General features: G+C 52.1%; 7 protein-coding genes across 16 annotated transcripts in view; 6 read left to right on the top strand and 1 right to left on the bottom strand.

The window, feature by feature from the left end:
- Window positions 1-5889: 5889 nt before the first annotated feature.
- SRSF3 (serine and arginine rich splicing factor 3) lies at window positions 5890-11951 on the top strand. The gene is made up of 6 exons (XM_041422806.1): window positions 5890-6028; window positions 6773-6980; window positions 7841-7975; window positions 10175-10213; window positions 10817-10903; window positions 11145-11951. Exons 2-6 carry the CDS (start codon window positions 6775-6777, stop codon window positions 11170-11172), a joined length of 495 nt encoding a protein of 164 aa, XP_041278740.1. The 5' UTR covers window positions 5890-6028; window positions 6773-6774; the 3' UTR covers window positions 11173-11951.
- An 11962-nt stretch (window positions 11952-23913) lies between these two features.
- Window positions 23914-28786, top strand: CDKN1A (cyclin dependent kinase inhibitor 1A). The gene is made up of 3 exons (XM_041422807.1): window positions 23914-23958; window positions 26394-26807; window positions 27533-28786. The coding sequence occupies exons 2-3, from the start codon at window positions 26402-26404 to the stop codon at window positions 27580-27582; spliced, it is 456 nt and encodes a 151-aa protein (XP_041278741.1). The 5' UTR covers window positions 23914-23958; window positions 26394-26401; the 3' UTR covers window positions 27583-28786.
- A 2129-nt stretch (window positions 28787-30915) lies between these two features.
- RAB44 (RAB44, member RAS oncogene family) lies at window positions 30916-46978 on the top strand. Its single transcript, XM_041422766.1, has 17 exons — window positions 30916-31227; window positions 32576-32860; window positions 32955-33069; window positions 33300-33471; window positions 33722-33865; window positions 34201-34291; window positions 34407-34502; window positions 34823-35010; window positions 35384-35432; window positions 35739-35833; window positions 36309-36703; window positions 41801-42361; window positions 42833-42914; window positions 43244-43358; window positions 44031-44132; window positions 44958-45034; window positions 45482-46978. Exons 2-17 carry the CDS (start codon window positions 32651-32653, stop codon window positions 45567-45569), a joined length of 2580 nt encoding a protein of 859 aa, XP_041278700.1. The 5' UTR covers window positions 30916-31227; window positions 32576-32650; the 3' UTR covers window positions 45570-46978.
- Window positions 46979-53618: 6640 nt separating this feature from the next.
- CUNH6orf89 (chromosome unknown C6orf89 homolog) lies at window positions 53619-82608 on the top strand. Of its 4 annotated transcripts, XR_005953982.1 has the most exons (12): window positions 53619-53821; window positions 55198-55363; window positions 66857-67011; window positions 67328-67449; window positions 68534-68660; window positions 69347-69470; window positions 69839-73951; window positions 74526-74715; window positions 77968-78205; window positions 79441-79653; window positions 80625-80713; window positions 81685-82608. XR_005953982.1 is itself a non-coding variant. In XM_041422787.1 (7 exons), the coding sequence occupies exons 1-7, from the start codon at window positions 53633-53635 to the stop codon at window positions 69922-69924; spliced, it is 969 nt and encodes a 322-aa protein (XP_041278721.1). In that variant the 5' UTR covers window positions 53619-53632; the 3' UTR covers window positions 69925-74448. The 4 variants fall into 4 exon arrangements, 1 of the variants encoding a protein (XP_041278721.1); XR_005953983.1 differs by lacking the exon at window positions 79441-79653; XR_005953984.1 differs by lacking the exons at window positions 77968-78205; window positions 79441-79653; window positions 80625-80713; window positions 81685-82608 and adding an exon at window positions 75323-75441.
- Window positions 82609-85631: 3023 nt separating this feature from the next.
- Window positions 85632-93195, top strand: PI16 (peptidase inhibitor 16). 5 transcript variants are annotated; one of them, XM_041422797.1, is made up of 5 exons: window positions 85632-85850; window positions 88276-88494; window positions 88757-88866; window positions 89633-89721; window positions 91882-93195. In XM_041422797.1, the coding sequence occupies exons 1-5, from the start codon at window positions 85698-85700 to the stop codon at window positions 92004-92006; spliced, it is 696 nt and encodes a 231-aa protein (XP_041278731.1). In that variant the 5' UTR covers window positions 85632-85697; the 3' UTR covers window positions 92007-93195. The 5 variants fall into 5 exon arrangements, with proteins under 5 accessions (XP_041278731.1, XP_041278730.1, XP_041278729.1 ...); XM_041422796.1 differs by having other exon boundaries at window positions 91867-93195; XM_041422795.1 differs by having other exon boundaries at window positions 91864-93195.
- Window positions 93196-119785: 26590 nt separating this feature from the next.
- On the bottom strand, window positions 119786-132121 carry MTCH1 (mitochondrial carrier 1). 3 transcript variants are annotated; one of them, XM_041422789.1, is made up of 13 exons: window positions 131963-132009; window positions 130547-130631; window positions 129482-129660; window positions 129103-129215; window positions 128648-128725; window positions 128285-128342; window positions 127488-127539; window positions 126438-126497; window positions 123241-123334; window positions 122844-122891; window positions 122583-122650; window positions 121827-121902; window positions 119786-121397 (listed from the first exon to the last, which is right to left on the bottom strand). In XM_041422789.1, exons 3-13 carry the CDS (start codon window positions 129528-129530, stop codon window positions 121323-121325), a joined length of 771 nt encoding a protein of 256 aa, XP_041278723.1. In that variant the 5' UTR covers window positions 129531-129660; window positions 130547-130631; window positions 131963-132009; the 3' UTR covers window positions 119786-121322. The 3 variants fall into 3 exon arrangements, with proteins under 3 accessions (XP_041278723.1, XP_041278724.1, XP_041278722.1); XM_041422790.1 differs by having other exon boundaries at window positions 129109-129215; window positions 131963-132006; XM_041422788.1 differs by lacking the exon at window positions 129482-129660 and having other exon boundaries at window positions 129109-129215; window positions 131963-132121.
- A 1060-nt stretch (window positions 132122-133181) lies between these two features.
- FGD2 (FYVE, RhoGEF and PH domain containing 2) overlaps window positions 133182-137199 on the top strand; it is a 7449-nt gene continuing 3431 nt past the window's right edge. The window contains exons 1-6 of the mRNA XM_041422771.1: window positions 133182-133246; window positions 135098-135329; window positions 135424-135504; window positions 135812-135960; window positions 136342-136498; window positions 136600-136738. Coding sequence (XP_041278705.1) covers window positions 133182-133246; window positions 135098-135329; window positions 135424-135504; window positions 135812-135960; window positions 136342-136498; window positions 136600-136738 — 823 coding nt within the window. The remainder of the gene's footprint in view (window positions 133247-135097; window positions 135330-135423; window positions 135505-135811; window positions 135961-136341; window positions 136499-136599; window positions 136739-137199) is intronic.

Here is a 137199-nt window from a genome sequence, read left to right as displayed (position 1 = left end):
TGTTGATTGTACAGTAAAAAAAAATATTTGAAATCTTGGAAAATGGGAGAAACTCACTTAACAATAAAAGTGTAAGTGGTAATACAGGCAAAAAGCCAAATTCTGATATGTTTTGAAACTCTGCAATTTGACACCACACAAGGTTTTATATTCACTGTATGACCTCTAAGCAGGTAATTTCAATAGAATTTGGATACTCAGGATGTGGCTGGATCATTACGCTGGAACTAGTTAAGAGGACCAGTTCCTGCTTCTCAAAGTGAAGGACAGTGAATGTATTTGCATTTGTCACCTCTGAGGAGCAATTCCCCGCGAGGATTGCAAACATCATTTGCTCAGTGTTTTCTGAAGCCATGGATTCCCTTCCCACAGGCACAGGGCTGTGTTCCTGACACAGCCAGGCTCAGGTGGACGCAGACACGTTGTCCTGCACACACAGGCCCCTTGCAGGGCTTCACAGCCTCTGTTCTCCAGCTTCCATGGACACCAAATTGCTTTTCATTGTGTTCCTCAGGGCAGCTTGTCTGAGCCCCACAGTGTCTGAGACACCCAATAAACATTCCTGACTTCATTACCTGAGTCCTGATCATTAAGGAGAGCTTCACCCATTAGAGTGCGTCACCAATTAAGGCTGACATTCGTTAAATATTGGTAGGTCAAGGCCCAGCTTCACGTCTGGGTCTCCAGGGCAGCACTTACACTGTTACACCAAATTATCCACTGTGGATCCCTTGGTTACGTCTTCAAGGATTAATAAGCGTTGGCCAAAGTCCTGTGAGAAGCATCTGGGACAATTCATCCATGAACTTTTTAAGTCTCCAGCGTACAATGGGTTTTTTATTGGAAGCAGTTATGGCATCTCCACCGGAAAAGCAACAATTGAGTGACCTCAAGCAGAGATGGTGACGTGGGATCAGGACAGGGGCACTTGGAGAGTGTTCTGGTGGTCACAGCACACTGCCATGGCTTTCCCCTTCCACCAAGGACTCTGGAGAAATCAGAATAACCAGGGTCGCTTTGTGAGGTCTTCCTGAGGTGAGACTGTGCCAGGGTTACCCTATATCCATGAGAGATACAGCATTTCTAAAGAAAACATAAAATGTGTCCATTGCACACTCCAGGCACTCACCCAGGAGGAAATGTTCCCAGCTGTAATGGGCTCAGTGCTGATGCCACAGGGGGAAATCCAACCACCAGCACTCCCAGGTGATATTTTTAGCTGGGATAAATCAAACTCTGTGAGAGGCCTGAGCGGTGCAGAGAGGAGCAGGAGGAGGTAAGGAGGGGTTTGGGCTGAGCAGACCTTGGTCCCTCAGGGCCTCCTCCACGGCCTGCTTGGAGCCATCAAAGGTTTCAGCCTTGCCTTCAAAGCTTCGCTCCCTCCCTCCGGCTTTTCCTGCTCCCTGCACGGGAGGCCTTTCCCGGGAGGGCCTTTCGCTCTTCCCTCACCTTCGGCAGGAGTTTTGGAGCAGGAGGGTGGTGCCAATTATAGTTTCCCAGGGAGTGATTCTTTTGTTTTTCTTTCCAGTCCTTTCCCCGGGGAGCCAGGTGGGGGAGGAAGGGAATATGGCCTGCTGCAGGGCATGAAAGAAAAAGGGAAGAGAAAGCCTGGAGGCCCAGCTGAGGGGGAAGAAGGAGCTGGGGGAGGGAACAGAAAGCAAAGCAAATGTGCAAATAGCCTCGTTAGGGTAAGGGGGATCCTCTGGCCTGGGATTTGAAAACTTAATTAAACAAAGACTGTGCTGCATCAAAGGGATCCTCTATCTGTAAGGCTGAGAGATCTGAGGAATTTTTTCCGTGTGCTGTTCTCTGTTATTCACCAGTAACAGCAGTGTGGGCTCCAGAAGCCTTCCTGCTTCCCTGACGAAAACATCAACTCTTTTTTTATTATCATTACTTTTGGGTTGTGGTTTTGTTTTTTTTTTCCCTTACTGCTCTTAGCCCAACAGACCCGAAATCCTGTGAGCTGCCGTGTGGAAAGCCGGGCACCGCCCTGCCGAGAGGAAACGCTCTGACCACACTCAGGGCAAACAGAGCTGCCCTGAGCTGTGGAGAAGCAGCAGGGCTGGTTGCCCTCCCTGGCCTCCCCCACTCAGAGACAGGAGGAAATGGCACCTCCCAGCAAACCACGAAGATTTTGGCACCATCACACCTGCGCTCGGTGCTCCAGGGGCATCACCAGCTCTGTGTCCCCAGGGAAGGAGCCAGCAGACCCACGGCTTCCATAACCATTTCAAGAGGTGAAGTTCAGCTCCCAGGAGTGAGTTCCAGGCTTCCCCTCCTTTCTGGGTGCTTTCAGCTCTTCTGTGTCACCCCCATGTCGCTGGGGACAGTCCTGTGCCATCTGGAGAGGTGCCAGCAATCTCATTCGGGAGGGGGCAAACTTTTCCAGGAGCAGTTTGAAATCGTGGCTGCTATGCACTGTGTACTGCATCATTCCAGAGAAAACTCCCATCTTCCAGGGAATTAAAATTAGAGTTGAACAGCAGTGACTCAGGCTCACTGTTTTAATTTTCCATTTTCTGATTTCAAGCCAGATCTACAGAAGCTCCTTGGGACTCACAGCTCTGTCTGAGCATGGTAGCAAGCAAAACCTACCCTGAAGCCAAGCCTGGAGCTGGTTCTCTTTTCTGCTCCAAATAGTCTCCAGATAGAATATTTTATTTGTGCAAAACAAATTCAGGTGAAGCTGAGACAAAGCCTCAGGTCCCTTTTGCAGCTTCTGTAACACCCACTGGAGTCTCTGAGCTTATCCCGGGTTCCACAGTGTCGCAGAACTCTCCTGAAGGCCTCACCTGAATAAAACCAAAAAAAAACCCCAAACCAAACCAAAAAAAAACAAAAAAGAAGGGATGTCTCCCAGTGCCATGGGCCCTGTCTCCATAAAAAGAAGCTCTCTGGGACCTGTCCCTGCAAGAGAATGTCACTGTGCTGTCAATATCTTAGACATGAGACACCAACAGTGGCAGAAGCCTCACACCTGGAAAGGTGAGGATGAAGGATGAGCCATTAAATGTCATCCAAGTAAAGAAATGTCACACTGATTAATCCCGAAGTGCTGAATCTTGGGGACATGCTGTGCTTGGTGCTGTGTCTTACTTTAGGTCTATGACATATAAATTGCAGTCTGTTGTTTCCCTCTCTCTTTACATGAAGTCTGAAGTAGAGATAAAAGCTTTCACTGTGTAAAAATATGTTTGAAAAGTGAGGAAATAAGGGACATGTACCCTTTAAACAGAAGAGTGTGTGGGAATAAGCTCATACACTGAAATGCATCTAAAGATCAGGCTTGTGTAGGTCTGTTTCTTCAGAAAACAGCTTTCACCAGGGGTGGGCAGGATGTGAAAATGGGGCGAATCCACAGGAACCTCGTGACAGCGGGCTCAGATGTGCCCGTGTGCAGTCGGTTTCTGACTGAAGATGCATCCTCTCCACCAGTTCCTGTTGTGTTTGAGCAGTGACATTTCCCACAAAAGGCCTTTCTGTGGGCAGAACCCTGCCAGTAAATAACTGGTTTTGTTGGTGTCTGGTTTTGCTTGAGGAGCAGCTCTAAGAGATCCTCTTGCAGATAGAAGTGCTCTCCAGTAAATATTATCTGTGTCCTGAGGTAACCAGAGCCCCAGGAGCATTTGGACAATGCTCTCAGTCACATGGTGGGATTTTGGGGTGTCCTGTGAAGGGCCAGGAGTATATTTTTGATAGTTCCTGTGGGTCCCTTCCAGCTCAGGATATTCTGTGGTTCGGTGATCCCTTAAATTTGGCTCACACAGCTGAGGTTTCTTCGAAATCATAACATCTAGAATGTGTTCATTTTCCTCTGAGACTGAAATCTCAGAAACCACGACAACAGTTTGACTGGAACACCTTACTCCAGAGCAGTGTGGTCGTGGATCCTGGTCTGGGGGTTTATAAAACATTTAACCAGTGACATTGGACACAAGTGGTAAAAAACAGTGGGTGCAATGCAGCAGGATTTTCCAAACACAGCAGGATTTTCCAAACACTCACCAACATGGAAGGAGGGAATGATGCAGCACAAAGTTTCCACCATATGTGACATGCACAGGGCTGGTTTGGGGACCAGGTTTGGGTCACAATCAAAGCACTGGCTTTGGAATGACACAAGAGTTGTGTGGCTGTGCTGGCACATCCCAGCCCCAGCTCTGGGAATTTGGCTGAGCACTCTGACCTCTGCCTTGTGCCCCGTGATGGGCCACATTCAGCTTCTGAATAACACCAAAACCAAACTGAAAACAAATTATGTTTGGATGATGTGATTTTTGTGGACTGTGATTTATAAAATGTGGTGACAGGCTTAACCCCAGGAAAAAAGTGCTTGAATAGAGCAGGTAACATGGGCTAGGTGAGTGCTGAGTGCTCTGTTTGCTTTTCAGCAGGTGAGCCGACTTCTGGATAAATCCTTTGTTCCCAAGTCTGTCACCTGGAATTATCTTCATACGTCATGTGTAACTTTGGTATGAAATTAAAAGTTATGTTACGATTACAAGGTTGTCCAAGTTGCTCTCTAATATTTGTTCTGTTTCTCTTTTAAATATCCATTGTTGCAAAACAAATCATATTTGAAATGCACATTATGCGAAGTGAGGAGGGTCTGGGAATGCTGCAAACCCCCTTGGAGAAAGGAGGTGAGTGCTGGAAATCACCTCAAAGAAGTCACAAAGTGAAATGGCTGAACAGCTCCAACCTTCAAATTATTTCCTTTGTTTGTGTTGCCTCAGGAAATTAGCCATCAGCTAATTTAGATTACAATGGATTAGATTTCCTTAATTAAAGGCAGGTAACTCTCAGATAACTGTATACACAATTAAGATACTTTGGAGCATTCATTACCTCAAAATCATTGCTGTGTTTCTGTCCCTTGGCCAGTTTTGATCCTTTGAGGATTTTACTGAGAAAAAGCTCTTAAAAATAATGGGAGATGCTGCAAAAGATTTTTGAAAATTCCAATTAATTATATCAGCTGGTTATTTTTAATTCCAGTTGGGTTTCTGGAATTTTGGTAGACGAGGACATCCCATCCTCTGCACAGCTCCTTTTTGGAAAGCAGAGTCAACCAGCATTATTTTGTACTCAAAATGCCTTTTTTTTATATTATATGATTTAAAGTATTATTAATTATACCTGTACCAGATAAATTTGCCTTCTCTGGCCCATGGCAAAGAGTTGAAGTCTGGATTAAACCCAGCTGTGAGGGGAGGTTTTTGGGAGGTTTTTGCAGCAACAACCCTGGGTGAATTTCTTGTATTACCTGATAACTGAAATCAGGAGGTTTGTTATCAAAGGGAAACCCTTTGGAGCAAGTTAATTGTTTAATTAGAGGTTAAAACTCATGTTGTATGTACAAATATTAGGTACGAATGAGAGTTTGGCAAAGCACATCAACATGACTGCATATCTGTAACTGAAACTCCTCGTTCAAATCCTCTCGTTTTCTCAAAAAAAAAAAAAAAAAAAAAAAAAAAAATCAGTTCCGTCCTTTGTGCCTCAGTAAGCCAAGCCGAGCCCGGACATAAAATTTACCAAAAACTCCGCCTTACAGCAGTTTGTTCAACGCATTTATTTCAAGCTCAGGGAGAGAAATGGGTCGGAGAGAACTGAAGCGTTCAGAGGTGTAAACCCTACAGGGAGGGACCTCATCGGGTCAGAGACAGAAGGAAATAAAACTTTATTTTTCATGTTAGCCGGAAAAGCAGCAGTTCTGGGGGTGTTACCGCTCTCTGATTTCAGGGCTCGGGCGGGGCCCCCTCAGCGCTCCCGCCATTACCGCCAGAATCCCTCCCGCGCCCGCTCGCGCCGTGACGCCACCTGTCAATCAGCGCAACGACGCCCTCTGATTCGCTTTCGCCTGGCATCACGTGGGAGAGGACTAGCCGTATATAAAGGCGGGCGGGGTCGTTGCGAGCCGCCATTTTGTCCAGTGAGGAAAAGCGGAGCTGGGGTCTTGCTGAGGGTCGAGTCGGCTGAGTTTAGCGCGGGCTCCCTTCGCGCGCCCTCCCTCTAAGCACCGGTGAGGATCTTCACCCCGGAGGGCGGGGGGGGAGGCGGCAGCCGCGGTCTCGGTGCCCGGCAGGGCGGATGGAAGCGGCGGTGGCGGCAAACAAAGAACAGCCGCCATTTTGTAACGCCGGGCCTGGGGCGGCGGCTGCCGCGGCCCTGAGCGGAACCGGGCGGGGAGGCGGCGGGTTGCCGGGAGGAGCCCGTTCTCGGCCTGCTCCCCGTGGGGTGTGAGGCCAGGCGGGGTGGGAAGTGCCGCGGGGGCGGTGTGGCGGCGTCCCGTCCGCCAGTGGCAGCGCTGGTCCCTCACGGCGCGCCGAGGAGCAGCTCCGGAGCGAGGCCCCAGGCACTGCCCGCGGGGCTCGGCGGGAGATGGCGCTGCCTTCCCCCCGTTCGTGCGCGGATCGCCCTGATCCTAATCCCGATCCGGGAACAATGGAGCCTCCCCCGCGCAGCGCCCTCTGCAGACCCCCCCGCGCTAAGAGGAAAAGGGGCGCAGGGACCTCCCTCCACAAATCTAAACAGTGAAAGTAAACGAAATTCACCGAAATAGTAAATTTTAATCACAGTGTGGCATAGCAGCTCTCTTGTTGGGTTTTAAGTTTTTTTCCACCCTGCTGGCCCCTTCCAGTGTCTCCACCACAGCGCATTACTGCTGAAGTTTTAGGGGGAAGTATCCAATAGAGTGACTCCCTTGGAAGTGAACAAGCACATGCGATGTGTTAAATATAAGTGAACTTCTTTTTTCTTGTCCTAGCAATGCATCGTGACTCTTGTCCGCTGGACTGCAAGGTCTATGTGGGTAACCTTGGAAACAATGGCAACAAAACAGAATTAGAGCGAGCTTTTGGCTACTATGGACCACTGCGCAGTGTATGGGTGGCGAGAAATCCTCCTGGGTTTGCCTTTGTGGAGTTTGAAGATCCCCGAGATGCAGCTGATGCAGTAAGAGAGCTAGATGGAAGGTAAAGTGTGCTTGTCTGGTCAAAATGTGAGACATTATAGGAGTGATACAGTTTGAAATTGTGAAGCTTAAGCTGCAGGACTAAGGTCTTGACACATTTCTTATGCACTGTTTTATTTGTATGATGCTAAAAGGGTCTTCTTATAGTGCAGCAATAGAATCCCAGAATGGTTTGGACTGGAAGGAAGCTCAAAGCTCATCCAGTCCCATCCTCCTCCTATTCCAGGCTGCCCCAAGCGCCATCCAGCCTTGCCCAGGACTCTCCCGGGGATCCAGGGGCAGCCCCAGCTGCTGTGGGCACCCTGTACCAGGGCCTGCCCACCCTCCCAGGGAACAGTTCCTTCCCAAAATCCCATCTATCCCTGCTTTCCTCCATGAATAGCATTGTAATGTTTAATTTTGCATTTCACAGTTGAACTCCCAAGTTAGGAATTATTTGCATCTCTTTGTGTGTGTTAATTAAATTGCAGGTGGTGTTACTTTAAAGAGGTAAAACTGATCGTGGACACTCCTTTGCTCTTTCCCTGCCTGCTTTACTGGCACAGCAGTTTTGAGAAGCAGCCAAACCTTTTTGTCCGCCAAAGAATGGTTTGGGCTGGAAGCCCATCCGGTTCCACCCTGTGCCGTGGGCAGGGACACCTTCCACTAGATAGCCTGGGTTGCTCCAAGCCTGTCCAGCCTGGCCTTGGACACTTGCAGGCAGGAGTCCCCCGCAGTCATGCTGGAGCTGACTCGGGGCACTGTGCTTTGATGGAACATTTTTGCCTGTATGCATTGTTCTCCCATCTCGTGGACTGCGTATGCTTTATCCACGCTGCCTCCTCCCTGGCAGTGCTAACCAGAGTCCCCCTCTGTTCCCAGAACGCTGTGTGGGTGCCGCGTCCGAGTGGAGCTCTCCAACGGGGAGAAGCGGAGTCGGAACCGTGGCCCCCCTCCGTCGTGGGGCCGGCGCCCTCGGGATGACTATCGCAGGAGGAGTCCCCCTCCTCGGCGCAGGTACCTGGGCACAGCACAATCCTAGAGCTCTTGGCACAGTTACCACCTAGCATCCTAGGAGCAGGCTTGTTAAAGGCATGTTGATGGATGGCATTCATCTATCTGATCATGATTCGGAAATGACAGATGCCAAAAAAAAAAAAAAACACCCCAAAATCAACCCCCCACAAAATCGAGGTGAACTTGAGTTGTGTTGAATGTTGTTGGCTTTTGTCCATAGGTGACTGTGCAGTTGGTAGTCAGTGCCCTCTGTCCTGGGCTTATCCTCCTTCCTCTTAAAACCTGCTCATCTTCTAGTCACACTTTCCCTTTCTTCCCCATACTTCAACTTAGGCTGTTCCTTTCCTTTACTCCATAATGGCAAAACATGACATACAGCAGTTTAGCATTTCCATGCCAATGGGTTTTTCCACTTTGTTTGCAGAACTTAAATACTTCCCAAGCAGGCAGCTGTTTAATAGTAGATGGAGTAACAGTTGCTCTAAACATCTGGAATCTTGACACTTTAGTGTTAGAGTGGAAATAAAGCATCGTGTGATGATCCTGTCACTTGAGTTTGCAAACCCAGCTCTAGCATGTAGCAGGATTTTTGGGAACTGGCACGTTCTTGGACCCAGACTAGTTTGTCTGGCAGTTTAAGTGTGCACCGTGGTTTTTACAGGACTGAATTTACCTGTGGCAGGTGAGTGAAGTCCTCCCGAGCCAGGGTTTCAAGCTTACCCTTTTGCTGTTGAAAAAAAATAACACATTAGGAGTATTTGTTAGCTAATAGATGGTTGTACTGATGGCTTGTTTTTCATTTTTTTTATGCTTTTTGGTCCATCTATTAATAAAAATGAACCCGTTACAGAGTCACCATCATGTCTCTTCTCACCACCCTCTGAGTCTGCATTAGCCAGCCAACTAGCCCTTTCAGCGTCATGTGACCAGCGCGCCCCATGCAGCTTGGCTGGTGTCGTTTCACATGACCCAGGCATGGCCAGTCGTCAGGTTGCACCGCCCTTTGGTTCCCGAGCATGCTGTTTTCTCTCAGCCTTCTCTCCAACCTTAACCAAATCGGCAGCAGCCACCTCGACCGCCCACACATTCCCGGCCAATCAGCTCAGCTGTTTATTTACCAAATGTCTTCACAACAACTACAGCAGCAGCCTTCGGCTAACAAAAAAGCAGGAAAAATCCACAACACCCCCTTCGCCAACCAACTAAATACAACGCAACATCTGGCAAAACCTTTTCAGCAAATTCTTCTTGGCAGTCAGTCCGGCAGCCTCACCTCACCATTTCTAGCTTGTTGAAACCAAAGACTTGTAAGTTTTTCCTGCTTATACAGTTTACTGCTGGTTAAAATAAGGAGTAAGCGGCTTATAAGTAATTACTTTTCTCAATCAAAGGCTGGCTGTGCATAATTGAGTGGTAACGTACATATGTTGCTTGAGAAAACTTTTAAGGGTGATATGGAAGCTCTTACACTGTGAATAATGTAAAAACCAGGATATTTGCATGTGAGATGCCAAACTAAATTTTTAATAAAGCTCTAACAAATGTAGCTTTTCCTTGCCAGAAAAATCCTATCACCTTTAAATGGTTTTACTAACAGTTTTCAAAACTTAAAACAATTACTTTTTGGGATGAACTGGGCCGAGCTAAGGTTATATTTTTTAATTTTTTATTTTTTATAAGAAAATAGTCTAAACACACTCTATGGCATTAAAAATTACAATCACAAATATGCAGTTCTAATGTAGCACTTAATGGCATTATCAATATTGACACTGAGCGCATTTTCACTTTTTTTTTTTCCACTTGATATCTCTTATGTCTTGTTATGGACCTTTTTGGCTTGCATGGGTTCCAAAACATTTGCTCTGTGCTATTTTTTTTTTTTTTTTTTGGAACCACCTGTGGGACTTTGGTGTGGTGTTCTGGGCAGTGTATTTAGTTGAAATGGAAAGTGTTGCATTGGACAACTCCGCTCTGACGCGTTCTTAGTTAAGTGAATTCGTGGTTGGAAACGTGCTGTTCACACTGAGCTTGGTTTTACTGCCTAATCTTTCCATGCCTTTTACTGGATGATGGATGCCAGTTATTCTTGGCACGTTCCCTGGGCCCAACAGTGAGTTTGACAAGTTGGGAAATGCCTCACTCCATTAAAGCTCAAAGAAGGGATGAAGTGCCTCACATTTGGTTTTCTGGTTCTAGATCACCGCGAAGGAGAAGCTTCTCCCGGAGCCGCAGCAGGTACGGATCCCTTCCCTACCCCAGGGACTGCTCCAGCCTGGGGCGTTGAAAAGAACAGCCCCAAACAGCTCCACGTGTGGGCTGTGCACAGTCACTAGTTTGGTAAAAGAAAAACAGATTTGCTTCCGTCATACTGCTTGCCTGGAATTACTGAGCTGTTTGGAGATTCCAGGGATAGCAGTGGAAAGATCCTGAGAACAGAAATAATTTCCTTTTTGCAGCTGCCTGGCATCTTTGTTTTCCCCCAAAGTTTAAGTCTTAATGTGCTACTCTCACAGATACTGTGAGCATGGGATCATTGAGCCCTGAGGTGGGAAAAGACAATTAAGATTGAGTCCAGGCATAAATCAGAACGTGATTTAGTGGGATTCTGCAAAAAAAAACCAACCAAACTTCTCCAAGTACTGCATGCTTGTTTACAGCACGTTATAAGCTGTTGGCTGAGGCTGATTATTCTTCCCTCAAGAAAGGGTTGATAGCAGTATTGGTGACAGGCTTCCCCTGGTTGAGTAGTTAGAAACTTTGACTCCTATGGGGAAGCTCCTCAGGGAGCCTCCTTGGCCTGATGAAGCTCTGCTCTGATGGTGGTGTGATCTGTACCAGGTCCCTCTCCAGAGACAGAAGAAGAGAGAGATCACTCTCACGGGAGAGGAACCACAAGCCCTCTCGCTCCTTTTCCAGGTCTCGCAGGTAAGGAGAGCCTTCAGTGTTTGTGGGTCTGAGTAAATGTGAAAATGACTTTGTGCCTTGTTGGAGATCACTTCTAGTGTCATAGGAGATTCTTCACCTTAAACAACAAAGTACTCAGTTTTATTAAATGGACAGTATTTTTAAAATGCTTGAATGTCACCTGCTGATTGCGGCTGGGGGGCTTGAAGGAGAATCTGCTGTTCCTGACACCTGATCCTAACCTTACCTGTCTGTTCTTCAGTCGCTCCAGGTCAAATGAGAGGAAATAGGACTGTGGGAAGGAGCTGTGTACAGGAAGTCATGAGATCCGAGGCCAGGAGTATGTACAGAACATTGTTTTGTTTTGAGACTTCATAAAGCTTGGTGCATTTTTAAAATGTTTTAGCTGTTGAACTTGCTTTGTTCCTTGTATCTTGTAACAGGTGGCAAATGTAAAGATGTGAATCTGTATATGGTTCTGAGCAGATCCTATGATTTGTAATATTAATGGTTTTCCAATGTACCATTAGATGTGGGGTGTGTGTGTGTGGAATGGCAAATGGTCTGTGTTGTGTAGCTGGGAGAGCAGGGCTGGGCTGGGGGTTGCTGGGGCTCAGCTCGAGGCAGTGTGCAGGAATGGTGTGTTCCTTGTGGGATCAGGGCCAGGAGCAGAGCAGGACACAGGTTCTCCATAGCCCAGATCTGGGAAAGAAAGTAGTGAGCCAGTGGCAGGGGGAGGGAAAGGGTTGGGGACTACAGCTTCATCCAGCTCCAGTTCTGACTGAGCTGCTTTATATTCCATGAAATAAAACTTTTTAGCTATAGGGTCAGTTAATTTTGTACTTGGTGTGAGTAGAGTCCTTAATTAGATGATTGTTGATTGACCAAGTATTCCAGAAGCTCTGAATAGACCAAATCCACAGCAGAACTGACACCTGGAGTGGATGTGTTGTGTCTAATGGTACATTGTAAACATTAGTTATTAAACATTTCTTTACTGTACAAGAATTTTCATGTCACTTGTAAAATGTCTTTTGTGAGATCCTTGGGATTAAAGTTTTGGTTACAACTCGTTGTTCAGTATTTAACTCGTCCCTGACTGACAGTCACCCCACCTGGCTGTAACACAGCTGTGAAGCGTCCAGCACAGCTGTACCTGCTCACCTGTCTGTGCTGGGGTGCAGGGTGCCACTCCACCATGGCAGTCAAATCCTGTTTTACAGGTTCAGCTGGGGTGCACAGTAGCTAAAACCACCTGACTTCTTGCCTAACAGTGAGCCCTGCAGTGATTCCTTAGAAAACCAGCTGGGAATGCAAAGGTTCACCATGAGCTTTGTGTGCCAGCTGTGGGCTGGGAACAGCAGCTAAGGTATTCATCCCATCTCAGTCTGGAAACCAAAACTTACCCTGAAAATTAAGTTCCTGTAGAAATGCAGCATGGCTGGAGGGCAGATGGAGCTGCCTCACTGCCCAAAGGCTCCCTTGCACCTGAATCCCAGATTGCTCCATTGGTTCAGTTGTGTGGTTTAGATTAAATCCCTCATGATAAACACTGGTGGTGGAGTTTCCTTCCCTTGGTGCTTTCCAGGCAGGGACAAGGAGATGGTGAAGCTGTAAGAGAAGGATGTGCTGGTGGGTGGTGCTGCTGAGCTCGGTGTCTGGATGGATTTATATTTTTAATGACCTTAGTCTTGGTTGGGCTGGGTCTTGAAAGTCTCTTCCAGCCCGTCTGAGGCTCTGTCGATGAGTTAAAGACTGCGTGTTGCTGTGTCTCCCACCTCGTGTCTCAGAAACGCAGGGTGGCCGCAGGTGCTGCGAGAGACAGCCCGAGCTGCCCCTGGAGCGGGATGCGGCGGTGAGCTGGGAATGCCCGGCCCATCCCGGCGCGGCGGGCCCCGTTTGCCCTGCGGAGGGCGAGGAGCGGCGGGTGGAGCCGGCTCGGGCCGTGCGGTGCCGCCGGTGCCCGGCAGAGGTCAGCGCGGCTCCTCCGGCCCGGGGCCTGTTCGCTCTCCGGACTTCGCAGCCCAGCTCCGGGTGGGGCCGGGGGCTGCCCCGGGCCCCGCTTGGTTCCGTTCCCTTTTTCTGCGTGCCTCTGGCAGTGTCAGATGTGCAGAAGGGTCACAGCTCGTGGTGCCTCTGCCGGCACAGACTTTCTTCCTGTGGTTACCTGGGGGAACAAGGAGCCTTCAGTAGTTCAGCTGCTGCAGAGAGAGAAATCTCAAGTGCCAGAGACAGTGGGGAAGTGGGTTGTGGTTTTCATGTGCAACAGTCTTGTGGAACTGGAAGCATTTCAGTTTCAGGTTTCTGACTCTCTTGCTCCCCAGCTGAACGAAGAAGTTGCTCCTGAGATAAGAAGTGTGCTGGTTTTATGTAATCAGGCGGAGGTTTGAAGGGAAACACAACAAACAGCTCCTAGAGAAAGATATGAAATGTACAAATATTTATAAACACTGACTGGACAGTCCTTCCCACAGGGTACAGGTAATGAGCTATTTTTGATGGACCAGCACATTTGTGGATTTCAGGCATCTCCTTCCTGTCTGAGGGAGTGACCAGCCTGGGAGTGTTGTGTTTAAAAAGTTTGCTCTCAAATTAAATGTACAAGGAAGTGTTGGTGTTCTAAGGCCAGGGACATCCCTTGCTTCTCCCCAAGGATTCTGACACCACGAAGAGTCACCAAGCAGTCTGTCCTTATACTTCAAGGCTCCTTGGCAGAACCTCAGCCACAGCCCTGCTCTGGAGACCCCTGGAGTGATGGGAAAATTGCTGCTGCTTGGCACCTTCCAAATTGTTTCAGGGCCTCGTTTCATGGTGCTGACAGTAATGATTTACATGGTGTTTCTGATTTGGGGAGAGGTTTAGCTGCCCCTGCTTCAGGCAGGAGCATTCTGAGGTTAATCCTCAGAGGTCCTCAACAGGGCCTGAGCACATCCTGGTTATTTTATGCACTCTCCCTGGGGAGAGCATTGTATGCAAATGGGTTTGCAAAGAAGAGGAGCTTGTTTTTTTCTTTTTATGTACATGCTGCTCTTTGTTTATGAGCAAAGATCATGTTAAGAATGTGCCTTGCACTTAGAAAGTGGAGAGGTTAAGGATGTCCTTGCTTTTGTTGGGATTTGTTCCACTGGCCTTCAGACAGGGTCGTGCTTGGGTGAGGAGCTGTGATCATCCCAAGCACTGTCAGTGCTTCTGGTTAGGCTGCTCCATGTTTCAGGATGACATGGCCATGTATGTACACCAGTTAGGACAAAAACTGGAGAAAAGGCTGACAGATGATTTTAGAAAAACAAGGAAAAAATCCCATGAAAATTAAATTAGTTTTTGTCTGTTCCACTCAAATTCATGGGGTTTTAGGGTGCCTTATCCTGTCAGAGCTGGCCCTGTTCAGAAAGCTGAAGGGAGTCAGTATGGATCATACCCAGTGTTGATTTCAAAGCTGAGCCTTGGGAAGGATTGCTGCTTCCCTATGCTAAAAATCCCTGTCCAGAGGTGCAGCCTGGCTGTTTCTGGTTTCTCCTCTATTAAATTGATTTGCTTCCCCTCTATGAGCAGAAAAGAGCTGCAGAGTCCAGAGCCAAACATTGCTCTGTGAAAGAAGAGCATTTTTCCTCTTGGACAAACAGGTGTGCTGTGTTACCCCCCCTCATCCTCCAAACCCATCTCTTTCTGGAGCTTTGCTCTGCTGTCCTCTAGCCACAGCTGGAGCTGCAATGTGTTACTGATGGAAGGGCCTTGCATTTCATCCTCTGCCTTTGCATTTCCTTCTTTTTGAAACCAGAGAGACACCACAGTGCCCATGGATCTTCTGCAGCAGCCTGGGGCAGGTTATACCTTGTAGCTCTGAACACCTCTCCTGCTTTGGTGGGGGTCTGGCAGCAGAACCCAGTGCTGGAAGGATTTTTTTACCTATAAATGTTTTCAGGGTTTTGTGTTTATTAATAAAACCATGGAATCACTAAGGTTGGAAAAGCTCTCTAACATTGAGTCCAAACGTTCCCCCAGCAGTGCCTGAGCACTTCTGCAGCTTTTTACTGCTGTTATCACCTCTTTTCAGTTTCCAGTTTTACTTTCATTTGCCATGATGTCATCACCATGAGCTGCCTCAATGTCTCTTGATACACAGACCCTCAAAGTGGCTGAGTGTTAGACAAACGTATTCCTGCTGGATTTAATCCCTGTACCCCTGTTCAAATCCTGCCCCAGAAATACTGTCCCAAAACGTGAGCTGCAGTCCCCCCCACAGGTCACCCTGCTCTGGTGCTGTCACAGTGCAGAATCTCTTGGCTGAAAAAGAGAAAAAACAAGTGAAACAGCTGGAGCATCAGCCCATTTTGCAAACAAAGGGCTGAAGGGCAGGAGTGCAATTCCAGTTGCTCCAGTTGGACCTTAGCTCCGGCACGGGGCGATGGCACCGTGCCGTACGTGCCATAAAGAGGCAGCTCCCCAGTGCCTGCTGCTGGAATGCAGCTGCCTGCAGCTTCACACCTCAACCTGCCAGAAAGAGGCAGAATAAAGCCAATTGTTGCTTGGCCATGCTTAGCAGTTAGTCAGGGGCTTGCTGGAGATGAAGCCTTATCCTGGGCTCTGACATGAGAAGTGTTCTGGCTTCCTCCAAGCACCATCGCTGTCCGGGGTTGCTCTTTCGTTTCTGCAGTTTCACTGGGGCATGGCCACGAGTTCTCTGTTAATGCCTTTCAAACAAACACTGCTGGGGACTAAAATAAACACGGGATCCAGACAAATATAAAATAGACATGCAAGAGGAACACTATGTTCATTCCCAAGTGATTCATGTGGCTATTATTTAATAATTTAGTGGCTGACATAACTTGGAGTTGAACAAATCTTCACATTGATTTGGGTGGTGTTTCTGCTTGCTCCTCTAAGTCATTTTCCCCGTCAGATTTTCTGTGGGAGTGATCCCAGTCGGAAAAGGGAAGCACACGTCCTTCCCATCTGGATCCTGTCACTCCACAACCTCCCTGGCCGTGAGGAGATTCCTCCTGCTACAGTCACACTGTTGTTCTTGGGCATTTTGCTGGGTAACACAGAAGTTGTCGTGTGCCACTGGCTGATGCCACCCCCAGAACAGCCCGAGGTGTGTGACAGGCCCTGGGCAGCCCCAGCGCTGCGTCGGGACTGCGCTATCGGGGTGCAGCAGGGGTGTCAGGGTGGGGCACCGTGTCACTCAGGCTGTCATTTGGGAAGATCACCCCTGCCAGCTGTGAGACAGGCATTATCTCCTTGTGGGCAGAGGCTGCTTAGAACATGAATATTCAAAAATATTCAGCAGGAAGTCTCGGCGCTGTCCCAGCCCTCCCTGCTGATGGAGGGTTTGCTGTCAGTGTTTGATACAAAGTGTTTGCAGTCAGTGTTTCACGGAATCCCAGAATGGTTTGGGATGGGAGGGACCTTAAAACTCATTTTGTTCCACCCCTGCCGTGGGCAGGGACACCTTCCACTAATCCACGTTGTTCCAAACCCCATCCAACCTGGCCTTGGGCGCTTCCAAGGCTGGGGCAGCCCCAGCTGCCCTGGGCACCCTGTGCCAGGGCCTCAGCCTCATGGCAGGGGAGGATTTGTGCCCAACACCAGTGTTATTACACCTCGTGCACTGGCTGCTGCTCTTCCTGCTGCTGGATTGATCAGCTTTTCATGCACTTGTACTATAAACTTTGTGGGAGGAGGTTGCCCCAGCTGGGGAGATAAGCTCCAGGTGTGGTGTGCTGCCACTCCTGCCAAGTTGTCCTTGCAGCTGCCTGGCTGACACGTGCCGCTCAGGAACTCGTGGATGAAACTCCGCCAGGTTTGGAGCCAGGAGTTCCCCTGTGCAGGGAATGTTTGACAGGGACCCATGGGGTATTTTTTTGTCTATAGATGTTTTCAGTTTCCTGTTTCATAGAATCATGAAATCATTTAGGTTGGAAAAGCTCTCTTAAGATCATCAGGTGTGTTCCCCCAAGCACTGCCAGGTCCAGCACTAACCCATCCATACTTTTTTTGAAATATGTCCAGGGATGGTGACTGCCACTGCTCTGGACAGCCTGTGCATGTGCCTGACAACCCTTCTGGTGAAGGAATTTTTGCTAATATCCAACCTAAACTTCTGGTGCAGCTTGAAGCTGTTTCCTCTCATTCTGTCCCTGTTCCCTGGCAGCAGAGCCCAACCCCCCTAACTGCCCCCTCCTGTCAGGAGTTGTGCAGAGCCAGAAGGTCCTCCCTGAGCCTCCTTTTCTCCAGGCTGAGTCCGACAGCTCCCTCAGCCACTCCTGGTGCTCCAGACCCTTCCCCATCTCTGTTCCATTCTCTGGACACACTCCAGCCCCTCAATGTCTTTCTTGCCATGAGGGACCCAAAACTGAGCACGTACTCAAGGTGTGGCCTTAGCAGTGCTCAGCACAGGGGCAGGGGCACTTCCCAGCTTTACAACATCCCTCTCCCTTTGTCTCCCTCCTGCTCCCATTGTGGGTTTACAATTGATCATCCATAAATCTCTCAGTGTTCTGCAAAGCTGAGGTTTGTGCAGAGGTGGGAAGGGCTCTGGTGCACCATCGCTGCTGATGGGTGAAGCACAGAACATTTTAAACCCTGTTTCCATCCTCTGGGGCACTGCTGACCACAGTCCCAGGTTCCAGCAAATTTTCTTTTTTTTTCCTGAAACTGAAAGAGAAAGTTTTATTTTGGCATCTGGAACTCCCCAACTTTAATCTCTGTGGCACTGGGCAGAGCCCCTCTAGTGTGTGGAGCATGTCCACCCCCACGGCCCAGCTCGGGGGGGCAGCGGGGTGGAAGCTGCTCCTCCATCCCCATCCCGGAAATCCTGCGTGACTGACTGACATGGAGGAGGAAAAGTGCAATCGACCCTTACCCCGTGTCAAGGTGGTGGCTGCCATATCCTCACCCCTGCCTTAATTGCCATCTCAGCTGTCCCCTCCCATCACCTCTGCTCTGCTCTGGGCTGTGCACGAGTCATTGCGCAAGGCAGGGCTCTGTCTGTCTGTCTGTCTGGGGTCTGGCCCTGCTCCTGCCCTCCTACAGATCCCATTTCATGCCATGTTCAGGGTCTGCCTGCCCCTGGCTCTGCCCCTTCCCTCCCTGGCTCCCAGCCCCGCTCCTCGCCCCCCAGCACAAAGTGAGTCACGAGGCTGTGCTGGACTGGGGCATTCCCGAAAGGTGTGACTGGAGATCCCAGGAGATGGTGACACACGCTGAGCCAGCGGGTGTTGGGATGGGCAAGCAGGCCAGTGTGCACGTCCCAGAGCCCAGATTTGTGTGGGACAACCCAAAGATGCGCCATCCTGGTGTCTGGGTGCTCCAGGCAGAGGGTGCCCCATGGAACAGGGGTTGTTTCAGAGGTGACATTGTGACCAAGTGCTTAGTCAGAGCTCCCCATCCTCACCTCCTTCTCATGGCTTTAAAGGGCCAGCTTGAGTTCCCAATGGATTTCAAACCATCCATGGCTTGGAGAGCAGCAGTGCCACACGTGCTGTGCATTGGGAAGAACTTACATCCATTGACAGCTTCCAGGGGCTGGGCTGCACCGAGAGCTGCACGGACAGGAGCAATCCTGCCTCGCTCTCCCTCCACTCGCTTATCCTGCTGGGTAAGGTCCTGCTGTTCCTCCCTGAGATGTCCCTGGGGAACTGCTGGCTGTAAAATAACCCCCGGTGGGTGTTTTGGATGGAGCTTATTCCCTGCAGGAAGCACTGCAAGAGGCTGGAGCCGCTTGTCCCAGTGGGTGTCTGTGTCCCCTCCGCTGCCTGCCCTGTCCTGCCGTGCTCGGGGCCGTGGGCAGTGAGGTGGAGCAGCGAGGGAATAAAGGGGCAGCCGGGTGCAGGGTTTGGAGCCAGGTACTGCGGCCGCCCGGCCGTACTCCGAACAATGAGGCCTTTGCTGCCAGCAGAAAAACCCCACAAAGCTTCCAAGCTGCTCATGGAAAGTCAGTGAAGCAATTACGTTAATGACTATGAATGGGGCTAAAAACAATCTTGGATGAAAATGAGTGAGGGGCCGAATGAAGCGACCGATTCATAGCCTGGCTCCCGCATCCAGGAATATTTCCAGTAAGCAAAGGCCTTGTTTTAGGACTGTCTCATCCCCTATTTGTGCTTGGTGGGACTCTATTTCCACTCTGCTGGCTCTGGTGTCTCATCAAAATGCCTTCATAAATGGGGCAAACAAGGGCTGGATATGGCAGGGGAACAGTCAATTAACACGATCCGAGTTCTTTTAGGGGCAGAGTTAATCAAGCATTCAGCGTTTTGTCATTCTTGTCTTTCTTTCCTGGGAAAATCCTATTAGTATAAAATCACTTAATAGGACACTTCAAAGAGCTGATGGGAAAACAGGCTGCACTGGGATACAAACGCCCTCCAGCTGAACACTGGGTTCATTTAGACTTCTGCTGGAGCGTGAGGGTTTCATTAAAAGCCTTCACGTTTCCCACTTAAAAGAAAAAAGCTTGTTAGCAGAGATAATAAAAAAAAAAAAAAAAAAAAAAAAAACACAGAGAAAAAACTCTTGGTGATTTGAATCTTGCTGAAGAGGCTTTTTAGTGCTGGAATACTCAGGACTTTGTCACTGGCAATCTGCTGTCCTGGGTTGAGTAATTTCCACCTGCCTGGGATGTTCTGGCAAATAAAAACTGTTTGAGGAGGGGAAAAAAATCACCCCCATGTCCCATGGAGTAGGACACAGCCCTGGCTGGACATGTGGGGTGTAGGATGTAGGTTCTGCAGGACTGAACCCCATCCCCGTGTGCTGATCTCCCCACTCTCTGTGCTGAGGCAGAGGTCCTGTGTTAGTTCTTGCCATTTTCAGAAATTCACTTTTTTGCAGAGTTTATGTTTATCTCACCTTGAAAAATAAATGTGCCCTGATCTCTGCCATCTCCATCCCAGAAGACCTGAGGGATGCTCATCTGCCCAAATCTTTGCTGTTTTCTCCTCTGTGCTGGTTGATCTAACAGGAATATTACTTTCCCACCCCAAAAAACCCTTTTCACGTAGACCTTTGACCACTAAATCTCCAAACCATGCAGAATCCCTACACGCAAGAATCTGTGTGCCTTTAAAACAGTCCCAATGAGCACGGGGTGGACCTCAGTGTGTTATTCCTGTTATAAATAAAGTTGGCTTTCGTAGGCAGGTTTATGAATTGTTAATTATGTAACTTTATTCTGAATTGTTAATTAATGTAATAAATTGTTATACCTAATTTATGTAATAAGTTATGAAGTAATAAGTTATGGGGTTAAATGATATGAGTGATATGAGTGCCCACTAGAAGGAAGGGAGGCAGTGAGGGCTAGGTGAGAGAATTTTCTAGAAAGTTACCTCATGGAATGATAGCATTAATATGGACGGTGATTGGAAGATTTGCCAGGCAATGAGGCCTCGGAATTCCAAAATGATTGGCCAAGAAGGCCCCATCTTATGGACCAACAGCAACCAGAAAAAGGACCAATTAACAAGTGGATTGAAAACGCACAATCCTGCACCTTTAAGAGACTTTAAAGCCCCTGGTGCTGAGCCCCTGGGGTCTCTCTATGGTCCTTAGGTCTGGAGAAACACCTTGTTGCAGAAAGACTGTTAGTGTTACTTCTGGCTTGTTGCGTAGGCCTTAAGCTTACCTTGGGGCCTCCTTGGATTTAATAAACAGGCACTTTTTCTTTTCAGGATCATCAGCCTCCTTTACTTTCTTTTTTCCTGTTTACTACATTCCTGTAAACACAGTTTCACATTTCCCCGTTCTCCATCCTATCCAAGGCTGGAGCATTCCAACCCTGATCCCTCCATCCGACCCAAGCCGTTCCCTGCTCCGCGCTGGAATTGCCACCCGTGTCCCCGTGGCTTTTGGGGGTGCTGCTTCCCGAGTCAGAGGAGGACACGGGACAGGGACGAGCCTCAGCCAGAAGCGATGTGCCCGGGCACGTTCCCTGCCGGATCCCTGGCTGTGTGCGGACGGGCTGAGTCACAGCCCGCTCTGCCTGCCGTGAGTGATGTGTTTGCTTCCGTGTCTGCTGAGGCTTCCACTCCCTTCGGCTTCTGCGGGACCCACCCGGGGAGATCCCCTGGGAATTAAACGCTCCCGAGGGCTCCCTGCGGCCGCTGCTCAGTATTTGGGTGCCCCCGGTGCTGGGAAGGAGGTTCCTTTGAAGGCTGTGAAATATGCAGTCGTTTAATCTATTCCTTTTGCTTCCAGGCATTGGGATGGGTTATTCAAGGAAACGATAAACATGGATTCTCCCACGAACACACTCCTCCCCGGTGGGGGCTTGGGAGCCCTGGGGGGAGCGAGCCCAGGACAGGGGAGGTGACAGATCCCACACTGTGGCTATAAATGGTGAGAAGGAAATAGCCCATCAGTCCCTTGGTGCTGATCCTGGTCCCAGGATGTGTCTGCCTTCCTTCTCCCCCTTCTCCTCCTCCTCCTCCGTGTTGTGGATCAAACACCATGAATCACCTTTGGGATTTTCTATTTTTTTTAAAGTTCCTGTATCGCCTTCTTAATTACTCTTCCCCCTACCACCCCCCACTGCAGACGTGCCCATGGACTTCCTGACCCTGACCCTGACGCCATCCCTCTCCCCACTTCCCATTTCCAATAACCCGCTCGGCTGAGTCTCCTTCGGTGCCGGCGTGGCTGGAGCTCCCCTCTCCCGGAGGAAAGGAAGCGAGAGTGGAGTTTGCAAGAGCCAGAAACCCCCTCATATCCCCCATCCCAGGGTGTGGGCAGTGAACCCTCACCTCACCAAAAAATCACTGAGAGTTACTTTCCTAAGGGAAAATCTACATCTGATTGATTTTGTCGCTGGTTTAGTCCTGGGATGAACCCCTGGTGTAACTGGGACATCCCCAGCAGCCAGGCTGCTTGGCTTATCTCACTTTTTGAATCCCTCAGTCTTGCACTGGTGGCTCTGGGGCCACTCCGGGTTGCACAAGCTCCTTCCTCTGCCACTTCAAAAAGCTGCTGGTTCGATGTTCCCATTTCCTTCTGGGCACTGGGGGGCAGGAGGGAGGTCTTCTATGGGAAAAAAGGGATGTGTTTTAAGCAGGGAGCATCCTCTGGTAAATGCTGATTCATCCCAGAGTCCCAGGTGGCACTGGAGCTGCACTGACGTGGGGGATGCCCGGGCTGGGGCGGTGCTGATTGCATCCCTCACATCCAGAGGGAGCAAACCCACACCTGCAGCTGGCACAGGGCTGGAGCTTGGCAAGAAAATGATCCACAAGCACCCAGTGCTGCTGCTTCCTCTGCATGAGGCTCTGAAGGCTGCTCCTTGCACCCAGGAGCAGAAATCATTCCTAGGTGGAAAAACCAGTGACAGCTTCCCTGTCCCAACTTGCCCCCCTCCTCTGCCTATTGTGAACAGAAAGACAGGATGAATTTTGGAGCCTTTAAGTACAGACTGCACCTTTACAGGATGAGGTTTTGGAAGTGTAGCATGAATTTAAGATGATTTCCCATTCCCCATCTTCCTTTCACCTTTCCTTTCCATCCAGCCGTGCTTCTCTGGGGGATTGGACAGCCACCACTGAACCAAATTCCTGCACCTTGGCACAGCTCCACAGAGTGGGGACGAATAATTGTGAAATACTCCAGCAGCTTGTGGCAGCCTCCAGTCAAACATGCCCAAACATATTTCCAGCTGCTCTGGCCAGTGGGAAGCTGCTGCTCCAGCTGGAAAAAGCAGGAGTGGTCTGCACACCAAGGGTCCTCCTCAGCACCCTGGTACCTGCTGCCTCCAGGGGCTTTCGAGGAGACCTGGCATTCCCAAGGGATCACTTTAACATGGAACTTTGTCACTTGGAATTGTGCTGTCACCTCCTTGTGCCCATGGGAGCAGGTTATGTTTGTCTCTGTGTGCCCCAGCCGTGAGGGGACTGCAGGACACGTTCCCTGTGCCCCACTGGGCTGGCTCTGAGGGCATCCCTTCCCTTCTCAGGCTGCCAGGCAGGGATGGAGCCACCAGCCAGGCTCAGGGCAGCTCCCTCCAGGCCCAGCAGAAGCTGACCTGTCTTCACACCTTCTCTTGGATGCATTTTCCAGCTAAGCCACAGAACCCCTCAAATCCTTGCCACAGGTTCCTGCAGGACATGCACAGACTTGTTCCTCCTCCTCACCCCTGCCTGGACATCTGCAGGACTCAGAGCAGCAGATCCTACCCCAAACACTTTTTCCACCCACAGTGGGTGCTGGGGCTCAGCTGCTGGAGCAGAGCCAGGCTTGGGGGAGACAATCCAGTTGGAGAGGCCGGGGGCAGCCCGGGATGGGTTGGGCAGTGCCTGGGGGCCAGGGGAGAATCATCACCGTGTGGTTCTCAGGTTGGCATCCTGAGGGGCTGAGCCACCCCTTCTTTAATCCATTAATCTCCTTCCTGCAGTGGCCCGGTGGGTGGGACAGCCTGGGTAGGTCAGGACCCACTTCGAGCTGCCTGAATTCCTGCATGTCCCAGCTGGAATGTGGCACCCCTGGATCCATTGCTGGGGGCTCTTTGTACCCTCTAACAAGGAGATCTCTGCCTCCCTCACGGGGACATCTCCCTGTCCCCTGACCCCTCTAGGAAGGGAGTCTCTGCATTTCCTCATGGCGGGGTCCCTGTATTCCCTGATGGGGGAGATCCTGCACCTCCCAGGGAGGGAGGAGGGCCCTGTATCTCCTGGCTGAGGTTTCCCTCTGGTCCCTGGTGCCGGGTCCCTGCACCCACACAGGAAGGGGTTCCCCCTATCCCCTGATGGGGGTCCCTCCATCTCATAAGTGGCGTCCCTGCACTCCCCAAGGAGGGGGGTCCCTGTATCCCCTGACACAGGTCCCCGCCGTCCCTAGCAAGGGGGTCCCGGTGCCCACGGTCCTGGCATGCCCGGGTGTCCCCTGGCACCGCGCACATTCCCGGGAACCGGGATGGGAGAGGAAGCGGCGGTAGGGGCGAGGAGGCACACGCAGAACGGGGGGCCGGTCCGGGGCGGGGCGGGAGGGAAATCCCGGGCGACGCCGGGACCGGCGCCCGGCCCCGCCTCGCCGTCCTATAAAAGCGGCGGGACGCGGCGCGCACTGACACAAGCGCGGAGACGGCGGTGAGTGTGGGTGGGGCCGGGCGACCGCCGTGCCGGGCGGCTCCGGTCCTTCGCTGGCCAGGGAGGGAGGGCGAGCGCCGGTTTCCCCCGGGAAGCGCCGGTTTCCCCCGGGAAGCGCCGGTTTCCCCGGGAAGCGCCGGTGCCTGGAGCGGGGGAAACGCCGTAGCGGGGGCGGCTCCCCCTGGAGCCCAGCGTGTCCCCAGCGCTGGGGAGAGCGGGGCGCGCCCGGTGCCGGGGGTGGCGGTGCCGGGGGTGGCGGTGCGGAGCCCACCGGGAGTCCCCGGAGCCCCCCGGGGGATGCGGAGTCCCCGGGCTGGGTCGCGCTCGCCCCTCGGTGGCGGCGGGGCGGGTGCGGGGTGCGGCGCTGTGCGGGGCGCGGTGCAGGGTACGGTGCGGGCGCGGTCCCGGTCCCGCCGCCGAGCATCCTGCGGGTCCGGGCGGGGACCGGTCCCTCCCCCCGTGCCAGCCCCCCGGACCCATCGGTGTCACGAACCGGGCGTTCTCTGCGCGGGATCAGCGGCTTCAGCCACTCCCGGCTGCGGGTGCCCCCCGCCCCTCCTGCTCGCCCAGCCTTCCCCAAACTGGTGTGACTGGTCCTGGCTGTCGCAGGTGTCTGTGGAGCCCCGCTGGGTTCCCCAGGGGTGCTCTCATCACCCAGCTCGGCTGGCAGAGGTTTTAATGGGGCCGTGCACCTGCCACTCCCTCGCCCAAATCTTGGGGTTCCCGCGGCTGCCGGGAGCCTCGGAGCCCTTGCTGGGCAGAGGTCGCTGGAAGCAGCACCAGTCCCATGGGAGGGGACGATGACCCGGCCCCGGTCCCTCCCTCGTTGGTGGCTTTGGCAATCTGCAGCCATGAGTCAGGGCGAGCGTGTTATCTTGAGGCTCCAGGGTGGCACCTGAGTCGCGTCGGTGACCTGAGAATGGGGACATCGGCTCGTGACGCAGGCGGGGAGGGCCGGGGGGTGTCTGGTCAGGGTGACGGAACGTGTCCCCCTCCCGCTACCTGCCCGGGCTTGCCTGGACATGCTGGGACTTGCCTGGCAGTGAGGTCACCCCTGTCTGTGTGCTCAGACTGCCCGGAGATAGGAAGCTGCATTTCTATTTTTACTCGAGGTGCTGAGTCTGAGCGCAGGGTGCCCATGGGGGTGGCCACAGGGACTGAATGTGGACCCCGAGCCCCCGGGCTGGGCGCTCCCCAGCTGCCCACTGGCACACTGGGTTGGTGACATGTCTGGTAATAGGATCATTGAATCATTAAGGTTGGAAAAGATCTCCAAGATCCTCGAGTCCAAAATTTGACTGATCCTCCCCTTGTCAGCTAGACCAGAGCTCTGAGTGCCACATCCACTCGTTTCTTGCATGCTTCAAGGGGTGGAATATGGGGAAGACAATGTGGCACACGTAATCCAGAGGGGCTGCAGGTGCTGAATTTGGGGACAAATCTTCCCTGCAGGAGGCTGAGAAGTCACTTCTTGGGGAAGTTTGGGGATGGGGAGGATCTTTTGTGGCCTGGCTTTGAGAGTCCCAGATTAGGTGGGAAATGGGAGCTATGAATCTTCCTTTTTTAAGCTGATTTAATGAGTGTGGTTGTCGCAGTGGGGGCAGGCCTTAGCTGTGAAAATTAAAATCCCAGAGCAGTCCTGACTCTTATCAGCTGGACTCAATGATCTTTTAGGTGTTTTCCAACGTTTAGAATTCAGATTCTGTGTCAAGGTTCCTCATAACTGTAGGGGTGTAGTGAGGGGTCCATTATCCCCACATGTGTCAGGGGAAGGACTGCTCGGATGGAAAGGCTTTGTCACTTACTGGGAAGGTCAAGGCTTTTGGCACCGATTTGAAAAAAAACAAACAAGGTCTTGTTTCTGGTTACCCAAGAGCTCCTTGCAGATAAGGAGGGTGGTCAAGCTTGTGGCATGTTCTTGCAGTTCCTTGAAGGTTTCCTTACCACTGAGTCTGAGTTCTTGAGATGAAGAAACTGGCGAGAAAAACATCCTGTTGCTTCACTTGCCCGTGTGCCAACTTGCTCTTGCCTGCATGGAAGTGGGAATGAGCAGGCTGGGCAGTGTCTGGGGACCCAGGGGAGCATCATCCTGGTGTGGCTCTGAGGCTGGCACCCCGAGGGGTGTTGTGGGTGGAGCGGTGAGGTGCTGGATGCCCTGACCTGGCAGGGCTTTGCCTGCTGGAGGAGGAGTAGGGAATGTTGACATCTGCACCTTCTGTCTCGCACTGGGCTGTGTCTGACCTCAGCCATGCTCAATTGCTAAAATCTCCAAAGTCAGGGTCCAGATGTGTCAGTCCCCTCTGGGCTGCCTCCCTGCAGACCCAGCCCAGCTTGTCCCACCTTGGCTACCGTGTGCTTTGCCCTGGTGGCCAGCACTCCCCTGTGTTTGCTCCCATCATCCCAGCCCCCGTTAACTCGCTCTGGTTTCCCCGCAGCCGCCACGATGCCGCTGTCCCAGAGCAGGGCTGGGCAGACCCCGTGCAGCAGCAAGGCCTGCAGGAACCTCTTTGGCCCCGTGGACCACGAGCAGCTCCAGCATGACTTTGAAGACAACATAAAACAACAGCTGGAAGAAGCTCAGCAGCGCTGGAACTTCAACTTTGAGACAGAGACTCCCCTGGAAGGGCCGTTCAAGTGGGAGAGGATCCTGGTGGCTGAGCAGCCACCCCAGGAGGTTCACAGCCTGGTCAGGGCTGTCATCAGCAGTGACAGCAGGAGCTCCTTGGCCCACAGGGTCCCTCCCAAGGAGCGTGTTGGCAGGATTTGCCCCGAGGAGGCTCAGCAGAGCTCGAAGGTTTACAAGGCTGGTTCCCTGCAGAGCTTGAAACGTGGGCAGACCACGATCAAAGGTGAGCACTGGGGGTTGGTGTCACTCCCTGGGGGCTTGGTGGCATTGATGTCATGGCAGGGACAGAAAGGGGACTTGGGTGCCAGAGCCCTGCCTGGCTCTTGGGCATGGGGAGGGGTCCCACCCTCCCTGGATCTCTCCTAGGGAAGCAGAGCCCATCTTGCAAAGGGAAAAAGGCACCAGCTGGGTGCCTTTTGGCTGCTGGGGTTTGTGCAGGGGACTGGCATTGGGCCTGTGGGTTTTGTAGCTGAAGATGCCCCCAAATTCATCACCTTCAATTCCAATGACCTGATCCAGTCATAGAATCACAGAATATTAAGGAGTTGGAATGGAACTTAAAGATAATCTTTAAGGTCCTGTGGGCAGGAACACCTTCCATTAGCCCAGGTTGCTCAAAGCCTTTATCCAGCCTGGCTTTGAACACTTCCAGGGTTGGGGCATCCAAAACCTCCCTGGGCAACCTGTGCCAGTGTCTCACCTCCCTCACAGTGAAAAATTTCTTCCTGTCCTCCATGGTCAGGGCCTGGACTAGAGCTGCAGATGAGACAAACAGCAGAGATGATGCAGACTTACAGCTCTGCTCTCCAGCAGCTTTGCACGGGGGCTTTAGGGTGAAACCCACCTGGGCTGGGCTTGGGGTGCCTCCCTGGGGACACCTCCCTCTTTCTGCCCTGCTGCTCCCAGCGGGCTGGAGCCACTTTCCAACCCTTTCCTTCTTCCTTCCAGATTTCTACAGTGCCAAGCGGAGGATCGTCCCTGCCCAGCCCCGGCCGTGACTCGCTGGGGCAGCCGCTGCCCCCGGGGCGAGCGTGGCTCCCCTGCCCTGTGCTGAGCTCTCCTTAGCAATGTAGAGTCTGTAGTTCCCTATTTATGAGTTGCTCTGGGGTCCTGAGGGACCTTCACTGTGTGCAATGTAGAGGAGGAGCCCCACGGTGGGCTGAAGGAGGACTGAGATGGACCTGGTGGGATTAAGGCACTGCCCTGCCTGCAGAAAAGTGTCCTGTGCCCTGTGCCTGTGGGTCCAAACACCGTCCTTGTGCTGTCCTGCTGTCCAGCCGCGGTCTGTCCCCTGCCTAGGGGCCGGTCCTGGGGGACACTTGTGTCCCAACCACCTGGTGGCACCAGATAACTTTAAGAAAAGTTACTGGTGTGGCTTGTAGAGCCCTGGGACACCCCTGCTGCTGGCACATGAGGGTGGCCCTCTGTCCCAGCAGGCTGGACCCGAGCACTTGTCCGTGTGTGGGAGCAGAGTGATGTGGAGGCTGCTCCTTCCCACGGCTCTGGGCAGAGGAAGCTGTTCCCTGGATAAACCTTCCTTGGGGTGACTCCCCGGGAGCAGCCACCAGGGACCAGCACTGCCCCCAGGAGGCTTTGGGATCCCCTGCACTCTGCTGGCCCCAAATCCCACTTTCTTACCTTGTTGTTGGCTTGTTGAGTGGTGCTGCTTGTCCCCGTGCCCCTGCCTGCCTCAACACTGACACCAGGCTGGGGAGCCCCTGCTCTGGCTCTGCTGGGCTCCTCTTGGAAGAAGTCCTGCTCAGCAGCAGGGGTGATGCTGAAATAAGGAATTGTAGCTTATTTTCCTGGACTTTTTCTCTTTTGGGGCTGGCGGGGAGAGGACCCTCACCTGGCTCTGCTCTGGGACCAAGGGATGGCCTGGAGCAGAGGCTGCTCAGTTCCAGCACTGAAGGATGAGTCCCTGAGGGACTCGACACTGTCAGGTCTCGGCACTTTCATGGAGTTCATCTGCTGCTCTGCTGGATTTGGACTCTGGAAACTGGTGCAAGATGGTCCCAGGAAGAAGAGGGACAGGGTTGATCTCCCACCTTGCACCACCATGCACTTTGCTGTCGGTGAAGCTGCCAAGCTCCCAGCACTAAATGTTTATTTATATTTAAAATAATGCTATGAAGTATATGTGGGGAGAGGGGAAATACCTGTTTGTAAGTGTAACTCTGAATAAACACCTGTGCAAAGGCATTCTGGGTTAATGTGGGATGGGGAGCAGGGCCTGGCTGGGCGAGGGGAGTGTTCCAGGGACTGGAGATCCTTCTGAGGGTGCAGCCCTGAGCTGGCATCTGCCTTTGTGAGGGCTAAGAGGGATAAAGCCTTGCCACAACCTCTGTGCTTGACCTTGTTCCCTGGGGACAGTGGTCTGGTGCTGCCACCATGTCCCCAGCAGAAGCCAGTGCCACCTGTGTGAGCTGTCCCTGGAGACCCCCTGTGGCTCCTCTGTTGTCCCCATCATTCTCCCTTCCCCACTGTGACCCTGTTCCCCCTAACCCTCAGCACCCAGTCCCATGGTGACTCCCCTCCAAGCTGCTCCCCTCCTTAACCCTGTAAAGGAGTGCTGGGTGCCCAGGGTGACCCACGCTGTGGGATGGGGACACCAGCATGTGCTGGCACTGCTGGTGGAAACGTGCAGTGGCATTTCCTGGGTGGGGCTGAGATCCCAGGGGAGTCAGGGATGTCTCTACTACTGGCTGCTTCCTTGGAGGACTGGGCAAGGCTTGGATGGAGACAAGTTGTGAGAAATTACCAGATTTGAGAGGATCCAGATGAAAAGAAAGCTGATGGCAATGACAACCTCATGTTACTGTTCAGCTGAGAATCCCTAAAGCCTCTGCCTGTCCCTGGAGTGAGGGGTGACACCCGTGCAGGCCCATGGCCCTTGACACACGCTCAGCCTTTGAGCTGCTGCCGAGTCAAACCCTACAGATTTAGCCCCTGTAATCTTTCCCCTTACGTCAGTCCTTCCAAACCCCCCTGGCTGCTGCCAGGAGCTCCCCTCTGCTGTCACCTCCCGTTTGCCAGGAGCAGTAGCAATGAAGGAAATGAGAAATAAACCAGTGAAACCCCCTTGTCTGTGCTTGTGGCTCTGGGGAGAGCCAGGGTATGGCTCTGCTGGGCACCAGGGCTTGAGCTCTGTCCCTGGGACACTCCAGGACTTTGTCCCCCCAGCTTTGGGACAGAAACCAGTGACGGGCTCCCAGCAGCTGGGGCATGGATGGAAACCTCCCACACTCAGCCCAGGCTGTGTTTTGCTGCTCCCACTCCAGCCTGGCCTCACACAGATCAGGGATGCTGAGGGTCAAACCCCCACAGGGGGAGGGTCGGGTGGTTCCCTTCCCTTGTTCACATTCAATCCCCTTTCACTGGCACCTTCCAGCATCTCCTCGGGGTTGGATCGTGCCCTCTCTCCCGGGCTGTGCCCTCTGGTGACCTCTGCTGATCTGCTGGAAGCAGGATGCCAGAGCCTTGCTGGGCAGAGGGCACAAATCAAGCTATCCCAGGGATATTCAGGGTTTTCCCTTCAAAAGGGAACATTTTCTCCTCAAATCCTTAGGGAAAACCAAAATCCAGCCATCTCTGTGCAGCAACAAACATTGCAGAGGCTTGGAGGGTGAGGACACACTGAGCCCCCCAGCCTGACCGAGGGGATGCTTCAGTTTGGGGTAAGCAGCTCCAGCTTTGCCCAGAGTGTGCAGAAGAACCAGCTGAGCTCTAGCTGGCCCTGATGGAGCGGATGGACCTGAGCTGGCTGCTGCTCCGTTAGGTTCAACAGCAAATGAGCAGAGTGTGCCTGGTTCCCAGTGAGGGATTTCACCAGTTTAGATGGGCAGAGAGAGCTGGGGCATCAGCATCCAGCTCACAGCACCTGCCCGGGGAGCCTGGGCTCAGATCTGCTGTGGGTCAGGGGATCTTTGTTCGAGTTATGCCCTAGAGATAACAGTGTTTCCTCCTGCCTGAATTCTCTTCACATTTTACAGTTAAAGAGCCGAGAAAATGCCTGTGGTCCATCTGATTCCCTGTGCCTCATGAAGCAGAGAGGCTGCAGCTCATGGGCAACCAGTGGGTTTAAAGCCAAGTTTATAATTCAGGCAGGAGCCTTAAAAAACCCATCAGAGAACAGCACAGGGAGGACATCTTCAAATTCTGGGGCCAAAGAGCCTCCACAGAGGGGATTTTCAGGTTGTTCTGTCTTTGGTAGGATGTTATAATCCAAGGACTAGATATATATAATATAGATAATCTTGTATTTTGGGTTATTTGGAGCCTTAAAATAACATTTGCTGTTTGTCTGCTGTTCTTCCCCCCACTCCAAACACCTCCCAGCCCCGGACATTGCAAACCAGGAAAGGACAGGGACTTTGCTGCCTTCCTGAGGGCACTGGCAGTGCCTTTGCAGAGCTGCCTTGGGACCTGGGGACTCTGGGGACACCGTGACCCTCTGGATGGGTCCTTTCCACACGCCACTTGCAAGGCAGCAAACAGGAAATGTGTGAGCACAGGCAGTTGGTGTCACCCCAGAACGGAAGGTGCCTTGAGTAAGAGAGATGAGAGCGGGGGCAGCTCCGTCCCTCTGAGCTGGGGAGCCCTTGGCCCCGTGTGCCCCACACTGAGGGTCCCTCGTGGGGAGGGTAAGTCCTGCTGCTCTGGGGATGGCTCGGGCATCACCTTAAGAAACAGAAAAGTGGGGGAAATATGGGTTTTTTCTTGCTGTTGGTGATCCAAGGGGGCTATTTCCTGCTGCCTGTGAGGGATGGTGGCTGGAGGCTCCTTTCTGAGGGCTGGGAGCAGCGCAGGGTGCTTTGCGGGGAGGCAGGACACTGGGAGCTGGTGATGCCATGGGGGGGCCTACTTGGCTGGGGGGGGCACAATTCCCATCCCATCCCATCCCATCCCATCCCATCCCATCCCATCCCATCCCATCCCATCCCAATCTCCCTGCTCGCTCAGTGCCTCCATCATGCTGTGGGCTCAGCTCACCTGCCCTGGAGCTGGAAGAGGAACCAGGGGCTTCTCCATGCCCTAAACAACCCCCCTGCCCCCCAGAGCTCCCACTTCTGCTGTCTTAGAGGCTGAGACCACCACAAGGCTGTTCCTGGTTCTGTGAGACACCAGCAACTCCACAAGACCCTCTTGCTTTAAGGGGCTGGTTTTGGGCCCTGTTCCCATTTCTGATCACACAGGGATTTAGAGGATCTGTTTCTCGTGGCAAAGGAAGGGGGCAGAGGGCTGGAGGAGCTGCTGTCCCCCCAGGCTGGGAGTGGAGAGCTGGTTCAGCCAGAGCGAGCACGGCCCCGGCTCTGCGTCACCGCTCCCCACGGCTGCGGTTTCCTTCCCTCGCAGTTTCAGCTTTGCCACACAAAGAACAGCCCCTCTTGGGGATGGCATGGTGGCTGCTGGTGACACGGCCACCCACCCGGGCTGGGGACAGGGCACTGGGGTCCCCAGCTCAGGTCCCACAAGCCTGGGTGAGCAGCAGCATGGTGGAAACCTGCCGAGGGCTCCTGCCCTCTGCCCGGAGGTGACTCACAGCTGTGAAAACTGGGGGAGGAATTTTAAAAGGTGCTGCTGAGCCCTGAGAAGGCAGGTGGAACCAGCACGTCCTGCTCAGACCTCCAGCATCACCTTGGCTGGTCCTTTGCTGGTGTCACCTCCTGGCTGTGTCACCTCCTGGGTGGCCCTTGCTGGTGCCCTGTGCATCCTCCACGGCTGGGGAAGAGTATGGGAAGATTTGGGATAGGTGCTTGGCTGGTGGCAGGAGGAGTGTTCAGCAGGTGGGAGCTGGGCTGGGAGCCCCTGGGATGCCTGGCAGGAGCAACTGTTGCTACTGCAGATCCAGGCTCTATTTGTGCCGTGCAATCGGAGACAAGGCCTTCCTTCCCTTCCTGTTACCAAATCCTCCTCAGCAATCAGGGTCTGGGCCCTTAGGCACAGCAAAATGAATTTCCAGCTCTGTCTCTCTCTGCTGTCTCCCACCAGGCTGGAGCAAAGGTGCCCAGTGAGGGCAGGGCGGGCCGAGTGTCCCCTCCAGGCCAGGCCAGGCCCGGCCAGGCCATGTCGGAGCGCCGGGCGGGCGCCAAGGGCCGGCGCTTGGGCTCCAGCCGGCGCAAGCAGCTGCAGGAGAGCCCCGGGCAGGCCCTGGCACCAGCACCTGGGCCCAGTGAGGAGCCACCATGGGCATCTGAAATAGTGCAGAGGGTGCAGCACCTGCTCAGCGACAGGGACACGGGGCAGGCGGGAGTCGTCACCCGCTCCGACATGCAGGTGAGGATGGAGCTGTGCCCTGGGCTCCAGCACTGCCAGGGTCACTGGAGATGGTGTGACGGATGGGTTTCACCCTGATTTGCTTTGGTTTTAGAAGCTGCATGAGGAAGGTTTGCCGTGCAGCAGGGCGGAGCTGGAGCTTGTGTTCGATGGGCTGGATGCCGCTGGCACCGGGCGCTTGGGCACAGAGGAGTTCACGGCCGGGCTCCGTAAGTGCAGCCTGGGCTGGTCCTGGACACGGTCCCGGGGCTCTCCTGGGGGATGTGAGGTGCTGCTTTCTGTGTGGCACAGGATAAATCATCCCCATGACTGGCTCTCAGCTCCTGGCTCACCTGGAGCAGGGTCCTGCTGTGTTGAACTGCTTTGTTGAAGCCATGGAGGGGGAAGTGTTGGGGTTTGGGCTTTGCTGGCACTGAGGATTTGGGATATCTGTCAGCAGGGCAGTTCCTGAGCTCCCAAAACGCTGCCAGGGAGCACCGGCGGAGGAAGACGGCGTCCCGGAGGGTGCGGCTGGTGCTGCCCGGCCCGGCGCTGGCAGGGGGGGACAGCGAGGAGCGCAGACACTTCGCTGCCTTTATGGAGCAGCTGGGCACAGGCCACCCCTCTGAAGAGTAAGTGCCCTGCTTGGCACCCGTGGGTGTCCTGCAGGATGGATAGAGGGGGAAAGGCTTGGGGCAGGAGATCCCCACACAGGCAGGGAGCTCGGAAATGCCGTACAGGCGCCTTTGGCCTGAGCACAGGAGCAGGGCCACAGTGACCCCAGAGCTCATCTGGGTCAAAAAGTGTGAGTTAGGTGACTCAGCTGGCCTCACTTTGGGGGTTCTGGAGGGTGCTCACCCCAAAACACCCCTCTCCCTGCAGACAGGAGATCTGGCAGCTCTGGGTGAAGCTCCGGCAGGACGAGCCCCAGCTGCTGGACAACCTGGAGGGCTTCCTGGCCAGGATGAGGCAGCGCATCCAAGAAGCCAGGAGCGAGAAGGAAGCTTTGGAGCTGACTCTGAACAAGTGAGTCACGCCAGGATGGTGCACAGGGATGGGACAGGAGGGATGGGGACAGGGATGGGGCCCTGGAGGGCCATTCCAGCCGTGTGGAGAAACCTGGATGCTTCAGCGCACCCACCAGCGGCCGGAGCAGAGGTTTTGCCAATGTTTGGGGTCGGGCTCCCTCTACAGTCACGGAAGGGATGGCAAAAGGGCCGGACTCGGACTGCCGGACTCATCCGTGCCGGGTGACCCTCGGGCAAGCCCCGAGGCTCCCGGGGTACTGTGTGTGGGGCCCCAGGGCCTGCAGCCCCCGGAGCGGGGTGTCACAGCCCTCCCCGGCCCCGCTGTCGCCACAGGCGTGTGGCCGAGCACGACAAGGACGTGCAGCAGCTCTGCGAGGCCCTGGAGCAGCAGATCCAGCAGGAGCAGCAGCGGCTGCAGCAGCAGGTGGGTCCCAGCTCCTCCTGTCCCCTCGCTGTCCCTGCCGGGGGCACCCAGCACCCCAAACCCCCTGGGCAGCTGCCACTGGGTGAGTGGGTGCCAGTGTCCTTGTGCCACCCAGAGCATGGCCCGGAGCCAGCAGCAGGGCGAGGAGCTGCAGCGAGTGCTGGATGCCAGCGAGAGGGAGGTGCAGCGCTTGGTCACGGCGCAGATGGAGGTGGGCTGGCCCCAAGCCCCTTTGTGAGTCAGGGGTCTCTGGGCTATGCTGTAACACCCCCACGGTGCTGCACAGCCCATCCCGGTGCGTCCCCAGCAGACCTTGCTGCAGTTTGTCACACAGGACCCTCCCTCTACACCACATTTGCCACCCCCATCCTGCCCTCCCCTCCATCCCCAGAGGGCACAAGTTGAATTTCCCACCCACCATCCAAAGGGAGGAGGGGCGTGTGAAATTCAGCCCCGGGTCTAGAGGAGGTGGTTATGAATTATTTTGCATGGGGATTTTTGGCTCTGAGTGTCCTGGTTGCCACCCCACAGCTGGAGCAGCGCTGCCACAGCCTCCAGAGCTCCCAGCAGGTCACCAGCACGGAAAACCAGCAGCTGGAGAAGAGCAACCGGGCCCTGCAGCAGCACCTGCAGCACCTGCACCAGCAGCTGCAGCAGACCCAGGGCCACCTGAGGACGATGAGGGCTACAGTGGCTTGGGAGCACATGGGGGAGCCCGGGTGAGTAGCTGAGTGACCGCATGTCACTCGTGTGTCCCCACAGACATCATTTCCTCCTGGTTGGGGAATGAGTTGGATGGGCCTCAGCCATCACGGTGCTCCAGTGCTGCCCATGGTGAAGGTTAATCGTGGCTTGGTGTGCAAAGCATCAGAGGAAAAAGCAGGACTACCAGCACCATGCACTGAATGTGTGCCTGGAGGGCAGTGCCAGAGAGGTGGGGGTGTTCTTCACCCAGGAGGGATCAATAGGACTGATCCAAAGATTGTGGATTTTGCTGACCTGCCCTATCACTACCCTCACAGCCCTGGTGCTGGGTGGATGTGGTGGAGAGGATGGAGTTCCTGTTTTGACCCTTGTGCTCTGTGTTTGCAGGGACAGAGTGGTGGCAGAGTTACCCATCGAGGTGCCAATGTCCCCACAGGTACTTCAGCTGGGTGTGTGGGGACAGCACAGGGGCCCAGGGCCTCGTGCTGTTGTGTATGGAACTGCTGAGGAGCTCCAGAGCACAGGGTGCTCCTGCAGCACTGCCTCCCCTGAAATCTCTCTCAAATGGGGCTGGTGCAAATGTTTGGGAAGGGAGGAGGGTTGCACCACCTTACTTCTGGTACCCCCAGGATTTTGGGTGGTTATAGCTGGATACCTGCTGGAGAACTCCACATCATTTCAGGTGGATCTTCTCCCTCACCAAGTGTTTTTTTCTCTCCTCTTCCCACCCTGTCTCCTGCAGCTGAGTCCTGGGAAGAGCGAGAAGTTCCGCTCCGAGATGCGGATCAGGCTGGGATCTCAGAGCAGTGAGAGCAAAGCCAAGAGCACCCATCAAGTGTAAGGGTCCCCTCTGTGCCCCTGGGGTCTGTGAGCTGGGGCTGAGCCCCAGGCCCTCCCTCCACCCTCCCCAGGGTGATATTTTGTCCTTTTAGCATTCCTCTCCCACCCACTCATCTCTCACCTCTCACCCTGAAGCTCATATTTCTTATCCCAGCTCATCACTCCCTTGGCTCAGGAACTGGCTGTACGTGGCTGAGAATTGTCTTCTCCTGTCTGATAATGTCCATATGGGTACTGGGAAGCGGCTGGGATGCAACCCTGGGTCTGGCTGCCTGCGTGTGCATCCCTTTTTCCCCTGCCCCCACTGCTGCCCGTGTGAACTCCAAGTGCAATGAGGGGAAATAGCATCAGGTTTGGAGAGGGATGGGGTGAGGATGTGGATCAGAGACCCTCTGGGACTGACTGGGGATGGAAAGGAGCTGGAGCCTGATCTGGGAGCTGGTTCATTGCCACCATTTTTTGCCCTTTCCAGGGTTTGGGAAATGCTGCCTGCAGAAACAAACCTTTCAGGAGCCCCACGGAAAGCAAGCTCTGCAGAAGAGGACCCTTTCCCAGAACCTTTGAAAGAGGAAGGTGTCTCTGACCAAAGCTCTTTGCTAAGAGAGATGAATGATGCAATAGCAGCTCTGAGCAAACATCTGAAGGCACAGGCACTGGGTGCACCCCCTGCCCTGGCAGACACTGCCGGTCACCCCTGGGACAATGCTGAGCCCCACACAGGGCCAGAGGCAGCAACAGCCCATGAAACAACCCCTGGGCTCATGCAGGAGACCCTCCCGGGCCACGTCCATCATGAGCTGCTGGAAGGAGACCTGCAGGAAGGGCCAGGCACAGCTGAGCTTCGTGCTCCAGATGTGACACAGGCTGGTGCGTCTGCAGGAGCTGGGCACTGCATGGCTCAGGAGCCAGGGGCAGAGCAGGGAGAGAGCCCAGAGGAGGCACAGAGGATGCTGTTCCAGCAAGGAAAGGGTGCTGGTGTGGAGGAGATGGTGCTGAATGTGGCTGAGCATCTGGGAGAGCAGGTGCTGGTGGAGGTGGAAGGAGCAGGGTGGCTGCAGGAAACAGCTTGCACAAAACCACAGGTCCTGGGAGAAGCTGAGGAAGTGGAGATAAGCCAGAGAGAAAATTTGGAGGCAGGTCTGGGGCCACCTGAAGCTGGGCAGGAAGGTGTAGCAGTGGGACAGTGCCCTGCCATGGATGAGCAGCAGCCGGGCAGGACGCTGGGTGTGCAGGCCCCGGGCACGGTGCTGCAGGGACGGGCTGACCCTGCATCAGGGCTCCCTGGGAAACTGGAAACTGAGCTGGGAGAGCACCTGGAGCCACAGCCACCATCCTGGGGTGAGGCACAAGTGGGAGCAGCCCATGGGGGTGGTGTCCCTGAGGTGACAGGGGCTCCTGGCCCAGAAGTGCTGGACGAGGAGCATGCCAGGACAGAGATGCAGCCCCAGGGAGAGACCACGGACTCCAAAGTGCTGGAGGTGCTGCCAGCCCAAGCTGAGCATGCAGGGAGCAGCAGAGCCGGGGGCGAGGAAGAGGAGGTGCAGGAAGCAGAGCCCAGGCAGGCAGAGCAGCAGCTGCAGGGTGAGTGTGCCAGGGGAGGCGCAGGGTGGAGAGGGAGCGTGGGCGCTCTGGAGCCACTGGCAGCGGCTGTGCCACCCACCCACGGGCAGGGAGGAGGGGGAGCAGGGCTGGAACTGGTGGAGGCCCCCAGCAGCACCAACATGGAACTGCTGGCAGAGGTGGAGGCAGATCTGCAGGTCTGGAGTGAGGCTGGATCCCCAGGGATGCAGCAGGGAGGGGGCGTGGATCCAGATGTGCAGCTGGAAAAGGATAAACCAGAGGTGGGGCTGGGAGAAGAAATGGGGGCTGCTGCAGTGCAGAGTGAGGGTCCTTCCCCTGCAGAAACACCAGTGGGCAGCCCAGACTTGTGTGGGCTGTTCCCAGGTACATCTCAGGCACTGGTGGAGGCAGATCTGCAGCTCTCTGGGGATCTCAGCCCAGAAATCCCCCAGAGAGGGAAGGGGGAAAGAGTTATCCAGCTCCAAGAGAATGAGGAAGAGGATGGGACACAAAGACAGGGTGAGCACGGGCTGCCACATGAGCCAGTGCCTCATCCCAGTGCAGTGACCTTGGGTCAGGGAAAAGGGGATGGTGCAGGGCTACAACCAGGGGAAGAGGCTGAAAATTTGCATGCAATAGGGGGTCAGAGCACTGGTGCCAACGTGCAGCTGATTGTAGAGGGGGATGGGCTCAGACTGACCCTGGGAGGGAGCACAGAGGCAGATCTGCAGCTCATGGGTGAGGCTGGATCCTCAGGGACAGAGCAGGCAGGGAGTGTGGATCCAGAGGTGCAGCCCCTGGATCAGGGGGATAAAGACAAGTTTTTAGAAAGGAAGGCAGAGGATGCCCAGCAAGATATGATGTTCCATGAGGGTGCCAGCCCAGGAGGCCCACGGGGAGGGCAGGGTGAAAGAGCTGTGAAGCTGGAGGAGGAGGAGGATGGGACACAAGGACAGGGTGAGGATGAGCTGCCACACGAGCCTGAGCTTGATCTGCACAGATCAGGAGTCAGGCAGGGAGAGGGGGCTGATGAAGGCATGCAAGCACAGGAAAAGGCTGAAAGCTTTCATGCAATAGGGGGTCAGAGCACTGGTGCCAATATGCAGAATATTGCAGAGTGGGATGAGCTCAGACTGATCCTGGGAGGGGGCACAGAGGCAGATCTGCAGCTCTTGGGTGAGGCTGGATCCTCAGGGACAGAGCAGGGAGGGAGATTGTATCCAGAGGTGCAGCCCCTGGATCAGGGGGATAAAGAAGACATTTTGGAAATGGAAGTAGAGGATGCCCATGCAGATCTGCAGCTGTGTGTTGGTCTCAGCCCAGAAACCCCGTGGGGAAGGGAGAAAGGAGTCGCTGTTCAGATTGAGGAGGAAGAGGATGGGGCACAAGGACAGGGTGAGAATGGGCTGCCACACGAGCCAGTGCCTCATCCCAGTGGGGTGATCTTGGGTCAGGGAGAGGGGGCTGGTGCAGGGCTACAAATAAGAGAGAATGCTGAAATCCTACACGTAGTGGAAGATCAGAGCAGTGATGCCAATGAGCAGCTGATTGCAGAGGGGGATGAGCTCAGACTGACCCTGGGAGGGAGCACAGAGGCAGATCTGCAGCCCTTGGGTGAGGCTGGATCCTCAGGGACAGAGCAGGGAGGGAGATTGTATCCAGAGGTGCAGCCCCTGGATCAGGGGGATAAAGAAGACATTTTGGAAATGGAAGTAGAGGATGCCCATGCAGATCTGCAGCTGTGTGTTGGTCTCAGCCCAGAAACCCCGTGGGGAAGGGAGAAAGGAGTCGCTGTTCAGATTGAGGAGGAAGAGGATGGGGCACAAGGACAGGGTGAGAACGGGCTGCCACACGAGCCAGTGCCTCATCCCAGTGGGGTGATCTTGGGTCAGGGAGAGGGGGCTGGTGCAGGGCTACAAATAAGAGAGAATGCTGAAATCCTATACATAGTGGAAGATCAGAGCAGTGGTGCCAATGGGCAGCTGATTGCAAAGGGGGATGAGCTCAGACTGACCCTGGGAGGGAGCACAGAGGCAGATCTGCAGCCCTTGGCTGAGGCTGGATCCTCAGGGACAGAGCAGGGAGGGAGTGTGGATCCAGAGGTGCAGCCCCTGGATCAGGGGGATAAAGAAGAGTTGGTGGAAGGGGAAGCAGAGGATGCCCAGGAAGACACACAGCTGTCAGAGGGTGTCAGCTCAGGAGTCCCACAGGGAGGAGAAATTGGAACAAATGTTCAGATGGAAGAGGAGGAGGATGGGGCACAAGGACAGGGTGAGGATGAGCTGCCACACGAGCCTGAGCTTGATCTGCACAGATCAGGAGTCAGGCAGGGAGAGGGGGCTGATGAAGGCATGCAAGCACAGGAAGAGGCTGAAAGCCTGAACTCTACTGAGGCCCAGAGCACTGGTGCCAATGTGCAGCTGATTGCAGAGGGGGATGAGTTCAGACTGATCCTGGGAGGGGGCACTGAGGCAGATCTGCAGCCCTTGGGTGAGGCTGGATCCTCAGGGACAGAGCAGGGAGGGAGATTGTATCCAGAGGTGCAGCCCCTGGATCAGGGGGATAAAGCAGAGGTAGTGAAAATGGAGGCAGAGGACTCCTGGACAGACACTCAGCTGTTTGTGACTGCCAGCCCAGAAACCCCCCATGGAGGGGGGCACTGTGCAGCTGTGCATCCCAGGGATGGGGCTGGGGACTGGGGACAGGGACAAGGTGGACATGGGCTGATGCAGGAGGTGGTGCCTGACCCATCTGGAGTGACCATTAGACAGAGAAGGGGGACAGAGGCAGGTGTGCAGCCAATGGAGGAGGCTGAAATCCTGGACACAGGGGAAGATCAGAGCACTGGTGCCAACGTGCAGCTGATTGCAGAGGGGGATGGGCTCAGACTGAGCCCAGGAGGGAGCACAGAGGCAGATCTGCAGCCCTTGGGTGAGGCTGGATCCTCAGGGACAGAGCAGGGAGGGAGTGTGCAGCCAGAGGTGCAGCCCCTGGATCAGGGGGATAAAGAAGTGTTTTTAGAAAGGAAGGCAGAGGATGCCCAGCAAGATATGATGTTCCATGAGGGTGCCAGCCCAGGAGGCCCACGGGGAGGGCAGGGTGAAAGAGCTGTTCAGCTGGAGGAGGAGGAGGATGGGGCACAAGGACAGGGTGAGGATGAGCTGCCACACGAGCCTGAGCTTGATCTGCACAGATCAGGAGTCAGGCAGGGAGAGGGGGCTGATGAAGGCATGCAAGCACAGGAAAAGGCTGAAAGCTTTCATGCAATAGGGGGTCAGAGCACTGGTGCCAATATGCAGCTGACTGCAGAGGGGCATGAGCTCAGACTGACCCTGGGAGGGAGCACAGAGGCAGATCTGCAGCCCTTGGGTGAGGTTGGATCCTCAGGGACAGAGCAGGAAGGGAGATTGTATCCAGAGGTGCAGCCTCTGGATCAGGGGGATAAAGCCAAGTTGGTAGAAGAGGAGGCAGAGGATGCCCAGGCAGATCTGCAGCCCTTGGGTGAGGTTGGATCCTCAGGGACAGAGCAGGAAGGGAGATTGTATCCAGAGGTGCAGCCCCTGGATCAGGGGGTTAAAGCCAAGTTGGTGGAAGGGGAGGCAGAGGATGCCCAGGCAGATCTGCAGCTGTCAGAGGGTATCAGCCCAGGAACTTCGTGGGGAAGGGAGTGGGGAAGAGCTCCTCACAATGAGGAGGATGAGAAGAGTGGGGCACAAGTGCAAGGTGAGAATGGGCTGCCACAGGAGTCTGTGCTTGCTCCAGAAAGAGCACGAGGCCGACAAGGAGAGGGGGCTGGTGCAGGAGCACAGCCACAGGAGGAGGCTGAAAGGCTGCACACACTGGAGACCCAGAGCACTGATGCTGCTGTGAGGCTGTTCACAGATCAGCAGATTCCCAAATCAGGCTCAGGAGAGAGCACAGAGGCAGATCTGACACCTCTGGGTGTAGCTGGGTTGTGGGAAGGGGAGCAGAGCCTAACTCTAGGTTTGATGGCAGTTCTGGGTGCATTTCACACTGCATGGGAAGGAGCTGCTGCTGCAGATGTGCCCCCTCCAGCTGAGGCTGCTTTGTGTCCTGAGCCTGCCCCTGCTGCAGAGGGCCCTGGTCTGGAAACAGAACTGGGAGCATGCCTTGGTCCTGAGGGGCAGATTCTGGAGGCACAGGAATTACTGCAGGGAGAAAGGGCTCCTGCAGAAGGGAAGCCTCTGGATGGAGCTCACGGTCTGGAAGTGGCACAGGGAGAGAGGCTGGAGGCAGGGGTGAGGAATGGAGTGAAAACTCAGGGTCTAGGACTAAAGCAGGGCCATGGTGATGCTGAGTTGGCCTCCCTGGTCTCTGAGGTGCTGTCACAACTCAGCCCCCTACAGCTGGAAACGATGATGCAGGAGGATGTTCTCATTCCAGATGTGTTGCGGCTTTGTGCTCCGGGACAGGCAGCCCAAAGGGAGCTTCAGGAGCAGGTTTCAGCACAGGGACATGAGGGGAAGCTTCACATGGTGGCCCAACAGCCAGAGGGGAAGACACCACCCACGATGGAACCAGAGCACACGGCTGCTGGACCTGCTGAGCATCCGAAGCAAGAGGTGCCACCAGCATCAACACTGCACAAGGCAGTGCAACCTGGAGATACTGGGAGTGATCAGCTGGGGGTGGTCCTCCGAGAAAACTCTCTGGGGCAAAGGCAGCTCTTGGGAGGACAGAGCACAGACCACAGCGTTGGTCAACGAGAGAAGATGCAAGAGTTTGGTCAGAAAATGAGCCAGGAAGGTGAGCCCAGCTCAGGAGAGCCAGGGGCTGTGACTGCAGGTGTGGCAGGAGCTGTCCCACAGGGTTGTCCTAAAGCTCCCCTGGAGCCAGACCACCTCTACAACGTGCTGTTCGTTGGGGACTCCCACGTGGGCAAAACGTCCTTCCTGTACCGTTTGCACGCCGACACCTTCAACCCCCACCTCACGGCCACAGTGGGTAGGTCTCCCCCAGCCCCTCTCCAAACACTGGCTTAGATCACAGCTGCAGTTCCCCTTCCTCCACCCCACAAGCTGCTGCAGGTCCCCACAGCCTGTTACAGCTCACACCAAGCGTGTTGTACAACCGGTCCCTAGGGGCCAAGCAGAACCACCAAGTCCCCACGCCTGGGTGCTCATGGGCAGGAAATCTGCTCCTCCTTGTCCTTCCTAGCAACAGTGGCCCATGCTTTCCTTTCTGCTTTGCCTTTCAGCTCCATTCTCCTTTCTTCACCAACCTGGTTTTATTCATCATGAGATGAGAGACCTTCCCAAAATCCAGTGATTAAACATCTAAAAGCCAGAGGTTCACTTGGGACCAACCCCTGGAGCTGCAGCCTCACACCACCCTGCACCATGTCTCTTCTCCATCCATCTTCTGTCACAGGGCAGAACTCTACAGTATCAAAACATGTTCTTTTGTGTCTTCCAGGACTGGATTACCAGATCAAAAACCTCGTTGTGGATAACAAGCGCTTTGCTCTCCGCCTGTGGGACTCAGCTGGTCAGGAAAGGTGAGGTGCTGTGCTGCTTAAGGACACAACCTGGGTTTTTTTCCCTGTAGTTTAGGGGCAATTGATATCCTTTGCTTTGCTAAGCAAAGGTGAGATTGCTCAAGGAGGGACTCTGTACAGTATGTGATCTGATAAAGCATAATAAAGGAAGTAATTAAGATAAAACTGGCGCTCAGGCTGTGCCAGGGCCCCTGCCATCAGGATAAGAGCCAAATCTGGGGGTTGCCTATTTTGTAGACGTGCATTCCCACCTTTTCCACTAGGATTTCCCATCACTCCTAGGCAGAACCTCCTTAGATCATGCTGGTGATCACCCAAAATGCCCGCAGGTACCGCAGCATGACCAAGCAGTTCTTCCGGAAGGCGGACGGGGTGGTGCTGATGTACGACATCACCTCCGAGTACTCCTTCTCCGACGTGCGCTACTGGCTCAGCTGCATCCAGGTGGGCGCGGTCCCCAGCTCCTGGGACTGACAGGAGTGGCCAAGCCCTTGGGAAAGGGTATTCTGCAATGCTTTCGTTATAAAATGATTTTTTTTTCGTGGAGGATTTAAGGCAGATACAAATGATTTTCACACGCTGGCAGTGTTTCCCAGAGTAATTTGTTGATAGAACCAGTAGGGTAATGATCAACTCTTAAACAATTAAAAACTAGTGCAAAGGAATGGAAAACATTGCTTTTACATCAAGAATAATCCACTTTGAGTCCTAGGGAATGGGAGGTTAGTCAAGGCCTATTAAAAACTTCTCAGAGATTTCCAGTTGACACAATGCCAGTGTTTAAAAATGCTGGAACATAATAGGATATTGCCTCATTTGGTGCCTGTAAATCCCAGCCAGAGCACCTTCAGAGGGCTGCTGCAGTTGAGTACAAAGTGAATTCCTTACAAGTGTAACTCATCCAGTGCTCTGTCATGTTAATAGACACTGGCAGATGATTTAAGGAAAAAAAAATCTTAAATGCTGTTGAACTTATTCAGTAATTTAAAGTTAAGTTGTTAGCCCAAATGTGTGTGTGTCAGTCATGGTGTTCCAGGATATGTGTAGACAGTGTGGCCAGCTGGGATTCAAGGAAGATTGTGAAGCTGTCCTGATCTTATCTTCTTTCTCACTCAGGAAGGAGCAGAGGATGGAGTTGCTGTTCTGCTTCTTGGGAACAAAACCGACTGTGCTGCCCAGAGACAGGTCCCTACAAAGGAGGGTGAATGCCTGGCCAAGGTAGGTGGTGAAGCACAGCCACCCAAGCGAGGCAGGGACAGCTAAGGATCAACACCACCAACCCCAAGAGCTGGAGAATGGGGAAAGCCCTTAATTTACCCCTCATGCTGTGGTTGACAAAATGTTCTCCAAACCCATCTCTCACCCTTCCCTGCTTTGCTTTCCCTTTGTCACTTTAGTTTTGCCTCAGCACCATCCCAGTAAATTGGTTTATGGAACTGGATTTGTAAATTAAAACATTTTCAGCTCTGCTTATCTTTGCTGTGAAGTGTTGAGTATCTTCCCAGCATCATAAAAATAATAAACCCACTGAGCACTATCCTGGTTTAAAGATACTGAAATGATCAAAGTTTGAGTAATCTCTTCACATATAGATGGCTAATAAAAATTAGATGAGGAGAATGGGAAGAATCTCACCTTTACTGACTTAATTTTAAACCTTATGGGATTTGGGCCAGAATCCATTGACCAGTTTTGCTAATGGAGATGAGGGATGGATGCTTACTTTCCCAAACTGGTAGGGAGCAAAAGAGTTGGGAATATCTAGTTATGCCTCTCTCTGTGTTTGCTTCCATGACCAGAAGGCATCACAAATTCTTCTGCCTTCACAGTCATCCTTTTCCTTGGTATTACAAGCTGGTGTCGTAGCAACCAGAAAATCTGGATTTCACCCTCATGTTCCAGTAAATAAGTTATTGAGTTATTTGTTTCCTTGATGCCCCCCTGTTTCCCCTTGACTGGGACTGTTCCATGGCTATTTATTCCCACATTAAACTATTCCAGTGCAAGAACATTACATTTCTACTCGGGGTCTGTGTTTTCCAGGAGCACCAGCTCATGTTTTATGAGTGCAGCGCTGCCTCGGGCCACAATGTCTTTGAGTCCATGGTCAGCTTCACCAGGTGAGCCATATGCTTGGATTTTTCCACCTGTTCTCAATTTAACAGGCTCCCTCCCTGCATTTTTTGACTCCAAATACTGGATGTCACCATCACCAGAGACTCCATGCTCAAATGTCAGGGAAAACTCAGGGAAGCTCATGCTTGGATGAGCATTTAGCACTGCCCTAACTTGTCTCCTGAATAAGCAGCATTGCAAGGAGGTGAATAAAACCCATTTGGGGATGCTGCTGATTTCTCCCTGGCTTGACTGAAACAAGTTCTGTGTGTGATTTGATTTAGGCTGGAATTTTTAGTAGCATCCACAGCTCTCGGATCACATGGAACTGGAAGGATCCTGACTCCTTTCAGCTGTGTTCAACCTCTTGTACCAAGGCTTGTCGAAACAAGCAGCACAGCAATACAAAATTTGTGGGAAATACCCAGCTATTTTGCTTCCTTTTCTCCCAGGTTGCTCAAAGTTCGTGAAGATGAATTGAAAAAGAAGGCAGAAGAGGTACCAAAGGCACCTGAGAAGAAAAAGGGCTGCTGCTGGTGATGGACTGCCACCCCACACATTGATCTGAAACTGCACTAACAGCCAGAAAAGCCTAAAAATAGTCCATGGACACCTTCTCTTTTCCTGTGTGTCTTCCTTGCCTGATCTTCCTTGGATGCTGAGAGCAAAAGCTGCTGTGGGGGACCCCCTGCCATTCCACCAGAGCACACCAACCCTCCGAAATACTTCTCAGGGAACTTTACCACTTTCTTTTGGAGACAAAAAACCAAGAAAAGAGGCAGAAAAGGAACCCAGCTGGGTCTGAGATGCTGCAATGATACTGGAAGCAGCAGGGAGTAAACCCAAGCCTTTGGAGAGAAGAAATAAAAACCTGAAGACATCCAAGTGGATAAAACAAGGGGGTTTAGTGCTGTTGGTGCTCTGGGCTGTGGGGACTTCTCCTCTGGCTTTGCAATCTGATTGGATTTGATCAGGAACAATGAGATATTCGATATATTCTAAATGCACTTAAATCTCTCCAATGACACAAGGCAAAGCTAATTTTTCCCTTCCGTGGTTTATCCTGCCAGTGAGCAGTGATGGAGCTTGACAGAAACTACTGAATATTTTGCTCAAAATAAATTCAAAAATCCCTTAGCACATCCAGGATAAGAAGAAGATAAGTGCTTGCAAGAGATTTTTTTTCATTGTGCTGTCCCCAGAGCAGAATTCTGGATTATTGCAACAAATTTCAGGCTGGGCAGAGAAGAATGAGCTGCTGCATCCTGCCCTTCTGCTCTTTGTGAAGTGCTGAATTGGTTTTAAATCCAGCTTGAAAAATCTAAATAAGCATGTAACGATTTCAAGGTGGTTTTTTAAAATCTTTTCACAGCTTGATTGAACTATATTTTTGCAGAAGAAAAAGACACACAGGCTAAATAAATAAGAATACAAGTGCTATATTTTAGTATTTTATATGTTCCATGTAAATTCCCAGCAGTTCAACAGGTGTATTTAAAGAATGTGCTTATGTGCAGAGTTTGCAGAAATAATTCTGCCTAGTTGGGCTTGCTTTTTGTTGCCATTATTATTTATATGTACATAATGGCAAAGCATAATAGTAGCCAGTTTGTGCTTTAGGAAAATAAAGTGACAACAGGAGTTGGGCTTCTAGCAACACTATATATTTCACATATAATTTTATATATTTTATATATATCAGCTTCACCAGGCAGTGTTGAAATTTGCAGTGACTCTGGAATTTCTGAGTCTTTTAGGGATGATTTATTTCTCCTGCACATCACAATTTATCACTCCAGTACCTCTGTACCCTAAGTCTCCACCCCCTGTGTCTCCCCCCAGCCTACCTCAAGCCATTCTCCTTTGGCCCCATCATTAAAACACTTTATTTTCTTGATGCAATATATTTAATGCTCCCATTCTCTGTCCATCCCTCTTTACCATATTTCTTTATATAATATTTTTAGTGATGGAGCAGCTCCTCAGGAAGGATTTATGTGGCTCAGCTCAGAGCTGTGCCTGGGGGTTTGGTATTTGGGATATCTGGAATTGTTTTTTTCTTATTGTTTGGGACCCTCTTCACTATTTCTTCTTTTATTTAAAAATAATATAAATCCAAGTGTACTTTGCAAATTTGATCCATAATAAGAGAAGCATCATTTCAGTCTAATCAACATAAAAATTTTCTGCTGGCTCTGTAACACTTCCCCATGTAAAGCCACCCATCAGATCAGCTTTTATTTTGCCTAAATATGCTGGGATTACACATGGAAGATACTGCTTGGCCGAGTGGCAGCAGGATTGTGCAAGAAACAGTTTTATTTGATTCCAAAATGAAGAGTTGATGCTGTGGAGGCTGAATTTTCCCGTTAGATGGCAGCAGCTGCAGCAATTCCTCCCCACTGCAATGTTGCTGCTGCAGGGAAGGACCGGGGAGCTCCAGCAGGGCCCAAAGTGGGAGCTGAAAAAAAAAAACCTTCCCAGAACAGCAGGCAGAAAGAAATGTCTATCTTATTTCCCTGGAATCATCTCTAGAAAAAAATTATGGAGTTTATGCCCAAAGCATGAGTTACTACACTCCAAACCTCCCTGCCAAACTTGGAAATGAATTTTTCATTGCCAGGCTGGGAGAAACACCGGGCAGGCAATAAATCACACTGGAAAACATGGGCAGCATGTTGCACTTGAAAGCATCTTTCACCTTTAATAATTCACATCCCAGCAGACATTCCCACTCCGGGATCAAAGGCACCGCTCCTTTGCAAGCCATTAAACGCCTGCACGAGTATTTGGAGGAGGATCAAGGCCTGGGATATTAATAGCAAGAGGGAAATGCATACTTGTTTGGACCACAGGATGTTTTTTTTTTTTTTTAAATCAGGTGGTTTCCTTTTAAGCTGTTTGAAATTCCTCAAGGCGCTCCACAAGAATTAGAGGAGCTGCCTCAGCCAAGCCAAGATTGGGAAGATCTCGGATCCCAGCCCAAAGTCAGCGGGCATTTTCCATCATCCTGCTTGGATGAATCCACCTTGGAAGCAGAGAGCCTACACAAGCTTCTGACAAGTTGGAACAAATCTTCAAACACAGCTTTCAGTGCCCCAGCCATGGGATCTGGGTTTTGCCCAGGAGTGTCTCCCAGAATTTCATCCCATTCCCCTGGAAAGGCAGTAAAATTGAGATGAGGAGACAATCCCACTCCCTGGGCTGGGATTGACAGGGCAGGAAATCCAAACCTGAGTAGAGGAAGTCCTTTTTCTTGCAATGTTTAATTCATCTGCAGAACTCAGCGCTGCAGGAAGTTGTTGAGGCCGAGAACTTAAACAAGGCTGAAATTTAAACAAGGTTGCTCTAAGGGACCTGGTCTGGTCTGGTGGAACAGGGGGAATGAGATGATCTTTAAGGTTCTTCCAACCCAAACCATTCCAGGATTCTACGAAAATACATTGGAGAGATACTAAAAACACCCATCACACTCACAATCAAGAGCTGACTGAAAATATGTTTAATTGCAGTTAAGGACTGAAGCTCAGGTCTGAGAGTAGGGTGAGGCTGAGACCCCTGGCTCCTGCATTCTACCAAGCTTTTCATAGCAGGGGTGCCTCGAGGGACCTTCTCTTGCCCCATCTCCAGCCCTTTACTCCTCAAAGCCTTTCCCACAATTTTTAGGGCTTTCCCATGTATTTTTAGGGGGTGTTAACTGTGTGCTCAGTGCTTGTCACTTGACCTGTGGGAATGAGCACTCATGAGTCCCCCATGGGGCTGGGGATAAATGGGGTTCAGGGGGATAAATGGGTCTCCCAGGGGGTGCTGGAGGGTCTGGGGGGGCTGTGGGGTGATAATGGGGACTAATGGGGTGCTGGGGGGTGGAGGGAGGTGTTAGGGATGCTGTGGGACATGGCTGTGAAAGATTTTGGGGGTTTTGGAGGATGTTGGGTGTGCTGCGGCTCAGGAAGATGCTGAGGGTTCATGTGGGTGCTGTGTGGGATGTCTCAAAGTTCTGGTGAGGGTCGGGGGGCTCAGGTCTTTCTTGGGGGGGTCTGTGAATGATGGGGGTTCAGGCAGGTGCTGGGGGTGGTCTCAAGGTGTTTATGGTCTCAGGTAGGTCCTGGTGGGGTGTGTCTGTGTAATGACAGGGTCAGGCAGTTTTTGGGGGTGGTCTCAAGGTATGTATGGACTCAGATGGGTGCTGGGAAGGGTCTTAGGGGTCCTGAGGAGCTCTGATGATCCAGGGGAGGCTCAGGCTGGTCTGGGTTGGGGACAATCATGGACAGAGGTGGATGCTGGCAAAGGGGGTCTCATTGTTCTGGGCTAAAACTTGTGCAGGGAGTCTCAGGGGGACATTGCGGGTGCCAGCAGGGAGGGATGTGGGTGCTGGGGGATGTTGGGGGGTACCAGGATGGTTGGGGGGTACCGGCGTGGTTGGGGGGTACCGGGATGGTTCAGGGGTACCAGGGTGGTTGGGGGTCCTGAGGGATGTTTGTGGCACTGTGAGGCCCTAGGGCTGGCACGGGACTTTGGGGTCCCTGGGGGTTTTTGGGGGTCCTGGAACAGTGTTGGTGGTCCCAGGGCGGTGTTGGAGGGTCCTGAGAGGTGTTTGGGACAGCAGAGGGACAGGTGTTGGTGAGGTCCTCGGGGGTGCTGAGGCTTTGGGCTGAGCAGGGTGTTGGGGGTGCTGGGCAGCGTTGTGATCCCAAGCTGGGCTGGCCCGGGTGTTGAGGGCCCCGGGTGCTGTGGGGGGTCCCGGGCAGGGCGGTGTTCCCGGGCAGTGTTGGGTTGTCTGGGCAGTGTTGGGTTCTCTGGGCAGTGTGGTGTCCCCGAGCAGTGTGGGGGTTCCCCGGGCGGTGTTTGGTCTCGGGGCAGTGTTGAGTCTCCGGATGGTGTTAGGTCCCTGGGTGACACGGTGGTCCCGGGGCAGTGTGGGGATTCCCCGGGCGGTGTTGGTTACCCCGGGCAGTGTTGGTTCCCCGGGCAATGTGGCAGTCCCTGGGCGGTGTTGGTTCCCCGGGCGCTGTTTGTTCCCCAGGCAATGTGGCAGTCCCTGGGCGGTGTTGGTTGCCCGGGCGGTGTTGGTTCCCCGGGCAATGCGGCGCCGCCCGGGCAGTGAGCAGGCCCCGAGCCGGACCGGACCGGACCGGGCCGTGCCGTGCCGTGCCGTGCCGTGCGGGGCCGTGCCGGAAGCCGGAAGCGGGGCCGTGCCCGCCCCGCCGCGGGAGGAGCCGGGGCGGGGCCCGGGGGGGTGAGGCCGCGGGCGCGGGCGGGGGTCGCGGGGGGCCCGGATTGCGGCCTCTCCCCGCGGGGTCGGCCTGGGGGGGGGTTCCGGCTTGTGGAGGCCGGAGCCTGGGGTGGGGGTGTCATACTTAGTTTATTGATTTATTTGTAGGAATATCCCCTGGCTGGGGCTCCTGTGCCTCAGAGGAACACGGGCGAGGCCGTGGGGCTGTGGCCGGGGAAGGGTCCTTCCGGAGGGGTTTCAGCCCAAGGCTGGGCCCTGATCCCCTGGCAGGGCGAGAGAGGCGGCATCAAGCAGATGGGAATATATTTTTATATCTGTATCTATATATATGTACATCACTGTAGGTTCACCCGCAAGACGAGCGAGCTTTCCCTTTTAAAGACTCCTCCAGCACCATTTCTGTCTAAATATTTACCTTCTAAAGCCTTGGACTAAGCACCCTGGGTCTGTGGGCAGACTGGGGTGCAAACCCTGCCAGCCAAGTGCCATCACTGTTTCTGTTGGTGGAGAGAGCTGCTGATTCCTCCCGGGGTGGTGGAGTTCATAAAAAACCAGAATAACATATGGGTTCCTCGTTTAAAGGCCTCTCTCTCTGAGGGGCTTGCAAGGGATGAGCCCTGCTCAGTGTGTGTGATGGCAAAGAGGGTACAGTAGCCTGTTGTTACTATTTTGTAGGGATAGGAAGGGAAATAATGGGCTGTTATTTGTTTTTTAAGGCCTCATCTGTTCTCCCAGCAATGTGGGAGCATAATGCCTTATTTCCTAGCTGGAGGATTGAGTTACTCTTGATGTTGTGAAGGAGCTGGATTGGGTTTTCAGTGTCTGTGATTTACAGGGGCTGTCTACAAAGGTGTTTGCTCAGAGTGGAATGTACATGGAGAGGGGTGGGAACTGGGGTATATCTCAGTGTTGTATTTTAGCAGGATTTTTCTGATGTTTGGAAAAGGACAAACCACAGCGTTTGACAGCATTTCTGTGGGGATGTTTGTTACAAGTAGTTCCAGGCAGATCCTGCAAGCAGCAGAAGCTTGTTGAATCTGCTGGAATTCCGCACGGGACAGCTTCAGGGGGGAAAGCTTTGGCACTCAGGAGCCAGAGGACACTAGATAGTCTTTTAGACCACTTAGCACACCACTTACAGTGTCCAGGCAACTGGAGTAATCAGAAAAGCTGGAGGGGGGGAAAAAAAGGGCTTTAATATCCTTCACATGTGCTGGCTCCTGCTTCTTCCATGAATCAGGGTATTGCATGAATGAAAGAGTTAGTAAAGCAATGGCTTGTTTTTATTGTCACGTGCGTGGCAGGTGCTTTACAGATGACGAAGAAAAGTCCTTGTCTTGGAGAGGTTAATATGAGATGTTATTGACTCAACCTGCTTTGCTTGCCCATGGGGCTGCTCAGGTGGCAAGATCTGGGACAAATATTTGCATGGAATGCAGAGAATGTCGGTAGAAGAGGGCCAGGAGCTAATTAACCTGGTAATGCAGTGCAGTATGTTCTCAGAGTTGGGTTTTAATTTGGCATTTTTACCTTTTTAGTGTTTCTGTGGCTGTGGCTAGAAATTTGACACTGATGTTAATAGAACATCTGACACTAACTGCTGGAGTTGAATGCTTAGGCAGCTGCTGACCAAACAAATCAGGATTATTTTTCAGCCAGATAATTTTCCTGGTCTGATGCTCTATGTGACCATATAAACAAGTGTGCAAGGGCAGAATAGGGAGCTCTTGTGGGGAGAAGAGCAGTCACTGAAGCTGTGAAACCTGGGGGTTTTTGAAAATACATCCCAGTCTTGCATCAAAAGAAGATATTAACATCGCCCTTACTTGAGGTGTGACTTGTAGGTGATTTAGGGGGAGAGCTGTCAGCCAGTTCTTTAAAAGCAAATCAGAGTTCAAATCTGAACTTTATCATGTCTGTGGTTCTGTCCACACATAGAGTTATGGCTGATTTGTGCCGTGGGAGCAGCCAGAACAAATTACAGCTGAGCAAATCTACGTTTAGGTGGCTTGTTACTCAGGGCTGGTCAGTGTGTGCTCAGGTGAGCAGAGCAGCTCTGTGCTCTCCCAGGCAGGCTGTGCTGGGAGCTGTGTGAATAGTTACAGTTCTCACGGTGCAGGGACAGAATTTGGGGAGCAGAGTGGTGAATTGGGTGAAGTGGATTCATGAGCTCGTGGTTCCTGTGGCCAGGAAACTGTAGAGCAAAATGGGGACAGGGGCGTGATTTCAGTTTTCAGCTGTGATTATCCATCGTGCTTCTTGTGTTTTTATGTGATGATCCTCAGGCTGTGCTCTCAGGGCAGAGCATTGCTCAACTCTCTCCCAGTTTGATCAGGTTAGTGTTACCCACATCAGAAACGAGAGGCAAAGCAAAACTCTGCAGATTCTGCCTTTCCCCCAGGCAGTGCCAGTGTTTTTCCCAAGCAATAGGAAAAATTTTTACAGTGTGATCCTCACATTGGCAGCTTGTACCTTGTCCAGCAATTTCTTTACATCTTTTCTTGAGCCCATCAGCTGCTCTCAAAGAGGCCTTTGTGGCAGAGTGAAAGTGGTAGAGAAATATACTTTTTTTTTTTTTTTTTGCAACTTAATGTTGATCTCTCATGGGTGTGTTCTTATAAGTGAGAAATAATTTGCTGTCAGATGCCATTTTGTCACCCAGCACAATGCAGTTCTTGCTGGGATATTTAGTTCTGTGACTCTCTGACCTGCGGGCAAACTTGGAGAGGAAGGTGGGGGCTTTGTTGCCTGCAGGGCAGCTGCTCTCAGGTTGCTGTTACTCAGTAATCAGTTGGCTTTGACATTAAGTTGCGAAAATTTAAACACATTGTAAACTGCCGAACTTTGCCCGACACATTCTTCTTGTTTCTCTGTCCTGTCCCACTGCTGACGGGGGATTTAGTGAAAACAAATCTGGGTTAACAGAAGCGACTGAAATTGTAGCGCGGGAGGGCTTAGCAGGGCTGCTGCGTGTGATGATCAGCTTTGTAGTGTTGCCTTTTGTACTTGGTGAGCAATTGCTTTATGGGACGGATTCATTTGGAGGAGATGAATAAATGGAGTTTCATGGATTTCTGGGAAGCTTTGTTCATTTACATAAGCTGCGGATCTCGGGCCGGTTGTGCTCTTGTCAGGAAATTTCACGGCTTCTTTGAGTCGGTGGGAGATCCTGAAGCAGCAGAGACTGTTAGGAGTGCACAGTGTTGTGCTGTTGGCTGGGAGCAGGTTTGCTCCAGAGGAGCCTTCCTTCTTTCCTGGGCACTGCCACATTCCTGGGATGGCTGTGCACTCGCTGCTGTTGGGTTGTGTGGCTGCAGTTGATTCCTGTTAACACACCCCATCTCTCCTCAGGGATTTCTGCTCGGAGGCCATGGAGCTTTCAGCCAACGAGCTCAGCATCTATGACAAGCTCTCTGAGACCATTGATTTGGTGAGACAGACTGGCCACCAGTGTGGCATGTCAGAAAAAGCCATTGAGAAGTTCATCAAGCAGCTCTTGGAAAGAAACGAACCCCAGAGGAGCCCTCCACGGTACCCTGTCTTAGTGGCTCTCTACAAGGTAAGATGACTTTTGTGCATGAGCACAGCATTTGAGGGTTAGGGTTCTCCTTTGAACCTGAGCTTTTTATTCCCATTGCATTTTCTTGATGAATTTTCCAAGATCTTTATTTAAAAAGCTGTGAAGTGTAGCTTCCTTCCTTCATGCCATGAGCTGCTTTGAGAACAGGAGACATCTGCTCAAGATTTGGAATTCCTCATGTGTGCTGTAAATTTACATTGTCAACATCTTCCTCTCCCATAAATTATTAAATAATGAGATTTGGATTGATTTTTCAGGCTAAAATTCCTAGTGTTGGCATCCTGAATGGAAATGTGAGGAAGGAAGGAGATTCTTGAAGTTCAGGGTTGAGTCATGAAGTGAACATGGCTCTCTTTCTGAACCTGCCACGAACTTCTACATGTCTTTATTCTCCTTCTGGTCTATGAAATAAAGCTATTATCATCACGCTTGATGGTAGAAAAATGTTTTAAAAGCCTTAACTAAAAGATTGTGTAAAAACTTTTGCGAAGTGAGTGAAAGGATGCTATTGTTAGGTAGGTTTGAGACCATACAATCCCAGCCTGCTTTGGGTTGGAAGAGATCTTAAAGATCATCTAGTTCCAAGTCCCTTCCACGGGCAGGACACTTTCCACTATACCAGATGTTTGCTTCAAGTCTGAAAAGCTTCCCACTGACATAATATTCAGTAATAAGAGAGTGCAACCTCTACAAATCCATTGCAATGGATTTTATTTGGAAAAAACTTCAAGCTCTCTTCCTCATGTCCTATAAAAAGCTGTAAAATTAGGCAGGAGAACAGAAAACTGCAAATTTGAACTTTCAGCTTCTGTTCTTGTTTTTGCTGTTGATTCAGTTTGACTTTGGCCAGGGGGAGAAATGCGTCATGTCATCTCTTTAAGGCTTATTTGGGATTCTGGTATGGAGGAGGGAGCTGGTGCCAACTCTGCCAAAGAGTTTTGAGGCTTGACGGATGTTTGCAAAAGCCACGGGGTTTTCCTTGTGTAAGAGGCATGGCAGGAGTGCAAGCTTTTATTTGATTAGGTAGGGAGGGAAAGGAACTATCTGTAGATAATCCTGATTGATCTCATGCTGGATTATTTGCAGTGCTAAAATACAGGAACAAAGCTGTTTGCGTGGCTTGGGTTTGAGGGCTGCTTAATTTCATCCGTGGACAGCCCTAATAATAAAACTGGCTGACAACTCTGTGCACATAAATAGCATTGCAGCTGAACGAGGAGACACAGCAAAAAATAAGAGTGTTCATGTTGTGGTGCACAGCCACAGCCCTTTGACACAGCAGAAGGTGTGTCCTGGAGTGAGGACACCTCAGCTCCCTGCAGTGTGATTAACTCTGTGCCTCTTTTCCCGTGCAGGGACTGCTCACCCTGGGCTTGGTGTTGCTGACTGTTTACTTGGTGATCCAGCCCTACAACCCGCTGCCACCTGAAGCACCTCTGTCCAGAGCCCAGGCCTGGGGCTCCCTCGTCGGGCACATCCGGCTGCTGTCCCTGCCCATTGCCAAGAAGTACATGTTGGAGAGTAAGGAAGTGTTTTCTGTGCTGTAACATAAGCCTAGCAAGAAATACCAACTTTAATACCAGCCACGAGAGTCACTCGAATGTCTCTGGGGCACCACAAATGTGTTGCTGGCTTGGCATCATGGTTTTCTCTTTCCCTACCACTGTACTTAAAAATAGCATCCTGAGTTCTAGCTTCACTGGGGCTGAAGCATATTTTATCTCTAACTTGATAATTTTGTTCTTGCACATTCTCTTTTCCTTGCTTTTAACACCTTGGGTCTTTCTTCCACAAGAGTTCCCTTTTCTCTAGAAATCTTTGCACTTCTGAGAACCAGAACTGAGATAGCTCTGCTAGGGAAATGTCACCTTTTCATGTTTTTTCTGAGTAAGGCAAAACCAGTTTCTCAACCAAATCTTGATATCTGTGAGTAAAGTGTAAAAACCTCAACTTGTGGCCTGGTTTAAGGAAAAGGAGTTTTTGCCAAGTGGCATATTGGGAAAGGCCTGGGGGATTGAGTGCTGTCATGTTTACGTGACACTGAGGGCAGTGTGTGTGTGTGAGGAAGTCAGATAAGGGTTCCCTGTGAGGTGATCCCATCACAGGAGAGTAACATCCTAGGTTTTCCTAGAATGGCATAATAGAAATGGAAAAGTTTGGCTATTTCTCATTCTTGGTTAATCATTTCACTCACTTAGCCTGGCAGGTGGGTGCAAGCCTGGGCTCTGCCTCTGCTGGAACACAAAGACTGTCAGTGATGATAAAGCTGTGAATTATTTTGAGCAGGGATGTGGCACAATGTCGATGGCCTGGTGGCTCACTGTAAAAACAAACTCCTGTAGCCGTGCCCTTGTCATGTTTATATTTAGCTCGTGCACCTCATTGTGCTGGAGTTGTCTGTGTTGGCTCTGACCTTCCTGCCAGAGCTAAAAAGGGCTCCCTGAAATGCCAGCACCATTCTGCATTCTCTCCCTCCCTCTTTTCCGATGACGCTGACACGGGATTTCTGTTGATTCCAGTTTGTATGGGTGGGACAGGGTATCCCCCATTGTTCTTCTTATTCCTTATGGATTGGGGTATCTCTGGGAGTGGAAAACAAAGGTGAGAAGATGGCTCTGATAAGCACTTGACATTAGGAGCCTGCTTATCTACTGCATTCAGCTTTTCCATGGGTGAACACCCCCCTGCTCTTGTATTGAGATGGAATCCAATGGGAATTTTAATGCTCATTTCACTTTTCACAAGGGCCAGGAGTGACAGGACAAGGGGGAATGGCCTAAATTTGAATGCATGTTGGACATTAGGAAGAAATTCTTCCCTGTGAGGGTGGGGAGGCCCTGGCATGGGTTGCCCAGAGCAGCTGTGGCTGCCCCATCTCTGGAAGCTTTCAAGGCCAGGTTGGACAGGGCTTGGAGCAACCTGGGGCAGTGGAAGGTGTCTCTGCCCATGGCGTGGGGTGAAGCAAGCTGAATTTTAAAGTCCCTTCCAACCCAAACTGTTCTGTGGTTCTATTGTGTTTGTTCAATCAGATTTTGTCCAGAAAGTTGACAAGTTCTTCCTTCAGCTACCATAGGGTCTCTTTGGATGAGAAGAGCCCAGGGAGGTTCCTTGGCACAGCTAAAGGTTTGTAGGACAAGGGCTGCCTGAAACCATGAGGATCTCCTTGTAAAGATAAATAAGAGCAGGAGCAGTTCTGGCCTAACTTTGGAAAAACCAGCTGAATGATGAGGAGATGGGGAAACATCCAGAGGAACAGGGGAAAAGGGAAGGATGGATGGAGAAGAAGGATGCAGTGTTGTTATTTAAATGCACATAAAATCCCTCATGCTTCTGTGAGTCCTGTAAGTCTTCAGAAGCAATGAGCAATAGGGTGGGCACCAATCCAGTTCTGGGGAAAAGAGAGGGGAGAGGCAGTTCCTGCTCTGTTTTTGACAGAATTAGATTGTGGTGGAAGCCACAGCATGTCTCAATTAACAGATTAATGGGGGTTGGCTGGAGTGACTTTGATCCTGCCTCAGCAAAAGGAACTGCACAAGACCCTGGCTATTTAAATGGGAGAGTGCAGCACCCAGCCTGAACCTTGGCTGGGTTCCTATGGGAATCCCTCATGTCCTGGCTTCCCAGCAGGCAGCTGCAGCCACTGACACTGTCCCAGTGACACTGGTGTCACCATCACAGCTTGCTGCCCAGAGGAGACTGGTGAAGCCATCCAGCAGGAATCTGGAAGAGGGAATTCCATGGCTTGGGGCTGAGTGTTCTCCCAAGCCCTTTCAGCCCTGCTTTTTGTGTGTTGTATTATTTTGCCCCTAATTTTGGCCTTGTGGTCTGCTGAAGGGAAGGGGTAAAGCTGCATCTTGTGTCCCGTTTGTTGATGAGAGTTTAAGTCCAGGTCTTGCAGGCAGGTCTGGTGTTCTCTGATCACAGAATGCCAAAGTAGTTTGTGTTGGAAAGGACCTTTGCAGGTCATGCAGTTCAACCCACTGGCAAGGCAGGGTCACCTGGAACAGGTGGGTTTGGAATGGATACAGAGGGGGGGACGTGGCTTCCCTGGCACCTGTTCCAGCACTCTGCCACCCTCCATGGAAAGAAGTTCTTCCTCGGGTTGAGGTGGAACTTCCTGTGTTTTAGTTTGTGGCTAAAACATGTTGCTGGGCACCATGGAAAAGTCTGACCCAGCCTCTTGGCATCCCTTGGAGATATTTATATGCCTTAATGAGATCCCCTCCGAGTCTCCTGTCTCTACAAGGGAGATGTTTGCACTGTGCCTGAGCAGCAGAGAAAACCACTAATGAAGGGACTCGACGTACAGACTCCTCTTCCCTTCCCTACGTAGGTTCTGGGAAGAAAATTTTGAGGGGGCTGAGGATGGGGCTTGGAGCTCTCTGTGCTCAGGCACCAGTTCAAAGCCAGCTCGGGCTGTTCCTGTTGAAAGCCACCTGTTGTCAGCTGGAGGCTGCTGTGGCCCACCGGCAGTGCCGGCACACATTGCCGGGCCGTGGACACGGGTGGTCTGGCTCCTTCCTCTGTGCCTGGGCAGGCAGAGGCAGCCTGGGCTGTGCTGTCCCTCCTGAGCTTTGGGGCAGCTTTCCTGTGTCCGGGGTTGAGGTTGGAGCCTGCTCTGCTGGGAGGTGTGGGCTGAGCAGCCAGGTTTGTGTTGCAGAACAAGGGCGGCTCAGTTGCTGGGTTTCCCCTGAGAGCCAAGAGCTCCAGTCAGACTGGTGGTGAGGCTTTGGGAGGTGCAGAGGTGCAGGATGTGCTCCCCCCTCCCTCCTGCTGATGGTGACCTGCCCTCCATCCTTGTGCCTTCCACCCAAGAGCTGTGCTGTGGGTGACAAGGGCTGCCTGTCTGTCAGTGGCTGTGGGTGGACCTTTGAGCAGCCGAGGTGAGCAGCAGCATCCACAAAACTCTCTCGAATTGTTTATAGGATTGAGTCCAAAGTAAATTTCCTTTTTGCCTGTCTCTGTGCTCTCTTTCTTACTGACTTTTTTCCCCGGATCAATTCCCATATTAAACCTTATGTTCCCATCCTTTGTTCCTTGATAGCTGACTCTTAGACCCTTGGGTCTGTGCCTCTCTTCCAGCTGTTTTCCCAGGGCAAGGTCCCTGTGGTTGGGGGAAAGGTCTGTGGAAATGTGGTTTGCATTTGCTCTTCCTGAGCTGGTGTTTATGCAGAGCTTGTGAAAGCCCTGGTGCTGGGTCAGGTTGGCTGCTCTGGGCCTGCAGCTCTTGGCACATCAGCCCTTCTTTTATAACCCCAGAGAGATTGTAAATGGCAGTGGGCTGTCAGACCTCTGGGTCTACCTGCTGTAAAGAACATGGTGTATTTTGATGGGTTAACTCACAGCTACCTAATGCTGTTCCAGGGAAATGTAGGACCTGTGCATTCTGGATTAATTTCTCACACAGGCTGGGATGGACAATTCCCTCTGTGTTTCAGTTCTCTGGTGCAAAATAGGGGTACAAGTTCTCCTCCCCTGCAAGCATTAGGAAGCATTAGGAATACATGAGCTCTCAAAGTCTGCTGTAAAGCCAAATGAAAAGGGGTTTTCTATTCTTTTACCAGAAATTTTAAAACCACACTGGTAGTCACTAATCTGATTTTTCTTTCCTTCACAACCGTGTCATCCCTATAGCTTTGTTAATATCTAAATATGATTTTTGATGTCAGCTGGTTGATAACTGTTCCCTGCCAGCCATGCAGTGATGTGATGAACAGAGCATTAAGCTGCTCTCACTTTAACTTGTGTGTCTGCCCATGGTAAGTTCAGTCCTTGCAGCTCAAAAACCTCAGCAGAGCAGGTCTGTCAGTGGGGAACAGGCTGTGGCCCAATGTGGCAATTTGCACGTTGTACTGGTAGCAGGGGTTATAATGACCTCAATGAAAAACCAGCTTTGCTTTTAATAATGACACTTGGTCCTGGGCACACTCATCCTGCACAGCCCAGAATCAGCTGGGTCAGTAACTGCTCAGCCCAGCTAAAATCAGACAAAAGCACACATGAATCTCAGTGCTAGAAAAGAGATCCTGTGCAAGTTATCCCCCAGCTTGGAGAAGAAGTGTTAAATGCCCCTTTTTGCCTAGACCAGTAGGGCTAAAATCATGTTTACAGCTTTATGTGTAATTATTGTAGAGAAAGGAGCCCAGCTGGAGGAGCAGTGTTTAGCAACACCTTGTAAATGGCCTGTCACTGTGTTACTAAAGCCTGCTGGGTGCCAGAGCTATTTGTGGGGATGGGTCACAGCAGGCTGGGTTACTGGGGGAGGGCAGCAGCTGGTTACTGGGAGAGGGCAGCAGCCTCTGCCTCTTGGCTGGCCCACCTTGGGTTTTGCTGGAGGCTTGCCTTGGCACTTGGCCAGCCCTTCTCTTCCCTCATCTTAACCCTTTGCAGGCAAAACACTTTCCCCTATGCTTCTCTCACTCCAGCCTTGGAGAGTTTTTATCCTTGACACAGCTTTGTGCAGAAGGGGAGCATCCAGCATGCCTGCCTTGCGCAGAGACTTGCTGCTTCTTGAGAGCAGCCTGGGCACCGAGGTGTTCATGCAGCCTTCCCCTGTGAGCTGAGCACCCAGGTGTTCATGCAGCCTTCCCCTGTGAGCTGAGCACCCAGGAGTTCATCCAGCCTTCCCCTGTGAGCTGAGCACCCAGGAGTTCATCCAGCCTTTCCCTGTGAGCTGAGCACCCAGGTGTTCATCCAGCCTTTCCCTGTGAGCTGAGCACCCAGGTGTTCATCCAGCCTTTCCCTGTGAGCTGAGCACCCAGGTGTTCATCCAGCCTTTCCCCGTGGGCTTTGCAGCCCATGCTCTGTCTGACCCATTCCTCCTGAGCCCAAGGAGCATAGGCCTGCTCAGAAGGAAGGGTTGAGCAATAAGGCTGCTTGGGAGGTAAGGCAGGATCTGATTTCAACTTGTTTCCTCTCCTCTTGCTCTCAAAGGATGTTACTTTTTTTTTTTTTTCCTCAAAGTTGAGCTGGTTTTTGCTCTCGTTTTCGTGTGTGTTTTCATGCACTGTTTTGGGGGCTGAAGCATTTGGAGGTGGTTGTGGGTCACAGCATGTGCAGGGCTCCCTCCCATCACTGCACAGCTGCCAGTTTATCTGATCTTTTGTGTGTGTAAACAACCCTTTTATGATATAACCTGAAAGCAACCAGCAGACATGTGTTGGCTCGTTGAGAGGGGAAAAAAACCAGCTGACTTTGCAGGGCAGGGTGGTGCCAAGCTGTTCCTACTCTGTTACTTTGGCCTTGGTTCAGCCAGTGAACTGTTTATTTGGGTTTGCTGGCAGTAAACTAACCTCAAACCATTGTGGTACTGTAGAACACAAAATACTCTTCCTTTTACTTCTATATTGTGAAGCCTCCAAAATGTCTTGTTTCCTCATTTGCAGAGTGAATCCTTTGGATTTGCTTCCCTGGGATCAGCGTTTGCCATAGGTGGCCTCTTGCAGAGGCATTTAGCAGCCTGCAGAGCCCTCTGTGCACTTGTGACACAGACATGTCAAACCTTTTGCAGGCTGAGGCCACCATGAGGCAGGTGACAGCAGCTGGGAGGGATTTGTTTCCAAAGCTGTTCCTCTGAGGCAGATTGCTCATGCAGCACAAGCTGTCGCTGGGGCAGGTAACCAGAGGTGCAGCTGGAGTGGACTTTGGATGCTTTCCCGACAGCTTGGTCCCTGCTTTCCATTCTTGAGACTGGTAGGTGCAGATTTCTCCTGGAAATAATGCTCTTTTGCCCCAGTGGATTGTGAATTGCTCTTGGGCTCGGCTCAGCAGACTTGATTTCACAATGTCTGGTTGGATCAAAATCATTTTCATGCTTTGCTCGAGGTTGACTAATGATCCCTGTGCTGGTGGAGCAGCCGTTACCCATTAGTGAGATGAACGAGTAGTTCTTCAAGCTGTTGACTTCTACTCAGAACAACAATAAAGGGGTTCTTGATGGGGTTTTTTGTAGTTGTTATTTTGTTCCTAGCTGTTTCTAAAAATGCTGTGAACCAAACTGGTTCGTGGCATAAATATATTCAGTATACCCAGAGCTACAATAAAAGTTCAATAAGAGGGAGGGGTGAGGATCTTGTGCTGAACAGGGACACTCTTTGTAGTATATATTTAAAGCCCCACTGTGATGCAGTCCTTAATCAGGACTTGCAGGCTGTAATTAATAATCCTTGTTTCCTGCCTGACTTACTTAAGAGCCCATCAGTTTAGCCTGACTTTGACATGACATTATAAATGATCAAATTAATTTTTAGCCTAGTGAAGAATTTGCAGCAAGATGGGAACATTGTGCAACAAAGTGCTCCAAATGCCTCTTCCAAACAGTGCCACCTGGTAACTACAGAGCTTGGAATTCCTAGATCTGTAAAGTAAGAATGATTGGATTTACCTGTGTCATACATGGTGATCATAAATTTTTCCACCATGCCAGGTTACTCCAAACCCCATCCAGCCTGGCCTAGAACGATTCCAGAGATGGAGCAGCCACAGCTTCTCTGGGCACCCTGTGCCAGGGCCTCCCCACCCTCCCAGGGAAGAATTTCTTTCCAATATCCCATCTGTCCCTGTCCTCTGGGAGTGGAAGCCATTCCCCCTCATCCTGACACTCCAGGCCTTGTCCCAGATCCCTCTCCAGCTCTCTGGGATCTCCTTTAGGCACTGGAAGGGGATCTAAGGTCCCCCCAGAGCCTTCACCTCCACAGATGAACAACCCCGGCTCTCCCAGCCTGGTTCCAGAGCAGAGGGGCTCCAGCCCTCAGAGCATTTCTGTGCCTTCCTTGGGACTCACTCCAGCTGCTCCACATTCTTCTTGTGTTGGGGTCCCAGAGTGGAGGCAGCTCTGCAGGTGGGGTCTCATCTGAACAGGGCAGAGGGGCAGAATCCCCTTTTAATGAAACACCCAGGTTTGTACAATGAACCTACAAGAAAGGACAGAGAAATGCCTGGGCAATATTCAGTGCACAGTCATTCTTGGGAGCCCTGAGTTCATTCAGTGCTTGCTTGAATATTCCTTGGATTGGTCCTGGTGAAGTATGTAGTTGGTCTGGGGAATAGTCTCATCCTCAGAGAGAGGGATCTGGGACTTGGAGCCAGCCTTGGCAGGTTGTGGAGCTGCTCAGTACCTCAGCCAGTCCTCTGGGGAGCTTCCTTTCTGTGAGTGATGGCAGCAAAAGCCCCTACAGACACCACACCTGGGGGGGCTGTGAAGTCCTGGGGGTCTTTCCTGGGACCAGACTTCCCTGTGCAGACCTGGCTGGAGCTTGCCTGGTGGAGATTGCTACAGCCTTGCAGCCCAGAGTGCTAGGGAGAAAACCAGCTTGGTGGGGAACCAGCAAACTGCCTCAGCAGCTGCAGTGCTACAAGCAGGAGGTTTTGTGTTTTGAACTCTTTGTTAGGGTCAGGAGCAGCCCTTTGCTCTATATCGTGCAGGAACAAAAGTTCCCCCTGCTAGAGGCTTCCCTTTGAACCTTCTGCACTGGCAGATTGATCCTGCACCCTCTGTATGGTCCCTAAAGAGAGCAGGGCTTGCTGAGATCCTGCTCTCACATCATGTGGGCGAGTTTCCATGAGTTAATTTGCTTTGCTGCAACGGGCAGAAGCAGGGCCAGGTCTTCCCAGGAACCTTGAGTTTACAATCTGATCATCCACACCCAGCATCTCTGGGGCTGTGCACACACACCCCTCTCTTAGTGCTGTGGGCAGCCAAAAATTTGGGAGATCCTCTGTGAAAACAGCCAAGAAGGGCGGGGTACTCATTTTAAATTGAGGGTGACTTGAAAATTATTTTTCTGCATAGTGGCAAGTAGAGTCATAAACTTCTTGTAGTATTAATCATAGATGTGTTTTAAGGGAAGATTGTTATCTCTTGGTCTGTGCTGTGTTAGCAGCTGAAAGTCCCAGGCCTGGCTCTGCTAGGAGCTCTCCTGACACGGGGGAAAAGGCAGCTCTTGTTCTGGAGAAATAATAACACATAAAAGGAAAAATGAGGTGGTTATGGCCAATGGGGAACTGAAGTTCTGTTGAACAAACCGAAGGCTGCCCCTCAAAAAGGGGTGAGAAAGCAGAGAGAAGCTGGCCACTCTTCTGTCGTGTAATGGATAGTTGGATGATGCTACAGCTGCTCTCCTGCTCTCCAGCTCCACAGGGATAATTGCCCACGCCCAGCACTTCAGCGTGTGGATGGGACCGTGGTGTGAGGGCTGTGCTGGGATGAAAAGAGCATCTTCCATTTGCATCCCCGAGCAGCCGTGTGTGCGCACAGACAGGCTGCTCAGCCTCCACCGGAGCAATCCCCAGGGTGTCTGGGCAGGCAGGGTGATAATGGAAAAGGAATGCAGGGAGGGTAAGGAGAGAAAATCAGCATCCTGGGTAAAATCCTGCCCTGGTCCCCGGTGGCAGTTGGCTCCTCTGTGCACCATCTCTCCTCCCGCCCTCCCTGGGAAGGGCAGGCGCTGCCTGTACTTGTCATGCCAGTCACACACATGCTGGTGCACAGACTAACACCCTCCACAATAAATCTAAAAGATTAATTACCAGGGGAAAAAAATATCCCACAACCCCACTTGCAGCATTTGAAATGCATCTCAGCCAGTGCTCTGCTCTGGTTATTCATGGGGAAAAGAAATCACCTCCTGAATCGAGCAATTGAGAATGCAAATATCCCAGCCTGGCTCAAAAGAGGAATCAAGCTCTGTACTGTCAAGCTGATTAGCATCCTGTTCCGTGGGGTACTGCCCTGAGCCCAGAGGGAAAATTTGGGGACAACTGTGCTTAATGCTTAGGGATGAGGTTTCTGAGTTTTGCCCAGAGAGAAATTACAGTCTTGCTACGCCCCGTCTGATGACGGACCATAGAGATGTTTTCGTGTTCTCCTCACAGCGACTGCCCTTTCTCTGGTGAGATCTTTCAGCCTTTTGTTTCCTGTCACTGACCAGCTGTTTTTTGTGAGTTGAGTTTTTTTGTTGTTGTAAAACTGAAGCTTTCTACAGGCAGTGGAACAAAGATTTTCTTTTTTCTCTTGTGAGCAGGGAGGGAAAGTACATTGGAGCAGTTTCTCATGGGACTGGGACTTCTGCTTGCAAGAAGGATTTTACACTTTGTTTTGCCTATTTTCCCCTTTCCCTGAAAGCAGTGTAGATGCATCTTCCAGAAAGACTAGGAATTATATCGTGATCCCTTTCAGTCCATATCCCAGCAGTAGGGTGGGAAATGCAGCATTTGGGAGTTGGAAATACTCAACAAGAAAGGAGCAAAATTAATCCCAGTCTGCTCCTTGTTGTTATGTCCCAATGAACATAAATCCTCTGTAGCATTCCTTGTGGCCCGTTGCAGATGTCAGAGGGGAAAATAAAACAAGAGCTTCCCTATGAAGTGCTGTTCACCCCTTTTAGCCTTGTGCAGCAACATGAGTGTGGCTGGAAATCGCAGTGGCAGTGACAAGCAGTTTGTGCATCGTCTTTATTCCCCCAAAAAGCTGCTGTGCATCCTTGTTTCCCAACTTGATTTTTCAGCCAGACTTCGCTCTTCTTGCTCCATTTGCCATCCCCTCCATTTTTCCAAGTTTGCCTGCAGCAATGTCCAGGAGACTTTGGAGCTGTTGTGGCATGTGCTGGCAGGGTGGGCCTGTTGGTGAGGACAGATCCCTGGATATTTCACGTGAGATGTGTCCCAGGCCTTGGGTTTTTCCTGTCCCACCCTGACAGATCAGGCCTGGGCTGGGTTTGCTATCACTGCCCAAGTTAAGCCTCTCCTGTTGGATTAAAGCTGCAGAACAAGGGCTGTCACTGCCATAAAATCTGTGTTTGAAGTGGAATTTCCATTAAACCCTCCCATTTCTCACAACCTGCTGCTGTATCTCAAAATATAAAATTTGTCTTGGGGGCCTTTAGGCTGGAGATCAGGGGAAGGTTCTTCCCCCAGAGGGTGCTGGGCACTGCCCAGGCTCCCCAGGGAATGAGCACAGCCCCGAGGCTGCCAGAGCTCCAGGAGCATTTGGACAACCTTCTCAGACACAGGGTGGGAGTTTGGGATGTCTCTGTGCAGGGCCAGGAGTTGGAATTTGATCTTTGTGTGGTTCTGTAAATTAGAGCCACACCCTTTCAGTGTGGTGGCTGCTCTGCACATCCTTTACATAGAAATCCATGGGCTGTTCAGCATTCTCCTGCTCATTCCCTGCTGCAGCAAGTCCCTTCTCTTAAGGTTTCTTTGGTTTATTGGGAGAGCTGTTAATTGGAGGAGGAGGCCATTAAGTTTTGTTTTCATGTAAAGATTAAATTTTTGAAGATGTAAATATATGCAGTGTTCATTTTTGGCTAGTTCAGCTGATTGTGGTGTAACAACAATTTTTGGAATTTACAGTGAATGTGGCTGTGGTCCAGGGGTTGCTCGTGCTGGGACTTTTCTCCCAGTTTCATCTTCAAATCAATGCATGGGATAAATGAAAACAGCAGCAGCATGTCTTGGTGAAATCTGACATTTTCCCAGCATCTTCTGCACATCAGAGATTGGGCAACCATTGCCTGGGACAAATTTCTAAAGTAACACTGTGGTAAAGGGGAGGGTAATGATTTCAGGTATGTCCTAGCAGGGTTCATGACACCAGTGCTAACCATATGGGAGTTACTCTTTCCTTGGATCTTTTTTGTTTACTGGGTGTTATCTCCTTGATAACACTTTTGGGTTGCTCTTTTGCTCATGGGCTTGTCTCAGTTTAATTACACTACATATGATGGTTGCCATCCCTCTGTTGCTCATGGAAAGGTAGCTGAGCCTGTGTGCCTCATGTACAAAGAAATGGAATTTCCATGAGCTCACAACCTTCAGCTCTATCTCCAAAATGTGCTGGAAGCATTCCCTCCAGTTCCCTGCCTGGTGAAGCTGCTTCCTTTTGAGTTACAGCCATCAGAAACTATAAGAAATCTCAGTGTTTCCTGTTAGGGATAATGAGTTTATCATTGAATTTGTCTCCTTTCCATTCCATTTTTGGTCTTGCTAAAGAGGTTTCCCTTGTTTCTTCCCCAGAATGCCAGGACTGGTGGGCAGCAGGTTGCAGACAGAACACTTCTGCACTTCCTGCAAACTGCACAGTCTGTTCTGCTGTGAAAAGCCTTCACATAGTGACAGACTTCAGAGAGCTATCAGAAAAGCTCCAGAGGCATCAGCCTTTTCTAATCAAGGTAAGGCAGGGATTTGTGAGGCTGGGTGATGAGTCCAAACTCTTGAACAGCACAAGCCCAAAATCCCTACCCAGTATTTTCACCCATGAACTCAAACTGCTCATTCAGGACATGTGTCTGAGAATATATTTCACCCCAGTGTGAAGATGTGGGAGGAGAGAGCTCCCTGCATTGTTCCTCTGACTAATGATCATTGTATTTGGACACTTAGCAATCCATGTGGCTGTTGCTCTTGGATGTTTTCTAGTGGGAGGGAAATGGGAGCAGGGAGCAACCCCATGGGCACAGCTTTTATCTTTGTTTCATATTCTTTAAGACAGGGCAGCATCTCTCCTATGAAGAACTGAAGCATTTTCAGTCCCAGGATCCAGAACTGGCAGAGGTTATAATAGAAGAAAATTCAGCTGAATTATGGAGCTGCCCATTTTTCTTTCCCTGGTGAGTCAGACAGAACATGTGATGGATGGACACATCCTTTAGGGGTGCTCAGGCTCTGCCTGTGTGAACCTGAGTTCACACTCCAGTGCCTGCAAGTTGCAGTTTAACTGGAGAGAAGGTGTGCAGGAGTGGGTTACAGGCTGCTTCTGCTTGCTGGCACTGATTTGTTCTGAGGATGAGACTTCTGCACTAAAAGTAGAGAGTTGGTGCTTGGTCTCCAGCTATTGCTCCCCTTATAAGATAAAATTATCCCAGGGCCTGCCTGGTCCTGTTCTTCAGGCTGTAAATCCTCTGGGCTGTGATCTGATCACCCGAGACACTGGTTCACATTTCTATCACCTCTGTCTACTCAGTGGAAATCCTCTACCACTGGTGCTGACTGAGAAGAGGTGCTATGACTTCTGCAAACACTGAGAAGTAATGGAAAGTCAAAGAAGCCTGCAGTTTGTGTTTGGTCTTGTGCAGAAAATATGTCCAAGTCTAATCCTGCCCCTGTTAACCAAAAGCTCTTTGCCCCATAAAGGCCAAAGCCTTCAATATGAACAAGATGTGTGAGCAACTCAGAGTTCTCTGAGGTCTCAGAGTAAGCACTGGTAGAGGGATGGTCAGGGTACAGAAGAATTAATCATGTCAGTCCCCTAGACAGGGATGTAAAGATAACAAGCCCCAACTGGCCTTTTCCAGACACATTTCCTGGTCTAGAGAATAGCCTTGGATCCCCCTGCCTCACAATGTGGGTTCAGTTGTGGTTGTATATGATGCCACCTCTCTGCATCTTCTGTAATTAATGGATCTGGTCAATGACTTGGATCATTTTAAGGGAAAAGGAGAGAGAAATGAAGCTCAGGTATCCATAAGGATCTGTTTGTTCCCTCTTTACATGATCCTGATGCAGGAGCCCACAGGAGAGTGGGAAGGAGCAGATTTAGAGGCTGAGGTTGAATTTTGCTCCTGACTCCCAGGGCTAGTCTGTCATGCTGTTTATCAAGCATGAATGTTTGGCAAGACTTTTACCTGGAAAGAGCTTTTAAATGCAAACATTATCATTGTATGATGATTCTTTAATATGGGCTGGTTTGTTTAGGAACAAGTCTGTGAATAGATCCCAGATTCTCCAGGAATTTTTCCCTGCTTCCTCTTTGCTGTCCTTCCCCAAGACAGTGTCTCTGGAGAGCTGCTTCCTCATCCGCCACCCAGATTTGGGGAATAAGGTGAGAAATTCATTCCAAAGGCATTCTCTTCCTGTGCATGAGTTGTCTCCCAGCAGCTCTGAGGTTTTGTGGGATTTGCAGGGTATTTTTAGCTGTTTCAGTCCTGAAAAGGAGCTTCTGGGGTTGTATCAGTTCTGTCCATCCCTGTGTAAAGTGGCATCTCAAGGTGGCTTTGCCTCCCAGCACTTGTGTCTAGTTTGGGGCAGGAGATTCCCTGTGCCCATCTCCCTTGGAGCTGGAGATGCCACAGAAACAGAGGGACTTCAAAGATCATCTTGTTCCAACACCCCTTGCCTGCTCCATTCATGTATCTGGCCTTGCTCTATAGCTGGGTGAGGTCTTTCTGTGCACGGTTGGGCAGAATTGTTTCAAGAGTTGCATTTTAGGAGCTGCTCCTGGCAGTGAGTCTCACTCATTCTGAGACCCTTCAGGCTTCTGGCCTGATCTCCTCTGTGTTTTCCTGAGTTGTGGGGATGTGAAGGCTCTGCCTTGCCTTGGAGCAGAGGAGAACCCTTGCATGCAGCTGACCTCAGCTAAGATTCTGTGCTCCACTGGTAACTGGTGGAGCAGCAAATGTGTTGTTTGCTCTGTCTCACCTGCCTGCAGGGCAGTGACTGTCCCTGCTTTGGGCAGACAGAGCCAAGGAAATCTGGCCAGGCTTTTGAAATCCTCTCCTCTCATCCTAGAGCTACAGCCTGCACAGTCTCTTCGCTGTTGGGAGTGGGCAGCTCACCCTGACTGTTGCACCTCTGGACACGTGCAGAGGACACTGTGAGGTGTTCAAGGTGGAGCTGGAAGCTGGGGATTTGGGTGAGTACCAGAGCTGTGGCTGGCAGGGACTGGGAGTGCAATCAGGAGACTGCTTCCAGCCGGGTCTTTTCTGTCTGACACCTGGGATGGTGGTTTGTGCCATTGTCACCTCCAGACCGGTGTGTGCCTGCTTGTCACAGCACAGGGAGTGATCCTTCTGGACTGGGAGTTTGTGGCCTGGAACTCCAACACTGGAGATGCTCCAGGCTGAGCAGTGTGGGTACACAATGGGTATTGCAAACCCAGTGCCCACTGAGGGAAGAGTCTTTCCAAAGAGCTCCAGCACGACCACATCCCTTTGTGGGGAATGGGAGCACTCGTTAAGGATGGACTCATCTAACAGAGCCTCTCCATTGCCTCTTCCCAAGGTTATGCCAGCACAGATCACTGGACAATGAGCTTCATGGCCAGAGGGACAGAGCCAGCAGTGATTTGTGATGGAGCTGCCAGCTAAGGATGCTGGGGTGGGAAAACAGAGCTGTTCCCAGGACAAGAAGACTTTCAGCTTTGAAACCAAGGCAACGTCTTGAGAGGAGCGAGCCGGGGCAACTGGGGCAGGCAGCTTTGCCACCCTGCATGTTTACAGTGTTTAAAAAGGACTATTTTCCTGACCCTTGAGGTAATCCTTTGCCTTTCCTCAAATGTATTTTGGGAGAAGCTCAAGCTATTTATGACCCTCCCTGTCCCCTCAGGTAAGCCCTGGGTTTGCAGCAAAGGGTTTTTTTTCCAGGAGCAGCAGATGGATTTCTCAGGATGAGATTCACCTTATGTTCTTTGTGGATTATGGCACTTCTGAAACTTCCTGGGGGGTTTGGGAGTGGATGGGGTGTGTGACATTTCTGTGTACATTCCTCCTGAGGAGGAAGCTTTGAGCCTGTGTAGTCAGGCCAGTTCTATAAAGGGAATGGATTGGTGATGTGTCCCAGCTCTCACGTCCGCAGCTGTGTGAGCCCTGCAGAGCTGACCTTGGCTCCTGCTCCCTGGCTGGGGAGAGCCTTGAGCCTGAGGGCAGAAGCTCTCACCCACTGCATCCTTCTTGTACCAAAAGAATCCCTTCAGGCCTCTCTGTGTTGTGATCACCCTTCTGCAGCTCCCTGTCAGCAGGTTTCGAGTGAGTCAAATGGTAATTGTGCTTTTCTTCACCTCCACTTCCTTTCCTGCAAAAACACTGACACACATCTTAGAGGTGCTGGCAGTGCAGAAGTTCTGGATGGAGCTGAGGCTGGGAGAGAGCAGCTCTGTCCAGCTTTCACCTCAGACACCAAGGGCTGCACAGCCGTTCTCAGCTGCTCCTTGTTTTTGGAGGCGCTGCCTGCGTTCCCAGCCCACGGTTCCTCTGGGAGCACCTGAAACCTCCCTCTTCCCTGGCATATTTTTGCATTGACTCCTTCCAGACCTGGAACTCTGTCTTCAGAATGAACGTTGGTTTTTCCTGGGTCCTTTCCAAGCTGCCTTTGCGTGTTTCCTGCTGCTGGAGCAGCGCTGTCTCCAGTGCCCTGAGAGAGGCTCGGGTTCGGTGTGTGCAGACTGCGGATGCTCCGGTCCCTTCCAAGTCTGATCCTTTGGGTCTGATCCCACTGCTGAAGATCATTTACAGATGTGTCAGGCTGAACTCATAGGCCAGGGCTGGAGTTCAGGACATACTCTCACACTTGTTAATATGGAGTTGGGAGGGGTTTTGGTTGACAGCGAGTTAACTCTGTTCTCAGGAGCAAGAGCCTTTTTCACTGTAAATATTTTAGGTACATGTAAAATGACAGATTGGGAAAATGTCTGTCCAGCCTTTGTTTTTGAGGAGAATGGGAGCAAACATTGTGCTAATCTGATTAGGAGTTGACAAAAGCTGCCAAGTGGGATGACCACTTCTGGCTCCTGTACAAGAATAAGGCAGAGGACAGTTCCTGCTCCAAAGAATTTAGTCTGAGGCCTTGACACTATAAACATTTCTATGCATAATCCTTATTTTTCTCCTGTCAAAACAATGAGAACAAGCCCAGCACCTGTGTCAGTCTGTGCATGGCCCTTGGTGCTGAACACACACCAGATCTAGTAGAACCAAAAGGGGAGAGTTTGGCTCTCTCAGGATAGAAAAGGACTGATATAATTTGCTACCAAGTATTAAAGGGAATTGGACTAATGAACTTCCATTAGTGTTCTCACTGCTTGGAGTGTATTTCACACTCATGACACTACATTAAATCTTGTACATGCCAAGACACACACACACACCACCCCTCTCCCTCCTCTTAAAGCCTGGGTCTTAGTTAATGGAAATTTGGGAGTTCAGTGATGGCAGAATTAGGGCCTCATTAGTGACTGTTGCTGTTTACACTTTGGCAGCTTCTCAAATCAAATTCAAAGGCTGACCAGGTTACTTCACCTCTTACTGCTTTTGTATCTGACCTGTTTTTGTAAAGCATTTGCTCAAAGATGCTGCTGGAGCCATTCTTGCTGAGATCGCGGCGGTTCGGTGACACTGTCACCACTAAGTGTCCTTGACTGTAACTTGTAAAAGAGCTGCGGAGACAATTCCCAAGTGTCTGTGAAATGCCTGGATTCTGAGAGTCATACTTAAGCCATTGTGGCTGTCTGGCTCTTTCGGGAAGAAGCAGAGAAAATGGATCTATTTACAGTTGCTGTTTGGACTGGGGGGAGGAGGGGGAGGAAGGGGCAGGTTTGTGTCTGTTTAGCAGAAATGTTCTCACGTAGTGCTTCTCCCTTCCTCCAAGAGTTGCAGCCTTCCTTGAAGAGTTGCAGCTGGTTGGACAGGAGCTGGTGAGTCTGGCCTGTTTGCAGAGCAGCCTTCCAAGTGCACTTTATGGGCTCTGCATAAGTTTCCAGCTCTGTCTCAGCGATACATTGCATATGTCCCAGCCTCGCTCCCTTCGGAGCTTACATCATTTGTTTTTAAGCTCTCCGGTATATTTTCTCTTCCTCTTCCAAAGGCTGTAAGGAATTAGCTGCTAAACTAAAACAGGAGGGCAGTTCTCCTGCTGATAGAGTCAATTTTGGCCGAAGTGCAGAGCCCCAGTCTGCAGCACGGCTTCCAGAGCAGCTCCTGTTTCCAGCTGCCAGAGGAGTGGTGCTCACACCTTCCACATCCCAGGGCAGGCAAGGAGCCACAGTGGGAAACCCAGAGGTGAGGCCACAATGGCAGAATTGGGATGGCCAAAGGGTGGTTTTGATACCTTTATTGCAATTAAGCCCTGGTCGTCTTCCACATCCAGAGCTCCAGCTTTACAAAGTCCCTGGAAAGGAGCAGGACTTCCCTAGGGAGGCTGGTGGTCCTAGTGGCCTGCTGAGGTGGAACAGGGCTGTTCCTGCAGCTACTGAGGTTTCACAGCCATGATCACATGAGTCACAGAGGGGGTGTCCCACCATGGTCTCACTCACCTCAGCTCTTCTTTTGCACTCTCTGTGCTGGTTTGGACAATCTCCCCCTCTGCCCAGCTCACACAAGTTCCCAGTTAATACATTTTGAAATCCCTTTGTGTGCTTTAGAGCCCATTGCCTGTGAGCTGGGAGATGGAATCCTCCTCACCCCACATCCCAAAGGCTGCAAAGCTGCTCTGAAATCACACCAGAAATTGGTACTACCCACGAGCCCAGTGGGCAGAGGTGAGGAGGGGTCACCTCTGCACTTGCCAGGCTGGAAGGACAGGCTGTCCCTGTCAGCTGGGCAGGAGGATCGTGGTTTAAAGCTGCTCCCCAAAGCAGGGGTCACTGACCAGTGCTGTCAGTCAGTCCTGAACTCAGGGTAACTGAAAGGAGGAGAAAGGATTATTATGATTTACTTCAGTACCAGGAAATCAGCGGCCCCCACGGGAGCCAACCTGGCAGTTTCTATTGATTCTTTTTTTTGCTTTCTTTGTTCCTTTTCATTTTTTTCCCTGCCCACTGTTTTTGCACACATTGATTCCCCTGAGGGATCTCTCTGCAAGGCCCTGGAGAGCTTTGAGTCAGATTTCCCGTGAGTCTCCAGAGTGCAGCTTCTCCCACCAGGCCTGTTTTTGCAGTGTTCTGGAGGAGAAGCTGGTTTGTCTGGGCTGGATCACCTCTCTTCCCTCCTGGGCTCCAGCAGCAGCAGGAGGAGGTGGGGAGCAGGAAAGCATCTCATGGTAGAGATGAGAGCTCTCTAAACACCAGTGTCTCAGAAAAGGGGATCCTTCTGCCTTGAAACCCTCTTGTTCCCTCTCTCCAGGAGGGGACTTTCCCCACACCCCAATCCCAGGTCCTCGTTCAGCCTCGTGGCCCCCAAGAGAATTGAACATTTCCTGGGGTGAGGCCATTTTGATGGGTGCACAAAGAGCTTCTGCTTCCTGCAAACCAAACTTTCTCCTCTTGGTGGATTTTATAGGTAGAACTCGAAATCCTCCTCTTCAGGAACCTCCTCCTTGTAAAGGGCAGATTTAGTGTCCTACTGAGTTAGACAAGGGAGATGCTGGACTTCCCTTTGCTTTGGAGATTCAAAAAAATGGCAGGTGATTTATTTTTAGCATTATCTCCTTGTCTTGTGGAGGGGAGCCACATTCTAAAGGCTCAGAGGTGCTGGGAAGTAAAGCTATATATGCATAAAGACTGTTTCAATGCTGAACACTAAACTTAGTGATGGATTAAAAAAAAAAAAAGAATGTGAATATGCACTTAATGCAGAATTTTATGGATGGTCCTAATTTAATATATTGCAAACTTTGTAAATACTTGGGAAAAGCCTGTAAAGTATGTAAATAAATGAGATTTGTATGTAAGAAGAATAAAAAAGTTTTTAATTTTTGCAATTAAATACAAGTGTTAATGACCCTTTTCCCTTTTCCTGATTTTTATTTTCATGTTGCATGTCAGCTATTGAGGGGTTCTTTAACATTTTTTGGGGCACTTTTCCTAAGGGAAGTGTAATTTTAAATGAAAAGTCAGAACACTTTTCTTAGGAAAATGTCATAAGAAACACTTTGTGAAAAAGGAGCAGTTTAGGAAATGTTCTGTGGGTTTTAGCCTGATTCTCTGAACAAAGGTGATGCAACAGCTCTGCCTGTCCCTCCTTTCTTTTCTTCCCAGCAACAATCTCCATATTTCCTTCACATTTGAGTTGATTTTAGCCAAACGTTGAGGCGTGGAAGATGATAAACTCCTCCAGAGCTCATAAATCCAGGCGAGTAGGGAGAAAAGAGAGAGAGATCCTGTTACTCCCACAGCAGTGCAGGAGCCTCGTTAGACACCGGCCAGCGCCGCTGGAGACCCTCGAGACGTGAGTCAGTAGAAGCCCAGGCTTGGTCACTTTGTGCTGCAGAGTGGGGCCAGCAGGCTGGAGCAGAGCCTGTCAGGTGTTGGTGTGTGGCTCCTGTCCCTGTCCCCGTGCAGTGGCTGCTGCTCCCTGGTGTGGGGGGAAGGAAAGCTGCAATTCACATGTCCTGTCCCCGCAGAGCCCGTGGTTTGGTTGTTCCAGCCAGCCCTGAGGGCAGCCACAGACTCCCAGCTCTCCTGTTTGGGGCCAGCTCAGCTCTGTACCCTGTTCTTCCTCTCCTGCTCCCCCTCTCCTGATGGTTCAGGGAAGAGGCACCAGCCCTCTGCTTGCCCCTGTTCCCAGCAGGTCTGGCAGCCCAGGGGGATGTTCCTCAGCTGCCAAATGCTGTCCCCCCATCACAGACACGGGGCTGGCCGAGGTGGGCTCCGGCTCTGTCTGGGGAGTTGCTGTGCTGCAAAGTGCTCTCAGCAATTGCATCCTGCTGCCTTTGTTTCTAAGGCAGCTGCATTCCAGGCACGGGGGAAGACCCGTGTGAAAACAGGGCTTTGTCAGCTGCTGTGGGATTGTTGTTACAGATTGTGGGTGACACTGTGGTGGGTATTTACTACAGGGCACCGGTGAGGAGGAGGAAGCTGATGAGGTTTTCTCTGGGCAGCTGGAAGTTGCCTTATGGTCAAAGGTCCTGGTTCTCCTAGGGAGCTTCAACCATCCTGGTATTTGTTGGAGAGATTGGAAGTCCAGGAAGTTCCTGCAGATCATTGAAAATAACTTTGATACAAGTGGTGGAGGAGCCAAGGAGGGGAGGTGTGTTTTTGCTTTGTACTAGCAAACCAGGAGGGATTGGTTGAAGTTTGGAAGGTTGGGGAAAGCCTTATCTGCAGTGGCCCATGTTATGGTGAAAGTCAGGGTCTTGTGTGGGAAGCAAAGCAGTAGCAGGGCTAGAACCCTCATTTTCCAGAGAGCCAGTTCAACCTTTCCAAGGACCTACTTAGAGGAATCCCATGGAATAGGGCTCTAGAAGGGAAGGGGGCCCAAGACAGCTGGTCAATATTCAAGCATCCAAACTCAAGACCAGTGATCATCCCTATGATCCAGAAATCAAGCAAAGAGGACAGGAGACCTGCATGGAAGAGCAGTGAGGTTCTAGCAATTCTCAAATGGAACAAAGAAATTGATGGGGTGTTGAAAAAGGGACAGGCACATGAGAGATCTATAGGAACATCTTTGGCGTACTCAGGGATGCAAGGAGGAAGGCCACAGCCCACTTGGAACTGAGTCTGGCAAGCGACATCAAGAGCAACAAGAAGGGCTTCTCCAAGTGCATTCAGCAGCAAAAGGAAGATAAGGGAAAATGTGAGGCTGCTGCTGAATCCGCTGCGTGTCCTGGGCACAGAAGACACAGAGAAGGTGTAATTACTCAAAACCTTCTTTGCCTCAGGCTTTACTGCTGAGAGCGGCCCTCAGGAATCCCAGATGTTGGAAGTAAGAGATGAAGGATGGAGAAAGGAAAACTTCCCCTTGATCACAGAAAGTTGAGAGAGATCAGCCAGGCAGATTTAACACCCATAAGTCCATGGTGGGATGCACCCACGGGTGCTGAGGGAGCTGGCAGAGGTTGTTGGTTAGCCATTCTCCATCATCTTTTAAAAACCCTGGAGAATGAGAGGTGCCCAATGACTGGAGAAAAGCCAGTGTTAAGTCTTGTCTTCAGAAAGGGCAATAAGGAGAATCTGTGAAATTCCCAGCAAGTTAGCCTCACTTTCATCCCTGGAATGGTGATGGAACAGCTCATTCTGAAGGCCACCAGGCACCTGAAAGTAAAGAAGGTTACTGGGAGTGGTCAGCATGGATTCACCAAGAGGAAATCCTGCTTGACCAGTCTGATGCCCTCTATGATGGCACGGCAGGATGGGTTGATGAGAGGACAGCAGTGAGTGGTGTCTACCTTGACTTCAGCAAGGTTTTTGACACTGTGTCCTGTAACATCCCCATGGATAAGATCAGGAAATGTGAGCTGGATGAATGGATAGTGAGGTGGATCAAGAACTGGCTCAATGGCTGAGCTCAGAGGGTTGTGAGCAGAGCAGAATCCAGCTGGAGGCGTGTAGTCGGTGGCATTCCCCAGGGATCATTACTGGGTCCAGTCTTATCCAACTTGTTTATCAACAGCCTGGATGAAGGGATGGAATGGACCCTGAGTTTGATGGTGGTACAGAACTGGGGGAGTGGCTGATCCACCTGAAGGCCGGGCTGCCATTCAGAGGGACCTGGACAGGCTGCAGAGCTGGATGGAGAGGAACCTAATGAGGTTCAACAGGAGCAAGTGCAGGTCCTGCACCTGGGGAGGGACAACCCCAGGTACCAGCAAAGACTGGGGGTGACCTACTGGGAGCAGCTCTGCAGAGAGTGACCAGGGGGTCCATGAGTTGACCATGAGCCAGCAGTGTGCCCTGGGGCCAGGAGGGACAATGGGATCCTGGGGAGCATTGGGAAGAGTGTGGTGAGCAGGTCAGCAGATCCTTACCCTCTGCTCTGCCCTGAGGAGGCCATATCTGTGTTCAGTTCTGGTCTCCAAGAAAGACAGGAGTTACTGGAGAGAGTCCAATGGAGGCCATAAAGATTATGGGACTGGAGCAGCCCTCTGTTGAGGAGAGACTGCTGGAGCTGGGCCTGGTTAGTCTAGAGAAGAGAAGACTGAGTGGGATCTCATCAATCCATATAAATATATCAGGACGTGTCAGAGGATGGTGTCAGACTCTAGTTCTGCCCAGCAACAGGACAAGGAGCAATGGCCATAAGCTCAAAATACAAGAAGTTCCACCTCAAGACAAGAAAAAACTTAATTCCATGGAGGGTGGCAGAGCACTGGAACAGGTGCCCAGGGAGTTATGGAGTCTCTCACTCTGGAGATATCCCAAACCCACCAGGATATGTTCCTGTATTGCCTGTTCCAGGTGATTTTGCAGAGGGGTTGGACTGGATGATTTCCAGAGGGCCCTTCCAACCCCAGCTATTCCGTGATTTTTAGAAAAAGACTAGGAGGTAAACAAGGGGACCCATAACTGAGGGCTCAGGGGATGGCTGAGGTTTGGATGAAGAATGCAAATCCAGGGATTGGGATTCAGGCATGGAGAGTGACCATGCATGTTGGCACCAGCCCCAGTGCAGCCTCTCCATCAAGGCCGATATGTGACACGGGTGTGTCCCACGTGGCTTCAAAACTCTAATAAATACATTTCCTCCCCAGTCTTCAAGCAGTTGGGTGTTCCTGGCTCTTGGGAGGTGCTTTAAATCTGACTGCCAGAGCCGTGGGCTGCTGAGAGCAGAAGCTGCCTGCACGATGCTGAGCTCAGGTCTTCCTCCCGTCCTCCTGGTGCTCTCAGTGCTGGAGCTGAGCTGGTGCCTGAGTGATGAAGAAAAGAAGATCATCTTGGATGAGCATAATAAATATCGCTCCCAGGTCTCTCCTCCTGCCAAGGCTATGATGAAGATGGTAAGTGGCTTTTATTACAGAGGAATATTGGGGTGTTTGTGTGGTCCAAGGCTGGATCTTAATGCGAGGAGGGATCAGGGAGTTCCTCAGGGGAGGCAGAGCAATTCTCATGTAGGGTTACAAGTAGGTGTTAATGGAGGGGTTCCCTAAACTGCCTCTAAAGAGAAGAGTTTCCTTTACCTTTGGAGTGTCTTTGGTCATTTTCTGGAAGTTCCTAAGTGTGATGTGAGTCCCCAGATGCTGTTCCATGAGAGTGATGCAGCTCTCACTCACCTGAGTGCCTGCTGGAGCTCCCTGTGATGGCAGAAATGGCAGGTGAGACCCTGCCATGAGCAGGTGCCTGGGGACTTTGGCATTGTCATTGCCAAGAGGTGGTGGGGGAATCCTGCTGTGTGGGACATCACACAGTGCTCTGTATTTGCATCAACTTCAAACATGTTGGTCAAGTCTGTCAGTTATTTGGGCCCATCATGTTCCTACTCCTCCCCATGCCTTGTGCAGAGCTGCCTTGGATGTGAGGGATCCCCTGTTTTGCTTGTGGAAATTGAGCCAGGTCCCACATCATGTGTGGTTGCAGTGGGAGCAAAACTGAGCTCTAGAGCTGGTGCTTTTTGTCTTGCTCAGACTCTTGATTTGATTAGAACTTGGTTATGAAGTTTTATCTTGCACCACATGTGATTTTTCCTCATTGTTTGCAAATCATGGGGAGGAGAAGGACAACTGTTTGTCCTGGAAAGTTTGAGCCCTTTCCTTCTTTGGTCACAGTGTGCTTGGAGGACACCTCCCTGTCTGGCCCAGAAGTTGCCCAGAATGAGTAAAGCCTTTGTGGGCTGGTAAATGGGAGTTTAACAACCAAACAAAGCCAAAAATTCAGGGAGAGAAGGCCTGACCAGTGACTGCAGACTCAAAGGGGACAAAGCCAGAACCCTCAGCACTGTGATGGTTTCTCCACACTGAGTTGAGGATGCTCCATGATGGTGTTAGATGAGCTCCAGGAGATGTTGTGAGAGTCATACTGGTGCCCTGACCTTCTCCTGTTTGACCCGTAAACCAAGGCTTGTGCTGGGACTGACCATGGAGCTCCCCTCTCCTGAGGACTCTGTTGGGTAGGGGTTTGAATTTTCCTCATGGATGGGGAAACTGCAGCCAGACAGTGCAGGGTGCTTGGTGAGTGCCTTGTTCCTGTTGGAGAGCCCAGTGTCCCTCCCTGTGTGCTGACACCGAGCTCCTTTCAGACCTGGGGCACAGACCTGGAGGCTGATGCTCAAAAGCATGCAGAGAAGTGCAAGTGGTCCCAGAACAGGGGCCCAGGCAGGTTAAACCTCTTTGCTACACCTTCAGCCCTGGATGTAAAATTGGCCATTGAAGAATGGAACGCAGAGAGGAAATTCTACGACTTGACAACATCCACATGTGTTTCCACGCAGACGTGTGAGAACTACGTCCAGGTACCAGCTGCTGGGGTGGAGGGCCTGTTGGGACTCCTAAAATCTTTGCAAAAGGACAGGGAACCAGGTGGGATTCACAATGATAGAGGCAGACCTGGGCATGGTGTCAGTCATGAGTGCCCTTTGGAGAAGAACTTTTATGAGACAAGCCCTGCAGCCATTTTTTTGGCTGCTCAGCAGTGCCAGCTCAGTGCCAGCTTGTCTTGGGTGGAATGATGAGGTCCAAGTGTTTCTTCACAGCTTGGGTGGGAGCAAGGAGGAGAAGAGATGGTGGTGGCAACTGGATGGATGGATGGATGGATGGATGGATGGATGGATGGATGGATGCATGGATGGTTCCAAGACCATAGCAGAGGTGGTGATGCTCTGCCTGGGTAGACTATATGGTAGGAGAGCTTTGGCACTGGAATATATGACCTTGGGAAGGTGGTTCAGACAGGGTCAAGGGGGAAGGGCCAAAACAACATGGGAAAAGGCATCTGGGGCACGTGCTGGGAGATGAGGAAGATATTCCAGCAGACTTTAAGGCCAGGGGAGAGACTGCCTTCAACCAGTCCCCTCACCTTCAGCCCTGGTCTTTGCCTTAGGTTGTCTGGGCAGAAACAACTCACATTGGCTGAGGGAGTAGTTATTGTGAGATCACTGATGGAACTGAAACAGAGAACGTGCACCTGCTTGTTTGCAACTATTATCCTCCGTAAGTCCCAGGCCCCAATATCCATCCCCTGCTCTGTTCTGAGGGGGATGAGGGATCTGCTGCACGGAGTTGTCTGCCCTGGCTTTAGCTGCCTTGGGGTCAGGCTGGTGAGTAAATGGCCCTGACAGGCCGTGGCAGGACACCAAGACCTGTTTGCTACATTAATCCCAAGTTTTGCCTTGGCTGGGATATCCCAGCTGAATCAGCCCCCTCTCTGGGATGGGTGTTTCCCCTTTCCTCATGTCTTCTTTATCTTGGCATTTTCTGCTTCCAGGAGTAATGTAAAGAAAAAAAAGCCCTACCGGGATGGACCCTCGTGTGAAATGTGCCCCATGGACACAGTCTGTGTGAACAACCTGTGTGGTGAGTGAGGGGAGCCCTGGAGGGGCTGTTGGGACTGAGACCTGGACTGGTCTGAGCTCTGAACCCTCCTGGAGCTGTCAGGAAGCCTCTGAACTTCAGTTCCAGGGCTGGACCATGAGACAGGAGCAATTGCTGCTCCTAACAGGGGGCAACTGCCTCAAGATGAGGAGGATTGTTCAAGGGCCTTGTACTCCATTAGGCAGCGTTTTTTGCCCCTTGTGGGGCAGGAGGTTGTGAGGGCCATGAGATGTCTCCAGATTGGGAACCCCCGAGTGGGGAATGGCCCAGAGTGACCTGGGAGGGCTCAGCTGCTGTTTCAGCCCCTCATTGGTTTCTGTTGGTTCTGCTCACTGTGTGGATCTGTGGAGGTGAACCAGTCCTAACCCATGGCACTTTTCATCTCTGCATCTCTTTCATCCACCCTAACAGCCCTGCCAAAACTCACAGCCACAGCCAAACCAGAACCCACAGCATCAGAGGCCACCATAACCACAGCCAAGCCACCATCCACAAACTCACTTCCAACCACAACCACAGCCAAGCCATCCCCACAGCCACACTGTCAAACACAGCCAAGCCCAAACCCATCACAAACCAAAACCTGCCACCACTCCCCCAACAACAACCCCAGCAAGGCCAAAACCAACAACACCAAAACCCATGCCAACTCTGGCTGAGTCAAAACCCACCACAACTCTGGCTGAGTCAATATCTGCTGCGACAACACCAGCATGTGCCACGAATGCTGATGGCAAAGGCATGACTAAAAACTGGCACAACCACAAAGCCAGAGCACAAAGACCTGATCCTGTTGAGGCAACCAGGATCACTCTTTCCTGTGAGCCCAAGTTAGACCCATCACCAGAGGTAGAGACAGGCAATGGAGAGCCTCTTAGCTCCTTCACTAAAGAGGATCTTCTACTCTGACTTCATCTTGTCTTCTTTTCCTTCCATATCTGCCCTGGACACAGAAGAACAGGAGACAAACTCAGACCAGACAAGTGTGGATCTGCCCAAAGGAGGAGCCCCCAGTACCTGCTTGGGCCTTTCGCTCTTCCTCCTCCCCAGTGCCATCCTGGTGGGCCTTCTGCTCTGAAGGGTCTTCCTCAGCTGTCCCTGCACCCCTCAGCAAGGCTTTTGTCAGTGCTGGTTGTTCCACAGCCCTGGTAGGCTCAGGAGGCTCCTTGGACAATTCACACGCTCCCTCCTTACGCTGCCTTCTCTGCTGCTGCCCCGGCGAGCCAAGGCTGATGCTGGGGGAACTTTGTCCCCTTCCTGAGGAGACCTGAGGACAGGAGGGTGTTTGCCATAAAGCTGGTGACCTTGGATGCTTCTCCTTTTTCCTGGCTTTTGTTCTATTTCCAGGGTGGAAGTGTTGAGCTCTCCCACCCATCTGCCCATGTGGCTGGCAGGCCCTGCCACCGCCTGACCCCGGGGACAGCAGGGTGACTTGGGGACAATGAGACATGGTGGTTGGCTTTGGTGTTTGCAGATGAGGCACAGTGGTTGGCTTTGGTGTTTGTCAGGAGGAGTTTCCTGCAGAAATGCTCTTTTCCCTCCCAGTGTATTTCTTTCAGTTTTGGACATACTTTATCTCTTTCCTATCTTGTCCAAGTAGAGTGTCTATTTGGGATTTCTGTTTCCTCCTGGTTCTGGTGGAGCTCTGGCCGGTACTGCCCAGCTGTTCACCCCTCTCCTCACACTCTGCAGCCCATGCCTCTTCCCTCTCTCCTCCTCCCTCTCTCACTCTCTGGCACATGTCCCATCCTTCAGTCATTCCAATGCCACAGATTTATTTCACGCGTGTGCCTGCACAGAAGAGAAACCTTCAGAGCTGAGAGAGGCCACCAGCTCCTTCATGTAGCTTTTCCCTGCATGGCTTCATTCTTTGCATCATTTCAGTGTATTTGAATTTAAATACAGATCCTGATTCATGTGCAACTTGTGTGTGTGTGTGTGTGTGTGTGTGGTCAGGAAGAACAAATCCCCACATGTGTTGTTACGATCTGAGCCCCAGAGATAAAAGTGATGCTGTTACAGGTCACTGGTGGCTCTGCTGCCCGGCAGCACCAGCCGTGTGCAGGAGCCCCGCTGCCTGCGGGCTGCTCCGAGCTCCCAGCCCAGCCCAGCCAGGAGGTGACCAGCAGATGGCCCTGGGAGAGGCACCGCTGAGAACCGGGCAGCCCAGCTGGCCCCGCACACCCTGCCCGCAGTTCTGAGCTTTATTTCATCGCCAGCCTCGGATGTAGTGAAGAACCAGATTAAAAATAACCTCGTGCCCAGGTGCCGTGGCTGCTGCACGCTCTGGGAGCAGCTGAGCTCCTGCTGCCGAGCTGCCCTGGGGGAGAAATCCCTCCCTGCCTTATGGACAGCTGATGAAAATACAGCCCCAGAGGCTGCTCCTCAGCCTGGGAGGGGAGAGGGCTCGGAGCTGGGAGAGCATTTCAGCACCTCGTCTGCTTTTGCATCTCAGTGAAGGGCAGCGTGGCAGTCCCTAAAAGTTCCCTAGAAGCACTACCAAGAGCAGAAAACCATTTCTCCTCCCAGCAAGACCAGGGCACTCGGGCAAACCCTGATTTTGTGCAGGGCTGGATCCCCCACCCTGCCGAGAGCCATCGAGGCACAGCGCTGCTGCTGATTATCAGCCACCAACAGAATTCCAGGAGTGAAGTGTTTTATCACTGGTGTGGGGCTGTGAACCTTGTGAAAGCTCTTCTTGAGTTTTGTTTTCCTGGAGGTTTTGACTTGTGGGGACAGGCTGTTGTGCAAGGACCTATTTATAGAGATGCCTGCAGCAGAGAACTCCAACCCAGAAGGAAATCCGCTTTCCTCCTGCCCTGCTCCCCGGGACAGGGGGCTGAGCCTGCCCACACAGGCATCTGGGGGGCTTGGCTGAATGCTGAATTTGGGGCTTTAGGCAAGGGCAGGGTTTGGGGTGGTGCACAGGGGAGTGCACACCAACTTTCAAGGCAGACTTGTGCAGCATTTCCACTCCATTTCTGGGGCTGGCATAAAGGGGACTCTGGCCCTGGGGTGACCCTGGCAGAGATTCTGCCAGGTTCTTACAGCCCTGTGCCCTGTGTGCTGGAAGGAGGAGAAGGCATTACCCATCAGCTGTGCTGACTGGGGTGAAATGGTGGGATTTGTGGTGTTTATGAGGCCTGGCTTCTTTATGAACCTCACCTGCTGGGTTCCCTCCATCCCTGAGCCTGTTCCCAGCAGGGGCAGGGAGGTGTTTGCTGCTGGCTGAGGGAGAGAAGGTTCCTTTGCTTCAGCTGCTGAATCTCCCATGAATGCAGTGGGTCAGAAGGGTTGGGGTGAGCACCTACACCCTGCTGGCTATTTGCATTTGGGGTTATGCTGCTGGCAGTTCCATCCAGCTTCCAAGTATTCCCTCAGAGTGTTTGGGCTGAAAATGCTGAAAATGCTCTCACCACAATGTCCTGTGAGGGTCTGGGGAGAACCCACCTTTCTTGATCTTGCTTCCTGGCTGCCTTTTGCTAAAAGGTGTTGCCCTTCAAGGCCATTGCAACCATCTACAAAACTAAAACAGGAGGGCAGTTCTCCTGGGAGTAAGGAATCTCTTTTGGCCAAATCTGCAAAGGGCCAGTCTGCAGCACGGCTTCCAGAGTAACTCTTGTGTTCAGCTGCCAGAGGGGAGTGGTGCTCACACCCTCTGCATTGCCAGGGTGGGAAACCCACAATGGCAAAACTGAGATGGCCAAGGGGAGGTTTTGATACCTTGGCCAAAGAGCTGCAAGTGAGCCCTGGTCATTTTCCTCACCTTGAGCTCCAGTTTTACAGATCCTTGGAAGGGCTGCAGGAGGCTGGGACCTCCTCAGAGAGTCTGGTGTTCCTAGTGACCTGCTGAGGTGGAATTGGGTGGGAATGGGGCTGTTCCTGCAGCTGTTGAGGCATTGTGGTGACAGACACAATCAGATGAGTCACAGATGGGGTGGCCTCCCTCACCTCAGCTCTCCTTGGCACTCACTGTACTGGTTTGGACAATACCCCCCTCTCACCCTGCTCAGCTCAGAGGGATTCCCAGTCAACACTTGTGTCCCAGCATTTTTAAATAATAGAATGGATGAATGAATGAATAGTGTGGAAGATGATAAACTCCTCCAGAGCTCATAAATCCAGGCGAGTAGGGAGAAAAGAGAGAGAGATCCTGTTACTCCCACAGCAGTGCAGGAGCCTCGTTAGACACCGGTCAGCGCCGCTGGAGACCCTCGAGACATGAGTGAGTAGAAGCCCAGGCTTGGTCACTTTGTGCTGCAGAGTGGGGCCAGCAGGCTGGAGCCAGCAGGCTGGAGCAGAGCCTGTCAGGTGTTGGTGTGTGGCTCCTGTCCCTGTCCTTGTCCCCGTGCAGTGGCTGCTGCTCCCTAGGGTGGGGGACAGGTTCCTTGAGCAAGCAGAAGGAAAGCTGCATTCCACACACACTTACCTAATGCCGGCTGGACACGAGTGTCTCAGCCCCAGGGTGGGGCTTGGACCTTGCACTGCTAATCCTGATGCTTCAGACACTGGCTCCAGAAGAAGCTGTCAGAGCAGGTTGGAGTTGAGAAATGGCCCTGCATCCCTTTGGCAGCCGCCCTGCACTTGCCAAAGGCATCAGCTCTTACTCACGTTTCCCCGTAGCCAGGAGGAACGGAATAGGAGGTAGAAGACAGGACCCATAACTGAGGGCTCAGGGGATGGCTGAGGTTTGGAGCAGCAGAGGCTTGGATGAAGAATGCCAGTCCAGGGACTGGGATTCAGGAACAGGGTCTGTCCCAGGGAGAGGACCCTGCATGTTCGTTGGCACTGCTGCCTCTCCATCAAGGCCGATATGTGAGATGGGTGTGTTCTGCATGGCTTCAAAACTCTAATAAATACATTTCCTCCCCAGTCTTCAAGCTGTTGGGTGTTCCTTGCTTTTGGGAGGTGCTTTAAATCTGACTGCCAGAGCCGTGGGCTGCTGAGAGCAGAAGCTGCCTGCACGATGCTGAGCTCAGGTCTTCCTCCCGTCCTCCTGGTGCTCTCAGTGCTGGAGCTGAGCTGGTGCCTGAGTGATGAAGAAAAGAAGATCATCTTGGATGAGCATAATAAATATCGCTCCCAGGTCTCTCCTCCTGCCAAGGCTATGATGAAGATGGTAAGTGGCTTTTATTACAGAGGAATATTGGGGTGCTTGTGTGGTCCAAGGCTGGATCTTCATGCAAGGAGGGATCAGGGAGTTCCTCAGGGGAGGCAGAGCAATTCTCATGTAGGGTTACAAGTAGGTGTTAATGGAGGGGTTCCCTAAACTGCCTCTAAAGAGAAGAGTTTCCTTTACCTTTGGAGTGTCTTTGGTCATTTTCTGGAAGTTCCTAAGCATGATGTGAGTCCCCAGATGCTGTTCCATGAGAGTGATGCAGCTCTCACTCACCTGAGTGCCTGCTGGAGCTCCCTGTGATGGCAGGAAGGGCAGGTGAGACCCTGCCATGAGCAGGTGCCATGACCTGGGGACTTTGGCATGGTTTTCCAAGAGGTGGGGGAATCCTGCTGTGTGGGACATCACACAGTGCTGTGTATTTTCCTCTGCAGGTGAAGGTCCTTTTATTTAGTGGAAGGAATGTCACCCTGTCAGTCTAGGTCTTTCCGTTATTTGGACTCATCACACTCCTAGTCCTCACCATGACTTGGTGTCTTAGCGATGCAGGATCCTCTGTTTTGCTTGGGGAAATCAAGTCACATCATCAGTAGGAGCTGTAGTAGGACCAAAAACAAGCTTGGTGCTGGTGCTGCTTTTTGTCTTGTTCAGACTCTTGATTTGATTAGAACTTGGTTATGAAGTTTTATCTTGCACCACATGTGATTTTTCCTCACTGTTTGTAAATCACACAGAGAGGGATAATTGTTTATCATGGAGAGTTGGAGTCCTTTCCTCTTTGGGTCACAGTGTGCTTGGAGGACACCTCCCTGCCTGGCCCAGTAGTTGCCCAGAATGAGTAAAGCCTTTTTGGGCTGCTAAATGGGAGCTTAACAATTTGAAGAAGCAAAAAGTTAAATTCAGGGAGAGAAGGCCTGACCAGTGACTGCAGACTCAAAGGGGACAGAGCCAGAACCCTCAGCACCATGATCCCATCAAACCCACCAGGCACAGCAAACTGAGTATCAGGGCTTTGGAGCCAAAGTCTTAGAGAAAACCTGACAGAAATGATCTTTCAGGGTCCTTAAGTCGATTCCAAACATGTGGGGGCTGCTCCTGGCTGAAACTTTGATTGTAGCCCCTGTGCTTTGAGGTGCTCCCTCTGCAGCTTCTGCTCCTGCTCGCACACACAGGACCTGCTCTTGATCTGGAGCCAAAGGCTTTTTCATTTTGAAGCCCAGCAAATGTTTAGCAGCCCTGACGATTCCTCAGCAGAAGTTTTCCATGCGAACACCGTCCTCACCTCCCTCCTGGGACTTTGCTTGGGCTGGGTTTGCCTCTGGGTTCACCTGCTGCCGTGGCACTGTGCCTGGCTGAGGTCACTCTGTGCCTCCTTTTGGGACATGGGGCTGGTTGCTTTGGAAATATTTAGTTGAAAGCGGGGGAATCTGTAGCCTAAGCCCACTTCACTAATGAGGCAAATCTGCAGGTGTGAGTTCCCCGTTTATGGAGCCCAGCTCTGTGTCAGAGGGAGAGGGGTGTGTGCTCCCCAAATTTGGTCTCCAGCCCTCTCTGTCAGCGTGGCTTGGGGCCATGGTGGGAGGTGAACCAACACTCTGTGTGCCAGCCAGGTGTTTCCTCCCCCCAGTGCCTCCAGGGCTGTCCTCATCCCCTTGACACCCCAGTGGTGACATGCCCTCCTGTCTGGATCCTTTTGGATCCAGCCCTGGCTCTGTCCAGGAAGGTCCCCCTCAGGACCCTGTTTGCATGGCTGCCTTCAGAGCCAAGCTGCTCTCTCCATCAAGGATGGTCCAAACAGCTGCAGTGCAGGATTCCCCATATGCATCCCTGCTTGAAAAGCTCTCCACCTCCTCCTCCTCCTCCTCCTTGTTGTCCTCCCTGTGGCCGGGGGCTCAGCTGGTGGCGGGGCCGCTGCTGCTCCAGAGGGGGCTCCTGGCTGGCAGCCAGGCGGCCACGTCTCGGTTCCAGGCAAACAGATGATGTTTCCCAGGAGCCTGTGCTCCCAGGCTTTGTTCAGCTGCCAGGAGAGATGTGTCCCATTCCCCTCCTATCCCCACCCTGGGTGAGGAGGGATGGCCCCAGACCCCTCTGGCCTGACCCACAGTGGGTTTCCTTCTTTCTTCCATGACTTCATGGTTTCTCCACACTGAGTTGAGGATGCTCCATGATGGTGTTAGATGAGCTCCAGGAGATGTTGTGAGAGTCATACTGGTGCCCTGACCTTCTCCTGTTTGACCCGTAAACCAAGGCTTGTGCTGGGACTGACCATGGAGCTCCCCTCTCCTGAGGACTCTGTTGGGTAGGGGTTTGAATTTTCCTCATGGATGGGGAAACTGCAGCCAGACAGTGCAGGGTGCTTGGTGAGTGCCTTGTTCCTGTTGGAGAGCCCAGTGTCCCTCCCTGTGTGCTGACACCGAGCTCCTTTCAGACCTGGGACAATGAGCTGGAGGCCCTTGCTCAATCCTATGCAGAGAAGTGCATCTGGGACCACAACAAGGAGAGAGGCCGACGGGGAGAAAACCTCTTTGCTATGGCCCCAACCCTGGAACTAGAATTCGCCGTGGAAGACTGGAACGGGGAGGAGAAATTCTACAACTTGACAACATCCACGTGTGTCCCCGGGCAGATGTGTGGCCACTACACCCAGGTACCAGCTGCTGGGGTGGAGGGGTGGCTGCTCAGCAGAGCTGGGTGCCAGATTTTCTCAGACACAGAGATGAAGTCTGAGTGTTTCTTCAGAGACTGGGTAGGAGCAGAGATGGTGGTGGGTCCTGAATGCCAAAGCAACACGGGGATGTGGGATCTGGGGCACACTCTGTGGGATGAGGAGGTCTTTGGAGCAGCCTTTAAGCCAGGGGACTAGTTGCCTTCACCCAATCCCCTCACCTCCACCCTGGTCTTTGCCTTAGGTGGTCTGGTCAAACACGCATCAGATCGGCTGTGGGGCACATTTTTGTGAGAAGATCGATGGAATTGAAACAGAGAACATGCACCTGCTTGTTTGCAACTATTATCCTCCGTAAGTCCCAGGCCCTGCATGGATTGGTGTATCTCAGTGGGGTTTCTGTGCTGGAAATGCCCTGGCTTATGTCACAGCAGGCTTTGTCCTTGGTCAGAAATAGAAGTTGCAAATAATGTTTCTGTTATCTTGGGTTGGTCCCAGACTAAGGAAGGGTTGTCTGGAGGTCCTGGCCCATGATTGTGGCTGCTGAGTGCTGGTTCAACTCCTGGAACACACCCAGGGAGGGACCTTCTTCCCCAAGAGTTGCTCAAGGCTGAGGTGGCAGTAGCTGAGGGTACAAACACCTCCCTGCCCCAGGCCTTGTTCTTCCTGTTGCCTGGGGTGGAGGAGCCCTTTTGCAGCAGCAGGAAGGGTTGGATGTGGGAGGACAGCTGGGTACCCCCTTCCCAGCCCTGGGACCAGCCTTGGCACCACTGTCTTGGAGCTGCTGAGAGCACCAAGAGCAGCCAGAGGCTGCAGACCTTCCTGGGGCCTGGAGAAGAAGTGAGACAGAATTCCCTGTCCCAATATCCATCCCCTGCTCTGTTCTGAGGGGGATGAGGGATCTGCTGCACGGAGTTGTCTGCCCTGGCTTTAGCTGCCTTGGGGTCAGGCTGGTGAGTAAATGGCCCTGACAGGCCGTGGCAGGACACCAAGACCTGTTTGCTACATTAATCCCAAGTTTTGCCTTGGCTGGGATATCCCAGCTGAATCAGCCCCCTCTCTGGGATGGGTGTTTCCCCTTTCCTCATGTCTTCTTTATCTTGGCATTTTCTGCTTCCAGGGGTAACATGAAAGGCAAAAAGCCCTACATAGAAGGACCCTCATGTGAAATGTGCCCCATGGACACAGTCTGTGTGAACAACCTGTGTGGTGAGTGAGGGGAGCCCTGGAGGGGCTGTTGGGACTGAGACCTGGACTGGTCTGAGCTCTGAACCCTCCTGGAGCTGTCAGGAAGCCTCTGAACTTCAGTTCCAGGGCTGGACCATGAGACAGGAGCAATTGCCTTAAGCTAAGGAGGGGCTTGTACCCCATTAGGCAGCATTATTTGCCCCTTGCATGGCAGGAGGTTGTGAGGGCCATGAGATGTCTCCAGATTGGGAACCCCAGAGTGGGGGATGGCCCAGAGTGATCTGAGGGGGGTTGGCTGCTGTTTCAGCCCCTCGTTGGTTTCTGCTGGTCCTGCTCAGTGCAGAGGATCCATGGAGGTGAGCTGAGCCAGCCCTAACCCACGGCACTTTTCATCTCTCACCAGAACTCGTTGTAGAAGAGACCACTCCGGCCTCTGTGACAACAAAGGCAAGGCCATCCACCCCAGCCACAGCCAAACCAGAGCCCACAGCCAAACCAGAACCCACAGCTAAACCTGAACCCACAGCCAAACCAGAGCCCACAGCCAAACCAGAGCCTACAGCCAAACCAGAGCCCACAGCTAAACCTGAACCCACAGCCAAACCAGAGCCCACAGCCAAACCAGAGCCCACAGCTAAACCAGAGTCCACAGTCAAACCTGAACCCACAGCCAAACCAGGGCCCACAGCTAAACCTGAACCCACAGCCAAACCAGAGCCCACAGCTAAACCAGAGTCCACAGTCAAACCTGAACCCACAGAACCAGTTCACACCACAGCTGAACCAGAACCCACAACAGTGTCCACCACAGCCAAATCTGAACCCACAAAACCAGTGTCTACCACAGCCAAGCCAAAACCTACAACCACACTCCCAACCACAACCACAGCCAAGCCACCACCCACAGCCACACTCCCAACCACAGCCAAGCCCAAACCCCCAGCACAGGCACCCTTCAGCACAGCCAAGCCAAAACCTGCCAGCACGCTCCCAACAGCAACCCCAGCCAGGCCAAAACCTACAGCACCAGCAGCCACCACAGTCATGGCCAAACCAAAACCCACCATGTCAGCAGCCACCAGTACCAAACCAACACCTACCACAACCACTACCACCACCAAACCAACACCCACCACACCAAACCCCACCACAACCACCACCAAACCACCACCTACCACAACCACCACCACCACCAAATCAACACCCTCCACACCAAACCCCAGCACAACCACCACTACAGCCAAGCCAAAGCCAACCACAACTATGGCCAAGCCAACACCCACCACACCAAAATCCACCCCAACGGTAGCTAAGCCAAAACTTGCTGCTACAACACTAGCACCTGCCACAACAGCAACGACACAACTGAAAACTGCCACAGCCACAAAGCCAGAACCAGAAAGACCTGATCCTACTGAGGCCACCAGCATCACTCTTTCCTTTGAGCCCAGCTTAGACCCAGACTATAAAGTATCTCCAGAGGCAGACACCGGAGAGCCTTTTAGCTCCTTCACTACAGAGGACCCAGCCTTATTAGAAAGCATGGGCACAGCCTTCAGCCCCAGATCAGTCCCAGAAATAAAGAAAGGTGCCAAAGAGCATGGGAAAGAGAAATCAGCCTTTCCCAGTCCATCTCCATCCCTCAGCCAAGCTGTTCCAGAGATGAAGCTAGGTTTCAATAGAGCTGAGCTCATAACCCCCTCCAAGTCAGTGGTCCTCAGCCCTGAAGAGCCCACGTTCTTGCGCTTAACATCATCCTCCAAAGACAAAAAAGGGCCGAGCCCCCATTTCCAGACCTCCCTCTCAGGTAAGGCAACCGTGGAGTTTGTCCTGGCATGGACACTCGGACATTCAGGGATCCCCAAGCAGCATGGAGAGGGCTTGGGAGGAGCAGTGTCAGACTGGTCCTTTGGATCCTCCTCTTGTATGTGGCACCAAGACTTTTCCTCACTCTTTCCTCTAACCCTGGTTGGATAGTTGGATGTCTCATCCCTGCAGCATGGTCTCATTCACAGCCTGCTCCCACTAACGCACAGCTTCCCTGGACCAGAGCTCTGCTGCCTCACGGACCCTCGGGGCACATCATGGCACACCTGCATGAGTGGGAGCTTCTCTTGTGCCAGATCTTCCCCTCTAACTCCACATTTTCCTCTCTTCCTCCAGCAGGTGCCCTGGACACAGAAGAACAGGAGACAAACTCAGACCAGACAAGTGTGGATCTGCCCAAAGGAGGAGCCCCCAGTACCTGCTTGGGCCTTTCGCTCTTCCTCCTCCCCAGTGCCATCCTGGTGGGCCTTCTGCTCTGAAGGGTCTTCCTCAGCTGTCCCTGCACCCCTCAGCAAGGCTTTTGTCAGTGCTGGTTGTTCCACAGCCCTGGTAGGCTCAGGAGGCTCCTTGGACAATTCACACGCTCCCTCCTTACGCTGCCTTCTCTGCTGCTGCCCCGGCGAGCCAAGGCTGATGCTGGGGGAACTTTGTCCCCTTCCTGAGGAGACCTGAGGACAGGAGGGTGTTTGCCATAAAGCTGGTGACCTTGGATGCTTCTCCTTTTTCCTGGCTTCTCTTCCATTTCCAGGCTGGAAGTGTTGAGTTCTCCCACCCATCTGCCCGTGTGGTTGGCAGGCCCTGCCACAGCCTGACCCTGGGGACAGGAGGGTGACTTGGGGACAATGAGACATGGTGGTTGGCTTTGGTGTTTGTAGATGAAATGCAGTGGTTGGCTTTGGTGGTGTTTTTTCCAACAGAAATGCTCTTTTCCCTCCCAGTGTGTCCGTCTCAATTTTGGACAAGTTTTACCTCTTTCCCTTCTTGTCCAAATAGAGTGGCTTTTTGAGGATTTCTGTTTCCTCCTCGTTCTGGTGGAGCTCTGGCCAGTACTGCCCAGCTGTTCCCCCTCTCCTCCTCACACTCTGCAGCCCTTTCCTCCTCCCAAGCCACAGATTTATTTTACGCGTGTGCCTGCACCTGTGTGCTCGCACAGAAGAGAAACCTTCAGAGCTGAGAGAGGCCACCAGCTCCTTCATGTAGCTTTTCCCTGCATGGCTTCATTCTTTGCATAACTGCAGTGTATTTGAATTTAGATACAGATTCCTCTTGATGTGTAACTTGTGTGTGTGTGGTCAAGGAGAACAAGTCCCCACTTGTGTTGGTACAGTCTGAGCTCCAGAGGTACAAGTGACATTGTTAGAGGTTATTGGTGGCTCCTGGGCCCGTTGCAGGACCACTGGCATTGTCTGGGCCATTGTGTTTTGTTACCCCACGTCTCTCCTCCCTTCACCTGAGGGTTCCCAGTCAGGTGTGTTAAACATGTGCCAAGCTTTGCAGACAGATGGAAGGAAGATAATGGGGAGATGCAGCCCCTTCTCTGGACATTGCAACCTTTCATTTCTTACAGAAGAGGTGGAGGATGACCTGAGGGCCATTACTCAGATCCTCCACTGCTGCTCTGTCCTGTGCATCCCCAGAGCATGCACTGAATAAATCCTGTTGTGAAAGTCTGTTCACTCTCTCTCTGGGGGATCTGGACACCTGGGAGCTATTTACTATACCTGTAAAATGCTCTTCATTATGTGCTTACATAGAACTGCTAAAAAAAGGCATGACTTCTGTGGCTCTTGAAGGGGTTTTTTGGCTTTCCAAAAGCATCCATGTGCTGCTTTTTGTAAGGGTGTAACTTAATGTTTTTAAACTTTTGTAAAAGCAGCAGGAGGCCATGGGGATTGAGGATGACGTAGGGAATTTTTCTTGAGCATCCAGCTGAGTGTAAAGTAAAAATGTGTCCCCACCAGGAATTCTTGGGCAAAGGAAGCAAGAGAAAAAGGGCTCAGAGCAAAACAAGAAATAAAAACTACGGCTGGAGCACATCTGGTTCCCTGTTTTAGGAAGCCCAGCACAAACCTCTCACACCCTAAACAGGATTTTATCTTTGCAGCACAGAAAAAAGTTAAATACAAGTGCAAGTCCACAGATTCTGGGTTTTTGCAGCATTTTCACCTCAGAACATCCATCTGGGAGCAGCATAAGGGGCAAGGCCTTGAGAGGCAGAATCAGCACTGGAGTGATGCTGGTACCTGACTTTGCCTTTTGATTTTCCCCATCCTCCTGCTGCTGCTTTTCCCAGCAGAGCTGCCCTGCAGCTCCACATTCCCCGTGTCCCGAGCCCGGGCTGCAGGAGCCGGCAGCACCAGCCGTGTGCAGGAGCCCCGCTGCCTGCGGGCTGCTCCGAGCTCCCAGCCCAGCCAGGTTTTTACTAAAAGGAAGTGCCTGTTCCTGCCTGCCATTGTGGTCAGGGATGGTGTGGGTGCACCTGTGCCATGTGCTGTGGGATCCTGGCTGGTGAGTCAGGTGGGAATCCCACAGATCCATGGGTGTAAGCTCAGCCGGGCTGGTCACCCTCCTGCCGGGCAAAGCTGCCCTTTCCTTTGTGCCAGGATCCATTGGAGCAATTAAACATTACCTGGGCTGGTTTCTTAGCCCTTGATGGGATTTATTTGGGTTAGCGAACCTTGTGTTCTCCTCTTGCTGGTATACACATTATAAACATGTTTATAGCAAGGACTACCCAGGGCAGAGAGAAGCCCAACCTGCAGCCATTGATCTGACTGAGGGTGAGGAAGCAGGTCTGGCTTTGTGTAGGAGTTGTGCAAAAAATTTGTGTCAGGAAAGCACCTGCTGGCAGCCAACACACGTCTCAGCTGCTTGGCCAACTCAATCGGGTCCACATCCTCATCCCGTGGCTTCCCTTTCACACCCAGGATTTTGGTCAGTCAGGAACAGTGATCACCCCTCGAGAGGTCCCAGTTTACCAGCCAAGCTCACTTCAGGGCAATAAAAAGACTCTGTTTTAAAAAGGACAAACCAAGTTTATTTTCATGAGGGAATATCTCCCGTAATATTTTATTCATGGCTTCCAGCTCACACAGTTCCACTCTTTGAGATTCTCTGAGTTAATATCAATGCCATGGAGGGGGACTGAAGGGATTCCATCTGGGACATGTGGAATTAGCTCTTTTCCAGGGGACACCTCTCCAGATGAAGTGGATATGCTGCCCTGTTCCCATGCTTCTGCTGCTATTTTGGTACCTTCCAGGCAATCTGCGGGCAGCAGCCCTGCCCCTGAGCAAGCAGCTGGAGGATAATAATGCAGCTCAGAGGACCAAGCTGTAGTTTTGCACAGCAAGTCGCCAGGACTGCTGAAAAGCCAGATTTATGGAGAGAGGGCTGCATTCCTTCGCCGCTTGCAGCTGCAGCATCCCCACCCAGCAGCTGTGTCCCAGCTACGCCCTGTCCCAGCAGAGGGGCCTGAAATGAGCTGCTTCGTTCTGGGGACTCCCACGGCAGCCAGGTCTGCCTCTCCCTGGGCCTTTGCTCAGGGTGAAATTTGAGGGCTCCAATTTCTCTGTGCTCTCTCCCTCCCACTTCATCTGAGAAGGTGTCCTCTGCTTGCCCTCGCTCCCCGGTGTCTCGGATCTCAGTCTCCCTGGCAGTAAGATGGTCGTGATAATGGCCTGAAATGTCCTTCCTGGTGCAGTCCTGCTCGTGTTACAGCTCCACTCCTGGTCTTGATCCTACTTACTCTGGAAAACAGCAGAGGGATAGTCCCATCTGCTCCTAAGAAACAGAAGAGTTAACAGTTCCCTGCCCCTTGCCAAGGGCCAGAGCTCTGAAGCGTGATGACTTCTCACATGTCTGTCATCAGGTGACTCCCTGGGAGAACCCAGAAGGATTAGAACCTGCTCCTTTTGCCTCATGTTTCCTCCTTACCTGTCTCCACTTTAGGACAAGATTTTAGTCTGAATCATTGGTTCATCCTATGTAAATACCCAAGAGCCCCAAACTTCCCTGACAGGGTTTGCATGTGAGGCAGTTCAGTTGATAAGGGATTATCAGATCAGAAAGAACCACCCTCTAACTCTGTTCCATGGGACAGCCTGGGAACTTGTCCAAAACAAAATGCACTTCCTGAGCAGGGGCCAAGCAGCCAAATCTGATCAGCTCCCAGGGCTCTGAGTCCACAGGCTAAGCTTGCCCCTGGGTCTGATTCTGAACCCAAACTTCAGAACTGAGCACAAAAAAATTAAATCATGAGCTCAGATCTGTCCCATTTACACAAAAGTATCTGCTCCCCTCCAGACCTGAGGACAGACCAGAAAAGATCAACACATTTAAACACTTTACAGCTTCAACCTATCTCCTGCAAAAAAAGAATAGAATTGAACACTGGAAGCTGCTGTGCAAACTCATTTCCCTGGTTCTTTTGAATCTTAAAAAGAGGTGGGTTCCCTGGAAGCAGGTGGTTCCATGCTCCATTGCCTGAGGCATGAAGCAATTCCTGGAAGAATGCAATTCTGGATGCTGTAAGAGAAACACCCACTGAGTTGTTTAACAATGCCATGCTGCTTTTTTGGATCCTCCACAAAAGAAGCGATGCCTCGGGAGCTCCTCCGTGGTTTTGCTGCTCTTTAAGGAAGGCAATAGACTGTATAGTTATCACCTGAAATGGGATCAAATCCCTCCCACCAAACTATACAACCTACTACCTCACCTCCACAGAGCAGAACAGACGGGTCACAGGCACGGATTTGCTTTACTTGCACCACCTGCCCCCACAGCTGGTGTAGAAGTGGATGAGCAGACCTGAAGACCTGACTGTCTCCTTAGGAAAGACAGTAGATTGTATAGTTAGCTCAGAGGGAGGACCAGACTCCACAACTATTCAATCTACTACCTCAGCCTCAAGGACAGCTTGGGACCGTGGCAGTCTAAGGCACTGAGATGATTTTTATCCAGGCACTGAGATGATCCTTATCCAGGCACAGAGATGATTTTTATCCAGGCACTGAGATGATCCTTATCCAAGCACTGAGAAGATTTTTATCCATGCACTGAGATGATCCTTATCCAGGAACAGAGATGATTTTTATCCAGGCATTGAGATGATCCTTATCCAGGCACTGGGAAGAGTCTTATCCAGGCATTGGCTGCTGCGCAGGTCCTGCAAAGAGGAATGCATGAAAAATCAGAATTCTTGATGGCAGGGGAGAGGACTCATAGCCAGCCTTGTCCTGGAGCTCTTTCTCCTTCTTCAAACCTCCTTCAGCCCACTTGGACAATACCTTGTGCTTGGCAATCACATCAGCTGCAGACTTCATGCACCCAAGGGTGCACAAAAGCAGCAGCCCTGCCCTTGGAACCTGGGGCTACCCATGGAGATAGCAGAGCTCTCGGGAAGCTGCAGCAGCGCCAAGCACACCCAGCCAGGCTGACCTCACCTCCTGAACACACAGCGTATCTAGAACAAACCTGCCAGACCAGATAAGAGAATCCATCAATTTAGCTGCTGTGCACTCCAGGGAATTGAGCAGATTAGAAATAACTAAGTACAAGGAAGCTTTTAGGCTGCAAATGTAATGGTATCGAGTACATCAAGGCAGATCTTATTTCCTAAACAAATGAGTGCAACATGCAGCCGTGCTGTCCCTCTAATGCTCCAGCCCAGCCAAGCAGTATTAGCATGGATCTGAGACAGACTGGCTTCCCCCCAAGCCCTTGGCTCACCTTCTGAGGCTTCTTCACTCTCTGTACACCCAAATACAGAGGCGAGGTATTAATCTGGTAGTTTGAAAGAAATGTGTAAGGCTCTTTTGCAAGGAGAAGAAAGAATTCCCCTTGGAGATGAAAGAAGCCCTAACGACGAGGGAGCCACGCCAGGCAGGCTGCATGTGCAGCCCAGCACAGTCCCAAAGGATAACTTCCCATGGGAGCTCAGCAGGAGATGTCCCCAGCCTCCATGAGCACCTGCTGAGTGCTGTGGTGGGAGAGGAGGGGGCTCAAGCAGAAGTCTCCAAAGGGATAAAAGCTGCCTAATGCTTTGTGCTTCCACAGCTACCAGGCAACAGGCTAAATAATCCTAAAGATTTGGTCAGCTACTGTAGCTGGAATCTTTGTGAGAGTTTAGGATGGCCTCAGGTACCAGGGTATCTCTGTAGCAAGGTTTGGAAGTGCCCTCTTCCAGAGCTCTCCACAGGCTCTCCTCACTGGCATTCACACAGTCCAGGTAATTCTCTTAATTTCCTTTGACAAACTGGTGCTTGACGGGGAATGACCCACTGTGCTGGACCATCTGGCCCAGGCCTCTCCTGGTGTAACAGGGCGCGAACAACGTCAAAACCCCAACGTGGCAGAACTGGTTCCTACAGCACTGGAGTGCCCGGCCATCCCTGCTGCCAAGTGCATCCCAAACAGCCTCCTGATGGGAAATGCTGGTTTTATCAGCATAAAAAGTGATGCACAGGGGTTGCACATCCCTCCTCAACCAGCCAGAGCTTCGTTGAGGTGACAGCCAGGCTTCAGGGTCCTTCAGGGTCCATCAGGTCTGTCACTGCCCCCTCCATGGGGACAGAAGGGTTAGTTTAAACTAAAATGTTTCAGCTTCCCAAAAATTAAGCTGCTGCCACAAGCATCAAGCAGAAGAGTGGCAAGAAAACCACCAGATGCTGCACTGGTCAGGGACTGGGAGGGTGGGTGGGTGGTCTAATTGATTCCTGGGTGATGCATAGGGGCAGAGGATGCTTCTCTTCTCCAAGGAGACTTTTAACAACTGACCTGAAGGAACAATTTCTCCTGGTTCCCAATCTGGTGGTTTATATTGCTCTAAGCACATAAACCAGATGTATCAGGCAGGCATTTCAAAGGTCACTCTTGATACCATTGCAGACAACAGGCATGTGGGCCAATCTCAAACTGTTGGTGGGAAATTACATTAAATAACTCTAAGCTCACATAGATGTAATTATACATGGAGAGAGAGAAAAAAAAATCCCTTCTGAATTCTATAAGTAAACCTGAAAACAGAAGACTTAATTATAATAATTGTCTTAATGAGTATTGGTTTTGGGAATACCCAGCTGCTGACTCTGGAATCCTGATTTTAGCAGGATCTGTGAAAAAAGGAGTCAAACAGGAGGATTTATGGATCAAACAGGGGGATTTTTTTATGCCCAGTAAGGATGACTAAGAGCATCCTACCCTTAGGATCACTGTCACACTTGTTTGTCCTACACAAATTGCAATGACAGGAATTCCCTCTCCTCGTGGCCCGAGGTCTAAACCATCAAGACAAAAGACAAGAAAGGAAGGAGATGTGCCCAAATTTGCCTGGATGTGATGCAGCTATGCAAAATTCTGGATAAAACAGCCAACAGGGTCTGTAGGGGTGAGAGACTCACACCCAAAGCTTCTCACTTCCTTCTGAGATTAAACCAGGTTTTGAAAGATTTTTGGATACCTGATTGCCAAGAACCTCTTCAAAAAACACCACTTTCTGTGCAGGCCTTAAGGAAGTGGCTCTGTAATTTCCACTTTCCAGATTCTTATGGATCCCTCAAAATTGACCAAATCTGATTTCTGTGAAAACACCTCATCGGTTTCTGCAAGCCACTGCACGAAGGTCCCTGAGCACAGAGTGTGTCACTGCACGGTCCCACTGTCTACGGGTGCTTGGAGGGGTGAGGAAAATTGGGAGGTAAAGGGTATTTTTTCACAGCAAGATCCTCCAGGCTGCAATAAAAATGGCCTTTCCAGTCCAGCTTTCAGACTTGTTTTTGGGATCAAGTGACCTAAACTGCTCCTCATTTATCAGGGCTCAGAGTGGCTTGTGATGAGTCCAGCAGAAAACCCAAGGTGATGCCCCCCAAATTTTGAAACATCTTTGCACCAGAGATTCCTGAGCCTGCATTTAAAAAGAGCCCACCTTGGAGAGGAGCTGGGAAGGCTCCGAAGCCTGGAGGAGCTGATCTGGTTCATTAAGGAGCGCTGAACGAAATGGAGGAGGGGGGAGGAGGAAACCAGAAAACAACAAAGTCTCTGCTTTAAAAGCTGACACCACTTTCAGCCTTTGTGTCGGTGCCGAAACGTGCCAGGGACAGGGAGGGCTTCTCAGTGGGAAATCAGGACCCTGAGTGTCCAAGAGGATTTTCAGCCTCCTGGAGCTGGGGCAGAACCAGCCCCGGTTCCCTAGAACAGCGGCGTTGGCACAAAATGGCCGAGTGTGGCCATTTTGTTCCCTTGGCTTCGTGTCCTCCCAACCTGGCTGGAAAAATAAAAAACAAAACGGACCAAAAAAAAAAAAAATTAAAAATCAAACCAAATATAAGCCAAAAGAAGGGTGGAAGGTTTTCAGTAACTCCCCAACATTGTGGGGACCCACAGCGCCAATTGGAGCTGCTGATCCGGCTGGCAGCGAGAAACCCGCTCACACAAAAAGCAGAAAACAGACCAAAAACCCATCTTGGACACACCCTATGCCACGGGAAAGCAATAAAAAATGACATTTGCCAAACTAGCCATGAAGACAAGTTGTTTATAACTTCTCTCAGGCCAGGCAAACCTCTCAGCAAAGCAAGGCCAACCACCTTCGCAAACACCCCATCCTAAAGTCAATATTAAATATCACACTTTGAAACAATTAATCAAAGACACCATGAATAGGGAAAGAGAAATGGATGTAAAAATATTTACAGTTCAATGCTGTAACAGCCCGTGTCTCTCAGCAATGCTTTTACTCCACACACTTTTAATGACATAGGGAATATTTCACATCAATATTGTCATCGCATTTATTATTAAACAATTAGCAGGTATCTTTATAAAAGCTGCTCATCACTAAGGGGTTGTCATGAGTCCTATCAGATGTTTCTAAACATCTGGATCATTAATGAATCTGATATTGTTATCTATAATGCAGGCATCTGTAACCTTCTTGTTATACGACTTATCTTTTACTAAGCCTTCCTAAACGCATTATTAAAGGTGGCCATAAAGGTAATGCTTTTTCTAAAGATTTGTGTATTTTCCTTGTAAATTTGTATATACCTCACCCTCTCCTGAAGCAAAAAAAAAATCCCAGAATTTTTGTCATAAAAAATAGCCGCTACTGACATTTCACAGCGTAATTTCATTAAATACTAAAAATAAGAGGAAAAAAATATTCTTCAGGCTTATTTTTACCTGTTCTGCACTCAATTCTATAAGCTAACTCAAAAATCAAAAGAAAATTATTTTTTTTCTGTAATACTCTATAAAACTGTTCTATTAATACTGTTAACCTTCTCAATGTTGAGTTCATAAGCTGCTCATGAAAGGTGTGCAGGTAATGTCCACCTCTAATGTAGATTTGGACCAAAACATTACATTTACACCGTGAAGCACCCGCCCAGCACCCGCCCGTGCAGCCCCGGCTCCGGGACCACCATGGCCCTGCCGTTCTCTCTATTGTCTGTTTGCAAACAAGCCAAGGGGATATGGAGGCAAATCAAATACCTTTCTGTGCAAGGAAAGCCATTTCACCTCTTTCTGCTCTCCTTCCCAGCTCCGCTCTGGAAGTGTCAGCTTCTCTCCACATGTCTGGAAAGCCACTCAAGGAACAGCAGGACGATCATTCCAGCACCTTATCAGAGCCGATCCCCCCGTGCCACAGGGCAGGGATCTGCTCCTCAGAGTGTCCACGAACAAAGTGACGTGGCTATTAATGGCAAGACATCCAGGCTACTGAAGGAAATGCAGAATCACTTTTAAAAAAAAAAATCACTTTTATCTGGCGCATGTTCTGGTGTTTTTGCCCTGCTTCTGCCCAAAATTTTACAGTAACGCCACCAAGTTGCTTTAAACTTTCAAGGCGTGTTCCTGTTGATGGTGTTTCTGTTGTGTATCACACCTTAACGTGTGCAGGATACACACAGAGTGCAGTAAACAGCTTGTGAGCACAGTACAGCTCCAGCCTTGGGAGAAAAGCAAGGGCTTAAAAAGCAAAGAACAGCTATTGCTTTAAATATTTAAATTAAGATGTTTTTATTCCTGAGATGAAAACTTTCAAGGAAAGAAGGCAATAAACAAAAAATCCCTAAAAAAATATCCTCCGGATTACATCAGCTAAATCCAGGCAGTGCCAGCTCGGTGGAAAGGTCAGATCCCGTATGCACCAAAAACAAGAGGACACACAACAGGTTAAAACGCTACCGTCCGGCAATGACCGGCTCTGGTCATACCAAGCCGATGTGTAAAACCATCCGCCCGTCCAAAAACAAATTAAGACAACAGTGCTCTCTGGTACTTTATAAATCCAGAAGAAAGGAGGGCTGTTTTATTGAATATAGCGAACAAACCTTTCCGTCCGGCTATTCCGTGCAGCCCCGCGGCTCTGCGTGCACCGAGTAGCCCTTACGCTGCTCATACAAAAGCTCAGTTTGGCAATTCCAGGCATTTTCAGTGCTCAACATACGCCAAAACTACCCACTCTCTGCCTCTGCCTTTGGTCTCATTCCAAAATGTCCTTTTTTTTTTTTTTTCTCTTTTTTTTTTTTCCCTTTCTCTCTCTTGCTACAGCCGGTGCCACGTAGAGACGGGAGAGTTGGGCTCGGACATGGCCGCAGCCTCCAAAAAAGAGCCAAGTCCCAGCGTCCCGGCTTCCCCCTTCCAGACGGGAAACAAAATGGCCATGGAGCAGCCATTTTGTTTGCTGCGGGATGGGAGGGAGAAGGGAAGGGAGGGGAGACGCAGGCCAGGCGGGAAGGATGAGGGGGGAGAGGGGAGGGCGTCAATTCGGCAGGAACCCAAAAGCTCTGCAGCCATGCCCGGGCGCGTCCTCCTTCCTCCTGCCGGCCCCGTCCAGTTCTACAGCAGGACTGAGCCAGAGGGTTGGACAGGTTGGTTTTCCAGCCCTCCCAAGCTGGTTGAGCCCGAGTTGTCCAGCCTGACATGGGTGACACTGCCCTCCCTGGCCACGCTGGCACCTCCATCCCGACCGCGGGGTCCGGCCCAGCTGCTGCCGGGCTCTGCGAGAGCTCCCGAAGGGAGCCGGGCAGGAGAGCGGAAACCAACCCAGCAACGTCAAACTCCTGAACTTCCCTGGGCAGGAAATGGTGTAAATAACACCCGCAGAGAGGGGGAGAGGAACCCGGCCTTGGGGACAGCGTGGCCTCTGCAGCCCGGATCCCAACGGCACCCGCGGGAACAGCAATCCCAGCTTTCCTTGCTCGCTCTCACTCCCGCCAGGACGAGCCTGCCTCGGCAACAGGGCTCTCTCCAGCAGGACTGTGTCCCCACAAAAAGCCTCGTGAGCTCCACGACTTTTATCTTGCTGCCCTTTCACGGAGCAGCACCAGAGCTGCCCATCCCAGCAACGCACCCATGGCTTGAGGACCTAGAGACGCCTCTCACTGGACCCTCTTCTCCCGAAAGCACAGGGCTGAAGTCCCAGTTACATCCAACAAGACACAGAGATGAATCCCACCTTCCATCACAGACATTATGTTCCTCCAAATCCTCAAAAAAACCAATGACAGGTTTTTAGATCAAGGCAAACACCTCACAAACCTGTCTGGGAGTACCCAGCATGGGAAGACCCCTAGGAGGACACAAATCAAACAGCCCCTGGGCTGTCTGCTTCTGTAGATAGGAAAAGCTGTGAAAATCAGGACTATTCCAGCATTTAGGACTGCTAAGATCTCCCCATTAGAAGTCCTATCCCTTAAGGATGCAGGGAACTGGAAATACCAAAACCCAGCACAGCTGTGAAGCTGTTACAGGGCCTGTAGGAAAATCCTGTAAGGAAGGCTGACAAGAGGATGAGGCACTTTGTGCCATATTTACATGGGATAAATTTAAGCAAAGGAGGCTGGACCTGCTCAGCTTTCTCAAGTCAGCAGGGAGAGTAATTTCTCTGCAAAGTAATTCAGAGCAGAAGCATAATGGCAACATCTTGAATTATCCTGTGAAAAAAGTTACGTCTTTAGATCTTTTTTAATAATGACTATTACTCACTGCAATTTCTGGCAAAGTAACCTAACATCTCCAGGTGAATAATGTTATGGATTTATTAGTAATTTGTTGTGATTGATTAGGCTTATTAAAATGTCCCTAAAAATAAGCATCACCTGTAACAAACTCCACTGAGACCCTGCTCAGGATATCCTGATTTCTGGTATGGGTTTGATGTGGAGCCATGTGACCCCACAGGTAGGTTTGTGCCCTTTGTATTAACCTCAAAGTCTGGGAATTTTGAAGGAATTTGAGAGATCCAAGTCTGGTTTATTTTACCAGGCTTTGAGAAGACAAGGCTTGCTTGAAAACACCTGTGCATGGAGAGAATAGTGCATTTCTTGCATACTCTTCCAGGAAAACCAGCACGACAGGTTGGAGAATGATGATCAAAGGGCTCTAGATGTGCACAGGAGCAGATCAAGAATGGCCACATGCAGCATGTCAGGCTGAAGCTAAGAATGAAAATCAATTTCAGCTGCTCTGGCACCCAAAATTCTCTTCTAGAAACCCCCAACAACCTGAGGAACTCTGTTTTTACACTTATTCCGAGTGAAAATTAACAGAGCAGGATGAGACACATTTACCAGACACATCTGGGGTACTTTGCCTTTCCCAGTAATGGGGCCCCTACACCAGCAGCACCTTCCTGTTGGTCCTGAGATGGAGAAATACAGAACTGGGGACATGCAAGGGCCTGGGGTTGCTCAGTCTATCAACAGCACACCCAGAGCTGCATGTAGCCCCTCAGCACTAGCTGGTTATTCAACAAATCTCAGTCAAATGAGGGTGCAGGGGGGGAAAGATGGGAATACAGAGAATAAAAAACAGGGACATTTGGGAGACTGATGGAGGGGAGAGTGTCTGATGCATCAGCAAGAGAATGAGACCAGGAATGCACAGGTTTTGTGGACCTGGGAGGGAGCTGAGATGGTTTGTGTCAGGAGAGGGAGGTGTGAACATGATTAAAATGCTGGAGCTTCACAAAGGACAAGGGAGGAGTTGCTGAACAGGGATATTTTTGTAGCCTCCAATCTGGGCTGCTGTGGGCTCAGCAAACTGGTGGTGGATTCAGCTGTGGTCATGAAAGGAGTCCCTTCTACAGGACAGGCTCCTTGCTTTGGTGCCCTCTGCTTCTGTGACCTCACCAGGTCCCTCATTCCAGGCACTCCCTTGACATTCCAGTGTTGAGCAGGGCTGTGGCTGCCTGGGCTGCTTGGAGGCCAGCAGACTGCTAAGGCACATGGCCCCATAATTAAACCCCGTGAGATTCTCCTCCTCAGGGATGGATCCCTGCATGCAGGAGTTGGTTCTCATTCCTCTGCACACACATCCTTGCAGCTGAGAGTTGTCATTTGAGAGTAGGCAAAGCACAGAGGGCCTTCAGGTCAGAGCTGGGTGGAGAGAACAAGCTTCTCCTTTCTGATTGGGATCAGGGCTCATGAGGAAGGGTCTGTGGTGTTGTCATGGGTCTGGCAAGCCAAAGAACTCTGCCCTTGTGCTTCAGCTCAGGGCTTTTTCCAACCACGCTGCAAAGCTGTGCAAATCAGCTGCTCACCATCATGTGTTGGAGTTGAAGGGCTTCCTCAGCATCAAAGTGTCCCCTCTGGCTGTTTGTCTGAATCCCTTCAGGTCTTATCCCTCTGGTCTGATCCCATCCCAGTGAGCCTGTACAAACACAGCCCCACTGCCATTCCTCGTGTGCTCTCTCCTCCCCACACTGGCCATTTGCTCATGAAATTTAGAGTAGATGAAGACGTGAGTGAAAAGCCAAGGTGGTGAGAAAAACTTTCCTTGAAAATGAGAAGTGGTTTTGTTTTTATTCCTTAGTTGGTGCATGTGGGTGAAGCAAATTGCCTCCTCTGAGTATTTGGATGGATTCAGTTCTTGTCAGGTTTGTCCATGGGTACCTTCCCTCTCTGGGCCTGACCACTCTCTTGGGAGTTTTTAAAACTCCTCAATTTCTGTCTCAGGAAAATTATGTGCATAAGGCAGCAGCAGTCACACAAAATCATTTGGGACAAAAAACCCCAGACTTAACAGCTGCATTGCTAAGCTTCTGCATCCAGTCTTAGTGAGTCACTTTGCCTGTTTCCTCCTTTGGGAGACAGATATTCCCTACCTGGGATGCTGAGAAGGTTATTAGTTAATGTACTAATTAACCAAATGTGCTTTGAACAATAGAACTGCTTGAGGCAGTGGATCTCATGGAGGTCTAAGTCTAACGCTGGCTTTAACAAGACTGGGCTCCCAGTTCTTATCAACTGGGACACCTTGCCCCCAGCCAGGGAGAGAAGAATTGAACATACATTATTCATACTGTTGGCACTCTGGAAGCACAAAGGACAGAGTCCATCCAAGCTCTTTCCTGCTCCCACCACGGATGAAGATGAAGCTGCCACACCACAGACTGAGCTCTGGGACTCCAGGCCCATGAAACACAGAAAAACCCCAAGCCAGGGTTTTTGACAACATTGCTGACCTCTCTAGTACATGTCCAGCAGTCTGTTTGTGACCCACATCCCACCCTGCTCTGGAGCTCTGCTCACACCCAGGGCAGCTTCTCCTCTCTCTTCCAGAAGCTGGATGGTGGCAGAGAGCTCTCTGAAGTGAGAGATGGCTTCTCTACCCGTATCACTGGGACCCATCCCAGGCTGGATTTGGAGCTGCAGCTGCCACAAATCCTGCAAGCCAAACCAGTTTAGGCTTTGGCCAGTCCTGAGCTCATCCAAAAGCCATTTTGTGCAGCTTCAGGCACCTAATGTGTCTGTTGAGGCAACTGAACAGGGAAGTCAAAACCCATAGTGGAGATTTTAACTACTGAAAGGTTCCAACAGAGATGTAACCACTGGAGCTGATGAAGGCTGTTTGCCTTGAATTTATGTTTGGATGTTTGGTATGAATACAACAATCCTGCTCAACCCTGCACTGCCTCAGGGTGCAAATGTTACCCCTTAAGAATGACACTGTCCCCAGGCCTGGGGGCGCTGCAGGAAGAGAAATTGTGACAGTTTAGATTACTCAGGGATCTGAGTTTGTTTCCCAAACGTGAAACTAAATTCTCCTTCCACACCAGCTCTGCAAGCTCTGAAACCCTGCAGGTTTAGCTGGTTCCTCCCCAGCTGGAACAGAAAACACCAGGCAATGTCACAGCTATTTCTTCTGTGTCACATTTATACAATGCAAAGACCAAATTGAAAGAAGATGAAAATCATAATTAGGCAAGCAAGAACCTACAGTCTCCTACAGTCTGAAAATTCATCCCTCTTTAGTCTAGTCTGAGGCATATATTGTATGAGACTCTGAAGAGCTGAGTTTTCAGAGCTGCATTTTCAGAACTGAACTGCTTCCGAAAGCAGGGCCCCTAAAATAAGCAAGATTAGCAAATGTTCCCACCTCCAGCAGTTCTGACGATGACACCAACAGACAGATTTTCATCACCCTTTTGGCTGAGCCCTTCTGGAACTGTGGACATATTTTCTACAGGCAGAATCCTTTCTAAAACTCCCCCTTTGCAACACAGAAACTGTACAGATTCCTAACTGCAGCCAAGTTTGACCACAGATCCAGCTCTCAGCCCTCTTTGTGGATACAAAAATGCTTTGGAGAAACAATATCAATATGGCTTTGCTAATTGATGGTCTTGTGCTGGCTTTGACCCATCAGTTGATTGACCATTCTCAACTGTCATTTCCTAAACCCATTTTTTTTCTGCTTGTTTATCTTCCCCAGCCTTGTTTGCACACAGCCACCACCCAAAAAACCTCTGTCCAGGGATTGGGATTTGTCACTCCTATTTCAGTAGCAGCAGAGCACAGAACAATGTAGGGCCTATGCAAACAAGTACTGCTGTTTTCTTTTGATTTTCATTTATTCCTTATGGTAAATCAGTGCATTCCAAACCAAACAAAAATCAGAATATTTAAGAGCCAAAGAGCAGCCCAGAGCAATGTAACAGGGTCTGAGGGCAGGTTGCTTTTAGAGATGAAGCAACAAGTAGCCCTTGAAAGCAAATGAAATGTTTAACCTGTGCTGCATTCCTGAGATTGTTCCTGACTGTAATGACACTTTGGCAGGAGCTCAGGTGCCTGGATCCCTGAACACCACACGAGGGGGAGGCCTGGGCTGTGCATGTGAGCTCCCCTGAGTAGGGGCCACCTTCATCTTCACATGGACAGCACTTTGTGACAGATCCCCAGGACACTCCAGGGACCACCAGTAAGGACACCAGGACTGGCAATTGTAACCCTGAGTTTCGTCCCAACTCTGTCACCAAGCTGGACCTTTCAGAAGACCCTACAGGACCATGCAAACTTCAGCCACTGCACTCCATAAAAACCCCTGATCCACACACCAGCTCCTCTTCAGATTTCATTTCAGCCCAGGCTGGCATTACCTGACATTTGTAACCCACTGCAGAGGTGCTGTGTTTTTTGCATAGTTGGACAAAATTGCCAAGGAAAAGGAGCTGAAATGAGCCCTGAGGATCCTGCACAGCACCTATCAACTTTCCCAGTGTTGTCACAGAGCAGGACACAGAGCTCAGTCCCTCCCTGACCATGAGGGGCCCGTGTGTCCTGCACTCAGCATCCCATGGGATAAACGAGGCTTTGAAGCCAGGCAGCCAAACATAATCCACCTTTACCTGCTTGTGGCAAAGCTGAGCTGGGATGAGCAGGCAGAGCCTGGAAAGCTGAGCTTATCTGTGTGTCACAGAGATCCCTTTGAACTGCTCCAAGCCCTTTGGAGCAGCCGCCCTCCCTCCTGCCAGAGCAGCGGCTTTTCCTGGATGCCAGGCTCCATCCCAACGAGACACCCCAGGCCAAGGGAGGCTGGCACAGAGGCGAGCTGGCAGGAATTCCTGCACTGGGAGCCGTGTGCCTGCGGGACGAGCCTCCCAAAAAATCAACTCCGACACCACCCGCTCCGGAAAGCCCCGTCAGGCTCAAAAACGCCCCTTGAGGCTTAAGCACAGTGGCAAAAAAAAAGGACAAGGGGAGGAAAAAAAGGGCTGGGTGCTTTTTTTTGGGATCGTGGCCGTGCTGGCTGCAGCTCCCCCACGGCTGCCCCAGCTCAGAGCGAGCCTTGTTCCCATCCCAGCTGGAGCGGCCGTGGCAGGCAGGGATGAGAACAGTGCCCCAGAGGCATCTCCCTGCAATGGGGGATGAGAGAAGTGCCCCAGAGGCATCTGGCTGCAGTGGGGGATGAGAACAGGGCCCCAGAGGCATCTGCCTGCAGTGGGGGGTGCGAACAGTGCCCCAGAGGCATCTCCCTGCAATGGGGGATGAGAGAAGTGCCCCAGAGGCATCTGGCTGCAGTGGGGGATGAGAACAGGGCCCCAGAGGCATCTGCCTGCAGTGGGGGGTGCGAACAGTGCCCCAGAGGCATCTCCCTGCAATGGGGGATGAGAGAAGTGCCCCAGAGGCATCTGGCTGCAGTGGGGGATGAGAACAGGGCCCCAGAGGCATCTGCCTGCAGTGGGGGGTGCGAACAGTGCCCCAGAGGCATCTCCCTGCAATGGGGGATGAGAGAAGTGCCCCAGAGGCATCTGCCTGCAGTGGGGTGTGCGCGGCTGATGCGCAAGGATGAACAGATGGGGTGATTACACAGGGAGAAATGGACGCTAATCGTATCCAGATTCACCAGCTGCAGGATTTCCTCCTGAGCCCTAAAGTACAGGAAGCCCATACCTGCTTCGTTATCCTGTCTCTGTTCATTAGTCCCTCCCCCGCCCTGGGAACCGCAGCTCCGCTAATCCCCTGGGCAGGGGAGGCCGGCGCTGCAAAGCTGAGATCCAGATGGGAGCTCCTACCGTGCCCAGGCACGGCTGGACCCAGCCCCGGCTCAGATCCCGGCTGCCAGCTCCAGCACAGCCAGGCTCCACCAGCTCAGCTCTCCCTGCTCTGTGAGTTTGCTGCCAGGCTCTTCTTTTGCTGCTGCCACTCTGAAGAGCCAGGAAGATTTCAGGGTTAGCAAGGTCAGCAACAAAGACTGTTGGGTTTGACACATCACTTACTGTGTGTCTCCTCATCTCTGCTGAGATGCAGCCGCCCCTAGGGTGGAGTTTGGTGTGTGTTCACAGCACGTGGCTGTTGGGGACAGGAGAGAAGGAAGTTTTGTGGATTTAAAGCAGCAGAAGCAATTCCCCACCACGCTGTAGGATGACTGGCCAGACTGGATTGGGAGGTGATGTTGGAAACCTCATCTGTATTATATCTGGGCCACTGAAACATGCCAAGTGGATGGGTTTCATACCTGCTTGGATTTTGTGCAGTGCCACCTTGGAGGAAGGATCAAAGCCCTCCTTTTATCCATGTCCCTCTGCATTCATCCCAGCTCTCTCCAGAGGCAGCAAATTGCTCCTAACACACAGCAGCTGGGGGGATGGTCCCAGGCGTCCTCCCTGTGGGGCTGCTCAGCTCCAAGGGTCTCAGCCCAATCCTCCTCCCACAAACTGGAGCTCTGGGAGCAATGTGCAGACACTGAAGCTATCAATCACATTGGCATCAGCAGCTGCCCTGACTTTTGGTGGAGTCTCTGTGAGGGGTTTCCTGCTAGGAAAACTCTATAACCCAACTTGTTGCTCTGAGTTGGGATTTTGGCACCTTCTCTCCTTGCATGCCCAGGCTGCCTCCACTACAGCCTGAGCTCACCTTTCTGTTGTCAAAATTGATGCAAGCAAATTAGGCTGCTCCTGCCCTTGTGCCTGCTCCCATCCTGCTGCCTGATCCCCATCCAGATTCACTCTGGCTCATGTGCCAGGATGCGATGCGCTGCCCCACAACCTCCCTTCCTCTCATCAGAGCTGATGCCCAGTGTCACCACGTGCTGCCCCACAACCTCCCTTCCTCTCATCAGAGCTGATGCCCAGTGTCAGGCAAACCCAGACTGAAGGATGGGAGAAGCTGAACTCTTGGTGTTACCCCTAGAAGCTCCCAGGCCTTGCAAAGCTGCTTCAGGTCTTCACACCTGGCAATAAAACACACCATGGACCATCCTGTGAGTCCACACCAGGCCTAAGACTGAGATAAAGGTGGCTGTGGCTGCCCTGCACAGCTCTCAAGCTGGGGGGAAGAGGAAGAGGAGGAAGGAGAGAAAAGCAGGAGGAAGAAGCACAATGTTTGTTGTGGTCTTGCAGATGAGGAGAAACCTCCTGCGCAGCCCTGCAGGAGCCAGGGACCCGCGGCCACCTCCCTTGGGCAGGGCCTCCCAAGCCCAGCAGGATGGTGATGCTGGCAGCAACCACAGAGGAGAAAAACACTGCTGGGGGAAAAGCCCTGGTGTGGGAATGAGAGGAGAAGTTCATGTGAAGCCACCCCCAGCCACCTCCCAGAACAGGGGGATATTTGGCTGCCATCACCTCAACAACAGCCCCCACCCCTCCAACTGCCCAGGCCTGGCCTCACACAGAGTTGGTTGCGTCCTTTGCTGGGATACTTCTCTCACATTTCCCGTGGCCAGGACTATCTGGAGAGCAGCCTTAGCATGCCAAACCCTGCGTGTCTCGTGGGCTTTCCAGTTGCAGAGCCAGACAGCACAGCTCAGTGCCCATGAGCAGCCCTGCAATAACAAACTGGTCACCTCCTGTGTCCTCCCAGGCCTCACCTCTCACAGCAGCCAATTCTCACCAAAGTTAAACAGTAGCTACGAGCAACTCCAACATAAAAAAACAGTACCACAGGAAAAAGCTAGAGAGAAATTAGGAACTGAGAAAGGTGGCAGAGAGAGAAAAGCACTGCAGGGGGAAAAATGAATGGTATTGATTCTTCTGAGGCCCTGCTGTGGGGTGGTACAGAGGGTGAATCCAGTCTGGCTGTGCTTGGACACCATGTTCCTCATGGACCCTGCCAGCATCAGCTCTCCCTTGGATGGGCTTCTGCAAGGATCTCATGGAACTTGTACCCCCAAATCCCTTGGAACAATTAGTGGAAAGGCTGAGGGTGGAGCCCACAGAGGTCAAATTAGTCTCATTGCCTTTTAGCCCTTCTTTCCCCAGCAGAAGTGGTTCCTGGAGTGGTGAAGCTGCTTACATGGATGGTCCAGCATGGGGGAACCTTTCCCCCTCAGGTCTGGCCTGTGGGGACACAGAGCTCAGCATTTTCTGCAGCTGTAAATCAGGCAGTTCTCACCAATATAAATTTTGCTGTGAGTTGTAGGGGATTACAAAAAGAGGAAAAAAAAAAAAAAGAGGAAAAAGAAAAAAGGAAATCACAATTCAAACTCTGCCTTGGCCAAACTTGGTCTTTTTAAGGAAAGGAAATTACCCAGAGCCACCCTCGACAAACCTGGGGGCCTGATCCTGCTGTGAGGAATGTCTGTGCAAACCCAGAGTGGCTCTGCTGCCTGCTGGGGGTTACAGCAGCTGAACGAGGCTCCAGCCTCAGAGCAAAGCTCCTGGTCTCCTGCCAGGAGATGGAGCAGAGCTCACACCAGAGCAGCCTGGAGCAAACTGGGGTTTCAGAGGCAATAAACAGCAGAAGGATCTGACTGCCCCTTTCAAGAATTCACCCTTTCTGCTGAGCCATGTTCTGGAAGCACGAGCCCTGTTTTGCTGTGAGCTGTGGAATAAAACAGCTGTGTCCCTTGGCTGGACGGCTCTTCCAGGGGTGCCAGATGTTTTGCTTAGGACACGTCAGAAGAGCCTTGCTTGAGTTCAGACTTTTTTTTCCTCTCAGGCTGCTTGCAGGAGCTTCAGTGGGGTTTTGGGGTTTTTTAATATTTGTTCTCCACCAGATTTTCGCAGGAAAGCAATAGGGATTGGGAGCAAATTGGGAAAGGTCTGGTTTCACCCCAGCCCCTCTTTGTATAAATAATCTGCAAGGGAAAAGCTGCAGTGATGGGTAAAACACTTGTGCTGCCTTTTCACTGGAATTAAGGGTCTGGATGTAACCCACTGTGTCCACGTGCTCTGCTGAAGAGACCATCCTGGCACATCTTGGGGATCAGACCCCACAAATGCCTGACTGCCCCCAGCTCCACAACGTGGGAATTCCAGCTGCCAGACCAGCCGTGGGGTGTTGTGCAAACAGCACAAGCAAGGTCCAGGACTGGACCTCAGCGTCCCAGCCACCAAACCAGGGCGCACGAGGCCACAGAGCTCCCTGCGGGGTCAGGAAGATGTGAAATTCCCAGGATATCATCTCTGGGAGGCTGTCACCATCCTGGTGGGTAAGGCAGTTTTGGGAATGTCCCCAGAGCAGGGCTGATAGAGCCAGGGCAGGCTGCTGGGTCACGGAGGCAGAGAAGGGCCGCAGCATTTGGGTGCTTTGGGGCCAGTTTGAAGGTTTTACTGTAGGGCCATGCCTCGCTGACTGAAAAAGGGTTTTTTTTCAGATAAAGGAGGAGGAGCAGGGAGGCTGGGCAGCGGGGAAGAGGAGGAAAAATTTGGTGAAGGAGGAGGGGTGGCTTTCATGGCTCCGAGCGCCTGCAGAGTGCGCGGCAGCCAGGAAGGAGGACCCTGCCCTGCAAACAAGCTGCTTTTGTTGTGTCCCAGCCAGGCCTAAATTAAGTTTGACAGAAAGAGGGCATATTCCCCCACGCTGGGGCAAGCCCTGGGCTCGGGTAGGGCTGGGCCACCCTGCGGAGCCTCGGCCGTGCCAAACCTCGCCCCGGTGCGAGGCGCGAACCTGCACGAGGCCGGAGGAGCCACACGGCCCGGGAACATCCCGAGCCTTCGCAGGGCTTCCTCCAGCAGCAGCCGGGAACATCCCGAGCCTTCGCAGGGCTTCCTCCAGCAGCAGCCGGCCCAGCCCCGAGGCCGTCGTGGCTCCAGGAAAAGCCACCTCCGGAGTGCCCCGTCCCGCCCCGCTGCCGGGCATCTCCCAGCCCCGTGCCTGCCCGGGCACGCCGTGCCAGCGTGGGGAACCAGCCAGCTTCTAAACAGTTAATGCTGACAAAACCAGGCGGCTTGAGTTCCCTCCTTCCCAGACCGCTCCTGGTGGAACTCACCCCCTTCAAATGAAATGAAATAAAATTATCCTCCTGCTCTGACCTCGCCCCGGTGTCCTCCCCGCTGTCCTCTCGTCCTCCCTGTCTGTGCACCCGCTCTTGCCGTGCCCCCACCCTGCGCTGGCGCCGCCGGGAGTGCCCGTGCCCAGCGTCTCCCACCACGTTTGCTCCGGCTGCCATGTTGAATTGCAAATCCGACATGATTCGACACATTCTCCCCCTTCGGTGGTGCCCGGTGGGGAACTAAAGAGGCACCCGGGCGACAACGCCCAGCTCCGGGTGGCTCTTGGGGACGTCCCGGGTGGTGGGGCGAGGGCAGGGAGAGAAATCACCCTCCAGTTCTGCTCCAAATGCTGCACGTAGGGACCTGCCTATCTGCTATACATCCCTCTCTAGGAGACTGATTAAAGTCGGGTGTTTTAGCACCAAGGGCCAGAGGACTCGGCGGGAAGGGATTTCGGGGAGAAGGCAGGTTACAGCAACAACAAAGCAACGGAGCAAGTGGAGGAACAAAACGTTATTTCAAATCAAAGGCAAAAAAACCCCAACCGCACGGAAAAAAAAAAAAAAAAAAAACCAACCAAAATTAAGAGTGAGGTTTGATTTCGTACCAAGGCAGCAAGAGAGACGCACCGTGGAAGAGAGTGGTTTTGTTGTTGAGTAGTGGCTGGATTTAGCTCCGCTTATCCGGACAATCATCGGGGAAGGATCCTTTTCCGAGAAAGGCCAGTTTGAGTGAGACAGCTTTTTTTTTTCCCTTCTCTCGCTCGCTCTCTCCCCTTTCCTTCTCCTCGCAGCTCAATGCCAAGAAATGGGCGGTGCCTGGATGCCAGGCTCCATCCGAACGAGACACCCAAGGCCAAGGGAGGCTGGCACAAAGGCGAGCTGGCAGGAATTCCTGCACTGGGAGCCGCGCGCCTGCGGGACGAGCCCGTCACCTCCCAAAAAATCAACCTCCGACACCGCCCGCTCCGGAAAGTTGCCCCGTCAGGCTCAAAAACGCCCCTTGAGGCTCAAGCACATGGCGAAAAAAAGGACAAGGGGAGGAAAAAACCCCCAAACCCCTCTTTGCATCGATGCAGGGTAAACAAAAGGCCTGGGGAGGTGGATTATTTTTTCCGCCCTCCCCATGCTCCTTTTCCCGCCTTCCCATCCCTCTCCTCCCTCCTCTTGTCCTCCATCGTTGTCTCCCTTGCACGCCGCCCCGGCGTCCAGGCAGAAATGAGCCCTTGGCTCCCTCCTTCCTGGTTTTAGCACAACAGGAGGTGGTGGGTCCTTGAATAGGAACACACACACCCAACGCAAGAGGGACCCAATGGGGGCAGAAAAAAAAGAGGACAAAATATATATACGTACATACAAACAACAACCCACCCGCCATGGAGGACGGTTGGAAGCAGTTGCTGCCCAGGGTGGCAGATTGGGGGTGGTTTGGGTGCCAGGGGTATTTTTGGCCTTATTTTGTTGCTGCCCGAGCACCTGGGTCGTGCTGATTGTAAAAGAGAGTCACAGCAGGTTGGGGAAGGGAGCGGAGGGGGGGCAGCTGGGGTTGGTAGTGCTGCTGGGGAGATGCCAAAAAACCAAAACAAAACACGTTTTCATTTTGTCTGCACCAGCCTGGGCGCAGGCGAGCGCGGGAGAGAGGGAGGGAGAGGGAGGCGCACGCCAACAGAAAGCCGCCGTGCTCAGACGCGGGCCTGCGGCCACGTCCCTCCGCAGCCGCCCCAGCAGCCGTTCCCGCTCCCTCGTCCCCCTCTCCCTGCCCACCCGGCTTCGCCTGCCAAGTCCGAGTTGGCACGGCTCCCCCGGCTGCGCCGAACAAAGCCGTCACCCATCCCCGAGCCGGCGCTGACAGTAAGCAAAGTGACAGGCGCATCTTCCGCATGTTAATCCAAACGGCAAGAAGGCGAGCGAGCGGCAGAGGCCCCCCCGTGCCATGCACACACACCCCCCCCGCCACCGAGCCACCCACCCCACCCTTGGCACCCGACAGCCCCGGTGGCCTCGTGCGGGGATGGCGAGGCCCCCGCCGGCGGGAGCACCGAAGGCTCCTCGTCGGCGAAGCTTAAATCGAGCCGAAGCCCCGCTCGGCGGGCAAACGAGGCCACTCGGCATCTGCTGTACCTGTTCCCGCTGCCTTCATCTCGCCTTGGAACCGTGACAAGAGCGCACTCGCCTCTGGTGGGCTCTCAAAGCCGCGGGTCTGTAACCCTTTGCAGGAAGTTGGCACCGATCCCAGGTAGGACTTTACTCCCCGGCTCTCGCTCTCTCCCCCCACCTCCGCCTCCTGCTCCCTCCCCTCCGCTCCCCCACCCATCCTGTCCCTTGGGCCCCTCTTGCGTCCCCCAAAACACCACCCGGCCCCCGTTGCCCCTGCGCTGCTCACCCGCCTCGTTGGCCGGGGGTAGCATGGGGGGCGGCCGACGGCTGCTGGGCGCCCACCAAGCCCTCGTGCCCACCGCCCTTGCACACATACCCTGGAAGGATGACCTGGGCAAGACAGAGAACAACAACTTCCTGCTCCGGCTCCCTAAAACGCCTGTTTCCACGCAGGGGTTAGGCAGCGCGGCGAGACGGGGGGAGCTGGGAGGAGGTTTGGGGGTTTGTCGTCATTGAACCAGGCTTTTTTTCTTTTCCTCTTTTTTTTTTTTTTTGGCTTTTTTCTTCTTTTTTCCCCTTTTTTTTTAGTCTTTTTTCTATTTTTTCCTGCCTTTTTTCCCTTTTTTAATGCCCTTTTTTTTTTAAACATATATTTTTGCCCTGCAGTCCAAACCCAACGCGAAGGGAAAGGAGGGGAAGAGAAATCAGATGGGAAGAGAATAGCTCCAAGTCGGCAGGACAATGCACGGGAAACGGGGAGATTAGCGTAGCTCTCGAAATCCATCACGCCCGCCCCGTTTCTGAACCGTTCGCCCCCGCGCCTCGTCTTTTTTAATTCTCCCAGCTCCTGAATTATTCCAGTCCACAAGCGGGAGGGGAGCGCACAGTCCGGAGTCCCTCAGAGCTGCCAAGAGCATTGCAACAGGAAAGAAAGGAAGCGGGAGAGAGAGAGCCAGGCAGAGCCCTCACAATCGAGCAGCGAGAAGAGCAAGGAAAAATTAACATCCAATTAGTGCCGTGTTTAACGAGGGAGACAGAGGCGGCTGTTGTTTTATTGCCCTGTTCTTTTCAGGCACATCTGACAGGCAGCAGGGAAGGCACCCCTGCTCCGAGTGACGTCATCATATTTTATTTTTTAATTATTTCCCCCCCCTCCCCCGTCTTTCCTCCTCTAAGTTTTGCACAGATGAACTCGGCCAGAGAAATTTGGGACTTTCTCACATTCAAGCCACTGGCTCCCCCCTCCACCTCCAGCCTCCCCCCATCCACCGACAGCAACCCCGGAAAAACAACAGCGCCAACCCACCCCAAAGTCTTTGTTCTTCCAAAAACAAAAGAAAAAAAGGAGGAAAGAAAAAAAAATCAGCGTTGGGATGAGAGCTGGAGGGAGCCTGCAGGAGGTTTCTCGGCGTGCGCGTCCGAGTGTGTGCGTGCGGCGGTCGGTCCCTCTCCCGTCCCTCTCCCCAGACACTCGCTCGCCTTGTAAAACTTTGCTGCATGTGACGCTGCTCCGGCCTCCTCTGGCAGCCTGACAAGAGCCGCCCGGCCGCACAGCGCAGGCGGCTTTTCAGGGAGAAACTCCATTCCGAGGGATGGGAGCACTCACATGTCTGCAGCGAGGGTCAGCGCCTCGAGACAGGGCCGCAGCCGCGGCGATGCCGACCCTCGCCATGCCAGCCCGGCCTGGGGTCACAGCAGGGGGAGAGGGGCTGAGTTTAAAGCTGGGGAGACTTTTCCCCTCCTGTTTCTCCCCTGGGATGGGGGGGCCCAGTGCGGTGAAAGTGCCGAGGGAGGTGTGCAGGGGTCATGGTGGCTGCAGGGAAAGGAGCCTGACCTTGTGCTGACCTTGTGCTGCCACCTCTTCCCCAAAAGACCCAGATGCCCTCGGGGTGGGATGAAACACCACCTGAGAGCACTGCCCAGGAGGGAACACAGCGGCTCAATTTAGGGAGATTTGAGGGAGTTTACCCTAAAAAAGCGACTGCAGCAGGCAAGCAGGAGCATGGAAAGCAGCTTCCCCACATCCTTCCCATCCTCTTACCAGCCGTGAGTGATGGACAGAGCTGTCACTGTCAGTGTGGCAGGTCAGGCTGCTGTCCTGAGCTTTGCTCCTGTGCTCTTTGTGGCGTCTTCTCCGTGATTCCAGATGGGATTTCCCTTATCCAGGGGGGAATCCATGAGGACCGGCTCCTCTGTAATCCCCCATTTCGAGTGAAGGCCATCCCAGGGGATGGGGCTGTGTGAAGACAGGGACAGGTCCAGGGCCACCGTGCCGCTGGTGCCTGGATCCAGTCCAAGTCCCCACCCTGAGCATTTCCTGGCACCAGCCTGCCCCACCACCCCAGCAGCAGAATCTCCTCTGTGAGGGTTATTATTTTTTACATATATATATATATATTTTTTATTTTTTTAAGGAATTATTTGCCTACGTGGAGCTCGGCGCTGCGGGAGAACAGAGCAAACAGCCTTATCGAGGGCAGCTGTGCCACAGGGCACTTCCTCATGCGTGGCTGCAAGATGGGGCCCTCCATGGCTGCGGGGGAGGGCTGGCAGCTCCTGGTCTTCCCTCTGACCAGACACCAGGGAGACACCAGGCACCATCCAGACATCAGGAGGGCTCTCTGGGATGTTTCCCTCCCAGCTCCACGGCAGGAGAGTGGCACGGCCAGGAGGGGTTTGGACTGAACTGAAGGGTCTTCAGCAGGACGACTCTGCAGGGGAAAGGAGAGGATGGAACATTGGCTCTGAGCTCAGCTGCACTTCCCTGGGCACAAAGGCTCATCTTGCTGCTTTCCAGATCCTGCCAGACTCGAGCATCCATGCCCAGTGGAGAGACAGACCAGCCTTGACCTGAGATTCCCTCTCCTGGCTGCTGTCGCTGCCTCCCTTCTCCCCCGGGCAGCTGGGAGCAGATGAGGCCAAAGTCCCAGCAATCTCAGTTCTCCACTGGAGGCTGATAAACGGTGTGGGCACGGAACAGCAGCGATCCCCACCCAGCCTGGCTTTGTGCAGGAGAGTCAATATTTAAACCAGAGGTTGTTTCCTGGGCAGACAGGGGAGCGCCAGCGGGACAAACCCCCGGCTCCATCCCGGGCGCCAGACCCAAACCTCCTCCTCCACCCCTTCATTTGTTCTGACCACATGTTCCACCCTGGATCCCCTCTCCTGTGGGAATGGGGCCCCATCCCCTTCAGCTGGGATACCTGAGCACCAGCAGCAGGGCCAGGCACTGACTAACGGGTAGCAATTTAAGGGAGACGGATGCCCAGCCAAGGTTTGGGCTGTCTCCTTGCCTGCTCCTGGTGAAGACATTTGTCCTTGTGGTGGGGCCCCTCAATGAAGCACGGGACAAAAAGAATCAGGGATAGAAAGAGGAGGTGAGGAAATATTCAACCATCCTGAAAATGGCAGCCCCTTGCTTCAAAGTAAGGCAGTGCAGTGAAAGCTCTGAAACCTGGTTTTCATTTAAATTGAGCAAAAACTACAGTCAACTGTTGGGTTTTCAGCCAAGTTTGTGGGGCCTGATGAACTGGGCAGAAATTACTGCCAGGATGCATCCACTGGTACAGCTTTAGGTAAATCCCTTAGGTAAATTCCTTAGGTAAACTCCTCAAAGGACAGGAAATATCACTTTTCCCTGCAGTGGCTGCAGTCAGGCTGTGCAGGGGCTGCAGGAGGTTTGACAGGCATGTGAGCAGCAGAAGGTGGCTTTAATTTGGAGGGCAAAGGTACATGTTGCTGAGCAGGTGCTGTGTGACCTGGCAGGTGCAATGCCCTGTGTGGGAGCAGGTCATACAACAAGGTGATTAAAGGGAAGGATGGAGCTGTGAGGGGGAAGATGGCTGAGCCCACCTCACTCATCTGACAACAGCAAAGGGTCTCTATCACCCCTTTCCAGAAGACCTCAGGGTCAATTTTAACTCCAAAATCCTAATTCCACATGTATTGCTTCAAGCACCCAAGCCCTCTGCTGCCTCCATCCTCACTCCAGGTGCACCCACTGCAATTTGCTCAGCCTAAATATGCCCACCTTCCATGGAGGTGAGGAAAATCAGGGGGAATTTGAGTTTTAAACAGCTGTTTTAGCCCCTGATTTGTAGAAAAGACCAAAGAAAGTGCCTGTCTTAAACTGAAACCTTCCCTGAGGGAGCACATTATACAGGGGGAAAAAATCACCAAAAAAATCACAAAAAACCCACCAAAAAACCAAACCACCCAATAGTTGTTTTATAACTGTATTTTGGAGCATAATTAAATTCTCTTTGAAATCATCTCTGGTGTTAGGGAACAGGTCCATGCATTATTTAACTGTAACACAAACTGGGAGCGAGGGAGGACAGACAGGACCGACTTCACGACACTGAAGGAGCTGGGTGGGGGCTGCCAGTCCCAGCACGCACCACCACTGTCCTGCAAGCCCTGCCTGGGGTGTGCATCGACCCTGCCTGCTGCAGAAAAAACCCCTGTGATGGCAGGTCCCCAGAGGACCAGGATGAGATGTGACCCCAGCTGCAGCACATGGGAACCTGCTCAAGCAATGCTAAACCTCTTCCCAGGGAGTGCAGCATCACCTCTGTGCAAAAGACTGCTTCGTGGGGAACTGAAATAGGGGAAATCTGCCTGGCTGCCATCACAGCACAGACTGGTGCAAAGAAATTCTTGTCTAGGGAGCTGAGCATCAATCCTGCCCCGGTGCCATGGTGAGCTCTGCTACACACAGAGCCAGCCGTGCTCCACTGAGCACCAGGAGCCTTCAACTCTGATGCCTCACCAGCCTTTGGCCAGCTCAAGGTGTGTTCCTTCATTGCAGACAGCCCTGGATGGCTGCCCCTGCTGCAGGAGAGCCCTTTGTGTGCAGCTCTCAGATCCCAACAGGAGCAGGAGCCCAGCGTTGGTGCTGCTGGCTGAGAGAGGCCCCTTGCTGCAGCCAGCCAGTCCAACCCAGCACCTGCCTCCCCCAGAGTGGGTGCAGGCTGCCTGCCCAGCCCACAGCTCTGCTGGGTGTTTCCTGAACACAGCCCATTCCATGAGTGAAATCCTGCCCAAAGCAGCATCACTGGCAGCACATGTCCCTTCCCAAGAACCCTCTCCTTGTCCACATCCCATCACTGCCCTGAGCTGGGCTGGACCTGTCTCTTTGGGACCCTTCTGTTCTTTGCAGTGGGACTCTGTTTCCCTTCCCTGTTTTGATCCTATAATTTCCTTTTCATGCCCATGGGAGGTGGGATGTTCCTGGGTGATAAGGACCCTCAAACCTTAAATATGGATGGCAGGTTGATCTTGCCCAGGATGAGCTACCTGCCAGGCAAAGGTGCTCTCTCCAGAAAGGACGAGGCAGGAGGCTGTCACCTGGCATAACCTTCCCAGGGAGGTGACCTTGGCTCTCCTGCTGCTTTTCAGCTCAGGCAGAACAAAGCAGTCTTTTGTCCCTGCAGCTCATGGCTGGCTCCTTTAGTACCTGGGCATTTTCTGGATTCCTGGACTTCCCCAGCAACTCCAGAGCTACAGCTTGGACCAAAGAGACAACAGCTTTCTGCTCTCTCTGCTATACATCCCAGTTGAGACAGCCACGAGGATGGAGCTTTGGTCCAGCTGGGGCCTGAGCCAGATGTCCAGAAGTCTGTTCCTGGCCTTGCTGGAGAGGAGGTGTCAGCTCTGGCACCATGGACTTTGGATCAGAAAATAGAAATATACAGATATCGAAACAAGCTTGGGGTTTCTTGAGGAGTCCACGCTGATGAGCTGTCCCTGCCGAGGCGTCAGTCGATGGGGAAGGAGGCGGCTGGGACGGGCGCCCTGCGGAACAGCAGGCTGGAGCCACGGAACAGCTGCCCCTGAGGAGGAGAGCCCGGGGTCAGGGCAGCCTCAGACCGGCCCAGGGAGCTGCAGCTGTTTTAGCAGGGCCCCACTCCATGCCCATGGCAGGGCTGCAAGGCCTGGGCACCCTGGGCTGCTCTGAGGACAAAGTGAAGTTCCGGCCCCGTGGGTGCTGGAGTTGAGCATTTCCCCAGGTGTGACAGATGCAGAGGGGCACAGACTCTGCTGTGTGCAATGCACAGGATAAAAGCTCACAGGCTGCAAGCTCGGGGTGTGCAGTGGGCAGAGCAGCACTGCCATGCTGGTACCAGTGGCAGAACTGGAGGGACAGAAGCAGGCTACAGAGCACAGCAAGGATGCAGCACAGGCACTTTTTTGGGGAATTCTGCAGACTTGGGAAAGGAGCAGAGGGAGCCCAAAGCCCCGTGTGTGCCTTGCTCCCTCACCTGAGCACTGAGGTACCTCCAGCAGTGGATCCAGGATGCAAAGACAGGAGCGTAGGGAGGGAGGCCTGCACGCAACCTGCACGGCAACAGGAACAGCTGAGGTGGATGTGTCACCTTACCCACACAGGTAACAGAAGAGCAGCAGGAAGTGTGAATGAGGACACGGGGACAGTGTCCACACCGGGCTGGCAGCCAAGTGACAGCTCCTTATTTACAATGCAGCAGATCTGTAATTTAATTACCCCTGGAGTGCACAAACAAGGAGCGTTACCTGGAGACTTTGAGAGTCCAGGACCGTATCTACACCTTCAAAAGCCAGCAGATACTGAGAAAACATGGCACCACACTTGGATCCCGTTCCCATGAGCAAAAATGAAGAGCAGGGTGATTGGGAAGGCAAGCTTGGTCCTGCTCCTGTCTGCTCCCATGGCTGCCATAAGAGCTCTGCTTCCCTCGTGCTGCTCCCTGGAGCCAGCACTGTCCCTTTGATCCCTGTGTCCCCAGCTCAGCTCAGATGTGACCACACCACCACAACTCTCCCGATTTCTCACCACCTGAGCTTTTCTGCTGCTCGTGTCTGTGCCCTCTGATCTAAAATTATAAGCAACCTGGGACAGGAAACGAGCCAGCTCTGCGAGGTGCCACAGAGTTTACGGGGGCTGGAGGAAAGCTTTACGGTCGTTAGCAGCCCATTCAGACAACAAGGGGCTGCAAGAAAGGAAGGGAAAGCTTTAGATCTCAGTGTGAAGGACATACCCACAGTTGTTCACTGCCATGAGATCTCCCACAAGAAGGAACGGGTAGGTCAGCATGCTCACAGCGATCTGAAAGCACAGAAAACCAGCAGCCTCTCTAACGCTCCCCATGTCAAAAACGCTATTTCCAGCTTTTGCACGTTAGCAGAATTATCCTTGGATAAGGGATGTCAAGTACAGACCAGCCTGTGTCCCCAGAGCACGAGCTCTCAGCCCAGAGGTGGCAGGAGGAGGGGAAAGGACACAGCAGCTGCCTACATACCCCCATCACGAACTTGGTGTAGCTCCGGATCACCGAGGCCTGGCTGAACTGCAGAGAGAAACCAAAGGTGTTGTGGGGATGCCAGCATGGGGATGACACCAGGCTGGCAGTGTCACATATGACACTCCCTGAACCTGAGGAGAGGGGCAAGGGAGGAGGCAGAAAGCAACAGAGAGCGGCTGCATTCCAGCTGAGAGTCTGGGAAGGCATTTGGGGAACTGTAATCCCCCAAAGTGCAGGTGAAGCACAGCCCTGAGCAGACACAGAGCCTCCAGCACTCTCAGGGAGGTCCCCAAAGCCTGGGGTCTGTATTAAATCAGCCCCTGCTCCCCAGTAACTCCTCCCCACTGCAGGTGCTTGGTGCAGACCCCAGGCACCTTCAGGCACTTCCACTCACGTTGTCATCCACAGCGTAGGTGTTGATGAAGTGAGCCAGGAGGTTGCAGCACCAGAGGAAGATGACATCCCCCAGGATGTGAGGGACTAACCCACTGCAAGGGCAAAAAGAGGGGTGTGAGGTGCAGGAGGGTCCCAGTGCCACCTCCTGAGATGCCCAGCCCTCCTTCCCTCCACCAGCTCAGAGGAACTCCACTCCCCCAAAATGAAATTTTTACTTCAGGAGGAACTGAAAAGGGAGATTTCAGGGAAGAGCTCTCAGCCTTAAAACTTGGTACACGTACTGCTCTGGCTGGAAAGTTTTTGGGATCTGGTTTTTGGGCATGACTCAATACCCCTTGTTCTATCCAAAATCCCTTCTTGGCCCAACTACTGCTGAGAAACCCAAATGAGACACGGATGAAGTGGTTTCCATTTCTGAAGATGCTCTTTTGGATGCAGAATGAGAAGTTCATCTCTTTGTGGAATATCCCTTTTAGAAATCAAAATGAGAGAGATTGTTCCTGCACAACCTGCTCCACTGCAAAGTGGGAGTAACTGGGGGAACACTGATTTTTCCCAGTCCCTGCTGCCCCCAGGAGCACAGTTCTTTGGTTAATGCCTCCCACTGACACACTGGAGCTCCCAGCAGCACCAGCACTGCCAGCTTTTGCAGATAATAGCACTAAAATTTTACAGAATATTCCAGAGGGCTTCTCCAGTTTGTTGGTGCTTCTGCAGCATCTGCTGCAGTAGTGCAGGGTTTCCTGCTTTTGCAGAGGTTGTTCCATTGCAAAAGGATCCAGGTGTGTGTCAAACCTGTGTTTCACCAGCAGATGTGGTCAGTTCTGAAAAGGAGCCTGTCAAGAGCCACAGGAGTGTTTGCTGAGCTGGAAAGGGTCACCTTCAGGCACATTAATCTGACTCTTTTGTTTCTTCCCAAACACAATGCTGCCTCCTCAGAGCAAGGGACCAGTTTGTTTCCTGCTGTGGTTGCTGCAGCAGCAGAGCAGCAACTGGGACTGGTTTTGGGAACAACCTGTGCATTGTTAAGGCCCCAGCAGCCCTGTGGATGCAGCTGAGGTCTCAGGGGCCAGGCACAGCAGAAACCTTCAACAGAAGATTCACTGGCTTCAAAGATGTGATACATGAGAGCAGCAGACTGGACAAAGAAATCAAAGCTCTCTGGCCCCAAAGAGATGCTCTGCTTTGTGTTTGGCTTTCAGCCTTTGTAAAAACCATCCTTTCTCTAACTCAAAGTTAAGTCTGAAGCTCCTGAGCTGCTGAGATACAACAGAGTCTAATAAATTCCAGAAGCAAAGGGCTGGGCCAGGGCAGCCCCATAAGGAAAACCTCACCCAACTGTTGATAGGGAGTCAGACTGTTTATTCCACTTCCAATAAGGATCCCATCCCTTTCTCCCCTCCAAAGTAATGACAGCTGCTGGCCCTGAGCTGGATGACTGGAAACCAGGGGTCTGAGAGCTGCAGAAAGCAACCAAAAAAAGCCAACAAGCCAAAGGCATCAAGCCTGTAAATCCCTCCTGGAATTCCAGCACTGCCTTTACTACTATTGACATAAAAAAAGTGAGTGCTGCAATTCTCACACCTGCTGAGATGTCCAAGATCTGAACTGGGAGTATCTCTGGAAGGTGATGAAAAGCTGGAATAGCAGCAGGCAGAGGAGGAAGCCTGAATGATGTACAGTAACCAACAGCAGAAACCCCAGTGCAAGGGACCTGGTACAAGCCATCCTTGAGCTGACCATGCCCAGCACCTTTGAAGCTCAGGGAACACCTTCCTGGGCTGTCAGGAGCCTGCTGCAGATATGAGGGAAAGGGAGATAAATCCATCCTTGAAAAGTCTTTATCTCTAGCCAGGCACACACCCAGAGAGTGCGTGCCACTGTTATTGCTGGGGGTGGTTATAAGGCATGAGAAACAAGTGCACTGCCATGATTTTAGGGCAGTGGATGTGCTGGGATTGCACCAGGGCTGAGAGGAGAAAACCAGCAGTCTGGTCCTTCAGATGCACTTTGTGCTCCCCTCACAGCAGTGGGACTTCCTAAGAGGGTTATAGAGCATGTAGAACTTCAGAGCCCTCCTGAGACAATTTGGGTTGTGTTAAAGCCTTTCTTGAGAACCATTAAGTTTCACTAGGCTACCAGCAGTGCTTATTTTATGTGGATGGAAGAGAATGTGGCAGCTTCTTTCAGATCACTTCCCTGAGAGGTGGAGGGTTGTGAGCAGCCTGCTCCAGCCATGCCCCACTCACAGGGACCATCCCAGAGCATCATGTATTTAGTGGAGCAGATGTGGAGCTGCACAGCTCAGCTGAGAAGCTGTGGGCTGCCAAATGAAGAAGCAGTGGCACTCAGTGGGTGGGGTCTTTGCAGATCCCTGGCCATTTCTTCTTGGAGGAGGACAGGGTGAGACCCCCTGTGATTGCTTTCCTCTTCCTCATGCATTCAGGTTTCATCTGGAGGCCCATATTTTGTGACTGCAGAGTCAAAGGCATCCTGAAAAGCCCTACTGAAATTCCAGAGCTGCCTTTACTATTATTGACATAATAAAGTGAGTTATCTCCCGACCACGAGCAGACACAGCAGGTGGTTTTGCTTTTATGAAGATGTGAAAAAGAAAGGCAGGAAGCATTAATTAAAGGTTCAAGCAAAAAGGTGCCCACTAAACTTCCATTTCAGTGATGCATCAATTTGCCACGCTCTGTAAGCAGCTGGAAACACCTTTCAGCTCCTCCTGACCCAGGTACCACCACACTCCAAGCACACAGGTAAACCTGCTCATTACAAGCACCCACGGTGCTCTGCAGAGGAATATGCTCCTTATCCGGGCTCTGGCTTTCATTTCAACAAGGGAACTTATTGTTGCACTTGATCTTGGTGCCTGTTGCACAAACAAATGCTTTAAATGGCCCTTCACTGAAACACAAAGAAGCACCAAGGGAAAACTAACGGTAAGAAAAAAATACAGCTTTCTCTGGGCTCTGAAGGTTTGATTGAAGATAAGATCTGGGGCAATCTTAATGGTCAAACTGGAATGCTGTCAAAGGCACAGATTTAATCGTGGGAGTGATGTGGGAGTCCCTTGGTCAGACAAGGTTTCAGCTCAGTGTGACTCCAGCTGGGGGTGGCAGAGCTGCCGGCAGAGCCATCAGCGCCTTCAGGCTACGGGAGAAAGCATTTAAACAACAACTCACGTACACAAAGAATCCCAGGATCCCTTCTTCCTTAAATATCCTGCCAATGGCACTGAACACACCGCTGCCAAGAAAGGAAAAGAGCTGTGAGTGTGCAGAGTTGTTCCACCTCTGCTCTGTGCAGCTTCACATGCATCCTGCAGGCCCCAGCCACGGCAGAGCCTCCCCAGCCACCATTCCAGCAGAAGGCAGCTTGTTCTGCCTGTTGCCCTCAGACCAAGCAGGTTGGAGGGAAGGAAGGTCGTGTGTGTACTCTGCCAGTCTGCAGTGACACCTGGAAGAACACCCAACCTGCACATAGCTGTTCAGTGCTGAAGGTACAAGAGCTCTGTGAGGCCTTGTGAGTGGGCACAGATGTTGTGTGATATGGTTTGATTTGGCTGATTCTAAGCCCAAGAACCCTGTCCTGCCTTTGGGAACTTGAGCTGGCTGTTGTGAGCTGGCTGCAATCCTGTCTAGCGTGCCTCCATGTTGCTCCACAGGCAGTTTTGCCCTGCAGAGAGGCAGCTGGTACTGCAAAAGGCTTGGAAAAATTTTACAGACTAAGCAGGGCTGCAGCAAAGCCTTGTGATATCCACTCTGCCTCCCTGCTGCCTTCCCTTTCCATTAACAGTCAAAGAAAAAGGCAGGAGACTCGTTGTGTGATCAGCAAGGGGTGATACAGCCCCAAACCCCCACGGGCACAAGGTGGAACAGAGGCACGTCAGGGACAGAGCCAGCCTTCCCACATTCCTTCAAGGCCCAGTCACCCACCTTCTAAGCACAGCTCAGATTCACTTTTCAGTCTCTCAAGCCTCCTGGATAACCCTATCCCCCACCATGGCATGGGAGCCACCATCAAGTTTCATTAGGCTACCAGCAGTGTTTATTTTATGTGGATGGAAGGGAATGTGGTGGCTTCTTTCAGATCACTTCCCTGGAAGGTGGAGGGTTGTGAGCAGCCTGTTCCAGCCATGCCCCGCTCACAGGGACCATCCCAGAGCATCCTATATTTGATCTGGGGTCAGCACCTGGCACCCCTGGCCCCAGACCCTTCCCAGCTGCAGCCACTCACCTGTATTTGACTTCCCGGCCTACGAACTGGACCATGCAGCGCATGGAGATCACTGGGAGGAAAGAAACACAAGGCTGATAGACAAACAAATCCAGTTTGGGCTGTACTGGATGTGAAGGAAAATGAAAAATGACCCTTCTGCTCTCCCTCAACTCACAGCATCTCCAGCTCCTCTCAGTGGTCATCAGCACTGCAAGACTCATTAGAAACTGGGGCCTTTCCTGAGCCTGTAAGTGGTGGGAAGGATTTCAGAGGATCACAGAGAGGTTTGGGTTGGAAGGAACCTGATTGATCATCTTTTTCCAAACCCCCTGGCATGGGGAGGGACACCTTCCGCTCTCCCAGGTTGCTCTAAGCCCCCTCCAGCCTGGCCTTGGACACTTCCAGGGATCCAGGGGCAGCCACAGCTGCTCTGGGCACCCTGTGCCAGGGCCTGCCCACCCTGACAGAGGATTTCTTCCCAATATCCCATCTAACCCTGCCCTCTGGCAGTGGGAAGCCATTCCCTGTGTCCTGTCTCTCCGTGCCCTCGTCCAAAGTCCCTCTCCAGCTCTCCTGGAGCCCCTTTAGGCACTGGAAAGCTGCTACTGGCCCTAACCCCAATGGGATTTCTAGGACAAGGTCCTGGATGACTGGGAAGAGAGAAACTCATTGCTCAGCTGTGTTAGTGCCTGAAGGCAAACCCCAGCATCAGCCTCCTATGATACAGAAGTATGGTAAGAATCATCCCCCTGAGTGTGCAGGGTTTGGGGTGATGCCAGTCTGGATGGGGCTGCCAGCCAGGGGACAGGACTCACCGTGCAGCGGGTGTGAGACAACCCGGGACACACACTGCATCATCATCTCGTGGGATGTCTGGGAAGGGAGGAGAACACACCTGTGAGAAAAGCTGTGCTGCTCCTCCTGCACAGCCCAGGCCCTTCCCCTCAGAGTGGGGAAACATGTTTTGGGTCCCTCTCTTGAGATTTGTTCTTGTGGTAAACTTCGACTCCTGTGAATTATTTAATAGATGGACACAGAATGACCACTAAACTGATAGACAAACAAATCCACAAACTTCTCACCACAAACTTCTCACCCCAGATTCTCTCCAAGTAATCTCACCCACGTCCCCAGGGATGTGCCCAACCACTCATGACTGGGCAATATCCACTTCTCACCTCTCTGACCACTTTCCTAAGTGAAGTTTTCACATCATCCCTGTTAGACACGTGCTCCATGTCTTCCAGTGGAAAAGCCTGAGTGGGGAGGGAAGCAACATGCTCAGAACTGATGGAAATGCTGACCAACAATGTCTGAGGACAGGGGGAAACCACAAAAAGCTGTGCTCTAGATGCAAGGACAAGACAACCAGGCAAAAAGAACACAGGAGAAGAAAGAATGGAAAGTAAAATAGAGGAATAGCAGAGTCACAAAACTGCTGACAGAGGATACAAGGCACAGAGATGCCAAATCAAATTAAAAAGGTTTATAAATTAAAAAATACTTCAGGGGTAAGGGCACTGGAGGACTATTCCCTTAGGAGATGGAGAGGGATGGGTGCATCAGTCTTCCTGTGCAGCCCTTGCTGCAGAAGCACTGACCCTGCAGGTGACTAACGGAGAGAGAAGCTGACCTTTACCTTCTTCACACTCCCCCTGGTGATGGTTGATAAAGTGCTTGAGATGAGGCGAGGAGTCAGGCCACGGAAGAGGCCTCTCTTCCCATCCACTTCCACGATGTGTCTGGCTGGGTGGGACAACACCAGGCTGCTGTCAGTTGGGAAGGGGACAGTGCCTGGAGAGCAGCCCAAACAGCCCCAGGGTTCAGCTGAAACCATGCCAGGCTCAGCTGGGCAGGGCAGCCACTCCACGGCCCCACAGTAAGTGATTTATTGTAACAGTACTAAAGAAACTTCATACTGGAGGACAAGAATTCTTACTGTCATCTGCCTATTCTGGAAGGACAGCTCCAATATTTTGGGCTACTGTTTGTCTTTTGATGGTTTTGCTCACCTGAAAGGGCTCCAAGGGAGTTTGGACTGAACCAGGCAGGGGGGATCATCCCAGGTGCTCTGTGCTGTCACCTCCTCCCTCCACCCCAGGAAGGTCTGACTCGGGGTTCATATGGACCTCACAAACCCATGTTCAGTTCCTGCCCCACCACCTTCTCCCAGGCAAACTTCCTCAGGTCTCTAGTTGCAAAAAAAAAAAAAGCTCAGAGATCCCATTTCTCCCACATATAACAAGGTGGGATAAGACCCACTATGTGCTGGTGGCTACTGACTGCTCCTGGCCCCTCCCTGTGCTGTCCAAGCAAAGCCAGGTGGGCTCTGCACCTCTCCATCACCAACACTGCCCATCTCTTTGGAAATTGCATCTTCCAAAGGGCAGCACTGGAGTATTTCCAGCCCTGGGTGTCCCAGGATGGGCTTCCAGGGCTCTCATCCTGCTCCTGTGCTGATTCCACCCTATGGATAACACTGGCTGATTTTGGGATTGGCCCAGTCAGCTGTCAGCTGTGCATTCCCCTTCCCCACAGCAAACCTGCTCTGACAGCAGGTCACAAAGTATTCACCCACCTCTCCATGCTTCTCCATCCACAAAAAGAGGAAAATACTAATTTTTTTTGTTCTAAACATATAACCTGCCCTTTTCTTGGTATTTCTGTCCCTTTAGGGCTCCATCTACAACACAAATGAGCAGGGCAGGGGGCAGGTTATTCCAGGGCTGTTTTGGAGCAGAAGGAAAGTATTTTGCAACCTCCAAAACACACAAAAACCTCCTGCAACAAGCCTACAGCACCTAAAACCCCCCAAACCCCTCCACCACAGTGCAAACACAGAGCAATGTGCCACAGGAACACGATGCAGCACCAACACCACCCTGTCCCCAGCAACAGGTACATAAATCTGACAGCCTTGCAAGGAGTTGTGGTGGTTTATGTCTCACTGCAGCCTTGGGATGACCCCAAGGGGATGTGGGAGTGCTGCTGGGGGTCAGCTCAGGCTGCCTGGCAGCTCCCAGCCCCGATTCCTCGAGGGCAGGACCTCGTGGTGCCGGGGAGGGACAGTCACTCACCGTAGGTGAAGAAGCCAGGCATGTACAGGACCTTCCTTCCCAGCACATTTCTTCCAATGGTTGGAGGCAGTGGCTCATGGCCAACCTGAGACAGAAAGCTCGTGAGCAGGTCTCTGTCCTGGTGTTGCCAAAGTCCCTGGGATGAACAGGATTGATCCCAGCATCCCCCCGTCACTCTCAGGCACTCCTTTCCTCTTTTGGGGCCCCTAGGTTACAGGGGGTCCTCCACCCTCCCATTTTGGGGGGTCCCTGTTACTGAGAGGGTTTTGGTGCTTCCTATCCCTCCTTGTATGGGAGGCCCCATGGCAGAGGGGTAATTTTATAGGGGTTCCCAGTGGGTGTCCCCATTCCCTGGCATAGGAGGGGTCCCAACACCCCACTGCAAAGGAGCCCCCACTGTATGGGGGCCTCACCCCTCCATTATATGGTGTCCCTTATCCCCTATATAGGGTGCCCCTGTTGTAGAAGGCATCCTCACCCTCCTATTATACAGGACCCCACTTTTATACAGGCTCCACCAGTGTATAGGGGATCCCATTCCCTTACATATGGAGCACTCCATTACCCAGATGTCCCTCATTCTTTAAGTGCTATGGGGGTCCCATTATAATGGGGGGGCTGCCTGTACAGTGACCCCCAGGGCATGGAGGCCTCCATAGGGGCATGAACCAGGAATCCACTTCCACAAGTGACACTGGGGTCCCAATCCCCATCACACACAGGGACTACTACACCCTGTTACACATGGGGGTCCCCCATTCTATAGGTGACCCCATTCTGTAGAATGCCCACATTGCACAGGGGGTCCCACTGTAATGAGGGGCTGTATATATACATACATACATATATATATATATAAAAAATATAATATATACACACACACATACATACATATATATCTACATATATATACATATATATATATATATATATATATATATATATATATATATATATATATATATATATATATATATATATATATATATATATATATATATATATATATATATATATATATATATATATATATATATATATATATATATATATATATATATATATATATACACACACATATATATATATAGCCCTAGCACATGGGGGTTTCCATAGGGGCCCTGCAGGAATCCAGCTGCTCCCGTTGTACCGGGGTCCCGATGCCCCGTTACCCACGGGACCCCATCCCGTTAATTACACCGAGCTCCCCCCTTCCACAGGTGCCCCCCGTGCTATAGGTGCCCGCACGGCACAGGGGGCCCCGTTATACAGGGGCAGGGCTGTACACACACTGACCCCCAGCGCACGGAGGCCTCCACGGCAGCGTCACCCAGAAATCCTCCCGTTATCCCGGAGTCGCCACCCCCGTTACACACCGGACTCCCCCCGCACCGTCCCGCTCCCCCCCGAGCGGACCTGCACGAGCAGCTTGACGTAGAGCAGCGGGTGGCTGGCGGCGGCGAGCCCCGCGCCCAGCAGCACGAACAGGCCCTCGGCGCCCTCAGGCCCCGCCGCGTCCGCCGCGCCCCCGCCAGGCGGCGACAGCGGGGCCGCCATGGCTCGCGCGTCACCGCGCCGCGCGCCGGCCGCCACCACCGCCGCGCCGGGCGGGGGAGGAACCGCGGCGGGAGGAACCATTGCGGAGGGGAGGGGAGCCCGGCATGAGGGGCGGCGATGGCGGCGGGGAGAGAGGGGCGGGAGAGGCGGGAAAGGGAGAAGGTTTTTAGGGGTTCGTGGAGTTGGGTGTTAGTGCCTGACCGGGTTTGTGAGCACACGGCCGAGGGGTTTGGGGAGAGAGAGGAGAGGAGAGGAGAAAAGAGAAAAGAGAAAAAAAAATAAAAGAAGAGAGAGAAGAGGAAAGGAGCTCTCCAGTCCCGGTTGCAGCACTGGTCTGGCTGATGGGATGGATGTCCAGGCTCCTGGGGCACAAGCTCTGGGACGGGTTGTTTCTCAGATTGTTTCTCATGCACTGTGCACTGTCTCAGACCTTTCTGTTAAAGTGTTGCCGTGCCTCCACATGGGCCTTTCTCCAGCCACGTCGTGTTCTTTCTCACGGCTATCACCAACAACCCTTGTGGTTGTTACCAGCAGTCCTCGGCTGGCCCCGCAGCCGTGCAGCTGTTGGTGTTTGGGGCAGACACACCGGCCCTAGCTGGGCACCAGGCTCCTGCCAGCCCATTCCTGGCCTCTCCAGCCGTCCGGACTGCCCAGACTGCCACCCTGAAGCCCACCCTGGTGGCACACAGCCCACCCTGGTGGCACACAGCCCACCCTGGTGGCACACAGCCCAGCCCACCTGTGCTGCTGGTGTCCCAGGTCACACCTGCCCTGCACCATCCCCGCTGCTGCTCTGGTCTTGGCTGTGCCACCGCTTGGGTCCCTCCCAAACTAAAGCGATTCCCAGTGTTTTCTCAGCATTTCTCCTACCCACAAACTGCTGTGGTTCCTCTTTCCCTTCCCTTTTGAGGCCAACCCAGAGAGGGCAGCGGGTGGGCTTTGCCTCGTTCAAATCCTCGTTCCCAACCTGCAGCCAGAAACACTTCAGAGCAGAGAGGGGCACAGAGGAAGGAGCTGCAGCCCCCAACACCTGCTCCTGGAGCTCCTGGACACCCAGGACCTGCTGCCAGCCCGTGCCATGGAGGGGAAGGCAGATAATCAGCAGAGCGTGGTGGAGCTGGTGGCTGCGTTTGAAGAGCACTGGTAAGGCAGGAGGGCTCTGGGTGCTGAGGGTTATGGCTCCACGTGGAGTGGGTTTGGGAAGGAAGAAACCCACTGTGGAGGTGGTTTGGAGCCTGTGGAAAAGCTGACAAGGTGATTTGCAATTCTTCACCACTCAGGTCTGCCTCAGTGTCTTCTTCCCACTGCGGGTCGTGAGCAAAATCTGAAAACCTCAGTGGGTGTGAGTGGCTCTGCCTGGCTCAGGGTCAGGCTGTGGCAGCCATGCCCCACACCCAGCATGTTCACACTCAGCCTGGCTGGTGCATCCTGCTGCTGCTGCTGGGGAAAGGAATCCTGGTTTGCAAATATGTAGGCAGGGGTTGTCACTGGGAATTAACTGACTGGGTGTCTGGGAGGGTCCCAGCCTCAGACTGTCCAGTTGTTTGCAGAGATGTGGCTCCAAGGAAAGGAAACAGAAATTATGTTAAGGGAGAGAGAGAATTCCTTCCATAAAGCAGCTCCTTCCTTTGGGGTGTGAGCTGGGACCCTCAGACAGGGTGTGCTGGGGTCTGAGCGAGGGGATCTGCCCTGGCTCTGGTGTAAAACTAATTCTGAGGCTTCAGGTGAGTTATTGTCAGGGCTGTGCCTCACTTTCTCCACCTGATGGATCAAGATATGGAAGCCTGCCATTCCTTGTACCATGAGATGCTCTCAGTGAGCCTTGGATGGGTTGGGCAGGTGAGTTTTGCAGCAATTCCTGAAGATGCTCAGGCACAAGATTTCATTTCATTTCAGGAACTCCTGCATCTCTGCTGTGTGCTTTTCCCCAGGCTTTGTGGTTGTCCCCATCATCCCACAGTGATGTTGTGTTGGAACCACTGCAGTGATCTACTCCCATGTCACTGCTGCAGTGTGTTTGTTGTTTGCCCTGGAGTGTGAGTTTGATTTAGAGGAAATAAAAGTAACTTGAGACTTTCAGAGGAAGCTGGGGAACCTGGGAATGAGCAGAACATTTTGGAGCAGACAATGGTTTGGCCCAAGTCAGCATAAATAGAAAGAGAGAAGTTCCCTGTTGGGACTCAGCTGTGGCTTTAGGCTGACACAGGTTTGGGAGGCACCAGGAGAAGTGGAAAAAGCCTCTTTGTCTCTGAAGGGTTCTGCCAGCCCCCCTGAACAGGAGGGGATTTGTGCATGGCTGTGGATGCACTCCTGAGCTCACAGACATCCTGAGCATGGGATGGAGCTGGCATCCTCTTCAGATGAGTTTCTGGCTTTCAAGTCACTTCCTATCCTCAGCTTTGCAGTTTGATGTCCAATTTCTTCATGTCTTTCCCTTCCCATCCATCCCAGTCCTGTCTGCAGGCCGACAGTGGATGTCTTTCCACTTTCTGCCCAGAGCAGTTTCCTGCAGTGACCAGCTCTTGGATGACAGACAAGTCACTTGCTGTCACCTTCATGGCCTGGCTTCTCCCTCATGCCCGCTCTGGACCTGCTTTCTTTGTCTTTGCCAGAAAAGGGAAGAAAGAATGCCACCAAAAACAACCTGTCTGCAAAACCACCCACGCATGGCCTGCTCTTGGCTCAAAACTCTTGGCTATTGGGCTTCTCCCTGCTTTTCTCCATGGTGGCAGCAGGCAGAAAGCCAGAGCTGTGGGTGGGATAAACAGCAGGATCCTGCTTTTCTACAGCAGGAGAGGGACTGGGCACAGCAGCAGGGGGCTCTGGGAGAAGAGAGGCTGGATCCTGGCCCCGTGGAGGATGCTGAGGATGTTTGTACTGCAGGGCTGGGGTGGAGCAGAGCAGTGTCAGCACTGGACAGCTGCTGCTCTTGTCCCTTTTGGTGGCTTTAAGCTGGGCCTGGGGAATGGCTGAGCTGATCACATTCCTTTGTAGCAGGGACAGCACATCTGCTCAGAGGGACAAGCAGGCAGGCAGGCAGCCCCAGCAGCTTCCAGCATTCCCTGCCAGCCAGAGCCACTCCCTGACCAGGAAAGAGAATGAGGAGGAGGAGAATCAGCAAGGTCAGCGTGGACTCAGCTTCAAATGCCTCCGTTCTCTGCGGAGCAAAATCCGTGAGGACAACTGGAGGAGGCCACAGGGCCCAGGCCTGGAGCCTGGCAGCCAGGTGAGCTCCAGAGGCTGCTGGGTGCCCACAGTCAGGCAGGGCTGGCTCAAGGTCTCATCTTTGCCCATGAGACTGAGCCCTGCTCCCCATGCAGGAACCAGAGGAAAAGAAAATTGCTCTGGAGCTGCTGGAGACAGAGCAGGCTTATGTCAACCGCCTCCACCTCCTTGACCAGGTGAACTGGGGAGTGGAGGGACCAGTGCAAGGGGATTTTGGAGGGATTGAAGCTGTAAAAATGAAAAACACTTGGGCTGCTGGTCTTTTCAGCCAGAGACTGGGCTTGGCCTTTGCCTTTTCTGCACCCCACACCTCTGGGAAGCACCCTTGTCCCAGCAAATCCTTCCATCCCCCTCTCCTCTTGTAGCCTGGGATTTTCCTCCTGCACAGTCAGGCCTTTCACTGGGTGATGTGCCTGTCCCAGAGAGGGAATGGGATCCTCAAGCATCTCCCTGGCCCTTTTTGTTCACCCTTCTTTCTTCCAGGTGTTTTATACAGAGCTGATGAAAGAAGCCAAAACTGGGAAGACGGTCCCAGAGGAGGTGGTGAAAATGATCTTTTCCAACATCTCCTCCATCTACCAGTTCCACGCTGAGTTCTTCCTGCCAGAGCTGCAGAAGCGCATGGAGGATTGGTGAGCTGCAGGAGGGGAGGGCAGGACACCTGGGGGGCTTGGCCAGAATGGGGGAGCAGCACTGAATTCAGGCTCCCACCAGGACCAGAGCTCAGCCTGTTTTGGTCCAAGTGTCTTTTGCTGGAAAACACTTCCTTAAAATGCTCAGATCAGAGTAGGGAAGGCTGGGTGACATCTCCGGTGGTTTGAGGGTGTGCCTGGGTATGAACAGCCCAGGCTGGCTGCAAGGTGGGGACATTCCCCTTCTGGAGAGCAGGAAACAGTGTGAGGATATAGCAGCCTGCAGCAGGAAAACCTCAGTCCTCCACCGTGGTCCTTCAGTTCATGCCTCACTGTCTGTCTGTCCTGAGGAAGCTGCTGGTCTGTGGTTCCCTCCTGCAGGAACCGCAACCCCCGCATTGGGGATGTCATCCAGAAGCTTGCACCCTTCCTCAAGATGTATGGGGAGTACGTGAAGAACTTTGACAAGGCCGTGGAGCTCATCACTACCTGGTCAGAGAAATCACCCCCCTTCCAGGAGCTCATTGCTGACATCCAGGTAAGGCAGAGCTCCCAAAATCTCCAGGGAATGGGGAAACAGGGAGGCTGGGAGCTGCCTTGGTCACTGTTCCTCTCTCCATGCCTGCTGTCCCTGCCCAGAAGAGGAAGGTGTGTGCTAACCTGACGCTGCAGCACCACATGCTGGAACCCGTGCAGAGGATCCCGCGCTACGAGCTCCTCCTGAAGGATTACGTGCGGAAACTCCCGCCCCAGTCCCCCGACAGGGGCGATGCCGAGAGTAAGGGCTCTGCTCTCCACGGTGGGCAGGGCAGGGTGGGTTTGTGGGGGAATAACAACCCCTGGTGTTGTACATGGGCACCAGAAAACCTGGATTCACTCACCTGCTGCTCTAAGCCCTTGGATAAACCTCTCATTCTGATTCTTTTCTAGCTGGGAAAGGGATTAATCTCCCTTTTCAGGGGCTGGGGAGTGGGGAGGGGAAGGGTGGTGTGTCCACAGTATCCCCTAAGGAGACCTGTAGCAGCTGGGGGAGCTTTCAGACCTCTGTGGATAACACAGTTCCCAGTCCTGCTGGGATGGAGGGATGCAGGAGTGGGCTGTCTGTCCCTCCAAGACCCCTCCATGTGCAGTCCAGCTGTACCCAGACTCCTGCACAGCATTTCAGGGCCACTTTGATTGTGTTCATGGAAGGGCAGCAGCTGCTACTCATGTTCATCCATAAGGGACAGAGCCAGAAGC

The sequence above is a fragment of the Onychostruthus taczanowskii genome, unplaced genomic scaffold (genome assembly GCF_017590055.1).
Source record: "Onychostruthus taczanowskii isolate IOZ18803 unplaced genomic scaffold, ASM1759005v1 scaffold74, whole genome shotgun sequence".
Classification (NCBI taxonomy): domain Eukaryota; kingdom Metazoa; phylum Chordata; class Aves; order Passeriformes; family Passeridae; genus Onychostruthus; species Onychostruthus taczanowskii.
Note: the sequence above shows the minus strand (reverse complement) of the source record. Positions and strands in the feature narration are given on the sequence as shown.

Bases quoted from the DNA above. Each gene is read 5' to 3' on its own strand.
- CUNH6orf89 (XM_041422787.1), top strand. From the start codon at position 53,633: ATGGAGCTTTCAGCCAACGAGCTCAGCATCTATGACAAGCTCTCTGAG. The intron at 53,822-55,197 runs GTAAGATGACTT...TTTCCCGTGCAG, and splicing joins TCTTAGTGGCTCTCTACAAG to GGACTGCTCACCCTGGGCTT. The intron at 67,450-68,533 runs GTGAGTCAGACA...TGGTTTGTTTAG, and splicing joins TGCCCATTTTTCTTTCCCTG to GAACAAGTCTGTGAATAGAT.
- MTCH1 (XM_041422788.1), bottom strand. From the start codon at position 132,103: ATGGCGGCCCCGCTGTCGCCGCCTGGCGGGGGCGCGGCGGACGCGGCG. The intron at 130,632-131,962 runs GTCCGCTCGGGG...TTTCTGTCTCAG, and splicing joins ACGTCAAGCTGCTCGTGCAG to GTTGGCCATGAGCCACTGCC. The intron at 123,335-126,437 runs GTACGTGAGTTG...TTGCCCTTGCAG, and splicing joins GGGATCCTGGGATTCTTTGT to TGGGTTAGTCCCTCACATCC.
- RAB44 (XM_041422766.1), top strand. From the start codon at position 32,651: ATGTCGGAGCGCCGGGCGGGCGCCAAGGGCCGGCGCTTGGGCTCCAGC. The intron at 33,070-33,299 runs GTAAGTGCAGCC...ATCTGTCAGCAG, and splicing joins GGAGTTCACGGCCGGGCTCC to GGCAGTTCCTGAGCTCCCAA. The intron at 34,503-34,822 runs GTGGGCTGGCCC...GCCACCCCACAG, and splicing joins TGGTCACGGCGCAGATGGAG to CTGGAGCAGCGCTGCCACAG.
- CDKN1A (XM_041422807.1), top strand. From the start codon at position 26,402: ATGCCGCTGTCCCAGAGCAGGGCTGGGCAGACCCCGTGCAGCAGCAAG. The intron at 26,808-27,532 runs GTGAGCACTGGG...TCTTCCTTCCAG, and splicing joins TGGGCAGACCACGATCAAAG to ATTTCTACAGTGCCAAGCGG.
- SRSF3 (XM_041422806.1), top strand. From the start codon at position 6,775: ATGCATCGTGACTCTTGTCCGCTGGACTGCAAGGTCTATGTGGGTAAC. The intron at 6,981-7,840 runs GTAAAGTGTGCT...CTCTGTTCCCAG, and splicing joins GTAAGAGAGCTAGATGGAAG to AACGCTGTGTGGGTGCCGCG. The intron at 7,976-10,174 runs GTACCTGGGCAC...TTCTGGTTCTAG, and splicing joins AGTCCCCCTCCTCGGCGCAG to ATCACCGCGAAGGAGAAGCT.
- PI16 (XM_041422795.1), top strand. From the start codon at position 85,698: ATGCTGAGCTCAGGTCTTCCTCCCGTCCTCCTGGTGCTCTCAGTGCTG. The intron at 88,867-89,632 runs GTAAGTCCCAGG...TTCTGCTTCCAG, and splicing joins GTTTGCAACTATTATCCTCC to GGGTAACATGAAAGGCAAAA. The intron at 89,722-91,863 runs GTGAGTGAGGGG...CTCTTCCTCCAG, and splicing joins CTGTGTGAACAACCTGTGTG to CAGGTGCCCTGGACACAGAA.